This window comes from Trichosurus vulpecula, chromosome 2 (assembly GCF_011100635.1).
Source record: "Trichosurus vulpecula isolate mTriVul1 chromosome 2, mTriVul1.pri, whole genome shotgun sequence".
Taxonomy (NCBI): domain Eukaryota; kingdom Metazoa; phylum Chordata; class Mammalia; order Diprotodontia; family Phalangeridae; genus Trichosurus; species Trichosurus vulpecula.
The window spans coordinates 165,071,620-165,206,506 of NC_050574.1; the positions used below are offsets into that span (position 1 = coordinate 165,071,620).

General features: G+C 39.9%; 4 protein-coding genes and 2 pseudogenes across 10 annotated transcripts; 4 read left to right on the forward strand and 2 right to left on the reverse strand.

Annotated features, from left to right (window-relative positions):
• Window positions 1–2,693, forward strand: part of LOC118836844 — a 3,205-nt pseudogene extending 512 nt beyond the window's left edge.
• Window positions 2,694–63,755: 61,062 nt separating this feature from the next.
• LOC118838886 (40S ribosomal protein S4) lies at window positions 63,756–67,553 on the reverse strand. Its single transcript, XM_036746263.1, has 3 exons — window positions 67,428–67,553; window positions 67,085–67,195; window positions 63,756–64,913 (listed from the first exon to the last, which is right to left on the reverse strand). The coding sequence occupies exon 3, from the start codon at window positions 64,898–64,900 to the stop codon at window positions 64,109–64,111; it is 792 nt and encodes a 263-aa protein (XP_036602158.1). The 5' UTR covers window positions 64,901–64,913; window positions 67,085–67,195; window positions 67,428–67,553; the 3' UTR covers window positions 63,756–64,108.
• An 82-nt stretch (window positions 67,554–67,635) lies between these two features.
• On the forward strand, window positions 67,636–85,717 carry HYLS1 (HYLS1 centriolar and ciliogenesis associated). Of its 4 annotated transcripts, none has more exons than XR_005009576.1 (4): window positions 67,636–67,786; window positions 82,078–82,257; window positions 83,450–84,981; window positions 85,421–85,715. XR_005009576.1 is itself a non-coding variant. In XM_036744803.1 (4 exons), the coding sequence occupies exons 2-4, from the start codon at window positions 82,244–82,246 to the stop codon at window positions 85,464–85,466; spliced, it is 975 nt and encodes a 324-aa protein (XP_036600698.1). In that variant the 5' UTR covers window positions 67,669–67,786; window positions 82,078–82,243; the 3' UTR covers window positions 85,467–85,715. The 4 variants fall into 4 exon arrangements, 3 of the variants coding, with proteins under 3 accessions (XP_036600700.1, XP_036600698.1, XP_036600699.1); XM_036744803.1 differs by having other exon boundaries at window positions 67,669–67,786; window positions 83,450–84,364; XM_036744805.1 differs by having other exon boundaries at window positions 83,450–85,717.
• On the reverse strand, window positions 78,717–86,488 carry PUS3 (pseudouridine synthase 3). 4 transcript variants are annotated; one of them, XM_036744798.1, is made up of 6 exons: window positions 86,387–86,488; window positions 82,067–82,162; window positions 81,109–81,547; window positions 80,433–81,004; window positions 79,469–79,659; window positions 78,717–79,355 (listed from the first exon to the last, which is right to left on the reverse strand). In XM_036744798.1, exons 2-6 carry the CDS (start codon window positions 82,105–82,107, stop codon window positions 79,060–79,062), a joined length of 1,539 nt encoding a protein of 512 aa, XP_036600693.1. In that variant the 5' UTR covers window positions 82,108–82,162; window positions 86,387–86,488; the 3' UTR covers window positions 78,717–79,059. The 4 variants fall into 4 exon arrangements, with proteins under 4 accessions (XP_036600693.1, XP_036600695.1, XP_036600696.1 ...); XM_036744800.1 differs by lacking the exon at window positions 86,387–86,488 and adding an exon at window positions 86,215–86,362; XM_036744801.1 differs by lacking the exon at window positions 86,387–86,488 and adding an exon at window positions 86,215–86,319 and having other exon boundaries at window positions 82,067–82,131.
• A 2,638-nt stretch (window positions 86,489–89,126) lies between these two features.
• DDX25 (DEAD-box helicase 25) lies at window positions 89,127–120,867 on the forward strand. The gene is made up of 12 exons (XM_036745874.1): window positions 89,127–89,189; window positions 89,942–90,005; window positions 93,972–94,016; window positions 94,549–94,684; window positions 96,117–96,209; window positions 96,298–96,400; window positions 99,332–99,446; window positions 99,794–99,971; window positions 104,393–104,630; window positions 115,762–115,924; window positions 116,419–116,607; window positions 120,806–120,867. Exons 1-12 carry the CDS (start codon window positions 89,127–89,129, stop codon window positions 120,865–120,867), a joined length of 1,449 nt encoding a protein of 482 aa, XP_036601769.1.
• On the forward strand, window positions 112,256–112,890 carry LOC118838536 (annotated as a pseudogene).
• Window positions 120,868–134,887: the final 14,020 nt, after the last annotated feature.

Consider the following 134,887-nt stretch of genomic DNA (forward strand, 5'->3'; position numbering starts at 1 on the left):
AAAGATGTAACAGACTAGCAATGTGGGAATTCTTGATAGGGTCCTTTATTTGTTCATCCAGCCTAAATTGCTTTCCTAATCTACCAGATTTTGAGAGAGAGATGGATGCTCTCATTTAATTTATTGGCAATAAGCTGCCTTCCTGTCCACACAGCCCAATAGCCTTGCCCACCTGGTTGTGGTAATAAAAGCCAAACACCACACCACCAGTACTACTGGGAACTGGGTAGTTAAAGAAGTCCAGGGTAAGTTTCCAGGTGGCTATCTGTCTGATGCTAATGGGTATCAATCTCTTCAGTTATGGACCTGAGTGGAGGGGATATCCATACTACTTTAGGTTGGCTGAGGGTTCCTTTCTACTGGTTCAGAAAAGTTGCCCGTAAGACTACCAGAAGTCTCTGAGTCAATCAGAACCCATACCCAAAGAAGTCAATAATTAGTGAACTGAGATGAGCTAGCCAATGTTAACCCCAGGGGGTGAGGTGAAAAAGAAGAGACCTCATTGAAGAATCATAGAATCTCAGAGTTGAAAGGGACCCTTAGAGAGCAGAGATTTTCTATTCTGTTCTGTACTTTAACAGTAATCCCCTCTAAAATATCCCTGATTTCCAACCTCTAGGAAAAGAGAACCCATTAACCAATAAAACATCATATTCTACTTTTGCAAAGCTCTAATTCATAGCAATTTTTCCTCATATTGAACATAAAACTGCCTCTAATCAACTTTAATCCATTATTCCTGACCTGCTTTCTGTGGTCGGTCAACAAGGATTTATTAAGCACTCAATATATGCCAGGAAAGGTACTAAGAATTGAGAATACAAATACAAGTCAAAATAAAGACAATCTCTTACCTCAAGGATCTTATATTCTAATGGGGGAAGACAGCACATAAAAGGAAGCTGAAAGTGGATGGGGGTGATGGGACTAGGTCCTATGGGAAGTGAGGGGAGGAATATCAGAAAAAGAAGAATAGAAGGTCACAAGTAGAACCTAGAAAGGACTGAAGAAGGGAATATGGCTGATATGGGTACTTCCTTAAAATGAAGTTGGTCATAATTCTTCTTTACAACTTGACTATTGTGTAAATAAGTTCAATGCAAAGTCATATGTAGAAGATATATCGGATTCCATGCTATCTTGGGGAGGGAGGGGGGAGGAGGGAAGAAAATGTGGAACTCAAAATTATGTGGAACTGAGTGTTGTAAAATAAAAATAAAAATCTTAATTAAAAAAACAAAACAAAACATTTTCCCACAAATAAAGACAGATCTAAACAAAAAAAAAAATTAAGTTTACAGAAGAAGCTGACCAATCAGGGGAAGAAGGCTCAGAGGTGAAGTCAACTTCCAGAGTGAGCATCCTGACACATGGTAGAAAAAGAAGTTTGGAGTGTCAGAAACAGAGCCCAGAGAAAAGTGAAGGACAAACAGAACAAGCCTAATCAATCTTCAAATATTTGAAGACAGATATTATATTTCCCCTAAATCTTCCCTTCTCTAAGATAAATATTCCTAGTTCCTTCAACATATCTTCATATAGCATAAGTTTCCAGTTCTCTCACTATCTTGGTTGCTCTTAATATGATAAAGTTTGTCAATGACTTTCTTAAAATGTGATACACAGAGTTGAACACAGTATTATAATGGGTTAACTAGGGCAGAGTATGAAAAGGCTGTTACCTCCCTCATTCTATGCTCCCTAGGACAGAATTAGCTTTTTGTTGACTCACATTAACCTGAACTTCCCAAAACCTCCAAATTTTTTCACAGGAACTAGTCATAACTCACCCATTTTGTAGTTGGACAATTGATTATTTTGACCCAAATATGAGATTTGACATTGATACTTACTAAATGTCATCTGCTCAGATGAAAGGACCAAGTGAGAACAATCTAATGGTAAAAAAAAATATGGTGATGTGGAAAAGAACAAAACAAAAACTCAGAGTATGTAAGTATTTTCTTTATGCTATTCAAAACAGCAAAGATTTCTGATTTGGAGTTTGCCCTAGAGATAGTGATAATTATATGTATCCTCATGTTCTTCGTACCTTTTGTCCATGCTTTTTGGTTTTGTGTTTTTTTAAAAGAGAGATGAAAAGAAAGAAAGAAAAGAAAGTGAAATCACTAGAAAATCTAATAGAAAGATTTGATTTAGGGACAAATGTTGGCAAAATCACCCAAGAGGCTTTTTTGCATGGAAGGAAAGGAAAAGACAAGAAAAGATTGACAAGTTTAAGCAAGTTATGGAAATGTTTTTAAATGACTTGAAGGCAGTAAAAGCAAAAATGGTAAGTGGCATTGAGTTATATGAATGAAATACTGAGTTGGTTGACAATTGTGAAGAAGCAGATTATATTCAAGGAGCAAGTGGTAGTAAGGTTGAAGATTTAGTAAGAGGAAATGGTAGAAATTTGATCCAAGATACCCCAAAGGATGTGAGTGAGACTGGTATTACTATGACCAATCATAAAAGATTCAATATATATACTTCAATAGAGAAGGATGACAATAAATTGAGTGAAGCTTCAAGAAATAAGACAGAAAATGGAGAATGAGATGATTTGGAAGAGAATAATGAAAAGGAACAAGAAAACTGAGATGTTAGTGTTTTTCCTTTTGATGAAAACCTTTTTTAATGGAGGGGACTTGGATGAAGAAGAATTAAACACATGTGATTTAGAAAAATGACAACAATCAGATGAAAAAAATTATCAACTCAACAAAAATTGAAATTGACTATGTTAATTTTTTTCCTAACTAGAATTCTTAAACAGGATGTTTATGGTTATCCACACTGATTTTGGGAAGTTACCTTTCTTCTTGGCAAGAAAGAAAGAAAGAAAGAAAGAAAAAGAAATATTCATCCTTACTACCTCTATTCTAACCCTGACTATGCATCAGAGTAAGTTCAAAGAAGTTCATAAAGAATATGAAATAAGACAGGGGCGGAGCCAAGATGGCAGCTGGAAAGCAGGGACCTGCCTAAAGCTCTCCCCCAGGACCCTCCAAAAACCTATTAAAATTTCTCTGAACAAATTTTAGAACTGCAGAACCCACAAAATAGCAGAGGGAAGCAGGGCTCTGGCCCATCCTGGATGGTTGCTGGATAAGGTCTATTGCATGGAGCTGAGAGCAGAGCAGAGCCCAGCATGGGCCATGCCAGAAGCAACCAGACCAGGAACCAGGGAGAACAGGCCAAAGCACCCTGAATCTCAACCCACAAACACCAAAGACAATGGAGAAGGTTAACGGAAAAAACTGCAGGGACAGAGGGAAAGGAGTTCACAATTTGGCCACCACCCCTGCCTCCCCCCCGCCCAGGGCAGCGGAGGTGGTGCAGTTCTGAGGAATACAACTACAGTTGCTTCCAGCCCCAGGCCCACCTGGTGGGAGGAATTAAGGGCGGATCAGAGCAGGAGTGCAGGGCCTGCTTAGATCTGAGTCACAGTCAGGTTGGCGGTTCTTGGGGGAGGAGGAGCACTGCTGTGGCAGAGCTTGCTGTGTGGAAATAGCTCTGAAAACAACAGCACAGCCCCTCAAGCTTGGGACAAAGTACTCCCTACTCTACAAGCAGTCATACCCCGACAAAAAAACTCAAGGGTCAAATAGTTGGCTGGGAACATGGCCAGGCAGAAAAAATGGACTCAGATTCAGACTCAGACTTTAGAATCTTTCTTTGATGACAAAGAAGACCAAAACATACAGCCAGAGGAAGTCAACAAAGTCAAAGAGCCTACATCAAATGCCTCCAGGAAAAACATGAACTGATCTCAGGCCATGGAAGAGCTCAAAAAGGATTTGGAAAAGCAAGTTAGAGAAGTAGAGGAAAAACTGGGAAGAGAAATGAGAGTGATGCAAGAAAACCATGAAAAACAAGTCAAGGACTTGCTAAAGGAGACACAAAAAAATACTGAAGAAAATAACACCTTAAAAAATAGATTAACTCAAATGGCAAAAGAGCTCCAAAAAGCCAATGAGGAGAAGACTGCCTTAAAAGGCAGAATTAGCCAAATGGAAAAGGAGGTCCAAAAGACCACTGAAGAAAATACTACCTTAAAAATTAGGTTGGAGCAAGTGGAAGCTAGTGACTTGATGACAAATCAAGATATTATAAAACAGAAACAAAGGAATGAAAAAGTGAAAGACAATGTGAAATATCTCATTGGAAAAACCACTGACCTGGAAAATAAATCCAGGAGAGATCATTTAAAAATTATTGGACTACCTGAAAGCCATGATCAAAAAAAGAGCTTAGATATCATCTTTCAAGAAATTATCGAGGAGAACTGCCCTGATATTCTAGAGCCAGAGCGTAAAATAGAGATTGAAAGAATCCACTGATTGCCTCCTGAAAAAGATCCCAAAAAGAAAACTCCTAGGAATGTTGTTGCCAAATGCCAGAGCTCCCAGATCAAGGAGAAAATATGGCAAGCAGCCAGAAAGAAACAATTTGAGTATGTGGAAACACAATCAGGATAACACAAGGTCTAGCAGCTTCTACATTAAGGCATCAAAGGGCTTGGAGTATGATATTCTGGATGTCAATGGAGCTAGGATTAATACCAAGAATCACCTACCCAGCAAAACTGAGTATCATGCTCCAAGGCAAAATATGGATTTTCAATAAAATAGAGGACTTCTAAACTTTCTCAGTGAAAAGACCAGAGCTGAATAGAAAATTTGACTTTCAAACACAAGAATCAAGAGAAGCATGAAAAGGTAAACAAGAAAGAGAAATCATAAGGGACTTGCTAAAGTTGAACTGTTTTGTTTACATTCCTACATGGAAAGATGATGTGTATAATTCATGAGACCTCAGTATTAGGGTAGCTGAAGGGAATATACATACATACATACATGTGTGTGTGTGTTTGTGTGTGTGTGTGTGTGTGTGTAGACAGAGGACACAGGGTGAATTAAATATGAAAGCGTGATATCTAAAAAATAAAATCAAATTAAGGGATGAGAGAGGAATATATTGAGAGAGAGAGAAAGTGAGAGATATAATGGGGTAAATTATCGCACATAAAAGTGGCAAAAAAAAAAGCAGTTCTGTAGGAAGGGAAGAGGGGGCAGGTGAGGGGGGCATGAATGAATCTTGCTCTCATCAGATTTGTCCTGAGGAGGGAATAACATACAATTGGGTATCTTACCCCACAGGAAAGAAGGAGGAAGGGGATAAAAAAGGGAAGAAGATAGAAGGGAGGGGCAGATGGGGGGAGGAGGTAATCAAAAGCAAACACTTTTGAAAAGTGACAGGGTCAAGGGAGAAAATTGGATAAAGGGGGATAGGATAGGAAGAAGCAAAATATAGTTAGTCTTTCACAACATGAGTATTGTGGAAGGGTTATACATAATGATACACATGTGGCCTATGTTGAATTGCTTGCCTTCTTAGGGGAGGGAAGAGGGGAGAGAATTTGGAACTCTAAATTTTAAAAGCCGATGTTCAAAAAAAAAGTTGTTTTGCATGCAACTAGGAAATAAGATAAAGAGGCAATGGGGCATAGAAATCTATCTTGCCCTACAAGAAAGCGAGGGAAAAGGGCATGGGGTGGGGAGTGGGGTGACAGAAGGGAGGGCTGACTGGGGAACAGGGCAATCAGAATATATGCCATCTCAGAGTGGGGGGAGGGTAGAAATGGGGAGAAAATTTGTAATTCAAACTCTTGTGAAAATCAACACTGAAAACTAAAATATTAAATAAATAAAAAACGTAACTGAAGCAAAAATATATAAAAGAAAAAAATCATAATCACAAAAAAAGAATATGAAATAAAATCATCATCACAGAAAATGATTTTATTGTAGATAATTGAAGTAGGGAGTGTAATTGCTTTTCCAACTCATGAGTTTCTTTAGGCATATGTTATTACCAGGTACAAGGTAAATACTGAAAATATCTTTCATTTAACTTTCATCATGGTAATGAGTGAATTGATTTACATTATATTTATATATTTTTAAAAGACCACCTAAAATCAAAGCATTCTACTTCATGAATGGACTACTTATGCAGATTCAGTGCTGAATTTCTTTGGATAATTAGTCAGATGGAAATTAAAGATACAGTTTCTTTGAAGTGGCGGAATCAGCTAGAATGCCCTCTGTGAAACATTTTAAATTTTCCCTCTTTCTTTTTGCCAACAGCTATAAATAAAATCAATCAAATGTTTAAAAAAATCACAGAAAGTTATCAATAGAACCCATAGCAACAGACATCAGATACAATAATAAAAATAAATTTATACCTCTTAGTGCAAGGAAGGTCTTTCTGACTCCAGGTCTAGCACACTACACTGTGCCACCTATCTGATATAGACGTAGATGGCTGCCCTGGAAGTACACTACAGAACCTTTAATCAGAAGGAAGAAAGAGATGAGGTATTTGGAAAACAGCTTTTAAACTTGCATAGAGGCATGACAAAATGAACAATTACGACTACCTAGGACTACTCTACTAGAATACTCTCTCTCTCTCTCTCTCTCTCTCTCTCTCTCTCTCTCTCTCTCTCTCTCTCTCTCTCCCCTCCTCCCCAGAGCAAAGTATTAGATATATTTGACCTGCTTTACTAATAATTTCTTTCTTCAAAAAATCAAAGAATAAGTGAATTTAGCAGCTATAATTGCCCTAATAGTATAATCCTGGAAGAACTGGTTGCTAAAGTAGAAATAATAAGAACCTTGGAAAGAAGAGACCATTGTATATCAGTGTTTGCAATAGAAAAGGTAAGGAAAGCCAGACATAGTACTTGCAGAAATTGGGCTAAAAGTTGGGTTTTCTTCAACTTGAAATTCAACTTCCTGACTGGCTGAGTCAACTTGGATTGAGGAAAATAGGTACATACGGCAGGAGAGGTTGGCAAATCCCAAACTCTGTGTTCTAAAGAAAAGATGGACACAGAACAGAAAAGATGGCCTTCTTCCCTGAGATCACAAGAAGAGCTGATACACTGAGGCCACACTTGGCCCAAAAGGAATCAAGAAGCCTAGTTAAGACAATTTTAGCTTTAGAAGTCTAGGACTAAAAAATTGGAATGTCAGAGGTTATCCTCCTATCGGGGAATGGCTGGACAAACTGTGGTATATGAATGTAATCAAATGTTACTGCATCATAAGAAATGATGAAATGGACAATTTCAGATGAAACTCTGGAATTATGAACTGAAGTACACCACAGTGACCAGAACTAGGAGAAGAATTTTCTCATTCCAAAGCCAAGTTTGGGGGAACAGAATGGGCATTCCGGGACAGGAATAAGGGTCAAAGAAATCTGGCACATGCACAAGAGAAAACCCAGAGCTCGTATTATACTATGGCATATGAATTAAGGATTTGGAGTTTGGGGCAGAATCTGGGGTTATTGGGGGTAGGATAAAGTATGATTCAAATATAGCAACAAAATCTAGGTGTGGTAGAGTTTGGGGCGATTAGATGGTGCAGTGGTTAGAGTGCCAGGTCTGAAATGGGGAAGACTTATTTTCCTGAATTCAAATGTGATCTCACACACTTACTAGCTATGTGACCCTGGGCAAGTCACTTAACCCTGTCTGCCTCAGCTTCCTCATCTGAAAATGAACTGCAGAAGGAAACAGCAAATCACTCTAGTATCTTTGCCAAGAAACCCCAAATGGGGTCACAAAAACTCAGACATGACTTAACAACAACAATAGAATGGGAAACGCCCTGAATTTGGAGTCTGGAGACCTGGGTTGGGATCTCAGTTATGTTACTTACTAGCTGTGTCATGTTATGATAGTCACAAATTGTCTGATGCTGATTTTACTGTTTCTAGGATGAGGGAATTGGGCTTGATGATCTCTAAGGCCTCTTCTAGCTCCATGACTCTGATTCATCTGTGACTCTAAGCACTGGGAGGGAGGAAAGGGAAGAGAAGGTCAGGGCAGTTGTCTATGATTCAGGGTATGTGACTAGATTTAAAGGGTTGGAAGAGCAAAGAGGTTTGGGATGAAAGTAGGTGGGTGTCTTCGGTAGGTGTTGCACTTTCCCCGCCCTGAATGGACACTGTCCACTGCTCCAAGGTGATGAAAGAGGAACGGGGGGAAGTTGGGCTGTGGTGGCTAGGAAGCGCTCATGGCTTATCCAACCAACACTGGCTCCTCTGTGTACCTAGATCAGGATCTGGTGCTTTGATGGACAAGTTCTTACTGTTGGGATTTGTAACCCTGCTCTGCTTAATGAATGGTGAGTTGCTGGGGATAAAGATTGGAGTGTGGAAGAAAGATGGATTCCCTAACTCATAGCTTCTCCTACTATCCCTAAAAGATTTTGAATGAGAAGATTCTCCCCCATACCAAAGACAAATACGATTCTGAAGTGTATATGGGAACCAATATCCCGTTGACTGTCACCTCCCAGTCAGGGTAGAGGGTATAAATTCCAAAGTAATTCTTCTTCAATCTCCTCTTCCAGGACCTATATCCATCCTGCTAGGCCCTTCTCCATTCTATTTCTAATAGCACTTTAAGATTTACAGAGCATTTTACATACACTATTTCATTTTGTCCTTATGTCCTTGTGAAATAAGTGCTATTATCATCTGTATCTTACAGGTGGAGAAACTTGGGCTTGTCCAGAGGTCACAGAGCTAATAAGTGCCTGAGGCAGGATTCAAAGTCAGGTCTCCTGACTTCAACTCCAACACTCTAGCGACTGTGCCACCTAGCTGTTTTCAGTGTAGAGTTAGTTAAGCCCTCCTCAATTTCCCAGCAGGCCAAATCTTCTCTTCCCTCACCCAGCCTAGCCCTTGAGGGCTTCCATCTTGTCTTCTTCCCAAGCCAAGCCTCCTGTTGCCTCCTATATGCAGTCTTCCTTCACCCTCATCCCAAATTGATTCCTGAAGAAGCAACTCCAGTTGGCCAGCAGGAACTATGTAAAGAAATTCTATAGCAGAAGGAAGGTTCCCAGAGGTCTGCAGAGGCATTAGAGTTAGGGTGCAAAGTACCCAATGACAATGTGTTTGTATCCTTTTGCAGCTTTGTGTGGCCCACCTGTCAAAAACGCAGGAATTTTCCGTGAGTGTGACAGGGTGTATGGACAGATCCAAACCCTCAGCATAGACACATAAGCCTTCCCCCTTTCAATCCCCCTAGCCTCCAGTCCCAGCCCCAAAGAGTTATTTGCTTTGCCTTTTCCATCTCTACCCCTCCAGCCCAGACATTGGCAAGCCATGTATAGTAAAACCTGTAAAAGTAAGCAGGTACAATGAGGCACATTTTAATATAACTTTTTATTAATACACACTTAATGTCAGAAAATTCCACTTTCCATGGCATGAAATATATGTTTTCATGGCATATCAAATTGCATGTGTTATATATAATAAGGGCTCAAAGCCTAGGGGGTAAAGTGGGAGGACACACAAATGTCTTGCCTGGTCTCTTTTACAAACAAATCTCTCACTCCTATCTCCTACAAACATCTAAGCTTAAGGGAGCAGAGCTCCTTCCCCAGTCTCTACCCATCCGACAGCCTCATGCACATCCCTTCATTTATGGCCCTACTTCTCAGCATGAGGACAGTGCTCCCTTCAGAGACTGCTCATGAGTCACTCAGTCCAGGAGAGGTTGTCCAAGAATCACTGAGGAAGAAGGGATCTTAGAGATAATCTAGTCCACCGTCATCACTTTAGAGATGAGCAAACTGGACCCTGAGAAATAAAACACCTCATCCAAGGTAAGCTAACAATTTGAATGTAGAGGCTGGAACTTAAACCCAGATCTCCTGACATGATCTGCACCCTTCAACTCACTATCTCTCACTGTTAACTGAAAATCACATTACGCTTCAAAATGACATCACCCAGAAAAAAACATAGCTTTTAATAAATGATGAGCTCAATGATCTTAGAAAAATATGGAAAGATTTGCATGAAACAATGAAGAGAAAAATGAGTAGAACCAAGAGAACCCTGTATGCAGTAACATATTGTTCTAAGAATGGTTTAAGGCCATTTTAGTGCATAATTCATATCATTTCTCCCTACAAAGCTGTTTCCTCAAGTCTCCTTTCCTCCTGTCTTCAAGGTCTTTAGGAACTGATCTTTTAACATGGAGCATGAGCCTCTGGAAAAGGGGCCAAGGCAGTTTCTGCAAATAAATCCTCCCAACTCCCTGACCTTCACACGTGCACATAAACATATAAGTACACAGGCCTCCTGCACTCAGGCCTTAGCTTCCATATTGTAATTTTCTGTCCCACAGCTCTCCGATGCAACAACTGTGAACCCAAAAAGCCATGTGACAATGAAATTAATAGCTGCCTGATTGGCCCTAAACAATCCTGCAAGACAGTGAAGATTCATTTATCTAGTAAGTGAGGCTGGACCCATGCCAAAGAGACCATCCAAAGAGACAGCATCTCCATCTCCTACCAGCTCCCTATAGCCTGAATTGTAGACATGACCAGCTCACCTCCCTCCCTCCACCAGAAAGCACAAAGCAGAGGACATCTGCAGTCACTAACTCTTCCTAGCCTTGGGGATAAGCTGAGACGATATGGAGTTACAGAGAGGCATGGAGCATGTCCTAGGACCTCACCAACTTCAGATTTCAAGGCTGAAACATCAGAGAGAAATAATACCAGATTCAGGGGTTGAGAAACTAGGTACCATGCAAGGGCCTCACTTAATTGGTTTTCTCTCCTTACCGGAGATTTATGGGCATATTCAAGCATAGATCCTTGACAGTTTGTGTGGATTCCCAAGGGCCCTTGCATGCCTCCAGGATGAACTTTGACTCAGGTAAGCATTAGGGAGGGGAGAGGATTGAAGTGGTTCACAATGACAGGTACCCTGAGTCTATACTACTAGTCTATGAAGGAGTATGCGCTAGTTTGGGACACCCTTGCCACAGCATAATTTGGGCACTGGAAGAGCAAGAAGAAAAGAGCCTTTGAGGTTGTTCTACATGACTGGCACATTTCTGAACCCTAGTGGTTTCTACATTGGAAAACAGGGGGCTTGGAATGGGGGCCAAGGGAAGGAAAGGAATCAGGAATGTTTTGCATGATAAAGAAAAGACGGGGTAGGGATATGATGGTTGATTCAAATACTTAGGATCTAAAGCTAGAGTGGTCCAATCCCCATACCCACATCCCACACTCACATACACACCAAAAGGTTGCTGTTATTTATAGATGAGGAACCGAAGGCTTAAAATGACTTGCTCAAGGCAACACAGAGCTATTATGCATAAGACGATAGACATATTCTCTATTGTTGCAGAGGCAAGAACTAGGAGCATCGGATAGAAATGTGTAGGAAAGATATAAGTTCAATATAAGAAAGCTAGCTAGAGATAGTAAACAATGTATCAAGGTGCCTCTACAAATAGTGAGTTGCCCAATGGGAATGCTTGAGCAAAGGTTGGATGGCTACCTGTCAGGGATGCTATAAAAAGAATCATTGCATTTAGAGCTGGAAGAGACTCTGGAGATGATCTTGTCCAGTCTTCTCATCTGATGAGGAAACTGGGGAAAGTTGGAATAGATAGTCATTCATCCACATAGAAGCAGCTAAGTGGTGCAGTGGATAGAGTGCCAGGCATGGAGTCAGAAAGACTCATTTTCATGAGTTCAAATCTGGCCTTAGATACTTATCAGTTGTGTGACCCTGGGCAAGTCACTTAACTCTGTTTCCCTCAGTTTCCTCATCTGTAAAATGAGCTGGAAAAGAAAATGGCCAACTACTCCAATATCTTTGCCAAGAAAACCCCACATTGGGTCACAAAGAGTTGAACACAACTAAAAAACAATTGAATAGCATCCACACAGAATCAAAGGATCTTAGATTTGGCAAAGTCTTCAGAGATCATATGATCCCACCCATACCTCAGCAGGAATTCTCTCTACAAGACCTTTAATAAGTAGTTAGCCAGCTTCCTAAAGTCTCTTCCAACATTAAGATTTAATGACTCTCTTCATTTTCCCTTTCCCTACCAACAGGAAGCAATTACATAGCGATTCTGACCTGTGCTAAAAAGTGCAAGCCACAAGCCATGATTTCACATGGCTTTGGAGTAGAAATCTCATGCTGTAATGATGAAGACTACTGTAATGTGGACTAGAAGGTCCAATGGCCCTGTTTTGTTCCCTCAGAAGAACTGCTGGTCCTGCTCTCCCGGTTGCATAACCCCAGCTCCTGAAGGCTACCATCTCCTCTATCGGTACCCCTTATGCTATCTTCTCTCCTCCCCCACTACCTCCCCAGTACCTGACCCCTCCATTCCCAGACTCCCTTTGTTCCTCCTCTAGCTCTGCTTCTCCATTCAGAATGTCTGAGTGGTCATGTTTTCATCATAATAAAGTTGACCATTACATAGCACTCTTGGGTGTACAATGCAAATACATTATGTTTGTTAATAAAAAAAAAAGACTCCTTTCCTTCACCATCATCAACAAAGAGACATCCTTCTTCCTTCTATCATCTTTCTTCTCTATGGGGCTCTATGTGACCCTTCATTTTCTGTACAGCCTTGGGGACACTCACTAACTCTCAGCCTCCAACTATGGGCTAGGGAGGAAGGAGGGTTGATGATGGGTAAAGGCAAGGGCTGCCTTTCTACTCATGTTTGGTAGCTCCAGGAAACTAGTTAGAACTTCTTTGGGGCCCCCATAGGCATCTGGTCCTTGGGCATGTGGGGAAAACAGTAACTTAGCAGGTCTGGTGATAATCAGAAAGCTGACTCCCCACACTCTGCCATCCTGAGCCTCTCCTAGACATGGCTACAAACATGATGAGCTCTGGCCAGCAGCAGAAGTAGGAGAAAGTGGCATAGAAAAGAGCCCCAGAAACCCTTTTTCTCCAAAAATAAATCATAATCAATAATCAATAAACATTTATTAAATACCTATTATGTGCCTGGCACTGTGCTAAACTCTGGGCATATAAATACAAAAAAGAAAGACTTCAAGGAGCTTACAATCTAAAGGAAGAAGGTGACTCACAAAAGGAAGTGGAAAGGGGGGAGGCGAAAAGAGGGGAGGTACTGGAAATGGGGGAAAAGTCAGAGAAGTCCCAGTAGTAAAGTTATGTGAGAAATAAGGAGCTTTTCTGCACTGAGCTACTTTCTTAAATGAAGAGTTTGGAATCCAATCAGAGAGGCAGAGAGTAGTGATGAGGTGGTGTATCAAGACTGATGGAATCTTACAGGATGATTAGGTTTTCCCAATAATAAGTCTCCTGAAGTATGGTAGAAAAGTCAAAGAAGTCTCCAAGTGGTTTGAGAGTAGGAGAAATTGAGAGGGTGAGGTGGATAGAAACCATAAGAATACACTTATCTCCCTATCTCAGAACTCATTCTCCATGAAGCAGAGCATGAGGAGGCCCATCCAGAGTAGGCCGTTCATTTGTCATGAGTGAGTCCCTACTGCACCGAGAGTGGAGAATGAATGGGTTGACTTGAAATGAACACTAGAACAAGGACCACTCCAGACCAACCACCCACTTTACAACCTTTGAACTCTGGGCAGATGCCAAGTGGGTGCCCACACAATAAAAGATCTCTGGTGCTTGAGGAGTAGGAAGCAACTAGACCAAGTCACCCTCTCCCATCCGCTTCCTGCCTTAGGGAGTCCTGGCTTCAGTAGTTCAAAGGTCTGTATCCCAATTGAGTCAAGGCAGGATGAAGAGAAATAATAAAACAACTTTACTAGTTTCAAGGGTGCAGGCTTCAAGTTATAACCATGTAGTACTGGAGCCAGGAACCAGAACCCTGGATTCCCTTCTATGATCCACTGCCAGGGAAGTGCTTACTATGTGTGTGTGATACTATGTTAATTGCTAAGGATACTAAAAGAAAAGCAAGATAGACCCTATTCTCAAGAATCTCAAATTCCAGTAAAGAGAGACATCACGAACAGGAGGCTTTAGCTGTCAATTAGATGGGAAAAACTCAGGGTGCAGCAGCAAGGCAGATTGAAATGTATCTTTTAACGTCATTTTTATTGATAAGACTATTCCCATTTCTAAGGAACTCTTTGACAATGCTAAGAGCTTTGATTAAAACTTTCTTTCTGAGCCTCAGTAACTGTGGCCTACAAAAGCAGTTGCTAGGTTAAATGTCCTCCTCTGGTTGATGGTTGCTGGGGATAGGCCGGAAATAGATTTGGTGGTTTGGGAAGTGTAGGTCCCTGGGACATCACAGAGATGTACATTAGGGGAGGTTGAATTGGTTAAAATGGTAACAGTGGCTTATACAGCCTGACACATGCCACCCCTATTTGTCTTTCTGGACATACTGGCTTGCCTCCTGTGTTGGTGGCAGTTGGTTATGCTGCTGGCAGGAATAGTAGGTTCTTTCTCCACAAGGATCTCTTCCCTTTTTAAGAGCTGTGGGATCTGGGCTGGAAGCAGAGCTCATAGTTGGGAGGGAAGGTGGTGGCACACTATGCTGGAAGCTCTTGGGCTTACCTGCCAATTTTTATCAGTGTCAATAGTTGGTGAATTTTTCATTAATTGAAGAATTAATTTACTTTTATAGGTAAAATTGAGGATGCTAAGGAAAAAATCTGATAAAGTACTAAACTCCAAATAAATCAGAATATACAACTAAGGGGCTGAAATGAAGAAACAATATCATACCAACCTATCAATGAATAAATATTTATATAAGTGTCTGATGTGTAGAGATAGCTTATGCTATGACCTGGGAAAGATACAAAATTTTGAAACCTCATGATCCCAACCTACATGGAGCTAACATCTAGTAGATTAATGTGATGCAAACATATTTAACTACAATATACTATATCACTTATAGTTCAATTAGAGAGTTACAAAATAATAATAATAATAATAATAACTTTAAGTTTACAAAGCACTTTACAAATATTATCTCCTTTTATCTTCACAACAACCTTGGGAGATAGATGCTACTGTTATCCCTATGTTACAGATTAGGAAACTGAGGCAGACTTGCCTAGGTTCACAGACCCAGTAAGTATCTGAAGCTGCATTCTAACTCAGGTATCCCTGACTCTAGGTCCAGCATTCTATCTACTGCACTACCTAATGGCTTCTCAAAATATAGTACTATGAAGGTCCAAGAAGGTTATACATAACTGAAGGGAAAGGTGGGGTAGAGGAGAGGCAAGGTGGTATGGGCAAGAAAACTTCTTGGAGCAGGTGTTGTTTGAGTTGGACTTTAAAAGATGGGTAAGAGTTCAAAAGGCAAAAAGGTAGGAAAGATATTATGGGCACAGAGATCAGTGTGGGCTCCAATAAATATTTATTAAGTGCCTCTTAACAAATTAACAAAAAGTCCCTGCCTTCAAAGAGCTTACAATCTAATGGGGATGTGGGTGTGGGGAAAAAAGACTAAAGAAGACAGGAAGTGTGGGAGGGAAGTACCTGGTGTGGGGAGATCTTGTTCAGTGGAGTTGAAACTAGTCACAGAAGCAGATGCAGAGTGGAGGGAATGGGTGTTCCAGTACCACATGCTTTCAAGGGACAGAATAATCAAGCTATTTTAGAACATAAAGTTTGTATAGGGGAATAGCATGAAATGAGATTGGAAAAGTCAGAGTGGCATCAGATAAAAGAGGGCCTTGAATGCAAGACAAAGGAGTTTGAACTTAACTCAATAAATAGTATATATCAATACTGATGATTTTTTATCAGCGGGGTAACATGGCAGATCTATGCATGGGAAAGCTCATTCTGCAAGTAGTTTGAAGGATGCAATCTTAGGAAGGAGGAGTGAAGGTAAAAATTTTATAGGTGTCTATTGTCATAGTCCAAGTGGTGATGTCATAGTCATAGTCCAAGTGATGACAGGCTATACTGCTTTCAAAGGGAATAGAGAACAGGGGAACAAATGTAAATCTTTGATGCTAAGATGATATGAGTCTATGAAATGAAATCATGTTGTGGAGGTGGAATCAACAGTAAGATCTGAGACCTAATTGGACAGGAGAGGTGAAGGAGGGGAGAGTTCCAGATGATTCCCCTTGCCCTCAAGGTTACAAACATGGGAGACTGGGTGAAGGGTGGTGCTACAGAAAGAAATATTGAAGTCAAGAGAAGGAGCCTATTTAAGGGGGAAACATTAAAAGCTAGTAATTTTGGAACTCAATGAATGTGAAGTTATGGTATTATATCTTGTAAGAAGTTAAAAATAAAGATACAGAGCTCAGAAGCAAGTCAGAACTGGAGATTTGGGAGTAATCTTCAAAGGTATGGCACTTGAAGATGTAGGAGTGAAAGGCCAAGAACAAACCATTGGGAAACACCTGTGTTTTTTCATTAATTAAAGAATTGATTTACAGGTAAAATTAAGGATGCCAAGGTTTAAAAAAAAACTTGATAATGTATTACACTCCAAATAAGACTAGGGAAATTTTTGTTATTGTTCAGTGGTTTCAGTCCTGCCAATTCTTTGTGACCCTATTTGGAGTTTTCTTGGCAAAGATACTCAATTGGTTTTCCACTTTCTTTTCCAGCTCATTTTATAAATAACAAAACTGAGGTAAACCAGATTAAGTGACTTGCCCAGGGTCACACAGCTAGTAAGTGTCTGAGGCCAGATTTGAATTCAGGAAGATAAGTCTTCCTGATTTCAGGCCCCTGAAATAAACAATATTATGTCAACCTAACAATGAAGATATAAGTACCTAATGCATAGAGAACGCTATGATCTATGAGAAAGATAAAGTTTAGATGTGTCATAGTCACTGCCCTCATGGAGTTAATAGTCTAGTAGAGGAATAAATATGCAAAATGTTTAATGGTTTAAAAAAGGAATAAAGAATAAGCAAAAGTGGGGCAGCTAGGTGGTGCAGTGAGTAGAGCACCAGCCCTGGAGTCAGGAGGTCTTGAGTTCAAATCCAGCCTCAGACACTTGACACATTTACTAGCTGTGTGACCTTGGGCAAGTAACCCAACCCCAATTGCCCTTTGTGACCTTGGACAAGTCGCTTAATCTCAATTGCTCGGCCTTCCCCACTGCAAAACAAAGAGTAAGCAAAAGAATGGCTAGAGATATGTAACCAGGAGAATTTGATGTCTCTGAAAAGAAAGAATATCTATCAAAGAGTCAAAAGGATGGCCAATTGTATCCAAACCTGCAGGAATCAAAGAAGATGAGGACTGGAGAAAATAAAATAAAAGGTCATGGGATTCAGTCATTCAGAATTCATTGCTAATGGATGACAACACTTTCACTAAAGAGGTGGGGGCAGAAATCAGATTACAAAGGGTTTTAGAGAAAGTAAAAAGTGAGGAAATGGAGACAGCATGCACAGAAAACGTTTTCAAGGTTGTTTAGCTATTAAGGGAAAGAGATTGCTAATGTTATGTTAGACTGGACAAAGAAAAGTATAGCATTCAGAAGTAAGGAGGCAATGGTTCCACTGTACCCTGTCCTAGTCAGAACACATCTGACTACTGTATCTAGTTAAAGTGTGTCACATATTAGGAAGAATATTGGCAAGCTGGAAAACATCAAGAGCAGAAAAGTCAAGATGAATCCATCAACCGATCAATCAGTAAACATTTACAATCAACTTTGAGCCGGGTACTGGGCTAGATGGTGAAGGATCCAAAGATCATGACATTTGAAGAGGAGATAAAAGAGTTCAGGATGTTCAGTCAGGAGAAGAGAGGATTTATGGGGTACATAATAGCTGCCTTCAGGTATCTGAAGAGTTGTCATATGACAGAGGGAATAAATGTGCTCTTCATGGCTCCTGAAAGCAGAAACAAGAGTAATAGATGAATGTTACAGAGTCCCAGCTATAAGGGCAAGAACTCAGAAAGAACTCAGTGACAGAAACTGTTGGGAAAACTATGAATAGTCTGGCAAAAACTGGGCATAGACCAGCATCTCACACTGTATATCAGGATAAGCTGAAAATTGGTGCATGATTTAGACATAAAGGGTGACATCATGAACAAATCAGTAAAGCATGGAAGGAATTAAATTTTTGATCTATCGATAAAGAGCTCATGACGAAACAAGAGTTAGAAAGGTTCATGGGAGGTAAAATGGATAATTTTGGTTACATAAAGTTGAAGATATTTTGTACAAACAAAACAAATATGACTAAAATTGAAAGAAAAGCAAGAAACTGGAGGGGAGATCTTTGCAGCAAGTTGCTCTAATAAGGGTCTTATTTCTCGAATATATGGGAAACTAAGTCAATTTATAAGAATAAGAGCCATTCTTCAACTGATAAATAGTAAAATGATATATGAACCAGGGATCTTTCAGAGGAAGAAATCAAAGATATCATTCATCATCAATAATTAGATAAATTAAAACAACTTGGAGATACACCCTTCAGATTAGCTAAGATGACAGAAAAGGAAAATGACAAATGATGGAGGAGATATGGGAAAACAAAGACACTCATGCAACTGTTGGCAGAGCTATGAACTAGTCTAACTATTCTGGAAAGCAGTTTGGCAATATGCCCAAAAAAGCTATTAAAATGGGCATACCCTTTGACTCAGCAATATCACTGCTAAGTCTACACCCCAAAGAGTTCAAAAGAAAATGGAAAACCCTAGCAGCTCCTTTGGTGGTAGCAAAGAAATGGAAACTGAAGGGGTGCCCCTCAATTGGGGAATTGCTGAACAAGTTATGATATATGAATGTGAGAGAATACTATTGTACTATAGGAAATAACGCATAAGATGGTCCCAGAAAGACCTATATGAACTGATGCAAAGAGCAATGGGCAAAACCAGGACAATACTTTACACAGTTACAACAATATTGTCAATACAATCAACTTTGAAAGACTTTGTAATTCTGATCAACAAAATGACCCATTACAACGCCAAAGGACCCATGCTGAAAAGTGCTATCCACCTTCAGATAGAAAATTGATGAACTCGGAATGCAGATTGAAGCATATGTTTTCTCTCTCTCCCTTTTTCTTGTTTTTATTTTTCTCTAGAACACAGCCAGTTCAGAAATTTGTTTGCATCGATAGTTTTTTTTAAAGTAGTTGATAAAGAGGATGGTTTCAGAAAAAAACCTAGGAAGACTTGTATGAACTGATGCAGAATGAATAAGCATAACCAGGAGAGCAATTTATGCAATAACAAGCAAAAATTTATACTATATTATAAAGACAATCAACTCTAAGAGACTTAGTAACACTAACTGATGCAATGACCAATGAAAATTCCAAAGGGCTCTTGATGAAACACATTATTCATCTCTAGAGAATGAGCTAATTGACTCAGAGTACAGATTGAAGCATATTTTCTTCTTTTTCAATCTTTTTTCTTTTTTGGAGGGGAGAGATGTTCAATTCAGAAACTTGAGGAGTTATGAGCAACAAGTCCACTTTTGTGCAGTCTGAAATCTTAACTCCTCCTTATTATGAATTTAATCATGTTGAATCTCCCAGGCAGCAAGCAAATGTGCTCTGAATCTCCTAAAAGTGCTAGAAATCTTAACTTATTCCACGTAGTATACTGTCTTGGTTTTTCCCAGGTATACTTGAGTGCCATTTTAGGGAAACACTCTCCATCACCTTGTTTTTGAGTCTCTAGGGTAAAAAATTAAGATCCATCATTAGAGGTAGGGAGGTTGGGAAACTGGAGTGTCTCTTCTACTAAAGGATCCATCTGCTCTAGAACCACATATGTAGTCCCCAGTAGTTTCACTCCCCAGAGAATCTGATCTTTTCTGCTTCTTTGGAGGAACACCAGTGAAGAAAGAGGTCTCCAGCCCCAGTGACATCACTTGAGTACTTCTCTGGTGAGGGGATGCAATCAGCACAAATTGATGGTTGGAGGACATCTATCAGGGACTGAAGGAGAAAACAGTCCTGGGGAAAAAGGACATACTCCAAGTCATAATCTAAGCAGGTACAGCAATCAGTCTCAGACAAGGCAACAATAAAAAAAGAAATAGACTTGATTTGAAAAAATAAACAGGGAAAGTACATTATGCTTAAAGCCATAGATGAAGAATCAATAAAAATACATAATAAATATGCATTTAATGACAAAGATTCTAAAAACTTTAAGGAACAATTCATCAATTTATAGGAAGAAATTGTCGGTAAGACTATGATAGTTGGGATCTTAATGTAGCCCTTTCAGATTAAGATAAATTTAACCAAAAGATAAATAAGAAAGAAGTTAAAGACCTGAATAGAATTTTAGTAAAGTTAGATATGATGGATCTCTAGTGAAAAGAACATGCACATTATCAACTACAAATGACATCTCTAGAAAAATTGACCAAAAATCTCCCAAACAAATGCAGAAAAAGAGAAATATTAAAAATATTTTACCAATAACAATAAATAATGTAAATGATAAAATTATATTAAGAGTTTTTGAAAAAAAGGATTAAAACGCAATTGGAGACTAAGGAATTAAATCAAAACAATGCATGGGCCAAGTTTAAAATGTTAGAAACAATAGAAAATTACATCAGAGAAAATAATACTATACCAAGCTTTTGGGGATGCAGCCAAAGACATCCTTATGGGAAAAGGTATCCCTCTGAGCAAAAAGATATATCTCTGAACACTTTCATCAATGACAATTAAAAAAGGAAAAATACATTAATGATTTAGGCATATACCTAAAAGTACTTAAAAATCAACAAAGTAAAAATCCTCAAATAAACTCCAAAATAGAAATTCTGAAAATCAAAGAAGAAATTAACAAAATTAGAAGCAAAAACCACATTAAATTAATAAATAAAACTAGAATTTGATTTATGAAGGAAAAATGGTAAAACAAAAAAAAACTATTAACTATTCTGATTAAAAGAGAGAGAGGAAAAAAAACCTAATTGGCAATATCAAAAAAAGAAAAGAAAAAGGAAATCAATAAAAATGAAGAGAAATAAAGAAAAGTATGAGAAATTATTTTGTACAATTGTGTGCCAGCAGAACTGGCAGTTTAATTGAAATTAAACAATACCTACAAGTATAAATAACAGAAGAAGAAATAAAGAACTTGAATAACACAATTTCAGAAAAAGAAAGGGGACAAATCGTAAATGAACTCTCAAAGAAAAAAAAACCCCAGGACCAGATGGATTTGCAACTGAATTCTATCAAACATTTTTTCAAAATTAGTTTCAATATTATATAAACTATTTGCAAAAATAAAAAAGAAGGGACCTACCTAATTCTTTCTATGATTTCAGTATTGTCTTGATGCCTAAACCAGGGAGAGACAAATCAGAGAAATAAAAATGTAAGCCAATATCCTCAATTAATAGCAACATAAAAATTCAAGTAAAATATTAGCAAAAGGGCTACAGCAACACATCAAAAGGTTATATATCATGACCAGGAAAGATTTATACCAGGAATGCAAAGTTGGTTCAATATTAGGAAAATTATAAGCATAATAAATCATAGTAATAATTTTTAAAAATCATGATTATATCAACAGATGCAGAAAAGTTTTGACAAAATACCACTCCCATTTCTACTAAAATGACTAAAAAGCATAGGAATAAATGTACCTTTCCTCGGTTCCAAACCTCCACAGCATTCTTCCAACACTTCCTGTCATCCTATATTCACTTGTTCACTACCTTCTCCCTGTTGCAAAATGGACTCCACTTGTGGAACTTCTGTGGGTTTTAAAGGTTTTAACCTTTGGCCTCATCTTGCTCAGTCTTAGTCCTTTATAGCACTCCATGGATTTCTCCAACCATCCCCACATGAGTATATTTACTCTCACCACTTTCCAGCTCCCTAGCTTTAGGTGTTGCCTTCCCCATTAGAATGTAATCTCCTTGAGGGTGAGAACTGTTTATCATTATTTTATTTATATCCCCAGTGACTAGTGGCTAGCACATAGTAAGTGCTTAATACATGGTTTATCTATTTAAAACAAAATATGTAATAGAGATGAATTAGAGGCATCCAATAAGATTAGGGGCAAAACAACAAGTTCTGATATCAGATGAGAAAGCCTCAGAAAAATAGAAATGCCCACTATAAGAAAAGCCTTCTCTGGAGCCTATGGTGACTGTGGTCTTGGCATAGGTTAGGACAAGGAAGAAAAACTTTTGGCAGTTAGCAGCAAAAGCCACAGCGAACCAAGCATGACTATTAGACTTGTGTCTGATAAGTCCAATTTTAAAAGGCCCTATATTCATAGTAATTCCATTCTTGAAAGTATAGTTATAAAATGGCTTGTGATTATGCCCCCAGTAAGACAGCAAAAGCTCTCTAACAATGGACGGATGGGTTGAGATTCCAGCCCTGCAGTAGGAAAGGTCGCCCTCTCCTGTGTGGCTCTAAGAACTGTCCCATGCCCTCATGCTATGAACAACAGGACACCAGGAAATATAAGGACAGAGTCAAACACGAGTTTTTGAAAAATGACATAGGCTATGTCAAATTTAGTCTTTAACAGAATAAAAAGACACAGTTAGAAACAGGTACCAGTGGCATCCAGCTAAAGTAAAGTCAGGCCAAAAGATTAGAACTCCAGCCCTCCAGTCATCAAAGCAAGCGTAAGCTCAATTTATAGGTAACTTCTCATGGTCTCTCATGGAGTCTTGGTTTTGAGGAAGGGAATTACAGATGGCATGCACATTCCTGCTCCATGTGTCAAGGAAAGACCCTGCCACCTCCTTTCCATTTCCTTATGTCCTCTCTCCAGGAGTATGCTGGAGCCAGTTTGAACCAGCTGAGAAATCAGATTGTTAAATTTTCAGTATAACCATTTACACCTCAGGAAACTAGCAAGTGCTACAAATCAGGTTGATTAATTGTTTTGTGGATTGTCTAGACTTAAGAAAGAGATGGAGAATTTTTAATAAAGCAAATCAAATTTAAAAGTAAGTGTGTTGTGAGTACATTTTTTCAGAGAACTGTGTTGTTAAGCATTTACCAACACATCCCTGCCTCTCTCCTCTAGAGAGATCCTCAAAAATTCCCAATGTAGAATTCGTCCTCATCTTATGTTAATATGCTCTCTTCCTAAGTGGGGAAGAAAAATAATTCCCAGGGTTTTTAGCAACTTAGATCACCCCCAGAGCTGTTAAACAAGGATCTCAGTTTCAGCAAGTACGGAGAGTAAGGGGAATATCAGAGCTTTGCAGAAATATTGTGTTATTTTTGTTTGGTTGGTTTTTGACCAGTGCCAACCAACTGTTACATGTAAACAAAAGTCATCTTGGTCTTTCTTTTAAAGGAAAACATCAAACAATAAGAAGACTATCTCTCTACTGTCAAGTTTATGAAGGACAATGAATGTTCCTTGGAAGAATGAGAAATGGTGTTTCAAGAAGAAAACAAAGAACAGAAAAGATGCAATGAAAGAGAGGGAAAGTAAGACCCATTCAAGGAGGCTGGAAAAGTCAGAGGAGAAAAGAAAAAAATCACTGAATCATCAGAGGCATATAAGATGTAAGCACTTCTTCTTATGTTGGGTGTAGGCATGCTCTCCAAGGAAGATGCAATTTCCTATGCTCTACAGAATGACAATGAGGTTATAACTCATAGGCACTACCAGGAAAGACATTATTTGGTATTGATCACAAGGAAAAGAGGTTGCAGAGCTTGGCAACTTTCTACTGAGCAGTACTGAGGTAATGACACATCCACCTGACAAGAATGATGGAAGAAAACGTGTTGTCTCCCTTGGTTACAGATCTGAAATAGGAGAGCTTTCTCAGGCTCATGAAGTAATTTAAATGATAGCACCAGAAGGAAGCTAGAGGCCAAGATGGTATCTTCATTTGGTAGAGCATGAAAAGAAAAAGGCAAATGGGGAAATGAAAAACTAAATTAAGAAGATGATATAATTCCCACATCTTAATAGAAAGGTGATAGAGTAGAAGTGCATAAGGAGATTTACATTTTCAGACACAGCCAATGTTTGTTTTCTTTTTCTTTTTGCTTGACTATATTTATTTGGTTAATTCTATAATTTTGATAAATTGTATAGACATGAACATTTCAAAATATACAAAGAAAAACAAAAGAGGGGATTATATGTGAAATGGTGAACTGTTGTTAAGTAAGTACAGTGTGGTCTTTTTTTCTCCCCACTACATACATATTTGGCATTGGAAGGGGTAGAAGAGGTGAAGGGATATATACTTCAAATTTAACATGATAGTTCCAACACCATCCCATTTGTCTGTATCTTCTTCTGAACTTCCTTGTATTCTCTTCTGTTAGTTTTTAAATGATTTGTTGATGATCTTTTTTTTCATCTTTTTAGAAGTTTCACTTGTCCCTATACCCCCTTCGAGGCTCTCCACACACAAGCAATAAAATAAAAGCTCACCTTCATTAGCAAATAAGTATAGCCATGCAAAAAAAAAAAAATCACATGTTAGCTGTATCTGAAAATGTGTGTCTCCTGACCTCTAGTCCACCACTTCTCTGTAAACACGGGGAAAATAAGATTTATCATTACTACCCTGGAATCATAATTGGTCGTCGTGTTAATCATAGTTCTCAAGTGTTTCCAAGTTGTTTTTCCTTACAGTGTTGTAATCATTACATTATCATGGTTCTTCTGGTTCTTCTTACTTCACTCAACATTAATTTAAAAAGTTCTTCTAAGTTTCCCTGGATCTGTTCCTTTTGTCATTTCTTATGCCACAAGAATATTTCCATTGCATTAATATATCATAATTCGCAATGGCACAGTAGAAAAAGCACTGTTTCCACGTTCAGAGAACCTGGTCTCAAATCTTACCTCTTCTACTACCTGTGTGACTTTGAAAAAATCAATTAACCTCCTGGGCCTCAGTTTCTTCATCTGTAAAATGAAAAGGTTGGACTAGATGGCCTCTGAGATCCTGTCAGCTCTAGGTCTGTGTCTCTATCAGCTGGCTATCTAGACAGAAAGGATTTTAGAGCCCTGCACTAAGATCCTGATTCCCACAACTTCCTCAGGAATAGGCAGAGCTTTGATGGTTAGTACAGGATTTTTATTCATTTACCCAAAGTTTCTGCTTTCTTTGAATTTCAGAGCTAATATAAGAAGTGAGCCACAGGCTCCACTGACTGTCAGCTCCTACTCTTGTTGCTAAGGAAGCACTCCCTTGAAACTGAGGATCCATCGGTAATCAAGACCCTAGGACCACTTCTCTTCCTTACAAGGCACCTAAAAAAGCTTGACTCTTCCACCTCTTCACAGTCTCTTCTGACTCTTCCACTAATGGGTTTCTGTGGACAACTCAAACCGGTTTCCACCTCTCCCCACCATGACCCCATCTTCTCTGAACCATAGCCCAAACATTCCTTTGCACCAAGGCATCTTCCCCCAGGGTCACAGAAACAAAGTGTACTGTTCTTTAACACCATATTCAGGCCAATCTGCCCATCATTTCCCATCAAATGGTCATGCCATTGGGCATGACATTTTGAGAGCCTCTCCTGAATACGACTGGTTAGATTTGAATCACCTATCCCAGGGCCTTCTGAGGTCATGACTGAAAATAGAATATATTGTTTCCTCTATTAAAGCCTGGAAAATAAGTCATAAGCACTAATATAGAAGGCATGATTATAAAGAACAACAAGAAGTCTGGAAAGCCAGATTCCTATTTTCTGCTAATTAGCCCAAAGGGCAATATATATGCCTATATGAAACTTAATTGAAGTTTGGTACATTTCTAAAACTATTAGTCCAATTAGACAAAATTATAAAATAGGGAAAGTTTAATTTATGGCCTCTCCTACCCACCCTTTTTGTACCATTTCCATTCTTTAGAGAAGATGAGAAAGTATGTATCAAGATATTTGAAAACAGAATCAGAGAGGATGAAGCGTGCTGTCTAATGTCCCTTGGACCAGCTTTCTAGACCCTAGGCCTTGTTTACCTAAAAGAAGCTCAGTGGTTTAGTGAACAGAGTGCTGGGCCTTGGAGTCTAATGTCCCTTGGAGAGGGGAAGGCAAGGCAATTGGGGTTAAGTGATTTGGTCACAGAGCTAGTAAGTATCAAGTGTCTGAGTCCCGGATTTGAACTGGGGTCCTCCTGACTCCAGGGCCAGTACTCTATACCTTTATGGGCAACAACTCACCTTAAGAGTTGATTGGTTGTCCTTTGCTCTGTAAGAGAACTAAATGACGTCACTATGTTAAAGTTAAGTTACAGTGTGTCCAACTGTGGCTGGACCAATACGAGCTCATAATGCCCTATCACAGGTCAGGCACAAATAGGCCATGTGAACAACACTTGGAGTAGATTCTCTAAATTTGCAATCTCAGTCTTCTTTTGAGCTACTTCAATTCTGCTTTGCTCATAGAGCACAGCACTTTCTCTGATGAGGCATGCCATATCGGGTAGTCCTATGCCAGTGTCTCCCATGTCACACAATCAATGCAAAAGTTCTTCAGAGAGACCTTGAGAGTGTCCTTGTATCGCTTCTTCTGACCACTACGTGAACACTTGCCTTTGTGTGAGCTCTCCACAAAATAGTCTTTTTGGCAAGTGTATGTTTAGCATTCAAACAACATGGCCAGTCCATCGGAGTTGTGCTCTCTGCAGTAGGGTTTGAAAGCTTGGCAGTTTGGTTTGAGAAAGAACCTCAGTGTCAGGCACCTTATTCTGCCACATGATCTTCAGAATCTTCCTAAGACAATTCAAATGGAAGCAATTCAGTTTCCTGGCATGGCACTGGTATATTGTCTAGGTTTCACAGAAATACAACAATGAGGTCGACACAACAGCTCTGTAGACCTTCAGTTTGGTAGTCAGTCTAATGCCTCTTCTCTCTCACACTTTCTTTCGGAGCTTCCCAAATCCGAACTAGCTCTGGCAATGCATGTGTCAACCTCATTATCAACGTGTATATCCCTGGAAAGTATGCTATCAAGGAAAGTGAACTTATCCACAGTATTCAAAACATCTCTGTTTGCTATAACTGATGGTTCTACATATGGCTGGTGTGGTGCTGGCTGTTGGAGCACCTAGGTTCTCTTGGTGTTAATCGTTAGGCCAAAATTAGCACAAGCAGCAAAGAATCAATCCATGCTTCGTTGCATCTTAGCTTCAGAGGCTACATTGAGTGCACAATCATCTGTGAACAAAAAAAATCATACACCAACTCTCTTTCCACTTTGATCTTGACTTGTAGCCTTTTTCAAGTTAAACAATTTACCATCAGAGTGGTAAACTGACCTTGATGCTGTGTTTATCCTCATTGAAGGTGTCTGACAACACTGCTGCTGAAAATATGCTAAAAAGCATGGAAGCAGTGCCTGGCAGGCTCCAACAGTGGGTAGACCAGACTCTGGGCTCTGCTGTAGAATCGCAGAATCCTCTTGGGAATGGGGAAGCACTCCAGCAGGTTGGCAGGGCAGGGAGCAAAAGAGAGAGAAGAAAACAGGAGTGGAGAACTTGCAGCATGCAAACTGGATGCTGTTTGGCCTTGGATGCAGGCTGCTGGTGCTGCTGCTGCTGCCGCTGCCACACCAGTGACTGTCCACTACTCACAAGGAGAAGGTGACAGAGGTGATTACTCTCTTTTTTTCCAGTCTCAGCTCTCTTTTTCCTCCAATTTACTCTCCCCCTTGCCTCAGATGCCCCTTACTGTGTCTCTCTCTACCTGTTGAAATCTCTAGAAAGGTGGTAGAATCCAATGTTAAGGGCACACCAGCTGTGTTACCAAAGCCTCTGGGTTTAAAACCTGACTGCAAATTAGTGCTTATTTGACCACAGGAAAACCACTTAACCTCCCTAGTTCACAGTGTCCTCATTTGTAAAATAAGAGAGACCGGATGGTCTCTAAGGTCCTTGAGTGGTGGAGTGGATAGAACATTGGACGTGGAGTCAAGAAGGCCTGAGTTCAAATATGGCCTCCCTCAGATTCTCCCTAGCCACGTGACTCTGGGAAAATCATTTAACCTCTTATCTGCCTCAAGTTCCTGGCCTTTAAAATGGGGATAATAACAGCATCTACCTTCTAGGGTTATCCTGAGGATAAAATGAGATCGTATTTGTAAAGGTGGTGTAGTAGGTAGTTCTGGGAATCAGAAAGACATCTTCCTGAGCTCAACTCTGGCCTCAGGTGCTTGCTGGTTGTATGACCCTGGGCAAGTCGCTTAATCCTACTTGCCTCAGTTTCTCATCTGTAAAATGAGCCAGAGAAAGATGTGGAGAGCCTCTCCAGTACCTATGCCAAAAAAAAAAAACCTGAAAAGGGGTCAGGAAGAGTTGGATATGAAGCAATATACTGAACAACAATCATTTCAAGAAACATCCAGAGGTGGATGCAATATCCTTAATGAAGCCTCTTCTGGCGTACTTCCACCATATCTTCAGCCAACTAGATCTCTGCTTCCTAAGACTGGCCTCTCCTTTGCACTTCTCACACGCCTCACAGTATGATAGTGGTTTTTGTGTGTATGGCTTTCCCTGTCATTAGCTTATAAGCTCCTTGAGACCAACAAGCCTTGCGCAGAGTAGGTCCACATCAACCTGCACATATTAGGAGGTCAAGATGACCTCAGTTTAAATCCCACCTTAGCCATTTACTAACCATGCAGCACTGGAGGAGTCATTAAGTTTCTCTCAGCCTCAATCTTTTCATCTGTAAAAATGGGGATAACGAGAGCACCCACTGGCATTTTGTAAACAAAGGATATATGTAAAATATTTTTGCAAACTTTAAAGTGAATATTGGCTATTTTGACCACCACTGCAACTACTACCACTACTACTACTATTACTACTGCTGCTGCTGCTGCTGCTACTACTACTGCTGCTGCTACTACTACCCTACTACTACCACCAGTGCTACTTCTGATGGTGCTGCTACTACTATTACTTATAATAATGACAATGAATATATGACATAATAATATAACATATTATAATAATATATAATATAATATATATAATATATTATATATATAATAATGTAATATAATATATAATATAATTACTACATTTACTAACACAAATCTTAAAAACACACACAGCATATGAAATTACTCCCCTTCTAGTAGAAATGTTTGCCTCTTGAAAGCAGGGGCTATTCCATTCTATCTTTGAATCCCCAGTGCCTACTGCAGTGGTGAAAGCACATAGTAAAAAAAAGTTTGTTGAATTGTCTGCTGATTCATCATTTTAATATTTGAAGACTATTATTTTGGGGTTTTTTTGAAGGCTTTTATTTTTGGAGGCAACACAATCAATGTACCTGGCTCTTGATAGAGATGCCTCTGTAGAAGGCAGCAGAAAGTACACCTGAGCATGATTTCTTCTTGAACTAAGCAACTTGAGTCCTAAGCAGAAATGTGCTTTCCTTCCCAAAAAACATCTTTAATACATTACTGCATTGATGTAATGGAAAGAAGGTAAATGAAAGCCACAAAATTCTTATAGTTGTTTGACAGGATAAAAGAGGGAAATGAGTAGCTTATTTTTTAAAGAGATGAAAGGTTGAAACCATATACCATATTGATTGTTCCTTGGCCCTTTCTGAAGCCACACTGGCTCTCAGATAGATGACCATCTTCCAGGTGAAGGATTAGCCTATTAAGAGGCCTCTGGCAAGACTTTTGCCAGCAATGACTAAGATAGAAACACCCCCCCCTCCGTGATTGTCACAGGACAATCTATTTCTTTTACCGTTATAGAGATGGACAAGGAAGCATCCTCAAACTCCCTATAGAATATGGAAAATTTCAATCAGCTTTTCTATGAGCAATGGGCCCCCCACCTTGTAAATCTCAGCGGGAATAGAATATGTAGGAGCCTAAGGGCACTCAAAACCTCTTCTTTGGTTGGAAATTTGGCTAGAGAGAGACTGACTTCAACCTGAGGTAAATGGTAAATGGCTTCAGCGTTGATTGATGAGGGTCTGTCAAGAACACTATGGAAGTATTCAGACCATCTCTCCAGGATCATGACCTTATCACTAATCAATGTGGTTCCACCAACACTGAGTAGTGAAGATGTGCCATATGTCTTTGGCCCATAAATAACCTCCAGAGTGGGGATGTATGAGTTCCCAAAGGAAACCATCACCCATTTTTGTAGAAGGAACAGAAAACCAAAGATAGGATAGCATGGCATTAGAATTGAAGAATGATCATGGTAGGGAAGGGGGTAGGACACAAATTTATTCCTACCACAAAAAACTCTTCCCATCTGACAGTGCTACCTTACTGAATTTATCTTTCTAAGAACACAGAACAAGAGAAAATAGAGGGGGTAGGGTAATATTGACAAGGCAATACCACAGAAATTAGAAAAAAGAGAGGACACAAACCTGGTGCAACCAACCTCAAGAGGGATACAAAAAGATTAAAGAAGGAACAAATGAAGGCATATCATAATGATTTATACACAATGAGAGATTAATAGATGTGTTATCTATCTATCGCATGAAACTGAATAAAATTTACAATAGGCTGCAGGGAAAGAGAAATAATGAGAACAAAGCGAAGGAAAGCTTCTTGTAAAACAGTGAAACAAAAATAATTTTGCTTAAAATAAAGAGTTGAAGGGAAAGAAGTGTGGGAAGATTTTGAACTACTCATTTAACCTTGAAGGAAAAGATAGTAGTCAAAAAAGGGGGAAGAAATAGATAAAAAAAAAGAAAAAGAAATTAACAATTTAGGTAAATTCAAAGAAATTAGGATAGAACAGAAAAATAGGAGCAAAGAAAAGAGAAAACCTGTGGAAAGAGATCAGCATCAAAGTAGTGACAGCAAAACAAATCTCAGGGATGATGTATTGAAGAAAGAGAAAAAGAAGAAAAAACCAATGCAAAAGAAATATAGGAAAACAATTAGACTAAAAATCATATCTCTCAGCGTGAATATATTAAGGATATAGATATACATATAGATGTTTTATATATACACACACATACATATACATACATACATATATGTATTTTTAAATATATATGCATATGTGTGTATGTGTATAGATATAGATGTAGATAGATAGATAGATGATGGATGGATGGATGGATGGATGGATAGATAGATGACAGATAGATAGATGATAGATAGATAGATAGATGATAGATGATAGGTAGATGATAGATTGATAGATGATGGATAGATAGATACATAGATACATAGATAGATAGACAGATAGATAGATGATAGATAGAAGATAGATAGATGATAGATAGATGATAGATAGATAGATAGGTAGATAGATGATAGATAGATAGATGATAGATACATAGGTAGACAGACAGATAGATACATACATACATAGATACATAGATGATAGATGATAGACAGATGATAGATAGATGATAGATACATAGATACATAGATGATAGATAGATACATAGATGATAGATAGATACATAGATGACAGATGATAGATAGATAGACAGACAGACAGACAGACAGATAGATAGATAGATAGATAGATAGATAGATAGATAGAGCTTGGCAAACCTTGAAGCACTATGTGAATGTTAGGTATTTGCTGTTGTTATTATTAAACAATTAAAATAAAAGAGAGGCAAGCTGGATAAGAAAATAACACCCAACATTAAACAGATCTAAAAACTATAGACACACAATGAAAACGAAAAGTTAGAACAAAATTTAAAATGTCTAAAGGGATTCCAAAAAATCAGGAGTTATAATGTTGTCTGATAAAGCAAATTTAAAATTCACAATATCAAGTGAGATAAACAGGGAAATTACATTATGCTTAAAGGAACTGTAAATAATGAACCAATCTTACTGCTAAACATCTGAGCACCAGACTACATAGCAGCTAAATTTATACGTAATGACAGTCTAGTGTTGACCAGTAACAGTCTAGTCCTTAGGAGCATACTCAGAGTACTCGGCTGACACCATCCCCACTTGGACTTCATAAAATATGGGAGAGTTGCAGCTTCTGGTCTGATTAACAGATAGAGAAGAGTATTCTTTTCATTGCCTGCTGATCCAGAACTGAAAATGCTTACAAAAGGCATTAACTTGATGATTTGTTGCTGCCCAGCTGTTTTGAGTGAAGAAGAAATGCTCTGTAGACCTCTGGGTGGAGAGTGGCATCAGGTACCCCCTCACTCAGGCCAACGCACATTGATGAATATAGCCCTCTGTTCATTTTATCTTTGCATGGGTACTTTCTTACTCTTAGTTGAAGATCTATTGGACTAGGCTATGACCTTGTGAGGTTCAAAAGTTGTTCAATTACTTTTTCATTCTTTGTCATTCTTTGTGACAAGGCATGGCTTGATGGGTAGGAGAGAAGAACTATACATAATTAGAAATGGAAATTATATTAAAATAGAAGACATCAATTTTTTAAATCTAATATTATCTAATCTATACATGAATGAGTAGTCTTTTCAGATCACATGAAGTTAAAAAGGGAGTTAGAATCTGAAAAGGGATAAAGAAGAACCTGAAACAAATATATTATAAATTATTATCAATAACAGTGATAAGAACGTTTAGAACATAGTATAAAAAGCGGTGGCTAATAAAACTGGAAGTCATGCAAATGCAAAAAGGAAAGTGGAATAAGTCATGCTTTGAGTGGTATCAAATAGCTTGATAAGATACAGAAGAAATGCAAATTTAATTACTACATGTTAGGGGCAGTTCTAACCGCCCCTGTGTCAGGTTACCCAGGCGTAGAACTCTGAATAGAAGCTTTGAGTTCTCTTGCTTCCTAGTGATATTTAGAGATGAATTTGGTGTTGCAGAGGAAAAAAATGAAGGTAATAGGATACTGACATAGAAGATATGAGATAATAGCGTTCTCAAAGGTCACCACATTTGGAAGACATAAATAAGTGTTATGATTCTAAGCATCTCCCTAGGCCTCAAATTTCATTCCTTTTTTTTAAATCATTATTTATTTACTTAACATTTTTAGTTTTCAGCATTAATTTTCATAAGAGTTTGAATTACAAATTTTCTCCCCAATTCTACCCTCCTCCCCACTCCAAGATGGCATATATTCTGATTGCCCCATTCCCCAGTCAGCCCTCCCTTCTGTCACCCCACTCCCCCCATCCCCTTTTCCCTTACTTTTTGTAGGGCAAGATATATTTTAATGCCCCACTGCCTGTATATAAAATTTCATTCCTGTGCCAAATAGAGGTGAGAGGTAGGAAAACTGTTCTAGCAGCTAATAGTGGAAAAAAAAAAGTCCTGAGGTGCTCATAAACATAGATTTAGCCCATAACTCTGCCACTCTCCCTCATCACTTCTCCTACTCCAAAAGGGTCTTTTGTAATTTCTTATATTTCTATTGTTCTTAAGACCTAACATAGTATTCTGCATACAATATGCATTAATAATTTATTATTAATAATAATAAATTTAATAAAATTTATATAGTTTAATTTATAAAATGTAGCAAAAATAAATGAATAATAATAAAATTAATAATTTTGAGATTTATTTTCCCCTTCAGGTTTGCCCTTTCAGTTTGCTTCTTTTAGCCTGATTTTGAGGTGGGAGTAGGTGGGGGAGCCTATGATATTTCCCCTGAAGGCCTGTAGGAATAGTCCTTTTGTCAGGCATTCTTCAATCTATATTTCTCTTCAGATTCATTATCTTTCAGCTGCATCCCTCACTCTCCCCTCAAAAACACAGCTTCCTCACCCTGGTCAAGGAGGAGGGCACTAGTAGTGAGAGGTATTGATCAGCATGCCTAAAGACAAGGCACAAGGTATCCTGTTCCTCTGAAAACACACCACACATACTAAAGCTCAGATGTCCATTTCTCTAAAGAAACATCAGTGCCCCAGGGCATGATTGTGAACACCAGCAAAGCTCTTGTGTAAAACCATCTAAATCTGAACCACCCACCCTAGAGGGTCACTGTAGCCATAATGGCTTTTGTTTTCTTTGAATGGCTCAGCTTGCCTCATTGAGCCTCTGGACACTGTGGCTTGCTCTTCCGGGGCAGGAGGCCCGGGGAGCATGCCGGGAAGCAGACAACTTCCTGTGTGATGAGTCATGGGGCTGGCTGAGGGGAGGTGTTAATGTCTATGCTAGGGGGAGGGGCCAACTCAGGAACCAATCGGCCCTGGTCATTCGGGCGGAGCTTGATGATGTCAAAAACCCTATAAGAGGGGAGAGGACAGCTTGAAGATCTTCTCTTCCTTTTCCGGTTGGAGCCAGCGACAGTTACAACGACAGTTACAGAGGCAGTTACGACAGTTACGTCAGTTACAGCCACAGCTGAAGCAGGAGCTGCCAGTAGCAGAGCTAACCTACGGGAGAAAGCTGAACAAAGACTTCAGGCCATTACAGCGACAGTTACAGCGACAGTTGGAGCCAGAGGCAGTTACAGAGGCAGTTACGACAGTTACGTCAGTTACAGCCACAGATACAGACACAGCTGAGGCAGGAGCTGCCAGTAGCAGAGCTGATCTACGGGAGGAAGCTGAACAAAGACTTCAGGCCAGTGGGTAATCTTATTACCATCGAGGGGGAAGCATGATTTTGCTTTACGCAATCATGCTTCTCTGTAGCCTCCTGGTTACTCTTGCAAGGCGTACTTATTGGGCCTGGAAGATTTTGATCAACATATCAAAATGGGGCTTCTGGTTCATGGGTTGGTTACTGTGGAGCCTAAATAAATGTTTTGATTCTTCTGCCTTCTACTTTGAGAGTTTCTTATATCCGGCGGTTCCGAACCTTTCAGACATGTTTATGATCCTCTTTGAGATTATAAACTCGGCACTCCTGATACAGTCACACAAAAGCAAAGAACATTCTACTTCCTCCTAAAGCCCCAAGCAGATGGCCTCACTGCAGAACTGAAAACTCACCATTACCCTACCAGCATGTCCCTGAAGGACATTAGCCAGGAAACCATGGGTATTACCTATTCCCTATTTCATACTACAATGCTAGAAAAGAAGAGATTGGAGCCAAATCCCTCCTTGAAGGCCTCAGACATGCAGCTCATTCCCTTCTGTTTCTACTTCTTCTAGATGATTCTCTAGACTTAGTATATTTAGCATCCTCCTAACCCTTTAAACCCAGATAACTGGAATAGCCTCCAAATGGGCCTCCCTGTCTCATCTCTCCCCTCTCCAATCCATCCTCTACAAAATGACATTCCTAAAACCATTTCACTTTCCTGCTAAACAAACTTCAGTATTTCTTTATTACCTCTAGAATCAAATCAAGTACAAACTCCTCTGCTAAAGTTTGGTACTTAAATCCCTTCACAACCTGCTTCCAAATGATCTTTCCAGTCTTAACCTCTATTAACTTCCCTTAACCACTGTTAACTCCTTCGTTCATCCAAACTAATATTCTTGCAGTTCTATATACTTCATGTTCTTGCCTCCTAACCTTTCCACAGACTTTTTCCCTTTCCTAGAATGAATTTTTCCTTGAATTCCACCTCTGAGAAATCCTAGTCTTCTTTGATGCTCAGCTAAAACATCACTTACAGCTTGAAAAGTTTCCTGATCAATACCCTCGCTACTAGTGCCCTCCTCCTAAATAACCTTATATTTATCATGGATACATCTTGCCTGTGCTTAGATTGTACATGCCTTATGTGTCATCTCACCCCATAAGAACTGCAGATTCCAGAGGGGAAAATACCTTCACTTTTGTCTTTAAATCCTAATAAAGGGGATTAATAAATGCTTGTTAGTGATCTATCAAGAGATTAGAATCTGATAGATGGATTGAGAGTCATCTGAACAATAGTGATAAGTTAAATAGAGAGAGCTTCAATTTTGTGATGCTCAGATTTCCTTATAGTCCAACTCTCACAGCCATACATTGCTACTGGAAAAAACCATAGATTTGACTATATGGACCTTTGTTGGCAAGGTGAAGTCCATACTTTTTGGTATGCTGTCCAGATTTGCCATAGCTTTTCCTCCAAGGAGCAAGCATCTTTTAATTTCATGGCTGCAGTCGCATTCTACAGTGATCTTTGAACCCAAAAATATAAAATCTGACACACTTCCATTCTTCTCCCTCTATTTGCCAGAAAGGGACAGGACCAAGATCTTAGGTTTTTGTTTTTGTTTGTTTTATGTTAAACTTCAAGCTTTTATACTTTCGTCTTTCACCCTCATCAAGAAGCTTCTTAATTCTTCTTCATTTTCTTTATCTGCAAATCTGAGATTATTGATATTTCTCCTGGAAACATTAATTCCTGCTTTTGATTCATCCAGACTGGCATTTCTCATGATATACTCTGCATGTAAGTTAAATAAATAAGGTAACACTATACATTCTTGTCATACTCCTTTTCTGATCTTAAACCAACCAGTTGTTCCATGTTCAATTCTGTTGCTTCTTGACCCACTAATAGGTTTCTCAGGAGACAAGTAAGATGATCTAATACACCCATCCATTTGAGGACTTGCCACATTTTATTGTGATCCACACAGCCAAAGGCTTTAATGTAGTCAATGAAGCAGAAGGGGATGTTTTTCTGGAACTCCCTTGCTTTCTCCATAATCCAACTAATGTTGGCAATTTGGTCTCTAGCTCCTCTGCCTCTTCAAAAACTAGCCTACCTTTCTGGTAATTCTCAGTTCAAATATTGCTGAAGTCTAACTTGTAGAAACTTATGCATAGACTTGCTGGTGCATGAAATGAACTCAATTGTTCAGTAATTTAAACATTCTTTAACATTGCCTTTCTTTAGGCTAGGGACATAAACTTATCTTTTCCAATTCAGTGGCCATTGTTGAGTTTTCCAAATTTGCTGGCATATTGAGTGCAGCACTTTAACAGCATCATGTTTTAGGACTTTAAATAGCTCAACTAGAATTCCGTCACCTCCACTAGCCTTATCATTAGCAATGCTTCCTAAGGCTCACTTCATTCTCCAGGATGTCTGGCTCTAGATCAGTAGTTATAAGTGGTTGACACCATTGTGGTTATCAGGGATGTTACATTCTTCTGTGTAGTCTTGCCACTTCTTTTCTACTTCTGTTAAGTCCTTACCACTTTTGTTTTTTTATCATACCCATTTTTGCATGAAAGCTTTCCTTGATAGCTCAAATTTTCTTGAAGAGATCTCTTGTCTTTCCCTTTCTATTATTTTCTTCTATTTCTTTGAATTGCTCATTTAGAAAACCTTCTTATTCTTTCTATTCTCTGGAATTCTGCATTCAGTTGGATATATCTTTCCTTTTCTCCTGTACCTTTCACTTTCCTTCTTTCCTCAGCTATTTGTAAGCCTCATCGGACAGTGTAACAACAGTGTCACTGCTGTGGGAGTGTAAGACCAATAACACCAGCACACAAGATGGCTGCTAGCACAATTCTTTGATCTGCTTTTCTAAAGGAAAGTAACCTTAAAGGCACCAACAGTCTTACTTTAATCAAACATATATGTATATAGATATAGATGTGGATATAGATATGGATATAGATATAGACATAGACAGACATAGACATAGATATAGACATAGACATAGACATAGACATAGACATAGATATAGATATAGATATAGATATCATTCACATTAGTTCAGGGGAAAATCAGCACCCCAAACTTCAGAGAAAATACAAACAGAAATTACAAGCAGAAATTATATAAACAGAGAAATAAAGATCAACAGACAGGGCTTCTAACTATCTGACCATAGTAATACATACATAGTTACCAGAGAGAGAAGCACCAACACCTGGGTTTTTCAAAGCCAGAGGGCTCCTTAACGGCTACCCAGAGTCTCATCTGGCTATATCACATGAACACTCTTCCCATGAGTGAGCCCCAAAGCAAAATGCTAACCTCAGAGTATGTATACACTTCTTCAGGGTCAGAGGGCATCACAACCCTCGCGACCCAGGCTCATGTGACTTAGGCTTCCATGTGATTCAGGTTTCATGTGATTCAGGCTCAAAGCAGGTCACATAGGCCTGTTAAAGGATGGGAAAGATCTTTCCATTAAGCAATTCCTATTAAGCAAAAATACAGACAATACAGACAACCATTTTGTTTTCTTGCTCTTCTTTTTCTTTGGGATATGTTGTTCTTGCTACCTCCTGTACAATATTGGAAAACTCTATCCATAGTTCTTTAGGCACTCTGTCTACCAGATCTAATCCCATAAATCTATTCATCACTTCTACTCACATTCATAAGTGATGTTGTTAAGGTCAATGCCTATATGATCTGATGGTTTTCCCTACTTTCTTCAATTTAAGTCTGAATTTTGCAATAAGAAGCTCATGATCTGATCCAAAGTCAGCTCCAAGTCTTGTTTTAACTGACTTTATAGACCTTCTCCACCTTTGGTGACAAAATATATAATCAATCTGATTTCTATATTGACCATCTGGTAATGTCCATGAGTAGAATCACCTTTTGGATTACTAAAAAAGAGCGTTCACTATGACCAATGAGTCATCTTGACAAAACTCTATTAATCTCTTCCTTGCTTCATTTTGTATTTCAAGCCCAAATTTGCCTTTTTTACAAATTATCTTTTGATTTCCTATTTTAGCATTCCAATCCCCCATGATGAATGTGATGTCTTTTTTCAGTATTATTTCTAGAAGATGTTGTATGTCTTCATAGAACTGATTGACTTTGGCTTCTTCTGAATCAGTGGTTAGAGCATAGACTTATATTAGTGTGATGGTGAAGGTTTTGCCTTGGAGTCACACAGATATGATCCTGTCATTTTTGAGATTTTAGCACAGTGCTGCTTTTCTCACCCTTTTATTCACTATGAGGGCTACTCCACTTTTTCTAAGGGATTCTTGCCCATAGTAGTTTATGTAGTGAACACCTGAATTAAATTGACCCATTCCCATCCATTTAAGTTCACTGACATCTGAGATCTCAGTGCTTAATCTTTCCATCTCCTCTTTGACCACCTCTAGCTTACTTTGGTTCATAAAGTTTACATTCTAGGTTCCTATTGATCTTCACAACATCAGCCTTTCCTTTCATCACCAGACAATCATAAGCTTCCTTCTGATTTTGTCCCAAAAGCTTCATTAGTACTGGAGCTATTTCTGATTGCCCTCCACTCTTCGCTAGTACCATGTTGGACACCTTCTGACCTGAGGGGCTCATCTTTTGGTGTTGTATCTTTTATCATTTTTAATATTCTCTGTGGGGTTTTCTTGGCAAAGATACTGGAGTGGCTTGTCATTTCCTTCTTCAGTGGCTCACCTTTCGTGAAAACTCTCTACTGACCTGTCTTGGGTAATCCTATATAGCATAGCTCATAGTTTCATTGAGCTACACAAGCCCCTCCACCATGACAAAGCAATGATCCAAAATCTCCCTCTGGCTTCACTATTTCTCTCAATGGAATCATCCAGACTCCCCATGTTTGAACCCTGAAATTGCATTGTACTCTTCTTTTTCTCTCACCCCTCATATCTAGTTAGTTACCAATCTCTATCCTCAGAAAAATCCTACCCTCCAGTATCTTCCCACTGCCAGGCAATATGCTAAAAAAAAAACACTAGGAATATCAAAAAAGGCAAAAACAATCTCTCTTTAAGAAGCTCAGCTGATGGATACCAGGAGAGGCCTCCTATGGGAGGTTAGTTTTGAGTTGGATTTTAAAGAAAACAAAGGATTCTAAGAGGCTGAGGTAAGAAAGAAAAGCATTCTAGACATGAGTGACAGTCACAGAGGCACAGAGATAGGAGATGGGCTATCTTGTGTGAGGAAAAGCAAACAGACCAGGGTCATTTAGGACCACTACAAAAGCTTCCAAAGACATTTTGATACATCTGTTCTCTCCTTTCCTCTGATCTATCCTTCAAACTGATATCAAATTGATTTTCCTTATGTATAGTGCTAGGAATATCACTGCTTTTCTAAAAGACCTAATATCTGCCCACTAGATTTCAAGCCCTTTATCTGGCACTCAAGGCCTTCTATAATCTGGTACCTCTCTACCTTTCCACCCTTATCAAATAACATTCCCTTCCACACACTCTATGCTGTAACCAAACTGTATTCCATGTCCCTTATGTTTCCCACGTTCTCTCACAGCCATTCTCATATTAAATACTATGCCTGGAATGTTCTCTCTCCTTCTCTGCCTATTGAATTCCTACACAACCCTTCCAGAAAACCTTTCCTAATTCCTAACAGTCAGTACTGTGGCAGGATAGTTGAGTGAACAAAACAGTGCTGGTTTTGGACCTATATTTGAATCTTGTCTCAGATATTTATGATGTGTGTTACCCTGAGCAAGTCACTTTCCAATCCTGTGTATCAATTACTCATCTGTAAAATGAGGGGTTAGACTACACGGTCTCCAAAGAGCCTTCCCAATATAAGTCTATAACCTTATAGTTTTTCCTCCCTTTAACTTACATTTATCACTTTGCTCACCCTTCTCTTAACAGCTTTTCATGGATTGTTTTATATTATAATTACTTAATTATGTATCACATATGCCTCCGACAATATAAACCCAATAAGGACAACGTGTCATCTAAATATTTTATTTCCCCCAATGCCTTGATGTACACTGTTATTTCCATCGATGAAATATCTCCCACCTCAGACTTTTCAAAGTACTTTTTATTGATATCTCCTTTGTCCTTATCTAACTGGCATTATAGCTGCTCTTTCTCATGGTATCACATGAAAGGCAAGAGAATATGAGACCATGGCATGAGTTGATATCAGAGTCAAGTAAAAGGTATTCAACAAATATTAACAGTAGAGTATATTCAGAGGACTGTGGACTATACAAAGTGGGGATAAGAAAATATTTTAAATTTCTTGTGTATTGCATGTATTTTCTAGTACAAAGTTGTTCAAAGAAGAATTCAGTAAACTTGATGAGTTAATAAGAAAGAAATTGTAGATAAGGACTGGATCTATGATTTCATTAATTTAGAGAACTCTCAGGTGACAAAACTCCCTCTACCAAGTCAAATCATCAGCACATTCTCTGCAACTTACTGTCTAAGAGGGCTGCCTAGGACACTGAGAAGTAAGTGACTTTCCCAAGGTCACATAACCAGAGCTGAGATTTAAACCCAGGTCTTACTGGCTTTAAGGTCAGCTCTCCAGCCAGGACACCACTCTAATTCTCCATGAATTATGTAAAAGAAATGGAAAACAAGGCTGTATCATTTCATTATGACATGATATGTTGCCGTTTCTATATACACAACTACATAGATATCCCATCTAAAACAAAACAAGTTTTTGGTTTGGTAGAAAAGAAAACTTCAGTTTTTCTTAACCAATTATCACTAAAGAGGTTAAGGCAATTGTCATTTTTCTTAATTTATTCATTAAAGCAGAGCTATGCAGAGAACGAGTTGAGCTAGGCAGTCACCAGAGGTGAACTTTCAGAAAAGGTCAATGACAGTACTGTGCCTTCCCATACTACCTCTGGAGGACCAAAATGTTAAAATTTATTCCAGAAATGTCAGTTCTAGTCAAGCAATTAACTCTCTGGACAGTTGCCAATCTTTGCCAAATGGCCTGCCATGTATGTAAAGACCCCAGTAGGAGGAAGGAAACCATGTAAGACAGAGAGAAAATATGGATCTTGTCCTTGAAATATTTCCAATGGAACTAAGACAGAACAAAGCTCATGGAAGCCTGTTACAGGAAAATTAGTCTGATTTTCTTGGGAATTTTAAGCATTGGGCTAAAAAAAGTTATGAATTTCTCCTAACAGGGAGGTGTGAGCTTTTAATATTCTGAGGAAAGATACTCTGACTATACTTTTGTGACGCTATTAAACCAACATGCAAGAAATCAAAACTTTCTGGAGAAAGAGGTCTACAAAACTAGGTCAAGCACTCTTTTCATCCATTGATAAAGAAGAAAAATAAATGACTCACTGACGTTTCCCATGATTGCCTGAATAGAGCCCAGCATAGAAAACAATTCATCTTCACTCTAGCATACTGACTCCAAAATCAGACTTCTTTCCCAAGGAAAAGCCTGATACTGAAATCACTAGGAGGGGGTGGGGAAGAGAGATTATAAATCCTCTCAAGCCAATCCCCAACACTCCTTCCTTATGTCAACCTGAAAGTTTTGTTAAAGGAGGCAAACAACCTGGGTGATATGTATATTCATATTATTTAATCCCTTAAAGCCACCCAAAGCTATCGAACTTGTGCCTATAAGGAGCCAAAACATAAGTTCTGACTGCCTGATAAAAGAATGACCAGCCTTAAATGTATTTTAGAACGATCCCAACTCAGCATGTCTGTGTCACTCAAATTTAAGATCTTCATATATGGTTAAACATAGTATGAGAAAAGAAATTTTCTTAATTGAATAGGTGGGAAATACAAAAAGATAAGAGTGTTGACAAAGTGTCAATTGAAATTGCGACCTAGGATCTCTGTGCTTAATTTACTATTAACATGCCATAATATAGTATATGTCCATAAAATATTCAGATAAGAAAAGGTCCCATTATTCAAGATAGTGTCTTGGGTGAAGGTTCTCGTCCTCAATGGCCATGAACAGAGAAAAGAATGCTCTTAAGTCAGCGCTATCTGACCTTGTTGAAATAGAAAGAGGTATTCTCTGGGTTTACTCAGAGAACAAAGAAGCTGCTTAGGTCCAGGCTCTTCTGCTAGTTGATTAGTTCAGGCTCTGGCCCTTATTGAGGTTATTAAATTGATATTAAATGATTATCACTTAGCTTGTCTACACAAAACTAATCATTGCTAGTAAGTAGTTCCTGAGGGCAGGCCATCCCATGATTCCTAGTGAAGAACATAAGCCCCCATGGTAAGGTGACACAAAATAAACTGAGGAGTTGGGCCATTTGGCTTGTGTCCTCCACCCCAGGGATATAAGCCCCAGGGATATTTTCCTTTCTAGGAAGGTTTGCCTCCTACCAAGGGATCAGCTGATCAGTCACAGTCCTACCACACTGATTAAAAGCCCCTTTCCTATTGGGAGGAAGAAATGGCTACCCAGGGAGCATCTCACACCCAAGAGGCTTAGATAATGAGCCATTTAACTCTCAGTTCCCTCTAGGATCTACTCTAGCCAATATAAAGTGAAAGGTAGCATCCAAGTTCACTGCCCTGTCTGATTTTGCTGTCTCTAGTACAATATTGGTATTAGATGGACAAGCTTCTCCTAGGTCTTTCTCTTCTCTGTCTCACATGGACTATGTCTGGGAAATTGTGTATAAAGTGCCGGAAAAAACCTCAGTTAAACCCTGGTAAGAATGACCCACAAGGAAATATTTTCTTCTCTCTCTAGAATCCTGATGCCCTCTCCATGAACCTTCAATGACTCCTAAGTCTCTCCTCCCAAACTATGTTAGCCTTGGGGAGTCTGGGACTGAGGCTGGACTACTCCCCTTGGAATTAACAGGGAGGCCTCTGGGAGAGAATGAGAGTTGTGTCTTCCTCTACTGAGATCTTCTTCTGTCATCTCACTCCTGTCCTCCTCCCTGCTTGGTAGGCACAAGGGGCCCCAGGTCCATTTTGAAGTAGCACCCTTCCCATGGTTTCGGAAGGGAAAACATCCCTTGGAAAAGATAGACCTGAGTGGCCCCAGATGGGGTTGGTTGTAAAGAATGGGGCCCCAGGTTCCTCCCCCACCCCCTCTCTAACAGCTTTCTGGCTAATGGAAACTTCCAATATAGGAGGAGCCAAGCTTAGCATTTGCACCTTGCTTTCTGTTATCTGACAGCTGATAAGGTTCTGAAATGTAGAACTTGCCAGTTTATGCATCCAAACCACAGCTGTGCAATTGGAGGTGGAATCTGTACTGCAAAACAAAACGAGACCTGTTTAACTATGAAATTCTTTTTCAGTAAGTAGAGGTGGAGGGGAGGTGTGCTGATTCACTGGTCCTGGGTTGAGGCTTTGGCCATCTCAATCTCTGGTCTAGGGAGGCCCCTATTGGTCATGGGAGGTGGAGCATCCCAGAATAATCATCCTTTATAGTCCGGGAATCGAATTCCCAAGGATGATCCTGAACAGAAGCTAAACTCACTTTGTATAGATTTGCCTATGTCACCAGGGCTGGCAGAGAACAGAAATGGAGGTGGCCACTAAGTTGCCTTGGATTCTCTCATCTAGACCCTTGGAAATGTTTTTCTTTCCAATTCCTTAGAAGGAGCCCTGACGTATGCGAAGATGATGTGTAAAAAAAATTGCGTCTTGCAGACCATACAAAGACATGAGGAGATACGGGTATATGAATGTTGTGAGGGTCGAAACTTCTGTAATAATATCTAGAAGCTCTGACTTTCCTCCCCAGACACTGACTTCTGAAGAACTATGACCTCAATCTGAAGACTACCTTGGCATTCTTCTGTCTGAACCACTTGTAGCCCCCAACTGGGAGGTTGCTTTCTCCTACCCTTACTTACAGAATCCATTGATCAGTCCCCTATTTCTGCCCCCTTCCAAGAAGTTCAGGTTGTCCATGTATGAAGAAATTACTTAAATATATTGCTATTACAGAGAGCAATACCCCATGAATTAGACTTTCTTGAGACCAAGATACTCCCATTCTATCCCTTCTTTCTCTCCCTCCTATTTGACTTTTTCCTGTAATAGTGGTACAGTGTGGTGGAAAGAGCATTGGACTGGGAGGTCTTGATTTGAATCTTGACTCTAACATTTGCTCACTACATGACCTTAGGCAAGTCTCTGAACTCAGATTCTTCATCTTTAAATGGGGATAGAAATAACAATACCAACTCCCTCACAAGATTATTGTGAGGATCGAATAAGATAACATATATAAAATTCTTTGTAACTGTAAACTACAATAGAAATGTGAATTATTTTCATTATTTAACCATATCTTAGTTCTTATCTCCCTTCTTCTCTTCCTGCCACCAAAAGAATAGATTCTGTGATATCGGGGAAAAAAGATTCCCATTAGAAATATTTAGAAGCCAATTATGATATGCGTGTGTGTGTCCTAGTCCTTAGGGAAAACAGTCTAACCTTATTGCTTTCCCAAAGTTTACTACTACATTAAATTTTTTTAAAACTTTTACATTCAAAAAAAAGCCAAAACAAACAAAAAATAAAAACTTTTACATCTTTGCTTTATCCTTCCTTTTCGAGGATACATATGTATATTGTGTGTAAATGTATATATATATATATATATATATTATATATATTATCCTCATATCACTTTGAAGAAATGAAATCTTTATTACTATTAGCAAGGGGATGGAAAGGCTAAGAACTAGTTGCATAAGATATGAAGTTGACCACAAATACAGATTAAAATAGGAAGAGCTTTTGTACTTGAGTCCTATCATAGTAACTCAGATGTTTAATATTAATCTATTGATTATTAGATTTAGTATTGCAATGATAAAAAAAAAACTTCCACTGTTCACATGCCCTGAATATAGAAATTTGCTATGAAAGGAAGAAGGAAGGAAATAGTTATAACAACCTCAAGACTGTTTCTTCAAGGGCACACACTGAGCAATAGTTCACTCAAGACCCCAGAAAAATTCTGGCTACTATAAGCCTCCAATTTGTATTGTCTATTAACCCCTAAACAAAAATTGAAATTTTTTAATCTAACGTCTAAGTATTGGGGACATCACTCTCTCCTATACATATATACACACGTATACATATATGTGAATTAATCATCATCTCTGTGTGGATGATTCTCAAATCTACCTATCCTACTCTAACCTCTCTGCTGACCTACAGTCTTGCATATCCAACTGCATTTCAAATATTTTGAACTGGATGTCCAGTAGAGATCTTAAACTAAACATGTCCCAAACAGAACTCATTATCTTTCCCTCTTCCTCCCACTTCCAAATTTTTCCTATTACTGTAAAGAGTAACATCATCCTCCCATCCCTCAGGCTCACTAGGAGTCATCCTGGATGCCTCACTGTATCTCACCCCCATATCCAAGCTATTGCCAGTGCCTGTAGATTCCACTTCCACAATAGCTCTACTATACTTTACTTCCGCAACAACTCTCCTATAGGCCCTCTTCTCTCCTCTGACACAGCCACCACTGTAGCGCAGACCCTCATGACCTCACACATATAGCAATAACCTGCCAGTGAGGCTGCTTGCCTCAAATATCTCCCTGCTTCAAACCATTGTTCATTCAGCCATTAAAGTGTTTTTCCTAAGGTGCAAGTTCAACCATGTCACTCCCCTACTCAATAAACTCCAATGGCTCCCTATTGCCTCCAGGATGAAATACAAAATGCTCTCTTTGCCATCCAAAAGCCATCATAACCTAGTCCCCTCCTACCTTACCGATTTTCTTCTACCTTATTCCCCAACACATACTTTTCGATCCAATAACACTGGCCTCCCAGGTCTTCCATGAAGATACTATAAGTATTATTATCCCCATTTTACAGATAAGAAATTGAGGCTCATAGAGGTTGTGACTGGCCCTTGGTCGCACAGTGAAGGGGAATATGTAAAGCCTGATTGTTCAACACTTTGTGTGTCAAGTACATACAAGATATATATAGATCAAAACATTCACCTGGTATTAAGTTTCATCTCTCTGTTCAGAAACAGGGAAGCAGTAGAAATCATCTGGTAGTATGTATCCACATGCTCTAGGTCCCAAAGAATTAACTGTAGGACTAGGAAAATACATATACAGATTCTGAAACCTGTAGCTGACTTTAGGATCAAACAGGAAAATATCATACCTGAGTCTATGGAATCTAGTATAGGAATGGGATCTGGAAAATAAAAACTCTTCAGATCAGGGAATAAGGTATCTATGTGCCAAGGCTCTTCACTGAGAGAACAAAAACAGTCAACAGATAAAAGCTTTGGAAATCTCTAGTTTTACACATATGGACTATGTACAGACAAAGTCTGAACTCTAAGAGTTTATGGTTTTCAAGAATCAAATATATGCAGGACATTCAGACCACCTTGCTGGGGAAAAGAATGGGGAAATGATGCCCCACAACTCCCAATGGAAGCCAAGTATTTACTATATTCAAGACTTCTTATACCAAGAGCGCAAAAAGAGAGAAAACCATGCACTACCTCTCTTAGCCACACCCTACATCTTCTCCATTCCAAAATTCTTTTCTAAATAACTAAATGTCAAAAGTCCAAAGTTCTCCATGGCTTAAAACAAGATGTGTCCCTTGGATCCTGCTCTACCTAGAATGTCCTAATCTGTGGAAGACAGAGTCCAAGGAAGAAGAAGCTCCATATTGAAGCAAAGCCAATCTCAATAAGCTTCATTCTTTCCACAAGGTTCATGGAGACTCTATATCAGAGAAGAAGGAATTGATGGAGTTGTGTAGGTTAAGAAACAGGGTATTCTGGTCAAAATACAAAGGCTGGGTGGGGGAGTATGAAGACCAGAATGAAGTAGACAAAGAGGCTATTCCAGACCATAATAATCTCTCAGTTCTCTGAACCTCATAAGTACACTCATGTCCAGAATGAAACATTTTATCCACTCACTTTAGTCATTCACTCACCTTTCAGGTAAATGACTCTCAGATCATATATTTAGCCTCAAACTCCTCAGAGTTTTAGGAATAGATTTTTAATTCTCCTTGCTGTATACCTCTGTTTGACTATTCATATGACACCTCAGATTCAATATGTCCAAAATTAAAATCATCTCTGTCAAAAAACAAAACAAAACAAAAAATACCCTTTCTCCTAACTTCTCTATTTCTGTTGCTGGTACCACCACTTGTTCAGGATCCAGATTTCTAAATTTTGGAGTCATCCTCTACTCCTCCAACTCATCTTTGACTCTTCTTCCTCATCTCACCCATCTCTACTCCCTTTACCTCCCCCACAACATCAATTGTCAAGCCCTTTCAATCCCACCTCCAAATTATCTCTTGAATACATTACACTCCCACTTCCACCAACCCAGATAAGACCTTCATCAACTCTCACATGAACTACCCTAAATGGTTCTCCATTGGTAGAATGCAATGGTAAAAACCACACCATTTAAACAAAACTTTGGCAGAAACATTGTAGCAAAATCCTCTAAAAATTATTTTTATTGAATGACATCAAACAACAGGATCTATGATTTCATTAATTTAGAGAACTCTCAGGTGACAAAACTCCCTCTACCAAGTCAAATCATCAGCACATTCGCTGCAACTTAATGTCTAAGAGGGCCACCTAGGACACTGAGAAGTAAGTGACTTTCCCAAGGTCACATAACCAGAGCTGAGATTTAAACCCAAGTCTTACTGGCTTTAAGGTCAGCTCTCCAGCCAGGACACCACTCTAATTCTCCATGAATTATGTAAAAGAAATGGAAAACAAGGCTGTATCATTTCATTATGACATGACATGTTGCCGTTTCTATATACACAACTACATAGATATCCCATCTAAAACAAAACAAGTTTTTGGTTTGCTAGAAAAGAAAACTTCAGTTTTTCTTAACCAATTATCACTAAAGAGGTTAAGGCAATTGTCATTTTTCTTAACTATGCAGAGAATGAGGTGAGCTAGGCAGTCACCAGAGGTGAACTTTCAGAAAAGGTCAATGACAGTACTGTGCCTTCCCATACTACCTCTGGAGGACCAGAATGTTAAAATTTATTCCAGAAATGTCAGTTCTAGTCAAGCAATTAACTCTCTGGACAGTTGCCAATCTTTGCCAAAGGGCCTGCCATGTATGTAAAGACCCCAGTAGGAGGAAGGAAACTACGTAAGACAGAGAGAAAATATGGATCTTGTCCTTGAAATATTTCTAATGGAACTAAGACAGAACAAAGCTCATGGAAGCCTGTTACAGGAAAATTAGTCTGATTTTCTTGGGAATTTTAGGCATTGGACTAAAAAAAGTTATGAATTTCTCCTAACAGGGAGGTGTGAACTTTTAATATTCTGAGGAAAGATACTCTGACTACACTTTTGTGACGCTATTAAACCAACATGCAAGAAATCAAAACTTTCTGGAGAAAGAGGTCTACAAAACTAGGTCAAGCACTCTTTTCATCCATTGATAAAGAAGAAAAATAAATGACTCACTGACGTTTCCCATGATTGCCTGAATAGAGCCCAGCATAGAAAACAATTCATCTTCACTCTAGCATACTGACTCCAAAATCAGACTTCTTTCCCAAGGAAAAGCCTGATACTGAAATCACTAGGAGGGGGTGGGGAAGAGAGATTATAAATCCTCTCAAGCCAATCCCCAACACTCCTTCCTTATGTCAACCTGAAAGTTTTGTTAAAGGAGGCAAACAACCTGGGTGATATGTATATTCATATTATTTAATCTCTTAAAGCTAGCCAAAGCTATCGAACTTGTGCCTATAAGGAGCCAAAACATAAGTTCTGACTGCCTGATAAAAGAATGACCAGCCTTAAATGCATTTTAGAACGATCCCAACTCAGCATGTCTGTGTCACTCAAATTTAAGATCTTCATATATGGTTAAACATAGTATGAGAAAAGAAATTTTCTTAATTGAATAGGTGGGAAATACAAAAAGATAAGAGTGTTGACAAAGTGTCAATTGAAATTGCGACCTAGGATCTCTGTGCTTAATTTACTATTAACATGCCATAACATAGTATATGTCCATAAAATATTCAGATAAGAAAAGGTCCCATTATTCAAGATAGTGTCTTGGGTGAAGGTTCTCATCCTCAATGGCCATGAACAGAGAAAAGAATGCTCTTAAGTCAGCGCTATCTGACCTTGTTGAAATAGAAAGAGGTATTCTCTGGGTTTACTCAGAGAACAAAGAAGCTGCTTAGGTCCAGGCTCTTCTGCTAGTTGATTAGTTCAGGCTCTGGCCCTTATTGAGGTTATTAAATTGATATTAAATGATTATCACTTAGCTTGTCTACACAAAACTAATCATTGCTAGTAAGTAGTTCCTGAGGGCAGGCCATCCCATGATTCCTAGTGAAGAACATAAGCCCCCATGGTAAGGTGACACAAAATAAACTGAGGAGTTGGGCCATTTGGCTTGTGTCCTCCACCCCAGGGATATAAGCCCCAGGGATATTTTCCTTTCTAGGGAGGTTTGCCTCCTACCAAGGGATCAGCTGATCAGTCACAGTCCTACCACACTGATTAAAAGCCCCTTTCCTATTGGGAGGAAGAAATGGCTACCCAGGGAGCATCTCACATCCAAGAGGCTTAGATAATGAGCCATTTAACTCTCAGTTCCCTCTAGGATCTACTCTAGCCAATATAAAGTGAAAGGTAGCATCCAAGTTCACTGCCCTGTCTGATTTTGCTGTCTCTAGTACAATATTGGTATTAGATGGACAAGCTTCTCGTAGGTCTTTCTCTTCTCTGTCTCCCGTGGACTATGTCTGGGAAAATACATAAAGTGCCGGAAAAAACCTCAGTTAAACCCTGGTGAGAATGACCCACAAGAAAATATTTTCTTCTCTCTCTAGAATCCTGATGCCCTCTCCATGAACCTTCAATGACTCCTAAGTCTCTCCTCCCAAACTATGTTAGCCTTGGGGAGTCTGGGACTGAGGCTGGACTACTCCCCTTGGAAATAACAGGGAAGCCACTGAGAGGGAATGAGAGTTGTGTCTTCCTCTACTGTGATCTTCTTCAGTTATCTCACTCCTGTTCTCCTCCCTGCTTGGTAGGCACAAGGGGCCCCAGGTCCATTTTGAAGTAGAATTCTTCCTGTGGTTTCAGCAAAGGAGAATATTCCTTGGAAAAGACAGACCAGAGTGGTCCCAGATGGGGTTTGTTGTAAAGAATGGGGCCCCAGCCTTCCCCCAAAAGCCCTCCAGCTAATGGGAATCTTCCATTACAGCCAGAGCCATGCTTAGCATTCATACCGTGCTTTCTATTATCTGACAGCTCTGAAATGGGGAACATGCAACAGGAGTCTTGAAAATGGAGAGTGCATAGGCAGATTTGGTATCTGTATTACCAAAAAACATGAGACTTGTTTAACTGCAAAATTCTACTTGGGTAGGTAGCGGGGAAGTGGGCTGATTCACTACGCCTGGGTAATCCTGATAGTAGCCCTCACCTGGGTTGTGGCTCTGGCCATCTGATTCTCTGGTCTAGGGCGCCCCCTAGTGGTCATGGGAGGTGGAACATCCAAGAATAATCCTTAGTCCAGAGATCCTTGAAAGGATGGATGATCCTGAACAGAAGCTAAACTCACTTCATATAGGTTTGCCTGTATCACCAGGGCTAGTGGGGAACAGAATTAAAGTAGCCACTATAGCTGCCCTGGATGCTCTCCTCCAGACCCTTGTGAATATTTGTCTTTCTCCTTCCCTAGACGGAGCCATTCAGTTTGCAAGGCTGATGTATAAAAAACGTTGCAAGTCGGGGAGAACAATAAGACATGGCAAGACATGGGTGGTTGAGTGCTGTTGGAGTCAAAACTTCTGTAATATGATCAAGCAGCCCTCACTTTCCCCCTCAGACACTGATTTCTGCAGAACTATGACCTCAACCTGAAGACCACCCTGGCATTCTTCTGTCTGAACTATTTGTAGCTCCCAACTAGCAGGTTGGTATTTCCTACCCCTCCGTGCAGAATCCATTGACAGGTCCCTTATCTCTGTCCCTTCCCAAGTAGCACAGGGTGTGTGGGGAAATGACTTGAATATGTTGCTATTATAGAGGATAATCCACCTTGAATCAGACTTTTTGAAACCAAGATACCTGTCCCTCACATTTTATCTTCATCTCTTCCTTCTCTCCCTCCTATATAACATTTTTTTCTAACAGTAGTATAGTATGAGGGAAAGAGCATTGAACTGGGAGGCCTGGGTTTGAATCCTGGCTCTAATATTTGCTCATTGTATGACCATGGACAAGTCTCTAAACTCAGTTTCTTCATCTTTATATAGGGCTAGAAGTATTTATACTATCTCTCTCACAAGGTTATTGAGAGAATTAAAAGTTCTTTGTAACTATAAAGTATAATAGAAATATGAATTCTTATTTTTATTATTTTAACCCTGCCCTAGTTCTTATCTCCCTTCCCCTCTCCTTGCCACCAAAAGGATAGTTTCTGTTATGTCCCAAAAGAAAAATATTCCCTTTAGAAATATTTGGAAGCCAATTACACAATACAAAATATATAAATAATTCTAGTTCTTAGAAAAAAACAGTCTGATATTATTTTTTCCCAAAGTTTACTACTATATTAAATTTTTAAAAAATCTTTTACATCTTTGTCTTATCCTCCCTTTTTGAGGATACATATGTGTGTGTGTGTGTGTATACACATATATAGTATGTATGTATATTATCCTATCATCTTGAAGAAATGAGGTATTTTAAGGACCTAATCTCATATATGAATATATGACTATTAGCAAAGGGATGGAAAACCTAATAACTAGTTGCATAAAATATGAAGTTGATCACAAATACAGATTAAAATAGTAAGAGGCCTTTTACCATCCTAGTTGCCTTCATCTGGATGCTTTCTAGCCTATCAATGTTCTTCCTAAAATGCAGTGCCCAGACCAGACAGTATTCCAGATATGGTTTAACTGAGCACAATGGCCCTCCAGCCTCCTCAGCCCTGCAGTGTACTTCTTTTAATACAGTTTCAAATTGCATTCACATTCTTGGTGACCCCTTAACACTGTCAACTCATACTGAGATTTCAGTCCTCTAAAACCCTTAGATCTTTTTCAGATCAACTGCTGCCTCACTCTGTTTTATCCTGGTAAAGTTGGTTGGTTGGTTGGTTGGTTGGTTGGTTGGTTGGTTGGTTGGTTGGTTATTAACCCAAATGTAAGATTTTATCCTATTTTCATCTTGTTAGAGTTGAACCAATGTTATGGTTTGCCAAGATCTTTTGGAATCCTGATTTTTGTCATCCAATGTGGGTGATGTTTATGGAGCCACACTTTTTGTCATTTGTAAATCTGATAGGCAAATTATCTGTATCTTCATCTGAATCACTGATAAAAATATTAGTACAGGGCCAAAGACAGATGCTTCAGTCACTCCACTGGAAACCTGCCCTTTCAAGTTGATGTCAAACAATTAAAGATTATCTTTGGGTCTGGTCATTCAGCTAGTTTTGCATCTCACATCTCTCCATCTTTTCCAAAAGAACAATGTGGGAGCACTTATTAAATGGTTCACTAAAATTTAGAAAAATGATTTCTAGGTAAGAGATCATGGAGCCATACTCCATTAATTTGAGTCATCAGATCTGAATGAACTACATCCCAGAGTACAGAATAATTCAATACAGTACTATAAACATTTATTGAGTGCCTACTATGCAACTCTGTGACTGTAAGCAACTCTATAAGACTGCAACTCTGTAAGACTGCAAGTCACAGAACAGTTGTTGACCTACAGTGACAGAGGGATTTTCATCAATAGGAATAACCTATTCCAATGAAATCACAAACTCAGACAATACTCGCCTCCCCCCCCCCACCAAAAAAAATGTACAAGACATAAAGCTAGGCCCTAGAGACAAAAAAAAGCATTCCTGTCCTCAAGGAGTTTACAATTTGCTGGGGATTGTAGAGGATAAAGGTACACAGACAGGTAAATATAACGTAATTAGAGGAACAGGAGTATCCTGGGGGAGGGAAGGATGGAAGGAGGGAGAAGGGAGGAAGAGAAAATGGGAAGGAGGAAGGGACAGAGGAAAGGGCAAGAATCAGGAAAGACCACAGAGAAATTATTCCTAAGCTTAGTTTGTAAAGAAGGTAAAAGATTCTGAAAGGTGGAGATGAAGGAATATATTCAGCGCATGGGGAGAAAGCTTATATAAATATGCATGGAGATGTAGATGACATAGCCAATTCAAGGAACACTAATAGTCCATTTTGGATGAAATGCTGATTGTGTGAATGAAGGTAATATGAGATAAGGTTGGAAAAGTAGCTTGTAGTCAGACCATAGGGAGTGTTTAAATGAAAAGTCAGTGATCATATGTCATCCTAGAGATCATATGGAACCACTGAAGGTTTTTGAGCAAGGGATTTACATAATCACTAAGAAGAAATGTCAGATGTTATTAATAAATTACTGCCAGTGGCCTTTTAGGAATCATAAAGAATCACATAGGTTCTATAGGTCTAGAGGCAGTAAAACGTTGCCCCAATTATTGACCAATCATCTTGACACTGGAACCTGGAAAAAAATAATGGATTTTTAAAGGGTTGGGTCATGAGCACTTAGAAAAGGGGGAAGCAATCCTTATGACTTAATATAGGTTCATTGAGAAGACATATCAAACTAACTAATTTCCATTTTTAAAAAGTTTCTTAGTTTTATCTCTCGGGTTGGGGGAGGGAATAGAATGGAAAAAGGTAACTTTATTATATATTTAAAAGAATAGAGAGTTGTAAATAATAGATTTGCAGCTTCATATGCAATAGTCTGTTTTATTCTACTATGTTATGGAAATGCTTATTTTATTTCATAAATTAAAAATATTTTTTTTAATTTCCTAGATTGGTAGATTAGGGAATAGCATGGACATAGTATGTGTGGATTTCAGCAAAACCTTTGATAAAGTCTCTCCTTATGTCATCATGGTCATTGTGGAAAGATAAGGACTAGATGTTAGTATAATTAAGTGGAACTGATTGAATAATCAGACCCAAAGGGTAGTGACTAATGAATCAATTTTAGTCTGGAAAGAGGTCTCTAATGGAGTGTCTTAGGGCTCTATCTTTGGCCCTGGTTTGTTCAATGTTTTATCTGTGACATAAAGACATAGATAACATGCTTATCAAATTTGGAGATGACATAAAACTCAGATGAATAGTTAATATATTGGATGATATATTCAGGATCCAAAAATATCTCAATAATGATCAAGCTGCTGTAGGCTGGTCAGAATTTGCCCCTTGCCCAGAGAAAAGGGAACACTCATCAACAGAAATGGCCAGAGCAATTGGTAAATCCATGAAGTGTAACTACTAAACAACAAAGTAAACGTACCAACCTAGGTGTGCAGATATTTGAAATATTCATAAGTGGTACATTTGTGTAGCATCTATGAATCACTTGTTTACTCACAAGTGTAAAGAAAGATACTCTGGGTAGAGGTGGAGAGATACAGCGGCCAGTCTGAAGGAGGCCTGGATGAAATTTCTATGTGCTACAATATGTCCTAGGATCAAGACAAAAGGCTGGGATGCAGGTGGCTAAGACCCAAAAGGGCAGATTTTTTATTTATTTATTATATTTCTGTGTCAATAAATTATATTTAGGTAAGCCTGTTTAACTTAAGTAAGCCATGTCACTTTCCCTTAAATCTATGACCAACTATTATAGAACGAAATCTAACAGGAGTTAATTTGATAGGAGATAAACGTTAAGTACTACACTTGAATTAAAAAAAAAAATTAACTGCACCAAAAACAGGATCAAAGCATGGAGCAGGGGGCAAAGTGAAAGAGATGGCCAGAAAAGTCAAGTTAAAAACAAAAACAAAAACTTGGAGGTTTAGCAGACTACAATAATTGCCTCAGTGTGAGGCATTATAGAACTCTGATGTGATTTTAAGTTGAATTAAGAAAAGTATGCTCTTCAGAATGGAGGTAATAATCCTACTGTATTCTTTCCTGGTCAGAGCATATCTGGAGTACCCAAGTCAGTTCATCTAATCTTTCTGGAAGTATCTTGGAGATCAATTAGATCAGTCTTCATTCAAAGTACATATGTCCTTCACAACATCCTTCACAAATGGTCATCCAGCCTCTGTGTTTGGGTACCTCCATTGGTAGGAATTCACTGCCTTACAAGACAGATCATTCTAGTGTTAGACAGCTATAATTGTTGGGATAGTCTCCTTTCTACTGAACTAAAACATATCTTCCTATAGCTTCTATTCATTGACCTTAATTCTTCCCTCTGGAACTAAAGATTCTTTTCACCTACTAATTTAGTAGTCCCGTCAAAGTTAGTCCAGCATGCCTGGTTCTTGACGGACTCTTTATGATCACTGCCTCCCTTTCTAGCTGTTTGACAACCATCTCTTTAATCCCCTGAGAATCCAAGTCAAGCTCATCAATCTATAGTTTGCAGACTCTGTTCTCTCTCCTCTTTTGAAAATCAGGACAACACTTTCCAATTACAAATTTTATGGTACCTTTCTGGTTTTCCATGATCTTTCAAATATCACAAATATCACTTGGCAGTTATATCTGCCAGTTCTTTCAGGACCCAAGCGTATAAGTGTATCTTGGCCAAGTGGTTTGAATTCATCAAGGGTAGATAAGTTGTTTCTTAGTGTTCTCTTTACTTATCTAGGGTAACAACTCCTTGCTAGTCATTTTTGTTCTGTGTGAAGGCCATTCATGAATCTCAAAGCAGAAGAGGGTACCAATTGACAGTAGTAGAGGAAGAGCCCCAATATGGTAATGCAGAGCAAGAAGTTGGATTAACTCCCTCACCACAACCAGGGAATCTGGGTGAATGAGTGAAAATTCAACCAGTGCTAGCAAGGAAGCCAGGGAAGTTGTGTCATCAGGACAGTGTCAGGTTTCAGTGAGTGCAAAAAGATAAAGGAAGCAAAAAAGTAAAAGTTTTAAGATGAACTCTAGTTTGTTGCTTATTGGAGCAAGGATTCCAGAGAGCACAGTGGAAAGGTTGAGCAGCTTTAGAGTGGGCATTTGAGGGGGCTGGGTTATTAAGGATGGGAATGAGGAAGCAATCTTTGGAAGATAGAGAAGGAGGTTTGAACAATGGCAATTGAGCATTCATAATCGCCGGGTTGACGTAAGTATGATGGGGTAGAAGTATGTTAAAGCGGGAGAGGAGTGCAGGACAGAAAAGAGTGACACTCTAGGGACAAGGCAGGCCCACAGACAAATCTTAACTCAAGTACTACCTTTTTCTGATCTCCCCTAACCCCAAGTACACACACACACACACACACACACACACACACACACACACAAATACAAACATAAACACAACAGCCTTCCCATCAGTAACTAGCAAAAAATTGCCTTGGACTTGTTTATTTTTTGTATATTTACTATGTATGTACAAATATGAATATCTATAAAATAGAATTACAAAGACAACTAATTACATTGAAATAGTTATCAAAAAATTTATTTAAAGTTCACATACTACAGGTTAAGAATTCCTGTCCTAGAGGGAAGATTTTTGAGCAGGGGAATGACATGATTAGTCCCGGACCTCTGGGAGATTATTTCGGCAGCTATGTTGAGGATGGTGCCTAGGTGGGAAGGCTGGAAGGTTGTAAAATTAAGAGACCGGAAAGTTGTTGTTCTTCAGTCATTTTTCAGTCATGTCTGACTCTTTGTGACCCCATTTGGGGTTGTCTTGGCAAAGATACTGGAGTGGTTTGCCACTTCCTTCTCCAGCTCATTTTACAGATAAGGAAACTGAGATAAACATGGTTAAGTGACTTGGCCAGGGGTCACACTCTATCCACTTCACCAAGGATAGTAGTGCCTTCAAAAGAAATAGGAGAGAATGGAGGAGTGGATTTAGGTGGCAAGAAAATGAGTTCCACTTTTGATATGCCATTTGCTATACCAATGGGAAATCTAGGAGGAGAATGGAGTTTGGGAAAGAGATTAGAGCTAGATTATATATTTGAGAATCAACTTTGTTGAGATAATTGAACTCCTAGCATCTAAAACCAAAAGTATAGAGAAAGAAAAGGCGAGCTCCAGATAGAACTTTGGAGTAACACCTATAGCAAGAAGTCAGCAAGGTCAAAAACTGCAGAAAGGTGAAGAAGAAGAAAAACCCACTGAATTTAACAGGTAAAAGAAATCATTGATAACGTGAGAAAGAGTAGTTTCAGTTGAGTGGTGAGGATGGAGGCCAGATTGTAAAGGGTTAAAGGGGTCCATCCCCATGGAAATATTAAAACAAATTAGACTGTTGGTCACAAGACAGGAAAGATCAATTTCATCAAATGGGTGTCCAGAATTGTCCTCCATCTTTTAGATCATTTCCATCTTAGCATCAGCATCGCCCTCCCTGTATCAAATTAAATAATCTATGGCCTTAGTTTTCCTAACCCCACCCTTAAAATGGTTGTGACATTCTTACAAGTTTATAGCATTTAGAACTAGAAAGGATCTTGAGATCATCTAGTCCGATGATGTCAAACTCAAATAGAAACAGGGGCCACTAAACCATACATAATGATCCCTGTGGGCCACGTATTGACTTAGAAAATCACACATTTATATAATTCTTTATTTATCCAAAAGCATATTAAAATCAGATAGGAATTACACTTCAGTCTGGTTCTGGCCACACTCAGGAGTGTTGTGGACCACATGTGGTCCTCAGGCTACATGCCTGATACTTCTTGTCTAGCCCAATACTGTCATTTTACAGGTCATATTGTTGTAAACTTAAGGTCAAGAGATGAAGGAATTTAATGTTTTAAAACCCTTTCACTACTTAATTAAGGATCTTGGCCTTGGAAAAGGTGGAAAGTGATTAGATAGAATTTCCATATGCAAGATGAGAAAGCAGAGGCCCAGATTGTGAGGATCCCCATGCCAAGACAACCCCCTTTCTTTTCACTCCCCTATTTTTACTGTTAGGAAACACCCTGTTTTCCAGAGCTAAGGCCCAGAAAGCAAGCTGTGCCCTGAGCTTGGCATCACAACAACCCTTTGCGCTCACCCTCTGGATGAACTCTGCTGCAGCTAAACCATAGGAGTTGGTTCACACCAGCCCTAGATGGTCCCTGAACTCAGACAAGCACCTGCAGGAACCAGGTTCCGATAATGAATCCCTGAGATGAATCAAATTTGCCTTATTATTGCTGTTAACTCTCATTGCCATGGCTACATGTCACAGCTCAGTTCTTTGTCTAGCCACAATTTCATATATGAAAGCTTAGCCTCGCTGCCTGGGGTCTCCTCCTAGAGGAAACCCCAGCATGCATGTCTAGTTCCTCTCCTCCAACAGAATAAAGAAGGCTTTTTGCCTATTACCTCTGTGAACTCTGGTTTTATTTTTCAGTTAACAGGTGGTATACAACCTCTGTAAGCTCTTTGGTATTCTTAGAGTTAACAGTTGTTGCATAACCTCTGTGGCTCTTTGGTCATTTATTTTCAGTTTGACAAGATCAATGAAGTGATTTGTCTCACAACAAAGAGGAATAACCAATGAGGAAAAAATATTGTTTCTCCTTACTGGGTAATTAATATACTTTCCTTTGACTAAAGAGAATGACTGTTTTCTCCAGTCTGTCTATACCCTCTCTGTATGTCCTAACTTTTTATAGTTTTGAGGGGCTAACCCTTTTAAAGCCATGCATGACTCTCCACAAGCAACAAGCAATAGCAATTGTGGAGTCAGTCAATAAACATTTATTAAGTGCCTACTATCTGCCAGGTACCATGCTAAGTGCTAGAGATACAAAAGTAAAACAGTCCGTGCTCTCAAGATTCTCATAGTCTGACAGCAGAAACAACATACAATCAAGCTATATACAAGTGTAATATCAATTAAGTTGGGACTTTTTTTACTGTTTTAGAATGATAAATTAAGTGTCTTTGACTGAGCCTTACTAGGGGCAAAGCCCCAGGCCCAAACCTCTAATTACTAGGTGCTAAGCCTATGTGGGCATGAAGCCCTCAGGGTCCTAAGGGGAGTTGCTAAGACCAGAGCCAATAGTAGGAGCCTAAGTTCTGGTCACTCAGATGACCATTTGATGATGGCTAAAGAGTGTATAAAAAGAGAGAATAGAGCTATTTGCTTGGGGCTCTGAGCCACAGGAGGAGGGGCCCTGTGACTGGGCCAGCCGTTGTTGTGAGCTCCCCTGGCTCCTGAACTCAGATGTTGGTTTCTTGGTAACTATGAATTGTATTTGGTCTGTTTATAATGTATGTTTGTAATTTGTTTGTATTTGCTCTGAAGTTCAGGGTGCTGGCTTTTTCCCCTGAACTAAGTGAATATCTGTATGTTGGATTGAAATAAGATTGTTAACCACTTAACGTTGCTTTCCTTAGTAAAGCAGATCAAAAGAATCTGTACTGGCAGCGTTCTTGTTGTTAGGCTTGTGTTGGTCTTTCACCCCCACAGCAGCTGCTAGCCAGATTGTTGAAACAAGATAGGTTCTTAATAATCAATGGAGGGAAGGCACTAGTATTAAGAGAGACTAGGAAGGCTTCCTACAGAAGGTGGGATTTTAGATGGGACTTAAAGAAAGCCAGGGAAGCTAGGAGGTGGGTATGAGGAGGGAGAATATTCCAGGCTCTGGACAGCCAGTGAAAATACTCAGAGCCTCATGAAAACCTAGAGAAAAGAGTATCAAGAAGGTGGACAGAGAGGTCAAGAAGGATGAGAAAATGCCATTAGACTTGGCAATTAAAGACCATTGGTAACTTTTGAGAAAGGAGTTCTGATTGTATGATGAGGTTAGAGGCCAAACTGTGGAGAGTTAAGAAACAGCAAGTTAGCACAGTGGATAGAGCAGGAAGCCTCAGTCCCAATTCCATACCAATCACTTTCTAGCTGTGATCCATGGAAAGTAACTTACCCCGTCTGCTTCGATTTATTCAACTGTAACATGGGAGTGATAATAGCACCTACTTTAAGGGTTGTTGTGAGAATAATATATTTATAAAATAATTTGCAAATCTTTTTGGGGGGGCAGGGGGAGGATGGCAGGGCTATTGGGGTTAAGTGACTTGCCCAAGGTCACACAGCTAGTGTCCTAGCATCTAAGGCCATATTTGAACTCAGGTCCTCCTGACTCCGGGGCCAGTGCTCTATTCACTGCACCACCTAGCTGCCCCAAAATGCTTTGCAAATCTTAAATTGCCGTATAAATGCTATTACTAGGAAGCAGAAGCGCAAAAGTAAGTAACTTTCTTGGTGTTTGGTTTTAAAACAGAGATGACAAATAGAACAGCTTGAAGAAATGGCAGTCAAGAGAAAGTTAAGGATGGAGGAACTCTAGCTATGTCTGTGGATAGCAAGAAAGGAGAAAACGAAGAGAAAAGTATGATCTGGTTTGGGTTGGTTTAGAAAGTTTTGTTTTGTTTTTGAATAGCAAACCAAGAGAGAATATCCTGGATCTCACCAAAGAGAAAAAGTCTCAGATCAAACAGGGAGAAGTGGAATCAAGGACAGGACAAGAGGGGTTGGCCTTGGCAAAAAGACCTACTTCTTCCTCAGACTGGAACAAAAGGAGCGAATGGAAGAATAATGTAAAAGGGATTTGAGGTAGAGTGGTGTAGATGAGGAAGCTCACAAAAGACAGCCTGGATTACCTCAGCAAAGTAGGTGAGAGCCTTTACTGCAAGTGAAGGGATGGGGGTGAACTAGGGCGTTTGAGAAGAGATTTAGAAATATCAATGAAGAAACGAGGAGAGTTGATAGAAGAAAAAGAATTACTGTAGTGAGTGGCCCAGCTGAGGTCAAATCTATAGCTGTTTCAGTTGGCGTGGTTGTTTGATCATCTCCAGCAATGTTAATTAACATAGGAGCTGTGAGCTCTGAGAGCAGGAAACTGTCTATTTATATCCCCACTGCTTAACATAGGACTTGTCACATACTGAGTACTTAATAAATGCTTCTCAGATTGTCAAGTCATAAACGACTAAGGGACAAAGGGCATTCAGAGGTTCAGGAAAATGCATTTATGAATGCAGTAACTGTGTCCAAATTGAGAAGTGAGGACAGGGGGCATTTATGAACTAGAACAAGGATTTCTAAAAGAGGAACTCTGGTCTGCCAGAAGGGGAGTGTTATCAGAGGGTAAGATGTGTTGCATACTACCCTCCCCAATAGTCATTCTTGGGGTTTGTCTCCAACACAAAGGCACCTACCTTCATTTTCCAAGTCTTCTCCAATTCATGCCAAAAACGTTGCCACCACCACAATCCCCACCTCAATCTCCCAATTTTTGTTCCTTTGCACCATAGCAACAGATGTGCTGGTACAATTGAGAAAATGTCCCCATCCCCCTTTTTTATTTGGGTGAACAAAATGAGTTGCACAGAAGCAGGCAGGTATGGGTTTAGATTTGCATCCCTGATCTCATTACATTATCTTTCCCCTAAACCCAGTCCTTTTCCCAACTTTCCTATTACTGTCAAGGGCATTAACTACTATCTTTCCAGTCACCCAAGTTCAAAACCTAATTGTCTTCCCCATTCACATGCACCCCAGAGTTATTACCTTCACATCAGATAATAGCTAACATTATAAAGCACCTGTGTCAGGAATGGTGTTAAGCACTTAAGAATATTGTTTGTTAATATTATGTGTTAAGAATATTCTCACTTTATCCTCACAACCATCCTGGGAGGTAGGTGTTTTTATCATCCCCACTTTATAGATGAGGAAAGAGGCAGAGGCTAAGTAACTTGCCCAAGGTCACACAGTTATTAAGTATCTGAGGCCACATTTGAACTCAGGCCTTCCTGACTCCAGGTTCACAGCTCTATCCACTGCCCTCCCTAAGTGCCCCCAAGATATGTGCAGCATCTATCCCCTTCTTACAGTCATCACCTTTGTTTGAGCCCTCTTACTCTCTCCTGGACTATTGTTACCCACCTAATTGATCTTCTTGGTTCAAGTCTCTCTCTACTCAAATCAATCTTTACAGCTGCTAAGTAATTTTCCTAAAATGTGGGTCTGACCATGCATTTCAGGAAGCCTACTTAATATTAACTCCAGCGGCTCCTTATTGATTCTAGGAGCAATTATTTCACCTTTATCTCATCCTCTTAAATTTCCATCTTATAGTGTACTTTACACACTATAGTACAGAACTACAAATTTATACACATACTGCGCAAGCATGGTCAAAAACTTTTTTAAAGTTTGAAGACAGACTAAAACAGAGAAGGGTGGAGGGAAGAGGTTTAAGGTTGAGTAATAGACAGGAATAAAAAAACAGAAGAGATACAAAGGGGGATTTCAAAGTTCAAGATCATGGTGGTGGCAATTTTAAGTGATGGTGAGATTTGAGGGAGGGACTTCTATTACAGTGATCAAGGGGCTAATATGGCTTAGGGCCAGAGTAACTTGGACCTGGAAAAGAATGTACTGCTGAAGGCTGTTCTTTCCCTGATCCTTTCTGGTATACATCTACATGACTGCCTTAGTTCAGGAGGGAAAAATGAAAATGAGGGGCAACTACAGCTAACAGCAAAGATAAAGGACCACAGAACCTAGATATGAACCCTAAAACAAGCAGGAGCCATGCTGATGCATCTTAACAGGTTAAATCCTAACTAAGGCAGGTTATCTACGAATTCAGGAGAGAAAGGGGATAGAATGGAATGTGACTTAATGTTGCCTAATGTCCAACATTCTGACGCTAGAGGGAAACTTGAAACTATGCAGGCAGATTATGGAGGTCATTCCCTATACCTATTAGCTGGAGGTCTGTAGGCTCAATTAAGTTCTTAAATTCTAGTTGACCTAAAGTTGTGATCTAAGGCCCCAATGACTAAGGGGAGAGGTAGACAGGCATATGAAGACCTAACAACTGTCCCAGTGGGTAGCTGTGATACTGAGGTACAAACCACAGGAGCTGAGGAAGTGAATGAACTGGAAAGTCAAAGTTTTCAAGGAGACATCAACATGAATGCTATTACTGCCCAAGGGCAAGGGTTGGTATTTTAAAAGACAGGCTGCCAGCTTCATAGCCTCAATCCCATAAAGCCAAAGATGGACAGCCCACATATGCTTAGACTATAGTCAGACCTGGCAACCATGCCCTAGTCCACAAGGCCTGGGAACTGCTCACTGAAGAACCATTTATCTGGCATACTGTAGATTATTTTCAGATATTGGACTAGATGGCTGGCCCTGAGGCCTCTTCCAACTCCTGAGATTGTGCAAAATCACTTAGCCTCTCAGTTTCATGCTCACCTATAATGTATGTATGTACTATTATCAAGAGATATGTAAATGTGCTATGTAAACTACAAAAACCTATTCTAGCACACAGCAGGTACTCAGTAATTAAAAACAGTCCAAACCTTTTTTCTGGACATTTTATTGATATCTTTAGTTTTCACATCAGCCATTTTGGGATATGTCCTCTCCCCATCCTCCAATCAGTGAGCCGTCCCATGTAACAAAGAAAAGCAGTTAAGCAAAACCAATACAGTTACATCTTCTAACATTTTATTCAACATTCATACCCACAGTACCCTAATCCAAGGAAAGAAGAGAAAGGCATTTATGGCCTGTTCAATTTCACTTGACTGAGTTGCTTAAGCTACCTATTTCTTATTTTGTGTATTTTATATTTTTGTAGGGTAATCATTTTTTGTTAAAAATTGTAACATCTCAATTTGATTGACACCCTACTAATTCTTATATGCAAGCATTTAGCCACTGCTCTGCTTAGCTGCCAATCTCTTGTCTCTTTCTTCAGCAATGGTAAGGCGGATACCCTTTCCTCGGGGAAGAGAGATCCAAGGCTTGTTACCTTTGCCAATAACAAAAATGTTTGAGAGCCTAGTGGCAAAGCTATTGCCATTGGCATCTTTTACATGGACAACATCAAAAGAGCCAGGGTGTTTCTCCCTGTTGGTGATCACACCAATTCGACCCAAGTTAGCTCCACCGGTCACCATACACAGGTTACCAGTATCAAACTTGATAAAATCAGTGATCTTGCCAGCTTCTAAATCAATCTGAACTGTATCATTCACTTTAATGAGAGGATCTGGGTAACGGATAGTACGGGCATCATGGGTCACCAGATGGGGAATACCCTTTGTACCCACAAAGATTTTTCTCACTTTGCACAATTTATATTTAGCCTCCTCAGCCGTAATACGATGAACAGCAAAGCGTCCCTTTGTGTCATATACCAGACGGAAATGTTCACCCGTCTTCTCAATGCTAATGACATCCATAAAGCCAGCAGGGTATGTAATATCGGTGCGGACCTTCCCATCAATCTTGATGAATCGCTGCATGCAGATCTTCTTTACTTCATCTCCAGTCAGGGCATACTTCAGTCTGTTTCTCAGGAAGATGATGAGTGGGAGACACTCCCTCAGCTTGTGGGGACCTGTGGATGGTCTTGGAGCAAAAACTCCAGTTAACTTATCCAGCATCCAATGCTTTGGAGCTGCTACACGCTTCAGATGTTTCTTGGGACCACGAGCCATGGTTACACTGTACCTGGGGAAAGAAATTCATTTCTTTATATTCTCAGTTTTGCAAAGATACAAGGTGTACAGGAGGTTCTAAAAATTCCTTTTTACTTCCTCTTTCCAACTTGCTCACTTTAAAGCTTTAGGTACCTCTCTAAATGATTCTGTATTTCACTCCACACAGAGGCCACTCTAACCCTTCTAAACCTGCTCATACTTCCTGCTCCCCTAACCTTCTTAGCTGAGAAATGCACCTCTTACCTAGAAAATTGAGGCCACTGGACATAAGCTCCCTCTTTTCTGTTTCTCTTCATTCTCAAAACCCCTTTACATTATCCCCTACTCCTTTTCTCCTATTATTTAATGAAAAGATAGCCTTTTCTTGCCAAGGCCAATCCCTCTGCATGTGCCCTAGACAGAATTCCCTCCCTTCAGAAGAGTGCCCCCCAGTAATCTCCTCTCTAACCCTTCTAATCCCATCTGCTAGTCCATTCACTGAAGCTGTCAAACATCAAGTTTCTACATTTCTTATAAAAGTTTCACTAGACCCTATCACCTACCCACTCAAAAAAAAAACAAAACCCATCCTTTTTTCTCCTTTCCCGATCCACATTCCAGCAAAAGCTCACAATGGCTTCCAACCTCATTGAAGTGAAAGTTGTCTCTCCAAAAGCACCAGCTATCTCTTCATTACCAAATCTGATAGGGTTTTCTCAGTTCTCATCCTTCCTGACCTCTCAGTTGCTTTTGACATTGCTGACCACTCTCCTACTGTATACTCCTGAACCCTCTTCTCTCCCTATGCCTCTCCTGGGTTTAACTGGTACCTCTATGCAGATAATTCAGACCTATTTAACCAGTGAGCCTCTAGGCCTGAGAGCCAGTCCCAGATTACCAACTGCCCTTTGCATATATTTTGAAATGGGTGTCTTACAGATGCTAGACATATCCAAACAAAACTTTACACCCAAATCTCCCACCCTTCTGATACTTTCCCATTTCTGTGGATGGCACAACTATTCTTAAAGACTCCCAGGATCATAACCTTGACATTGTCCTCAATTCTTCCTCACCTTTTAAATAATTAAAAAGCAAAGCCTATTTCCACCTGCAAAACATCTCTTTGGATGTCCCCACCTCTCTTCTCACACAGGCTTCACCTTAATTCAGGCCTTTACCACCTTTGACCTAGACCATTACGATAACCTCTAAATGGTAAACAATCAAACATGACAAGTTTTTTGCTAACTTCAAAGTGCTTTAGCGTTGTTCAGTTGTGTTTGCCTCTTTGTGACTCCATTTGGGCAGTGGTTTGCCATTTCCTTCTCTAGCTCATTTTACAGATGAGAAATTGAGGCAAAGCCGGTAAATATCTGACTGAGACCAGATTTGAACTAAGGAAGATAAGTATTCCTAACTTCAGACCCAGCACTCTATCTACTGCAACACCTAGCTATCTCTTCAGAGTGCTACGTAAAGGCTTATTATCATTATTGTTATTATTTTATTCTCCCTTCTTCACTCATTCATTCACAGGGCAAAGTGATTTTCCTCATCTGACCATTTCACTGCCATACTCAAATTCTAGTAGTTCTGACTCTCTGCTGTTTTTAGGCCCAAATAAAAACTCCTTAATTTAGCTTTTTAAATCCTTCACAACCTCTCTTCAGCCTCCTTACACTCACCCTCTTTTCCCCAATTCCCAGATCCTGCCAAATTGATCTGTCGCTCACATGTCACTTCTTCACCCCTTTCCCAGCCTAATATGGCAGTGGCAGCCTAAGGTGCCTGGCATGTACTCACTCCTCACCTCCCCCTTCACAGAATTCCTACTTTCTTCCAGGACTCAAGTGCACCACCACCCACCTTTTACAGAACCCATTATCTCCTCCCATAAACCATTTTAAATTTAGTTCGTCGTGTATCCAAGCTTAAAAATGCACTTAAGACTTCTGGGGCACCCAATATATGTAACACTGTCCCGCCAGTTGCATGTAAGTTCTTTGAGATCTGGCGATTTTTTTTCTCTGTACCCCCAAGGCCTAGAATAGTAGTTGACATAAAAAGCGCTTAATACATGGTTGCGCGCTTAAAGATGTAGAAACTAATTCACGATTTAATAATACTACACACTAAACGGGGCGGGGTTGGGGGCCGAGGGAAGGGCAAAAAAGCAGTTACTTGAATATTTGAACTTACCTGAAATAAAGTGGTAAATTTACTCGACTGTAGGATCACAGGCTCCGTCTACTTATAAGCTGTGTGCGTTTGGCCACGTCACTTTACCCTTTTGGGCCTCGGCGTCTTTACCTGTAAAACGAAGGACTGGGATTAGACCATTTTCTCACAACGCTCCTCACCCCACCCCACCCCCGTCCTGGGGCTGAGGGCCTTTTGGGCCTAGCACACCACCCAGCCTGAGGCGGGGGCAGGGAACCAACCCTGGCGACTGAGAGAGGCTTGAGCCTTCGGCCTACGTGGGCCTCTCGGTACTCAGGACGCCCCGCCACTTCCATTTCCATGAAACCCCTCCCGGGCTCACCAGCAGCACGACCAGCCGGTCCCAAGGCCGCGCGGAAAGAGATCACGTGCTCCCAGAAACGTCGTTCCCAGGGATCTTCGCGGGACTACAGGGAGGGCATAGAGAACGGTTAGACCAATAGGAGGGAAGATTCGAAGATGACTCTTATATTCGACCAATGGTCTTGGAGAATGGGCGGAGAGTAAGGAGGAAGTTAGACGGGGGTTCCACATCCTGTTTAAACCCCCATACGGCGGTTAACGGCTATTGAGAACGTGGGCTAAATCTGCGCTTGCGCCGGGGGTGGCTGGCCCCACCCAAAAGGCGACTGGGTCCAAGAAGGCTGGTTGCTGCTTACTGGACACAGCAGCTGGGAACAGGTGAGAAACTTATTCTCGAGGAAGGTCTGGGTCGGGCAGAGATGGGATTAAGCATCTTCCCTAGGACTTTGAGGTTGCCTTTCACGTTTCCCATGGCGTCTTCAGAATAAAGTCACATGCTCTCCGAGGCTGGGCTTGGGCGAGAAATCCCCACGAAGGTCTTGTTAAATAGGGTAGCTCAACAGGGAAGAGGAGGCAATGGTCAGTCGGAAGGATGCTGGACTTGGAACTCCCGACCCTGGGACTCAGATTTGTTGTAAAGGTTTTTGGGTTGTTAGTTTTGGTTTTTTTTGGGGGGGGGGGGAGGTGAGAGCAGGGGTGGCACCAGATCTGGGACTTTGGTTTTGTAATCAACACCGAATTAGCTGTGTGATTTTAGCTAAGTCGCTTCTCCTCCCTGGGCCTCAGTTTCCTCATCTGTAAAATAAGGGGGTTGGACTAGATCTAAGTTTTTTGATTTCCCACCAGCTTCTTAGGATCTATTGCTCCTGGCTAAGTCGGGGAGAGGCAGCTTGGGGAGAGGAGACACTAGTCGTCGTCCCCCGACCCCAACAGAGACACACATACACACACCCCCTTGTGTGACCAGGTCATTTCATCCCGGCTCTTGGCCCCAGTTTTGACGTAGCTTGCTTTTCCTACTCCCTCTCAAGACTGTCCTGTTCACAGGGAAACTATCCGAATGCGAGTCCAGGGCTTTGGGTCTTTTTTTTTTTGCTCTAGTTACCTTTTGGGACTGAGGCTGAGACAGCAGGTGCAGGGCGAAAGGAGAGACTGATGTTGTTGAAAGAAATGAAGTCTCTGGGGTCTTAGTGGTTTCAAGATTTAAAGGCAACAATTCCCAATTAAAAAAAAAAAAGCCAAATCTTTGAGGTTTTATTGCCTAAAATGCATGTTAAAAACCAGGAGAAAAATATGTGTTATGGGTGATACTCGTCTGTTTTGAACTTTCCTTTTTTAACAGTTTTTCCTCACAGAGGATGAGATATTATAAGTAGCAAGTACTTAAAAATGTTAAATTGAAATATAACCATCCTGCCTGCATGATAAAGCTAGGGTAAGATGTAAATTTGAACAAAGGTTTAACCCAGATTCTCTGATTGACATATTTTCCTCTTCCAAAATAGGGGAGACTCCTTGCAACTATAAACACCAAAGCAGGGTTTGTTTCTTGTTTAGGAGGATACCATCCACTCCCCTCGAGCCTCCCAATCCTCTAGTTATTCAGTCCCTAAGCATAGTAAATGCTTCCTGTATGCCAGGTGCTTTGCTAAGCTCTATGACATTAAGAAAAGAAAAGACAAAAAAGACAGTTCGGTTCTCTCAAGGAGTTCAGTATATTCAGGTCCGCAAATCGCCCAAATCTTTGCCCCAAGTTCACTCCAACCCACAACTACTTAACACTTATTTTGTCTTACATTTATGAAGCCATACTAAATGCCATTTATGTTCTCTCCCAAATAGCTAAAGCCCTCTGGTCTTATATGGTTTACCGAGGCATTTATCAAAAGGATTGCCTAGCAGTCAACAGACATTTATTAAGCGCTTAACATGTGTCAGGAAGGTGATTTTTGTTTGGGGGGGGAGGGAGGTGATGGTTGCCTTCACTGTCTGTTTTTAACTCCTAAGTCAAAGGAAATTAATCTGATCTTAAAATGCTAAAATGACATTCTGCATGACAGTAGTTTGCTGTGGGAATTTATACACTGTTGAAGGTGGGGTAGATAGAAAAGTGAGAGTCTGGAAGACCTATACTAAGATTTAGTGCTACCTGTGTGATCCTGGGCAAGTCACTTGACCTCTCTAAGACTCAGCTTCTTCATTTATAAGTACTTCAGTAGGCTGGTGTGTCTAAAATGAGCTAATGTATTTAAAGTGCTTTGCAAGCATTAAACCAAAGTGCTATGTACATGTCAGCTCTTATTCTTATAGAACTGGAAAGCAGCAAGCCTTTATTTGTAATCCTAGCACTTAACACACTTGCCTGGCACATAGTAGGAGCTTAATAAATGCCTCTTGACTTCGTGAACAAGCATGGTGTAGAAAGAAGCCTGGATTTGGAATCAAAGAATCATGATCAGTCTCTACTGCCATATATATATATATAACCATGGGAGAAGTGATTTACTTTTCTGAACTTCAATTATTTCATCTTTAAAATGGAGATAAGGATTAATTGCCTTAGAAATTGTTGTGAGGAGGGGGTTTTGTTGCTGTTGTTGGGGGTTTTTTAGGTGAGAGTAGGGATGACACCAGACCTGGAATTTTGTTGATGCAGAGAATTATCTTGTATGCACACTACCAGCTTTCCCAGTAATTCCAAACAGAAAGGGAGTTCTTTCCTAAGTAATTTTGTTTTCAGGTTTATCAAACACTGGGTTTTTTGAGATCCATTATTTTTGATTCTCCCTTGTCTAGTTTGTTTCATTGATCATTTTTATTTTAAGCAATACCAAATGGTTTTGAGAATTGATGCTTTGTAATATAGTTTGGGGTCTAGGAGTGCTATGAGAAAAATGCAATAATACATGTAAAATGCTTTGAAAACCTTAAAGTGTTATTTAAGTGTTCAGTTTTTGTTAGGCTTTTAGGATCATAGGTTTAGAGCCGGAAAAGAACCAGCTCTTTATTTTACAGTTGAGAAAAATGAGGTCTCTGCGGTTAAATGACTTGCCCAACATCACATAGGTAGCAATAACCAATAAACATTTATTGAGTGCCTACTATGCGCCAGGCACTTTGCCAAGCATTGGGTCTCATATAATTGTTGTTGTGGTATCAGATATGAAAAAGAAAGGAAGTCCTTGCTCTCAAAGAAGTAATGGGGGAAGATAATACACTAAAGAAAGTTATTTGAAAATGAGTGGGGAGAGGGAGAAGATGGGAGTTCATTTCTCTTGTAATCCAGTTGCAACACATGGGCTTGTTCCTTTTTTTTGGTTAACAGTAGTAAGTAATAGAACTGAGATTTGAACCCAAGGCCTCTGAGTAAAAATCCAGTGCTATTTCTACTGCACTATGCTGCCTCCTAGAAAGTAAGCTATAAAATACCTATTAGGATTTATCATTTATGAGCCCCCAACTAATGTGCAAGACAAGGTTCTAGGCCTAAAGAAATTTTTGAAAATAATTTTTCAGAAGTATTTTGAATGTACTAGAAAAAGCAATGAACTCATGAAGACCATTTGTTAATAAAAGTTGAAGTTTACATACTACTTTTGTTGTTGTTCAGTCGTGTCTGACTCTTGTGATCCCATTTGGGATTTTCTTGGCAACTTGGCGATGCTAGAGTGGTTTGCCATTTCCTTCTCCAGTTCATTTTATAGATGACAAACTGGGGTAAACGACCATAGTCACACAACCAGATCTGAACTCAGGGAAATGATTCTTCCTGACTTCAGGCCCAGCACTCTATCCACTGGGCTGCCTAGCTGCCCATATAGTACCTGCTTACTGAATGCTACGTATGACCTTATTTTACTCCCTCACAACAACCCTTTGAGTTAATTAGTGGTACAAGTGTTATTTTCCATTTTAAGGATTAGGAAACTGTTCCAGAAAGGGACAGTGACTTATCCAAATGATCACACAACAGGTTGGTGACAGAGTTTGATTCAAACCCAACTCTCATTACTAAAAATTCAGGGCTCTTTTCACTAAACTAGGACAGAATACCTAAGGCACAGAAGTGTTGTGATCTGCATAGGTGGAAAACATACCTATACTAATAAAATCATGGATCTTTTAAATATTTCAAGCAAGTATTTTTAGTGGCTTCTCGCTCTCTGTCTCTCTGTTTAGCTTGTGGTTTGTATAATTTGAACATAAAGTGGAATTCCCTTTTCTATCCCATATCGTAGCACTGAGTATCATTATGATTTACCACAATCTAATAGAATTTAATGGCATAAGAGATTAGAAACTAGCCCAAAGAAGGGAAGTTACATAATTATGAAGTTACTCATGTAGTCTCAGAGCTGTAATCTGTATACTGCATGGGTACCAACATAATCAGCAAGCTTACTGTTGTGTACTGGACTAAAAAAAAGACCTAACAGGTAGACTCAACACATTGGTGGACCCCCATATGGCAAATTTATGGAAGGATTTAAACAAGAATTACACAGGACAACAAGAAACTATGAGCAGAATTTATAATCATGTTCTACAAAGAAAACGCTACAGATTTTCTCAAACCCTTATGATGTCAGTTTCCCATAGGCATGGTGCTTTTCTCACAACTCTAAAGTAAATAGTTCAAGTATTATTATCATCCATGTTTTATAAATGAGAAAACAAATTCAGAGAGGATAGGCAATCTAACCTCAGTTAACCCAAACACAGCACATCATCAGTGCCCAGACTTCTACTCAGAACTTCAGTTCTAAATCTTCCTGCTACACTGTCCTGTTGATCTAGAGTTAAGATTTCATAACCCCTCTGCCTAGCTTTGAATAGCCATATTTTTCTAGCAATGCACAACTTTGATTTAGAGTTACTTTGATGATTTACAGTGTTCAGATTGTATTTTATAATAATCTAATGCATATTAGAAGTAACTATTTAAACATTGCAATCCTCTAGATTCTTTTGGAATATAAATGTCAAAGTTTATTAAAACAAGGTAGGAAGTTGAGGGTGGAGGACAAAGATATTTTTTTTTTTGCTTTTTGGCAGGGCAATTGGGGGTTAAGTGACTTGCCCAAGGTCACACAGCTAGTACATGTGTCAAGTGTCTGAGGCTGGATTTGAACTCAGGTCCTCCTGACTCCAGGGCCGGTGCTCTACTCACTGCGCCACCTAGCTGCCCCAAGGACAAAGATATTTTAACTTCAATTTGAAGGTGTTTGAAAACCTTGCTCAAATGTCCAGTGCCATCCCCATCTTCCTTCAGGAGATGCCCTTGCTCTTGTTTTACTAAAGAAATCAAGCCTGTCTGTTAGGCTTACTTCAGACCTCTTAATCCATTCTCGACTTCTTCGGTTTTTAAGTAGCCCTTCCCTTTGTCAAAAGCTGTGCACTTGATCCCATCTTCTCCAGGAGTGTGGCCATCTTCAGTCAGCTAGATAGAACACTGGGCCTGGAGTCAGGAAAAGTTCGGTACAAATCCAGCCTCACTTATTAACTGTGTGACCTCGGACAAGCCACTTAAATGTCCATTTGCCTCAGTTTCCCCAAATGTAAAATGGGCATAATAGCACCTACCTTTCAGAGTTGTTAGGAGGATCAAATGAAATAATATTGGTAAAGCGCTTGGCACATAGTATATGCTATATTTATGCTAGGTGGAGGTGTTTTTACTCTCCCTGTCTATAGACAGCAGAGAAGGTAAACATACCCAGGTCCTCACTGACCCTTGTAGAAAGACTTGATTACCTCCACTTCTAATACTCTGGCTTCTGATTCCCCAGATGTACTGAAACCACATTCTCAAAAATGACCAATGATCTCTTGGGTGCTAACTGATGCCATCCTAAGTGAGACCTCATCTTTCTTGACCTCACAATAGCTTTTAATACTGTTCGCCCCCTTTTTCTCCAGATATTCTTTACACCCTTGGCTTTCATGACATTTGTCTCCTGGTCATCCTGTCTAACCACTCCTTTTCAGTCTTTGCTAAATACCATCTGCCTCCTAAAGCCTAAGTGCCAGTGTTTGACAAGACTCTATCCTTAGCCTTCTCTCTATACTCTTCTCTTGTGAATCTTGTTTGTTCATATAGATTTATTGTCTCTATGCAGATAATTCCCAATTCAATATATTCAACTCCTTTCTCCTGAAATTCAGTCCCATGTTGCTAGCTGCTTGCTGGTACACACACACACACACACACACACACACACACACACACACACTGGTCACATCATTGTCTCAAACTAAACAATATATTCAGAATAGAAATCACCTCTACTCAAATGAATCTCAGATCTCATCATTGTGAGTATTATAATAATGCAGATTGCCGTCCATCTAAACTTCCCTACTCTTGTCCATTTCTTTTCCTTTCCCTTCACAGTGTGAGGATACCAGTGAAGAACACAAGCTATCCTATGAGTCACCTCATACCAGACCACTTTATGTTTTGCTCACATATTTCTTTGTAATTCCTTATTTTAATGTGTTGGAACTTATTTGCACCTACCATGCTACTCTCCATTGCCCTCTGAGTTACATTCATTTTCAGTTCTTTGAAGATCAGTGTTCAATGACTTAGAGCCATACAACCACACTGGTAAAATATTGGTATTAAAAATATGTACCTTTATTCAAGAAAAAGTTTAAGATCATTAAAAGAACTTTGCAGTTTCCCAAAGACAATCTAGCAATCATATAATTGACAAAAAGATGGGGAGAATACAAGATCTCACTATGCTTGTTGTTTCTCATTTGATTTTTTAAAATTTGGTTAACTGGAACACTACCTTAAAAGGTCTTCTCCAACAAGATGTCTCTTGTGCACATCAAAATGATGAAAGATTCCCCAAAAGACAGAAGAGAAAGAACCTTATTTGACCTTTTGAATTAATATCAGGTAAAGCATAGAACAGCCAAATGTGTTCATTATAGGAGATACAGGTTAAGGTTCAAATTTGTGAGGCATTTCCTAAAGTGGGTATTGCAAGGGCTAGTTGTACCCTTAATTGGAATGCTAACGGAATTGGGGGGATTAATACAGCAATTTCACGATCGATGAACCACACTGACTCCATTTTGTGACTCGGTTTCAGAGCTAGCTCAGTTCTTTTTTTATTCAGTTACGGGTCTAGTCCAGTATCTTGTGAGGAAACTTTATTCAGTTGTGGGAACTGCGAGAACACCTGCATTGTTTGAACCTAGCCCTTCATAGATGGGGAAACTGGACCACCTCTACCTGCTGTTCAGAGACCCTTAACCAAGGACCTGGGATTATGCTGACCAGAAACCCAGTTAGATCTGAAGACTAATGCAAGGAGTTTTCTCAAGTTGTACATCTCAAGGAACCCATATGTCTGAAACTGGCCTGGTACTGATCAATCAGTTGTTTCCATGTTTCTTTGATTGTTCACAGACTCTTGGGTAGAATGGAACATCTCTCTTTCTGAATTCAGGGAACTGCATCTGTTCATTCTCTCCATCCCAATTTGTAAAGTCCCTAATCTTTACTCCAATTAGAAATCAGATTACCTAATGTTCTATTGTTTTAATTAATTGGCTTTTTTTGATTAATAGTTTCTAATATATAAAAGTCTATCTCCCCCTGTATTCAGGGGCCAGGCCTGATAAGCTGAGGGGGTCTGGCCCTGGTCCCTGTTTGTTGGGTAATTGTCATGCACTGCTTAATAAATCAACATTCATGGAAGAGCAAACTTTTATTTCCTTAGTCATTTCATCGTTCACCCATAATGCCCTAAAAATGTTGCAATTGCTGTCTATTTATGAGTGTGCTAACTTGCCTGTAGTGAGAGTGCCCCAATTCCTAGCAGTAAAAAAAATGTGCTATGAGGAAAGTTTAAAAAAAGTTTGAGAACCATTGCCATAGAGCAGGAATTCATAACCTGGATGGGGGTCTGTAGTTTTGTATTGGAGGTGAAGAGGGAAGTTAAATGTTTATTTTAAAACCTCTAACTGAAATTTATTATTTCCTTCAATTAGAATAAAATAATTGTAAAGCACTTTGCAAGCCTTAAAGTATTACATGCTATTATTTTTAACAGTTAATTACTTTAAAACTTTATTCTGAGAAGGGGTCCGTAAGTTTTTAACTACTAAAAAAAATCCATGACACAAAAAAAGGTTAATCCTTGTTGTGGACAGTGAGTTCTTCCAGATGTTCCTCCTTGGGGATCATATAGCACTGAATGCATCTTTCCCCCATTAGATTGTAAGCTCCTTGAGGGCAGGGCAGGAACTGTCTTTTTTCTTAATTATATCCCCAGTGCTTGGCACAGTGCCTGACATGTAGTAGGCACTTAATGAATGCTTGCTGACTGAATCTGGGCCCTGGATGAGATCCATGAACAAGTAATCAATCTATCTACATGCATTTATTAAGCATCCACTCTATGCTTCCCTGGGGCTACACATGAAAAGAATCAGATAATCCCTACTCTCAGAGAAACTTGGATTCTAATGGGGAAAAGCATGTATAAGTATACATAATAAATGTAGAGAATAAACACAGGTTAGGGAGGGAGAGCACTAACAGTTGATAAGATTAGGATAGGCTTTGTTGAAGTGTTGCTCAAGTTGCATCTTGAAGAAAAAGAGGCAGAGGTGAGAAAGAAGTTCATTGCAAGCAGTAAGGGTGGCTAGTGCAAGGCATAGAAATGGGAGATGGAGTGACATGTGAGGAAGTTAGAAGGCCACTTTTTGGCTAGATTGCAGAGAACAGGAGGGGAGTAGTGTACAGTGTGGTGAGAAAGGTTGTTTACTTTTTAAAAACTAAATAGAGAAATATGGGAGTGACAGATCTATGCTAAAGGAAATGATTTTAGCATCTGTGTGGATAGACGAGTGGGAAGAGATTTGAGGCTGGGAGAACAAGGAGGAGATTTATAGTATGGAGCAATCTGGACAATTCATGATGAGAACCTGAACTAGGATGTGGATGGAGAGAAAAGCACAGGGGCAAGGTATGTAGTAGGAGTAGAAATGTCATGATTCAGCAACAACTTCGATGTCTTGGGTGAGGGAGAAAAAGGAATTAAGGATAAAGCTAAAGACTGGAAAACTGATGGTGATTTCAGCAGAAATCAGGACCTTTAGAAAAATTGTGAATTTGGCAGGAAAGACAAGTTCTGTTCTGGACATACTGAGTTTGAGATGGCTCTGGGACATCTAATTCTATTGTCCAAAAGGCACTTGATGAAGCTCTGGAATCCATTTAATTATAAACATCTGTAACAGCATCTATGTAGATATGATAGTGAAACTTGTTGACGAGATGAGTTCACCAAGAAAGTATAAAGAGCAAAGATATACCCCAGGGACAAAGCCTTGGGGAACACCTAGAGTTGTTAGTATGTTACAAATGGTCAGACAGCATTACAAAACCTAGAAAAAATAAAGTGAATAACAATGTCAGTGCCACTGGCGTTAAGATTAATGAGGACTAAGACAGTCAAGGGATTGGACAATTAAGATATCACTGGTAACTTTGAAGAGAGCAATTTCAGTTGAGTGACTGGCTGCAAGCCAGACTACAAAGGGTTGAATGTGTGAGGGAGGAAAGAAAATGGAGACATATGTGGAGGGCTTTTTTTCCAAGAAATTTGGCTGCGAAAGGGAGAAGAGATGGGTAGAGTCAAGGGAAGGTTTTTTAAGGATAGGGGATACTTAGACATGTTTAAAAAATAGCAAGCAAAGAACCAGTAGGTTGGGAGAGTGATGATTAGAGAGTAATCGAGGTAGCAATAAGCTGGAGAGCACAGCAAGGGTTCAGATCAAAGGCTATATAAAGAGGTTGGCCTTGGCAACGAAAAGGCATACATCTTCATCAGTCTGGAGGAGAAGATGTCAAGTTTTGAGATGAAAAGAAAGAGGTAAAAGTTCATGTCACATAGCCTGTTTTCCCAGGAAAAGAGGCTAGGTCCTCAGCAGAGAATAGGGCTGGGGAGAGGTATGGGAGGTTTAATGTAGATTAGCTGTTGTGGGGAATGAAATAAGCAATCAATTAGGGAGGAGTAAAAGAATTTTCTTGCTGTAGTGAAGGCCCAGTTAAAGTTGGATAACATGAATTTATAGTGTGCCCAGTTTGCTGACTTCCAAGTCTGTTTCATAGCACGTGAGTAGGAACAGAAAAAAGCAATGGTGAAAGTAATACGGGGCTGGAATTTGGTAAGGGATTAGCAGTGATAAAACGGCAAGCCGTTTAAGAGTTGTTGGCAGTGTGGCATTCATTGAATCACTTAAGTATTTACAAGGTCATGATTGGGAAGAGAATTCACAGTAGGGATAGTGGCTTGAGAAAATACTGAGGGGTGGAGGAATTCAAGTCCCAAGGAGAGCAAAGAACAGGTGAAGGAGGGCTGAGCTTAGAAATGGTAAGAGTGATATCAGATTTTGATTTAAGGAAGCTTAACACTTGTGGGTACGACCATCCCTGTATGAAGCTGTTAGTAAGGAGTTTGAGGGAGCATCAGTATGCAAAATGAAGTCCCCTAGTATAAGGGCACAAGATGAGGAGGAAGACTGATCCAAGTACTGAACTTGAGAAAGCATAGAGAATAATCTGGGGCCTAAACACACCACCCACCATGATTTGAATGGAATGGAAAATGTTGACGCAGTGAATTTACCTCTAAAAAGAGTTTCACCAAACCATTCACACAGTCAAGTGCACAAAAAAATGCCAAGATACGCACTTAGATAACATATAGAGGACATTGCACACAGGTGGATGTGTATGTATGTGTGTGTCTGGGAAAAGACATTATAAATACACAATAAGTTGAGCCTAGAACAAAAGAACAGGCTAGACTTTTTTATCATCTTCAGTTCTTTTAGTTATCTGTTCCCTATGAAATTTCCAAGCTTCCTGTCCTCTAGATTCATAATCTTGAGTGTCTTGCTTTTTCTTTCTCCCATACCCAGTCAATTGCTAAATCCTCCCCCTCCCAACTCTTTCTCCACTAATAAAGCTCCCAACCTAATTCAGACTCTTCTTACCTCTTCCTATATTAAGCTTCCTAATTCATCTCTTTCCTATTCATTTTCCACAGAACTGTAAAGATTACAGCCACAGAATTACCATGTCATTATGCTGCTTATAGTGGATTCCCATTGCCTTTAAGATACACACTTCAGCCTGGCATTTAAGAATCTCCACAATCTAGTTCCAACCTATCTTTGTACTCTCTTCATTCCACTCAGGGGAAACTCTCATAAAGCTCAGATAATTAATGAAAAATACAGACAACAGGATTGACTTTTAAAGAGTAACTTTTTCCCCTTTAAATCAAATTTCTTTAATGAATTTGAAAACAAAGGCACAAGTCTCTAGCTGTGGCAAATATTTCCATTTATATTGCTGCCTCATCCCTGTTCCTATTGGTCCAAGTTGTGCTTTCTTCAACCACTAACTTCATACAGGCAAGTTCAGTAAACTGTAAGGTTTTTTGTTTTTAATCTGAAACCTTATGGAAAACCAGCAGGTAAAATTCTGAGAACAAACTCTTCCTTTAATAAAGAGTTTTTGTTCTGTAGCTCTTCAACAAAAATTCATTTTGGTCTTTACTCTAAACTGATTTGCCCCTCCATGTTTCATTGCCTTTCCTAATATCAAGGTGGCACTTTTAATTCCTATTAACACAGATCTTCTTTGTTAGTTTTTCTGAGGTGTTGCTTTCTTCTTCTGTAGTATCACTGTAGTCCCTTTTGGTTTTTATTTCCTCTTCTTGGCATACATGTGGCTGCTTAATTCTTCCCCTTCTAACAAAGTGCTGGATCCGGGACTCTAAACCTTCACATCTAGGACGATCCAATAATGGCTTATAGGTTCGTGTTTTCACTCCCTCTACAAAGGCACTAATCTGCTTCTGGACAGAAGGTTTGACATCTCTCCACTGAACCATTTCATTTATCTTTGATCCTGTAATGTACAATTAACAATTATATGAACTTATTAACACAATGAAGCCTCCAGTCTTTCTAATAATCTAAATCCCTCCCATAATGAGTCATGGTTTTAGTTTTCTCACCTACCTGACCCAGGACATATGGCAGCAGAGTCCAGTCCTTGTAGCATGCTGTATAACATGTGACTTTTAACTGCATAACTAGCCCACAATTGCTGCAAGTGTGTAACATTAAACTCCTGGACCTCCCGATCATAGATCCATTTGATGTTCTCAAATTTACAATCATATAGAACTAGAGGAAATTCCACTGCCATGCTGCAAAGAGACAAGATCATTTATTTCTTCAGTTTCTTATAAAAGTTAATAGTATTTATTAAGTGCGCACCACAATGGAGAGTATTCTCTTGGATGCTATAGAAAGATATCAATGAATTAAATGTGTTCCTTGTCCTTGAAGTATTTTATAATCAAAGTAGAAATAAATCCTTTTTTGGAATCTGGATTTGACCTATAGTAGAAGAAAAAAATTCTGTATTAACTTAGCTTATGTACAAATGAGTTAACACCACAAAAGCTAATTTTTTAAAAACATTTTTAAAACTAGTTTAAAACATACACACTCACACAACACGTTAATTGAAACCTGGCTATATAAAGGTTGGCCAGAAGGGGGAGTCAACTCTACATGTAGTAAGCCCAATCCTACAGCCTCAATCTGCTCTCAAAATGAGGAATCTCTTTTTATTGCCCTATAAATAGCAAGTAGGAAATAAACATCAGAAAAGGTATTAAAAGTGGCATAGTAGTACAATGTAAGTGAAACCCGTTAAATAAAAACAAAGTAAAATAATAAATTAATGCTTGCTGCCTGATTCACCTGAAATAATAGTACATTCTCATACCACTAATGTAGAAGTTAAAAACTTAAATGAGTGCTTATTTGGAGGAAATAGTCTATTTATATTTAAGGTGCTTGGCCCAAGAGTATGTTAGGGAAACATTAAATATAAGTAGCTAATGAAAAAAAGAAAACAGAACTACCACAAGCAAAAAAAATTTTATGTAAAATTGTTGGTATTTTCCATTACCTGTACTGTGGTTTTTGGGGATTTTTCTCTATATTCAGCAGTTCATCAATGATCTCTGGTTTCTCCATCCTCTGGCCAATAAGAAGGAGAATGGCCATCATACACCGTACTTGATGGTAAAGAAATGCCTGCCCAGTCACTTCAAATTGACATAACTGGAATGGTTCCTGCTGTTGAAATTTCTCCCCTGGACCCCGCAAGGCCACTAGTTGCACTTTAGCAGACAGGATAGTCCTCTGGAAATTTATCACACCATTGGCCACGTCCATTTTACATAAGTTCCGGAAATCATGAGTGCCAACATATTTTTGGGCTGCATCATTCATGGCTTCAATATCTAAATCAGCACAGGGGAAAAAGTAGCGGTAAGTCCGTTCAAGGCAGCTGAACCGGGCACTAAAGCTGGGTTCTACAGGGGCCCAAGCCAGCACCCGGATGTCTGGAGGGAGCACCCGATTAAGAATATGGGTATAACGAATCTCTTCAGCAGCATCATTGATACTGTCTTTCAAACTTTGATCTTCTGGATTCTTGCTCCCCGGGAGTTGGGAGCGAAGGTTAAGGGAAATCACCTATGAAATTAGGAAAGATCACTTTACATTTATAATAAACCTAACTCCACAACATACACATCCAGCTCCCCAGCATCTTACAAGGATTAGAAAAAACTACCAACCTGTCCAAAAGCACTGACTCCTTTGTCTGTTCTCCCACATCGGTGGTAGTTAGATGTCTGTCTGCTTTCTACTAGCCGAGTCTTGGTTAGTGCCTCAAACAGTTTTTCCTCAATGGTGTTGTTTGTGTTTTCTTGACTGGCAAAACCCTGGTATCCCCAGCCCAAATAAGCTACCCTTAAAGCTACATGTCTTTGGCCATACGCACTGAAATTAAAAGCACGCTGTTGATGCTGCCGTTTCTTTGGTTTCCCAGCTTCAGTGGAACTTTCTCCTTTGATGTTTGGGCTCTTCTTATTGTCAGCCTGTTCCTGTTGTAGCCTCTGTACCTCTCTCTCCAGTTCTTGTATTCTCTTCAGAAGTGTCTCAGTCTGATTTGACGCTATGTTTCTTTCCATCATGTATCTCCAAAACGTAAAAAAGTATATAGTTTCTCTGTGCCTTAAGTAAGAAGTTAGAAGAATATGCACTTCATAGTGATTACACTCTGGTGATTATATCACAAGTTATTACTACAGACATACTTTTCAAATACATCCTCAGCTTTCATTAGCTTCTATATTTTGATAAATCCTCATCTTTGCCAGTGTACATGAATCCAAGAAGTTAATAATTATGAAGTAATTAGCCACCCTGTTGACTATTTCAGACATTCTGCTTCATCCTAAATTCTAGGAAAAGGTGAAACGCAAACTGGGGAAGAGCCATTACCAACTATCTTTGTAAGTTTGTCTAGACATAGCTAAAATGTTTGGGGGGTTCTATCAATTTTATCCACCTGTTCCATTTATATGGATTTTGTTAGCTGTGATCATTGAAAACAAGACTGCTTATTTTTCCCAATTCCACTTATTTACCAAAAATGTATATTTGGTCATTAGACCTTCTAAGATCTTACTTATAAAATCCTGCTACTTGTATTAATAAATCTGTCTACCTTACTGAGGTGTTATCACTTACCAATATTTCAGATGAAGATTTCTGAGTGCCTTGATCCACATCTTCTCTCAAGTATTCAGCTCCATCTTCAAGGTGATAAAATAGAAGCTAAACCAACTGAAAGAACTTAATGGTTATATTCCACATTGAAAGCAAAGCTCAGAAACAATTAAGAAACTTCCACCTTAAGTAATTTCAATGGCAGAAAAAAGGTAATTTTAAGTTTTATTAAAGACTGCCTCCCGTGTCAAGTATTAATATTGACAGCCTCCACATAACTCATTCAGTCTTCTACTTTTGAATTCCTCCCTCAAAAATAACAAATTCAGATGAAAGTAGGATTGTAGAGCTGGCTAAGTAGGTAAAGACACTGAACCTTTATCATTAATAATATCTGGCATGATGGCACCAGGTGGTGGCAACATAACTGGGCTACTGGACCGAAACTTCCTCAGTGGTAGTACAGGATAAGATGAGCACATTGGGTAAGACCCAATTGTACATAATAACAGCAACAGTGTAGTGATGAGCAACTGTGAAAGACTTGGCTACTTTAATCAATATAACGAGCCAAGGCAGTTACAAAGGACTCATGATGAAAAATGCTATCCAACTGCAAAGAAAACTGATGAACTTTAAGTTCATCATTAAGTGCAGATTGAAGTATACCGCTTTTCACCTTTTTTTTTCTTTTGTCAACATGGCTGATGCAGAAATCTGTTTTGCATGACTTCAGAAAAAGATAAAAGTGACTACAGAAATCCTGTTACATGCTTAGTTTTTCACACAAAATTTTACTATTTTTTTCTGCACTGAATCTTGAGATTAAATCATTTTAGATGCATATTCTTATTATTCTTTTGAAAAATACAATGTCTAAGTAAACAGTAAGGCCTGTTAAAAGTGACGTTTGCACACTTAAACATTTTTATCCTAGGAAAATTATTAGCCTGCTGTTGAGCTACAAGGCATCATTGTTTAGGTAGAAAAGTGATGAGTATGTTGGGACTATATGAGAAATCGAGTGTAGACAAATCACAAACTAAGTTTGAAAAAGAATAGCATATCTAGCATTGGATGAATAGCATAAGATCCAAAAAGGTAGAAAGCTCGGGTGGTATTATGTGAGAGCAGAGTGTGAAGGCGGACAAATAACCCAAAGAAACTGAATTCTCAATCTCTAAAAAGTATTGCAGACATTCACATCTACTGTAAATATGGAAATTGTTGACTTGTCAGAAGTACAAAAAATTTAGAATGCTGTCTTACCCACTTCCAAAGCATTAGGCATGACTACTATAAATGTTCTGTCAGAAATGGAAAGCTGATAAATTTGTAAATATGATATATAACAAAAGATTAGTCTTGTGAAATAATTAAACTCTTCATTGTTTTCTTTTACAGACATGCCTACAACATAGAAGAAGCAATGGAGAAACTCATGGGGCCTGATAAACAAAAATGGGCCACTATGGATCCAGAAGAACGTATGGCAGCCGCTGCGATAGCCTTTACCCAGATCTGTGCAGGGCTGGGTGAGGGGGATACCACAAGAGAAGCCAGATCAAAACAGTATGATCCCTACAGTAAAGCTTCAGTGGCCCTGGGCAAGGCACCCTCTCTACCTGTGCATCTGCGGTGCACACAAGAAGAGCTTACGGTTTCAGAGACTGGCTCAGACACCTCCCAGATAGCCCGGAAGCCAGTAATGAAGAGGAAAGTGCTTCGTAGGAAACCAGATGGTGAAGTACTGGTTACAGATGAGTCTGTTATAAGTGATTCAGGGTCTAGTGTAGAAAATGACACGGAGCTCTGGGACTTGAGGCGAAGACTAATGAATCTGCAGCCCTGCCATGAAGACAATGAGACTGAGGCTGAAGGTATGGATAGTTCAGAGAAGCTGCACCCACAGCGTTCGTACCATGACATTTCTCAGGAGGAAGAAGAAGAAATCATCTGCTACCTACAAAGAGAAGCAATGGAACCTCCAGTTTACGAACAAGATCTAATTGTTCCTAACCGACCCAAGTCATTCATCCTCCCAAAGCTGGATCAACTAGGCCGAAATCGGGGAAAGATTGACCGAGTAGCCCGGTACTTTGAGTACAAAAGAGATTGGGATTCAATGAGGTTCCCTGGAGAAGATCAAAGGAAAGACCTTCGTTGGGGTGTTCGAGAGCAGATGATCTGTCGGTCAGAGCCCCAACTCAAGCCTCAGCACATATATGTCCCCAACAACTACTTGGTGCCAACCATGAAGAAAAGATCTGCCTTACGTTGGGGCGTGCGCTGTGACCTAGCAAATGGTATCATGCCCAGGTAGCTCCCTTCCCCTGTCTCTCCCTCTTACTCCTTTACTGTCTAGTTTCTTACTCAAGATAATCTGTGACTACCTGGTTTGTTCACACTTTCCATAAAGAGAAACAACTGACTTTAAAAAACACAAGAAACATTTTAATGAAGGACTTCATCCATCACTGGCTTTTTTCTTTCTATTCCAAACTGTCAGATGCCAATTAACTTCCAAATTACCATTCATAAACCCAACACTCTTAAGACAAATCATGCCAGAGAAAGAACCAAACTTGTAGTCGTTTTGTCATGTTTGATGATAAAATGCTACTTGTATTCTGTGCCTTTTTCCCATTTGGCCAGGCTGAGTTGTTGTATTAGTCAATTGTTGCTGTGTGTGATTTTTACAGCTGCTGGGAGTTGAACCTGACTTAATAAAGAATATTTTAGAAATGTATAAACTTGCCCATATCTCTACCAGATACTTCCTAATAATAGCAAGATTATAATGAACTAGAACTCCATAGGATACTGTCCCTGCCTACATTCCCCACCAACCAGCTCCCCTTCCTCCTAATTCTACAAGAGCTAAGAGGATGAAGGCCTGCCCTCCCCATAATAGCTCCCGAATAAAGGAAATAAGGGTAAGTAAAGGTCAAATTTCCTGTTGCTAAAGAAAAGCTATTAATGTTTCCATTAGTGAGAGGCAGCTTTTTATAAGGTATAGATGCACTATGTTCCATTCCAGAACTCTGGTCAAGAATTCCTTGCACAAAGTAGGCACTTAATAAATGTCTGTTGAATTTAATTTGTTAAATTGAAGAATGTACTTGATCAGCTTGGTCACTTCAGGATTTAACTTATGTAACCCTTGATTCCTGTGGCCAACAGTGTATTATAGAACAAATTGTACTACATTAAATTTCCAGAATACTGTTGTATAACTTCTGCTGCAAATAAAAACTGGAGTTAGGTACAAGATTTAAATCCAGTTTACCCTTGTAACATGAGGTAGAAGCAACTAATTGCTCTTCCCATTTAGTTACCTAAATGGTAACTTCTTAACTTTGCTCTCTTGTGTAGGGAAAGGGCAGAGGAAGAAAATGAGAATCCTCATCTAAGCATCTGAAGCAAGAGAAGCTATAAACGGTCCCCTAAACCTTCATCTTCATTTTCTGTCTTCACCAATGACATTTTGCTTTCTTGAGTTGTGAAAAGGTCACAGTCTAGGCTCTGGGCTTGTCCAGTCTTTTACCAGCATTCTTTTCCCTCATGTCTGTCCCCACTGATATTGTGGCCACTTGTTTTAATATGGTTTGTAATTTTACAACAGAAGCTGTTCAAAGGATGTTTTCAAATAAAAACCTAAAATAATCCACAATCTAGTTTTGCATTTGAATCGATTCCATCTAGAAGCATTAATGCCAGCTAAATTCCCCTTTCTCCAAAAGATTTTATTTTACAATTTAAAATCACAGTTCCCCAACAGCAATATACCCCCCTCTGGCTTTGCATTCTTACCACTAGGCAAGTTTTAGTTCTGCTTCAAAATCTACTTAGATCTTAGGTTTTTGGTTTAGTGAAAAGGGATGCACCATGTTCCAAATAATTCCTCACGGTAATATTTGTGTTCATGAGAAAATTCTGAAGACTCGATTAATAGAGTAACAAAGTAAGCTTTCTTCATTTGCCTTGCTATGATCAAAATACTTATTAACTTTTAAGAAAGTAGCTGTAGCGATAGCTGTGCTGCTCATGCTCAATACAGACCAGCTCCCTAGGAACCACCCGTCTGGAGTATGGCCTTCTGGGGGAAGGAACTCCGTAGGAAAGGCTCAGTTCCCCAAAGCAGGGGGCTTTCGGGGGTATGCACCTACCGCAGGATAGAGCTAGGGCCGCACGTCTACTGTACCTCCGACGGGGAGAATGGGGCTGAGATGTGAGGGTAGCGCGTGGTGGTCCTCCCAACCCCAATACCCTACACCAAGGGCCAGGATCTGGCGATAAAAGAAAAGGCACATGCCCAAGAGCCGGCCGTAACACACTTACCTTCCGGCAGCAAAAGCTTCCAGGAAGTATTCTGGGCTAGAGGAAGTGATTTCTAGGCTTCCGCGACGTAGTGTTCTCGGGCCTTGATGGGAAATGTAGTTCAAAGAACCACAGCGATAGGGCGGAAGGGAGGAACCCTACCACGTGTTTTTTTAGCACCCCGCCCAGCTCTATTCCTAAGGTAGCTGGATAAGGAGAGAGAACTGTTGGTGCTATTTTTTATTTTTTTAAACAGGTAACTTCAAATTCCTGCTGTAAATTGTAAGGCTGAGGGCTAAAAAACACAGGCTATTTGTACATAATAATAAGTGGGTGGAATGCTACTTTTCCAAGATAAGGGCAATAAACTTTAATCTATGTTAAAGTGAAAAAACAGGCTAGGGACTGTGAGGCAGAGTTGTGGCCAATCCGTAGGTAGGCTTCATCACCATGGAGAGAGATGCTCACGTTCCGATTTAGGGCCTGGACGCTGACCAAGATTTTAAAACTACAGGTAAAGGAGCAAAATGGTTTACAAAACACTTTAATGTAAATGTGGGCCTCTACAACTACTACTTTCCTTCTGTGGGCAATCTGCCTTAGGTGTTAGTCTCTGCCTTTTGTTTAGAAAAATCTACATCTCATAAAGTAAAAGATGAATTTACTTCTTTGTACCTGGCATCTAATAGAAACTGGGATTGCTAAAATTCAAATTTGACTTTCTTCCAGAAAATAATCTGGCAGAAATTAGGCATAGACCAACATCTCACATCATCTACCAAAATAAGCTCAAATGGGTGCATAATTTAGACAAAAAGAATAATATAAGCAAAAAAAAATTGGAGCAGGGAAGTAATTACCTGTCATATCTATAGATGGAAGAAGATTTTGTGACCAAACAAAAGATAGGTTTATGGAAGGTAAAATGGAATTTTTTTAAAATTAAAAAAAAATACACAAAAACCAATACAGATTAAGTAAGAAGAAAAGCAGGGAAGTAAGGGGAAATTGTTGGTTTTTTTGTTTTTTGTTTTTGTAGCAAGTTTCTCTGCTAAAGGTCTCATTTCTAAAATATATAGGGAACTGATTAAAATTTAAAAGAATAAGAACCATCCAACCATTGATAAATGATCAAATGATATGAATAGGCAGTTTTCAGAGGGGAAAAAATCAAAGCTATCAGTAGTTATATGAAAAAATAAGAAATGCAAATTAAAACAACTCTGAGGTACCACCTTGCAAATTGGCTAAGATGACAAAAAAGGAAAATTACAAATGTTGGCAAAGTTGTGGAAAAATAGGTATATGAATGCATTGTTGGTGGAGTCGGGAACTAATCCAACCATTCTGGAAGTCAATTTTGAAACTATGCCCAAACGGCCATTAAATTATGTGTACCCTTTGACTGAATAATACTGATACTGGGGCTTTACCTCAGAGATCAAAGAAAGAGAAACAGGACCTATATGTACAAAAATGTATTTTTGTAATGGCAAAGAATTGCAAACTGAGGGGATATCCATCATTTGGGGAATGGCTGAACAAGTTATAGTACATGGATGTGATGGAATACTATTGTGCTGTAAGAAGTGATGAAAGAGATGGTTTCAGAAAAACTTGAGAAGACTTGTAAGAACAGGTACAAAGTGAAGTGAGTAGAACTAGAACCATGTATATAGTAACAGCAATGTTGTAAAGATAATCAATCAACATTGATCCACCACAGATCCGAAAGACTAGTGATGAAACATGCAATACACCTCCAGATAGAGAACCAATGGACTCAGACTGCAGACCAAAGCATATTTTTCCTGCTTTTTTTTTTAACACAGCTAATGCAGAAATTTGTTTTGCATGACTATATATATTTGTAATAGATTTTGTTTTTCTTGCCTTCTCATTTAGTGGAGAAGGAAGGAGGAGGAGGGAAAGAATTTGGAACTAAAAAAGAAAAGAAAAAGGTTTTGTGCTATTAAAAAATGGCTTTCTTCTGCAGCCAGCTCCTTGATCACCTTGATTCTTTTGCATTCCACCCTCCCTTCCCAGAGAGCACACTTTGTCACCCCTCTTTCTTCAAACTCCTTACCAGCTGTTTTTCATTGTGGCAGAACTTTGGCTGAGAGTCTGAAGTACACTTGCGGGTGCTTTCTGATAACCCATTTAGTCACAGAGTCAAGGAGAAAGCTTAGGCACAGACCAAGGTCATCAATAGTCACCTGGTTCTAGGTTTGAAGGTGTAGAAAGTGCTTTAGGGCAATGTCCAACATACTCCCCAACTTGCAGTGCTCAGTGCCCAATCTAGTTACCAACACCTCTGGGATTTACTTTATTCATGTGTAAAAATTAAGAAATTGAACTATATTAGGTGTTCTTAACCATTTTTTGTGTCATGAATCTGATGAAAACTATGGACCTCTTCTCAGAATCATGTTTTGAAAATGCATAAAATAAAATACATACGGTTACAAAGGAAAGACCATTTTTTTAAAATAAAGGCAAATTCAAGGCCACAGGTAAAGACCTCCTACTACACGCTCCCCAAGGTCCAACTCTAAATAAAAGCCTGACAAGATACACAGGTGAAACCTGCCAACCCACGTGTCGCCCCGCGCCTGCGTCTTAGTGAAATTTCTCAGGCTCCTACCCCTTCCGCCCACTCATTGGCCCCGGCGCGGGGGCGGGGCACGTCCTCGAGCCTGTGTTGGAAGCACGTGCTGGCGGGCAGGAGCCTCAGCGGGAGTAGCGGCAAGCGGTGGGAGCTATGGCGTCGTTACTTTGGGGAGGCGACGCCGGGGCAGCGGAGAGCGAGCGGCTCAGTAGCCACGTAACGGCCCCCCCACCCCTTGGGCTGGGGCAGACGCGGGGCTTGCGGTTGGGAGGGAATGTGAGAGCAGGGGCAACCGGCTAGGGATTTGAGGGCACTGTGTGGGGGGGGGGGGGCGGGGAGAACCCTGGAGGGAGAAGGAGGAGGAAGCGGGAGGGATGGGAACAAGACTGCCCGGAAACCCACCCGGAGGCGACGGAAGCTCTGGGGTGGTGGGGAGACTTTCCTGGAGCCGAGATGGGGGGGGCGGGGGCGGGGAAGAGATGTTCAGAGAAGCAGACCCGGGACATCAACTGAGGAGGAGGGCGGGGAGGGGGAAACCGAGTCTGGACATCCCTGGGAGGTAAGACCCGGAACCCTTGCTGGGAAAAGCTGCTTGTCCAGGAGCCCAGACCGTGGGAAGGGGACGCACGAAGGGGCAAACTGGAGCTGCCCCGGCTTACCTGCGGGTCTCTGCCCAGTTCCACCTTGTAAACCATCAGGCAGCAGCTGCCAGCAATGATTTGTCCTTGTTTACTATCTGCATACCCCGCAGTCTGGACCAATGACATAATAGGAGAAAATATGTGGATAACTAGGCCAGCAGAGAGATTCCTCCAGATTTAGGATAATCGTGACCACAGGCCCCTCAGATTGTGTAGAACTTCAAGGTCCTTGCGTCTTTGATGATTTTTAAGTACAACCCCTTCCAGCCCTTGCTACTGAGCTGACATTGTCTAGTTGAGACTGCTTGAAATTATGTTTTTCAATAGTTTTCACATCTCATTCCCCGGAAGAGTCTTCGGGGTCTTAAGAGCACCACGGTCCCTGGACTAGGTGAGTGGTGCTAGGATAAAGCTTAGTTGATATGTGTAGACAAATATATTGGCTTTTTGATGCGTTAGTTAACCAGTTGAGAACTTCCAGGGTGCAAGGCACTGGAACTCTAGTATAATGTCCTTATAGCTGTAGTCCCTAGCTCATATCCATAAGCTGTAGTCCGTGTCCTCAAAGAGGTTGCACCTGTTGCTGAGGGAAAAAAAGAATGATAATATAGGTGAAGCAAGAAAAGGACTGAGGAACAAAGTATCAACCAGAACATGGATATGATACAGAGTAAATTGGGGAGGAGGGTAAAAATAGTCAAAGAGGGTAGAATTAATCAGCATTTCCTAGAGAAAACGTGAATGAATGAAAAAGCATTTATTAAAAGCTGTGTGCAAAACACTGATAATACACATTGAAAAGATGTGTATTTATATGTATATATAGTTTTATTATATAACAATAAAATATATATCTTTTATAATTATTATGTGTTTTATTATACATTTTATGTTATGTTATATATTTTTGTTTTATATGTATGTGATATGTGTTGTATATAAACATATAGCTTTAATATGTTTAAAATGCATTAAGACTTGGAAAACCTTGTATATTTATACATACACATATGTCTTTTCTATTTTTATATATACATGCATGTATATGTTCATGTTTATGAATGAATTTATATATTTGTATATAAATTATATATTTTAAATATATATGAAGGCACACATAGGTGCATCCATAGGGGAAGAGGTATCCTAGTTGAAGGGCAAACAGAAATAGGCTGGAGAATGGACTTGTGATTGTGATTTCACTGATATAGGAAACTCCATGGTGAGGAAGTTCCCTCTAGCAATGTAGGTTGGTACCTTCTTTGCCTCTTACAGTTTTAGAGAGTTGCCTAGAACCCTGAACTGTTAAATGTCTTGCCCAAGGTCACGCAGCCAGTAACTGTCAGAGGTAGAACTTGAATCCACATCTTACTGGCTTGGAAGCCAGCTCTGTCTCCGCCATACTATGATTCCTCTCCATCTGAGAGTAAACTTTGTTCTCTGGTGGAATTGGTACAGTTCTTCTAGTTATTGCTTCTATTTGCCCAGCTACCAGATGTTTTTCTTTTTGATCACAACCATTCATGCCACCTATCCTGTGTACTTTTTGAAATGCATTATCCAATCTGAGTGAAATGAGGATAAACTGAAATTAAATAATGTAATAAAATTCTCCTTTGAAAGTAGTAGTGGGGGAGCTGAGGGAATTCAAGCACAAATGTGCCTCAACCCCACTATGCCATTGGAACACAACCATCAAATGAGGGATGTTGGTGATCTGAAGATCAGCTTAGCTAAATTCAAAAAGGTTCATCACTAGAAGGTCGGCAGCAGGGTGATGAATATTTTGGCCAAGGTATCTCCTGAAACAAGAAAAACAACTGTCTACCTAGGTGCAGAGGGAGCATCCACCTTGACAAAAAAAAAAGGATCATTTAAGTATTGAATTAAATATTCAAGCTGATCCTATATTTTGTTAGCAAAGTGTTTATTAAACAGCCTCCACTTAAGTCAGTGGGGGAAAAGAGGAGAAATATCCCTCATGCTTTGCTGTATCGCATGACAGTTGCTTGAAAGCATCCAAGAAAGTAGGGAGTTCACCCTAGAGCCTTCTGTAAGCATTTGGGCAGTTCTGCTACTTCTGCCTGCAAGAGTCTTGGTAGCTAAGTAGTCCTAGCTTTGGCTCCATACATCAGGAACAGCTGCTTCTATTACCAGTGATCTAGAAGGGGGGAAAAAAACAAAAATAAAAACTGACTCCAGCGCTAGCTAAAAAAGCACTCGAGCCTTGTATGGTTACTATGGCTTAGGCAAACATTTTTAGAGACAGCTCTATGTTTGAGGATGAATGGTGACTTTCAAGTATGCCTGGTTGCATGAACTCTTGTTGCTAAAATAAGAAATTAAAAAACTTATTGCTTAAATGATTAATCCATGACAATGTAGGAAGGCCTATAAAATCAGACAGCAGACTGGGAAGAAAGTGATTTCATGTTGTTTAGCTTTTTGTGGGAAGAGGTGTTTCTGAAGAGAAGTTTGCTGTGTTCTTAAGGCAAATGTTTGCCCAAGTTGTAAAGAGAAAGAAGGGGAAAAAGACTAGAGAGGTAATTTTGGCAAATGTAGGGGAAATAAATGTAAATTTTACAGATGAGTGGATTTTTCTGAAGTTTCTATAGCCTTTATGCAAGTCTAGGATTCATTCATGAGATGCAATATGGGAAGTAGAAAAAGTGCTGGACTTTGACTTGAGAGCTGCATTTGAATCTTGACTCTAGAACTTACTAGTTGTATACATGGTGTCCTGGACAGTGATAGGAAAGTTCAGAAAAAGTGGGAAGATTGGGGAGAAGGAGGAAAGCTAGTGAGTTCTGTTCTGAACATGTCAACTTTGAAGTGGCTAGGGTACATTCAGTTGGAGATGTCCAAAAGGCAGTTGATGATAAAGAGCTACATAACTAAGGAAAGTGACTAGGTTTGGATATGTGGACCTGGAAATCATGTGCAGAAAAATGAATAATGAACCCAAGGAAGCTGATGAGATTACCAAGTCAGATAAGACAGAAGAGAGGAGGGCCCAGTACGGAACCTTGGGGAGCAATCAGGGTTAGTGGACATAATGCAGATGAAGATCAAGCAGATAACTAAAGGAAAGCATCCGACAGGAGAAAACTATCACAAAAACCTAGATAAATGAGAGTATCAAGAAGAGGATAGTTTACCATATCATAGGCTGCAGAGAGATCTAAAGGGATGAAGACTGGGAAAGGGTCATTAGATTTGGCAATTAAGAGATCATTGGTAACTTTGGAGAGAGCTAGACATAACAGCTAATTAGATGGGACATAGATATTCCTTATGTTACATGTAAACCAGGCATGTTACTTGCAATATGTAACTCACAGGGCTGGTGTTTAGAAAGTGCTTTATGTCCCTTAAAGCAATATATAAGTGCAAGTTATTCATTCAACAGAAATTTGCGTTTCCTGTATGTATAATGTTGTATATTGTACAAAGAAGCATATAGCCCAAGTGGACAAATGAAGCGTTCCTGTGAAAAATTAAATAGTAATAATATTAACAATACAACATGTTATAAAACAGTCATGATAAGTGCCAAATGAAAGGCACAAGTAGTAAAAGGTATAGAACAAAAGACACATTATGGTCATCATATGTGGTTTCATAGAAGAGTTTGAATTTGAGCAGATACTTGAAAGATGCATAGAATTTGGCTGAGGAGAGAGAAAGCAGGAAAACACTTCTGGCAAAGGAACAGAAAAAGGAATGTGCATGATATGTTCCGAGGGTATCGAGTAAACTAATACAATTGGAGCATAGAATTCATATAGGGTAATAGTGGAAAATGAAAAGGGAGGGTGGGGTCAGATCAATGTAAGTGTTTTGCTTCTGTTTTGTTTTGAGACTGTATCGCCCCGTCTCACCTGGGCTGCTCACGTGCCCAATCCCAAAACAGATTGGCACAGAAGCTTTAACCTCTTTTTTTCTGACCTGGATCAGTTTACCTTTCCTTAGACAGCCTTGTGCACCCAGGGGCCCACCATATTTGTGTTGGACTTAATGTGGACCCCTGATCAACTTCAGCCCTCTTGCAGCTCAGAACTCCCAAACTCAAGCAGTCTACCAGCCTCCACTTCCCCCAGTAACAGGGATTACAGATATATACAACCATGCCCAGCCCAATGTAAGTGTAAAGTTATGAACTAAGGAATTTAAACTTTATCCTGTCTGTAGTGGAGAGACTTTGCAGATTTTTTAGTAGGAGGGTGACATGAAAGCAGTGTGTTAATTGGTTTGTGCAACACATATTAGAGTGGAGAAGGCTAGAGTATATCCTTTCCCAACATTTATGTATCTTATCTTCCCTTTTTGGGGGGGGGTGGGGGAATATTTCTTTCAGGTGCTTCCATTAATAATTCTGAAGATGATGAAGAAGAGGATATGGGTAAAATGTTTATTTGCATATATGTATTTGGCATTTTGGTTTTAGCCTATTTAGTTATTCTTCACAGCCTTGTATAAGATTAATCCCCACTGGAGATTCCTTTTTGAACGATATATATCATGGGAATTGTTTAGGAAAGAGAAAAGCGTAGAGAAAATAACAGGAATGGCCCAAGTATATTTGGGGGAAGAAGAATGGAGTGACAGCGGGATAAGCAAAAGTAGGTTTGAGGATCATTCATTAAGGGAAGAAGTAAGGAAGAACTGGGTCTCAGGTGGATGTGGGCTTGCTTATGGTGGGGAGCAGGTATATGTATTAGAAACACTGAAAGCTCTGTATTCTCACAAAAGAAGGAAGACAGCCTCCTCCTAGTTCATTGTCCTTTCCAGTCACTTTTCCAGTTTTAATTAAGAAAACAGGTGACCACAGATGCATTAAAATGTAAACTCTCAATTTTGATGCAATCTGTGTACATAGTTCACTAGATTTGTATCACTACCACAGTGTTCCATTCTTATTTTGTTTCCCTCAGTGGATTTGGCTGCCAACTCACTCTTGAACAAACTAATCCGGCAGTCCTTAGTAGAGTCCACTCACCGTGTGGAAGTCTTACAGAAGGATCCTAGCTCTCCCCTCTATTCTGTAAAGACATTTGAAGAGTTGCGACTGTGAGTATTTCATTACTGGGTCAGCTTTAGAAAATGTCCAAAACTATAGCTCAGGAAAGATTGTGTCAGTAGCATGAAGGGGCAGGGCATCAAGAAGGGATGGTTTTGCTTTCTGACATGTTTTCAATGTTCAATGAGACATGTATGTTTGTAATAGTTAAGATACAACTAAATTGGGAACATTAAAAAATATTACTTCTAAATCTGTTTTGAATAGCAGTTGATAGAAAAAAAATACTGTATCTTGCTTTTCTCTTAAGATTGTGTGATGTGCTGGAAAGAATGGTAGACCTGGAATCAGAAGAAACCTAAGTTTAAATCCTGTCTCTGATGCTTATTTGTTGTGTGTCCGTGGACAAGTCATTTTCTGATCATCAGTTTCTTCATCTGTAAAATAAGGATAATACACATAAGTAACTGTCTCATGAGAGTTACTGTGGCATATTGGATGAAGGGCCAGCCTAGGAGTCAGGAAGACCTAGGGTTAAGTCCTACCTCTGACACATGCTAGCTGTGTGACGATGGGCAAGTCACTTAACTGGTCAGTGCCCCAGGGAGCTTTCTAAAGCCATAAGCTGTAGGTGGTTCACTGATCTGTGTTAGTACAGAGAGTTTCCACACAGGGAGTTCACCACACCAATGAAAACACAAGTCCAACCGGAAGGGAAAGAAGCTCCCTGCCCAGTCCGTTAGGAGGAACAAATGGATAGCGTGTGTCAAATGTTCTGTAACTCTTACAGTGCTGTGTCAACAGTGCTTATTATTGAGGTGGAATTTCACTCATGGAGGGAGAGAGTAGCATTGATAATCCAGAAATCATTTCTATTGAATTTTGGAACAAGATGTGATCCTGAGACAGGAAGAATATATTGATCTTCACAACTTAAGTTTATCTTGGCCAACTTAAAATGAGTAAATAAAATGAGTTTTCATACCCCTGCTCATGATGAGAAGGAGCCCAGGGGCCTGCTGAATGGTGGGTAAGGAAGCCTCTCTCAGATGCAAAATTGGTTTTCAGTAATCCAAGTGAACAATTTACATGCAAATAATTGAGAAGGTGCAAGTATTCTGGTCTGAGCTATGGTAGTGTATACTTGGGTCATCAACAAAGTTGTATTAAATATTCTTTTTAAGACCAGTCACAGTCCATGGCCATAAAAATAACTCAGCAGCATTTATTGTTCAGTTGTGTATTTCTTAAATGGTCAGGTAGTCAGAGTGAGGAATAACAGGAGAGCAGGCCATGTGCTCCCCTCCTGTCCATTCAGTGTTAGACGACCTCGACCATGGTGGGCAGATCCTCCATGGTCTGTGAGAGAATAGGGACAGAAATCACACAGGATGAGAAGAAATAGGTAGATTATCCTGTATTTCAGTGTAGGGAATGCCTATAAATTAGCCACAGACTTGTAAGTTTGATTTATTTTAATAGAAAGGAAGAATTACTGAAAGGGATTTATGCAATGGGATTCAACAGACCATCAAAAATACAGGAGATGGCCCTCCCCATGATGCTGGCACACCCGTAAGTTCCAAGGGCTCTTCTAAAGTGGCTTGGCTTGTTTCTTCTCTTGGACTGGCTTTAAGTTTAATGGTTTTCTGTTATCCTGTAGACCCCAGAACCTCATAGCACAGAGCCAGTCTGGAACAGGCAAAACAGCTGCTTTTGTCTTGGCAATGCTAAGCAGAGTTAATGCCTCAGAGCTGTTTCCACAGGTAAGGAAGAGGTGAGATAGAACAGTCCTGACCCTTGTGGTATATGTAATGGCCAACCAGGGGGAAAAAAATACAAAACCCTCTTTCCCCTTCTCAAAGTGCAGTCACTCATTCATTTTCTTCTCTCTTTACAGTCTCTCTTGGTGACTCCATCAACTCCCATGGGTTTAATTATCATCTCTATGCAGATGACTCTCAGAGCTACATACCCAGCACCAGTCTTCCTCCTCCTGAGCTTCAGTCTCACATCACCAACTGTCTACTGGTTATTTTAAACTGGATACAGAAACATCTTACACTCAACATGTCCAAAGTAGAACTCATTATCTTTCCATGCAACTTCCCTATTTCTGTCGAAGGCACCACCATTTTTCTGGCTTCCCAGGCTTGTAATCTTGGTATTATCCTTAATTCCTCACTCTCCCTCACCCCACAAATCCAGTCAATTGCCAGATATCGCCATTTATATCACCCCAACATTTCTTGCATCCAATCCTCTTTTCTCTATTCACACAGCCACCACTTTAGTTCAGGCTTTTGTCACTTCTCACATGGGTTATTCTATTTGCCACCTAATTGGTCTCCCAGCTTCAAATCTTTCTCCACTCCATTTCACCTTCTACACGGCTACCAAAGGGATTTCTAGAACACTTTCCTACTTCTGCTACTTGTCTGACCATTCCTCAGTTTTCTTTGCTAGTTCATTATCCTTCTACTTTCCTTTCTTCTGTGTCATTTTTTCCTCATGGTTCTGTCTTTGGACCTCTACTTTTCTCACTACATTTTCTCCTTTGGTGATCTCATCTACTCCCATTTGTGACCTCTATGTAAATGGACTCCTAAATCTATATATTCAGCATTAATCTCTAGGGCAGCTAGGTGGAACAATACATAAAGTGCTGGCCTTGGAGTCAAGAAGACTTATCTTCCTGAGTTCAAATCTGGCCTCAGACACTAAACCCTATTTCCCACAATTCCTCATCTGTAAAATGAGCTGGAGAAGAAAATGGCAAACTACTCCAATGCCTTTGCTAAGATAACCCCAAATGGGGTCACAAAGAGTCGGACATGACCAAACCCGACAGTCAAACATTATTAATCTCTCTATGGCATTCCAGTCCCATGTTGTCAAATGCCTGCTGGGTATCTCCACCTGAATGACCCATCAGAGTTCCAGGCTTAGCCTTTCCAAAAACAAATTATCTACTCCATTCAAATGTGCTCCTCCTCTAGACCTTCCTGTTTTTTTAGAGCAAATATTCTTCTAGTTACCAAAGTTTATAACCTCAAAATCTTAGATTCTTCTCTCTGCTTTATGTCTTATGTCCAGTTAGTCGCCATGTCCTGGCAATTGTATCTCCACATCATCTCTTGTCTTCATTCCCTTTTTTCCATTCATATGGCCATCACCCTATTTCAGGCCCTCATCACATCTCACCTGGACTACTGCAGTGGCTCCCTTAATTAGTTTCCCTGCTTTCTGTCTCTGACATCCCCATTTCATTCACACAATTGTCATTTTTCAGACACAGGTCTGACCATGTTATTCTCTGGCTCAAAACCTATATATAGCTCTCTACAAACTCCATATCCTAGCATTAAAGACACCCTACAGTATGGCTACAGTCTTACATTTTTAACCTTATTTTATTCTGCTGTCTAACTAGACAAGACTGCTAGCTGTTCCCCAAATTTGGCATTCTGGCGCCTGCCTCCATGAATTCACATAGCTGTTCAAATGTATTCTTTCATGATCCCTGCCTCCCAGAATCCTCCTTAAGGCCTAGCTTAGGTACCTTCCTCTTCAGGAATCCTTCCTGAGTCTTTCCCACCTCCAGTGTTTAGTGTTCTCACTTACTTCAAATTACCTTGTACTTCCTTATTTTGGTTCAAGATTTCTTGAGGGCAGGAGCTGTTTTGTTTTTATCTCTCTAATATCTTGTCCACAGTAGAAAATTAATAAATTTGTGTCTCATTGCATTACAGTTAAGACACCAATATAAAATATTTTTCAGCATCTTCATGGTATGCTATTTTCCTCTTTCAGTCTAACCTAGTTGACACTAGGATTATAATACCCTGGCTGGAGCAACCCCAGATTTATACATCCATTTTTCTACACCACTAGAATCATCATTCCTCCTAGACCTAGTATGTGCATAGTATTATGGTTGGCATTGGGGAAACATGTCTATTTTTTTTTAGCCTCCAAGGCTTACAGTCTAGTTGGGAAGATAGGACATAAATGTACAAAAATCAACAATAGTAAAAGGTAGCAAAGGCTAAGTGCTAAATGAGTGATGCAGACACAAGGGGTTCCAGGACGAGAAAGGAAGGTGGAGAAAGGATCTCACAATCACCGTAATTTTGAGTGGAACAGCAGAACTTGAATTTGACCTTGATGTAAGAGTAGGATTTAAACATAGAGAGAAAGAGGAAGCCAACCCAGGCAAGAGGAATGTCATAGTAATAGTGGATAGATATCTGCATGCCATGTGTGAGAACAATGAACAGACCATATTGGCAGAGGAGTCATGTAGAAGATAAGTAAAACATAAAGTTGAATCCACATTTGGAAGAGCCTTGAATGCCAATCTAAGGAGTTTGGACGTTATCCTGGCATCTGAGAACCTTCATTTATATTATAACTTCCTAGTATTTCCTCTTTGCATTCCCCACTCCCATCTACAAGTATAGTAGTACCTAGTGGTTATATTGTTGGATATTCCTTTGGTGACTTTTTCAAAAGGAATATATGAAAGATAGTTTGTTCCCTATCTCATAAATCTCCTAATCTGCCAACTATTAAATGCATTCAGCCACAGTTGACATTTTAAACTGAAATTCTACAACTAGGCATTTCTATTCCTCTTTCTAGCCCCAGTCCCCAAAGGTTGCTTTTGTAAATTTTTTTCCCTATTCTACCTTAAGTGTCTCTGCTTAGCTCCAACTTATGAATTGGCTCTGCAAACTGGACGTGTGGTTGAGCAGATGGGAAAATTTTGTATTGATGTTGAAGTGATGTATGCTGTTCGAGGAAACCGAGGTATGTGCCAACTAAGAAAGTCTTAGCTAACTTTATAGTGCTCTCAGATGCTCCTAGACAGTTGATTTCATTCAGGCTGACTTCTAAAATAGGATCAGTACCTTGTGTGGTAGGATCACATTCCACACACTGTTCTTTTGATTGTTGTTATTAACCCGAGTTTCCAGTACTTTATTGTGAACATGTACAAAGCCAAAAATGGCAACATATTTTAGTTTTTAGATTTTGGAACTTGTTTCATTAAAGTTGCATTCCAGTGCTGTGTGCTCTGACTTAACCAGTTGGATATTATGAAAGGTGAGACTTTGCATCTAAGAAAAAAATTTAATCTTTTTTTTTTCCTCTAGCTCCAAGATGCACTGATATAACCAAACAAATTATAATTGGCACCCCTGGGACTGTCCTCGATTGGTGTTTTAAACGAAAAGTGATAGATCTGAATAAGATTCGTGTTTTTGTCCTGGATGAAGCAGATGTGATGATTGATACCCAGGGGTTCTCAGACCAAAGCATTCGAATTCAGAGGTAATCTCGGAGCTTTGTGTCTCCTCCTGTATCTTCTATCCTAATACTTGAGGTATATGCTGCTCCTTGTTATGTGGACTACATCTTTCCTACCCCTCACCATTGTCATTCCCATTAACACCTAATCTTCTCATCATTCTCAAATTGTTTTCCAGGGGCTTTGTAGAGTCCTGTAATTCCTGCGATGCCTTAATTTATTTTTTATTTTTTAATTTTTTTTGCTCATCTAGAAAAAAGGTCTTGCAAGGCTATTCCAGTTTTGCCTATGTTGACACATGGGGGCAGCAAAGGCTTGGGCTGTGGCTGATTCACAAGAGTGACGATTGAGCAGATTTCTTGCCCTTGTGCTAGGTTTATTCATGTTTCCTTTGTTTTCGTAGGCAAATATATGAACAGGGGATCTTACCTACCCACTTTTTAAAGGATATTGTGAGGGTACAGTAGATAACCAAGAGGCCACATTGATAGAAGGTTGGCTTTGAAGTAAGGAAGATCTGTGTACTAGTGGACAATTTATTTAACCCCTCAGCGCTCCAGGCAAATTTCTAAGACCACTAAGTTACATATGAGTTGCAAATCTGCATTGGTGGAGTTTATACCCTAGGAGTTTCCTATATTCACGAACTCAGACTTCCACTTCTTATAATGGTGAGAAAATGTGATCCTGGAAAGAGCATTGGACAGGGCATCAGGAGGCCTTGGTAATAGTTGCGGCTGTGGCCCTAACTTGTTGTGTTATTTTGGCTTCATCTCTAGAATCTGTTTCTTCTGTTAAATGAGGGGATTAGACTAGACTAGGGCTTGAAAAATCCCGGGTGCCAGCTGACCATGGTCCCTACCAGTTTCATCATATGCCTAAATATTTCTGTGCAATGTTACATGAAACCATATAAATGTGTTCTGCTCTTATTCATGCATGTTACTATTTTGTCTTCAAAATAATATATTTTTAAAGAGTTTTCCAGGAGACTGGACAGTGCCCAGGGTGTTCTCTGAACCTTTTCAGAGGTTTTCTTTAGATCTTCGTAGGACCCTCAGTCACTCAAATTTGGTTATTTTGGTGGCCCAAGATTGGTGACCAGTATCCTATAATTACATAATACCTTTTTTCTCTTTCGTCTTCCTTTCTTTGAAAAAATGAACCTGGCTTACAAAGTGAGTATGTTGAGTCCCAGACTCCAAGATTTCTAAAGGTTACTTCCACCTCTTAAGATTCTGTGATTCTGAATGAGGGCTCAGATTTAGAAAAATAAAAAGAAAGGGAATAGTTTTACTATAGTTTTTCCTTCATTTACAATTCTAATTCTTGTGATCCTCCCCTGGCACCCCTTCCCCCACTTTGTTCATCTTTCCTAAGAAAAGAGAAAGCAAAGAGGAAAAAGCTGTAAAAGGTAGTTTTTAAACTGTTCAAAAGAAGTGGCATCAAAAACTCTTCAAGAAAATATTCCTTGTCAAGTTCTCAAGCAACATACTTTCACTCCTAAAAAGAAGAGCAGATAAATACTTCTCTCTGACTTCTCTATCTGCTTTCCAGTATGGTACCCAAAAATCATTTTAGTCACTCTTCCATTTTTGTTACTTAGAATACTTTTGGCCTCATTTATATTGTTTGTTTAGGGCTAGGCAGTGGTCCTTATGAATAAGGTTAGTAATTTCTATTTGTCTTTCCTCTTCCAAATTGTCTCTCACTTTCCATCAGATCTGATTATTGTTTTAGTTTCCCATCTCCCCTGTTTAACTTTGTCTTCTTCCTTCATATCTGACTTGGCTTCAAAGGCTGACTTCCTTTTCACTTGGAACATCAAAACCAGATTTTGTGCCTGAGGAGTTCATGAAATCTGTGCCCTATAGCCAAGGCAGTATTGTGTGGTTACTCTATGATCTTGAAGCAAAACATTTCATCTTTAAATATCTCTCCTCCTCTTGCTAGAAAATAAAAAACCTTGTCCAGAAGAGCGAACTTAGGCTTGACTAGTTCCCAGAGGAGCTTGGCTTTTTCTTTTTCTTTTTTTTTTTTAAATTTTGAACTGTCTCCCTCACTCCCTCCCTCTCTACCTCACACTCCATTTGCCTTGGCGATAGATAGATAGATAGATAGATAGATAGAACGAACCATACTATGCATACTTCTAGTTATCAGTTCTTTCTCTGGTGGCGGATAGCATCTTCCTTCTTAAGTCCTTTGTAGTTGATTTGAGTATTTATAATACTTGGAATAACTTAGTTGTTCACAATTATTCTTCACACAGTATCGCTGTTATCACATACAATGTTCTCTTGGTTCTGCTCATTTCACTCTTCATTATTTCATGCGAGTATTTCCATGTTTATCTGAAATCAACCTACTCATTATTTCTTACAGCACAGCAGTATTCCATCACAATCATATACCACAATTTGTTTAGCCATTCCCTAATTGAGGGCCATCCCCTCAATTTTGAGTTCTTTGCCACCACATAGAGAGCTGCTATAAATATTTTAGAACTTATAGGTTCTTTTCCTTTTTCCCTTGTCACCTTAGGAAACAGACCCAATAGTGGTATTACTAGATCCAGATTGCTCTCCAAAAAGGTCGGATCAGTTCACAGTTCTACCAACAGTGTATTAGTGTCCCAGCTTTTCCACATCCCCTGCAATATTTGTCATTTTCCTCTTCTATCATGTTAGCCAATCTGATAGGTATGAGATGATCTCTCAAAGTTGTTTTAATTTGCATTTCTCTAATCGATAATGATTTAGAGCATCTTTTTCTACGACTATATATAGCTTTGATTTCTTCATCTGAAAACTTCCTGTTCATATCCTTTGACCATTTACCAAGTGGAGAATGATTCATATTCTTATAAATTTGACAAAGTTCTCCATATATTTGAGATAGGAGACCTTTATCCAAGAAACTGTCTATAAAGATTTTTTTCACAATTTTCTGCTTTCCTTCTAATCTTGACTATATTGATTTTATTTGAACAAAACTTTAACATAATCAAGATTATCCATTTTACATCTCACAATGTTGTCTCTTATTTATTCTTCTCCTATTCATAAGTCTATTACCTGTTACATAGGTAATATGTTCTATGTTCTTCTAATTTCTTTATATCTCACTTTATATCTAGTCATGTATCCATTTTGACCTTATCTTGGTAAATGGTGTAAGATATTGGTCTATACCCAATTTCTGCCAGACTGCTTTCCAATTTTCCCAACAATTTTTACTAAACGGTAAATTCTTATCCCACAGGCTTAAATCTTTACATTCATCAAACAAAAGATTACTATAATCATTTACTACCATGTATCATATGGTTACTCTATTCTACTGATCCACCTTTCGGTTTCTTAACCAGATTCAGATAGTTTTGATAATTACTGCCTTATAGTTTAAGATCTGGTACTGTTAAACCTGCTTCCTTTCCTTTTTTTTATTAATTCCTTTTATATTCTTGACCTTTTTTTTTCAAATGAATTTTGTTACATTTTTTTTCTAGCTCAATAAAATATTGTTTTGGTAATTGGGATGGCATTGAATAAGTAGATTAGGTAGTTATAGCCCCAGGTATTTTGTGTATCTATTATCTCTTCTTGCAGGGTTTTGTTGGTGATACATAGAAATGCTGATGTTATGTGTGCTAAAATTACTAATTTTTTCAGCCAGCTTTTTAGTTGAATCTCTAAGATTTTCCAAATATTTGTCATATCATCTGGCAAAAAGAGATAGTTTTGTTATTACCTCATTGCCCGTTCTGATTCTTTCAATTTCTGATGGTTTTAGGTAGATGTTTCTTATCATTATTTATACCTATGCTTTCAAGCGTTTTTAATAGGAATGAGTGTTGTATGTTATCAAAAGCTTTTTCTGCATCTATTGATATAATCATTTTTGTTACTTTTATTATTTGATATAATCAGTTATGTTAATGGTTTTCCTTATGTTAAACCATCCCTGTATTCCTGGCATAACTCCTACTTGGTCACAATGTATAATCTTTGTTATATGATATTGTAGTCTCCTAGCAAGTATTTTATGTAGGATTTTTGAATCAATATTTATTAATGAAATTGGCCTATAATTTTTTTCTCTCTGTTTTTGCTATTCCTGGTTTAGGTATCAATACCATACTTGTTTCATAAAAGGAGTTTGGTAGGATTCCTGCTTTCCTATTATCAGATAATTTGTTTAATACTGGAATTAGTTGATCTTTAAATGTTTGGTAGAATTCACTTATAAATCTTTCCAGTCCTGATACTTCTTTCTTAGGAAATTCATTGATGACCCGTTTACTTTCTTCTTTTAAGATAGATTTATTTAGATATTCTGTTTCCTTTTCTGTTAATCTAGGAAACTCATATTTTGGGGTTTTTAAATTTATTCTAAGAGGTGAGAAAGGCAACACACAGGTAACTGGCCTCTTCTCTTACAGAGCTTTACAGCCCGAATGCCAAATGCTGCTCTTCTCAGCAACTTTTGAGGATTCTGTGTGGCAGTTTGCCGAGCGAATAATTCCTGATCCTAATGTGATCAAGCTACGCAAAGAAGAGCTGACTCTGAACAACATCAGGCAGTATTATGTTCTGTGTGACAGTAGGAAAGACAAATACCAAGCTCTGTGCAACATCTATGGAGGCATCACCATTGGTCAGGCCATCATCTTTTGCCAGGTAACACTGGCTGGGTTGAATCCTCTCTGAAGGGGTGTGAGCAGATTTCCCTAGTTCCCCAGTGTTGTGCCTTATACAGCGTAGGCACTCAGTAGCCAGGGACACACCTGGTTCAAACATATTTACTAAATTTGTAATCTTGCTAGAGCTGAAGGAGGATCAGAAGTGGGGCACTTTTCATCTCAGAATTCCTGCTCAATTCAGCTTTCCTTCTCCTTTCCCATTCTGCTATTCTATGGGTTGGACTGTCTCCTTTCTAGCTAGTTGAGTGCTTCCTTCTTCACAGAAAAGAAAAATAGGCTAACTGATCATGGCCACATCTGCACAGGCCTCTTTTTGCTCCCTACAATGCCTGGTGAGATGATAAGAGACACTAGATTTTTTTTTTATCTCCAATGTATGCAGCAACTTGGATAGTCCAGTGTCTCAAGGCCCTGACTGGTCTAGATGTGTAGAAAAGAAGGATGGCAGCAGGATACCCAGGCAGCTTTTGAATAGTGAGCTGAAATGGAACCAAACCAGCATGGGAGGGTTGGATAGGAACACCAGAAATGAATCCCTGAAAAGGGTTTTGTATGGGACGAGTGAAGACCTCTCATAAAAGGGAACAAATTAGATAAATAGAAATAAGTAGGATAGTGAGTCCCATTTCTCTACTTAGATATTTTCCTTTCTGTAAAGCCATTTCTCTACTTAGATGTTTTCCCCTCCACAAGCTTAGCTAGTGACCGTAAGGCCCCCGAGGTTAAGAACAGGACACAGGATGCTCGCATCCTGTGTATTTACCTAATGGCGAGAGGCCTGAAAGAAAGAAGGGTTGAGGTGAATAAGTCAGCAACCATAAAATCCTCTGAAAGTAAGGATAGGACACAGGATGCTCACCCCCTGTGCATTGACCCCAGGATAAGGGACCCTCAGCTCAGCAGAAAAATGAATGAAAAGCCGGAAAGCCAGGTGCAATGTAGACGTGCAAGACCAGTCAGGTATGAATGATGGGAGACAAGGTGTAAGGGTGCTGGGGATATCCGTCACAGATGTAAGGGTGATGGGAAAGGCTAGTTTACCGCAGATGTGAAGATGAGGTAACCAACAACTAATTCCTGCCTGTTACCGATAACTGAACTGTTTGTTCAATCGTCATTGTCATTGTTATTAAGACAGATTTACTACCTTGAGGTTGATAGTAGAATGAAATAAGAATGGTGGGAAGTTCATGTTCGTCACCTGCTTGTCAAAAATAACCATACTGTTTGTTTCTTGCCATTGTCCCTGGGTAGATTTATCGTGTCCAGATTATACCCTCAAAGCTTACATCTGCAAGCTGAGAGGAAGGAGGTTGGGAGGGGGAATTGCGGTTAGGGACCTATATAAACACCCCAATTTTCTGTGTCCAGTGCGCTCTGACACTGAGAGGACCCCCAGTCCTTTCGATGTCCGGGTTGCCCTTTCCTGCAGGATCGTAATAAATTTTCCTTTCTACTTTCACCTTGAGATGCCTCTGTTTTAATTCTTGGATTCGTAAAATCCATCCCACACAGTTTGGTGGCAGGAGAGGCAGTATAGCATAATACAGGTATCTGGGACTGTCAGCTCCCTGAATGGACCTTTTTACCCCAAATGAACCAGTGAGTTTGTTGCCTCATCTTACCATGCAGCATTACGGAATGTTAGAATTGGAAGGCACCTCGAAGGCCATGTAGTCCATACAGTACTTAACCAACCAGTCCCGCAACTTCCCCAACAAGTGGTCAGCCAGCTTTTGCATGAAGACCCCTAGTGAGGTAAAACCCATTATTCCTCATTCAACTTTTGAAGTGTTCTGACAGGAGGTTTTTCCTAACATCAACCCTAAAAACTGCCTCTTTGCCGCTTCCATCCATTGCTGCTAGTACAAGTTCCTCTTCCATATGACAGCCCTGCCTGTACTTGGAAGATACCTTCAGCTTCTACTCTTCCCTGAAAGATTTCAATCTCCCCAGTTATTTCAGCTGATCCTAGAGTGGAGTGATCTGTTAGCCCCTTCACATTCTTCATCGCATTCCTTAGTATCTTCTCTCCCTTATCAATGTCCTTCCTAAAATATGGTGCCCACATTGTACTCTGTGTAAACTTTTGTTTGGTTTTCATTTGCCTGTGTATCCTCAATGCTGACCCTAGGCCCTTACAGGGAGCGTATAATAAATGTTTGTTGAATTGCAGTCATGCCAGACTAATCATTTCTTTTCTTCAACAGGGTTACTAAGTTGCCAATTTAAGGAAATACTCTAAGAACAGTAGTAGATCATAAACAGTATACCAAGGGACTGGACGTTCCTTGCCTACATTGCATTAGAGAGGATGGAAACTACAATTAATTGCCAGCCTTAGAAGCAAACAGAGTTTGCCTAGTTTTCTCACACATCTATCTCTACCCCAAGCCCCACTGTGGCTTCCCACCTGGGTCTCTTCTCTGCAGGTATTTTCCTTGCTGTTGTTGTTTATCCTTCATTCTCAAAGAGGATCATGATATCAGGAAGGTGATGCCATGACTTGCAAGTGAATTGGATTCAAGTGAGGGAGGGCTGTGCAAAGTCACCAGCCTCACTTTCTCCCCTGGAGCCATCTAGGTTCAGTGGCAAGATATAGATCAGAAGAACTAGACATGGCCCCAGATGCAGTGGGAGACCTTGGCCTTTTTAAGCTAAGGTCTTTCCCAGGTCTCAGTTTGACTGAGACAACACCCATTCAACGATTAAGGCTAGGTGGTTGGTTGTTGTCCTTTGTTCTTGAAGAGGACCAAAATGACATCAGTATGCTAGAGTCAAGTTACAGTGTGTCCAACTGTGACCGATCAGACCAATACAAGCTTGGAATTCTCTACCACAGGTCGGGCATAAATAGCCCATGTGAATATTTAGGGTGGATTCTCTAAATTTGTGCATCTCGTGTTTCTTTTGAACTACTTCAATTCTTCTTTGCTCATGGAGCATAGCACCTTCTCTGATGTGTGCACACCATCCTGTATGGGATGGAAAAATCAAATAATTGGAGAGACATCTTTAGGAGAAGCAAAGCGACTTTATTTTACAAACCTCATGAGCTTTGGGTGGTCACCTCCACTAGCAAACTGGTGGAGGGAGGCAAAGTACAAAGGAAATGCAGCACTAAATATATTCTCTATGCAAAGATCCCCACCCACCTCTATCCTTCCTTACCATTGACTGAGAGGTGGGCTTACAATCTAGGCGTGAAAATAGAGAACCAATCCATACATACTTTCCGTTTTGGCTACTAATGTGGCCATGATATGACTAAAGAGAAGGAATGAGGAAGGAGAGGGGGATCTTCCTGGAGCAGAGAACAAACAGTTCACAGGTAGTCCATTATCTCCCTATTTAGTAAAATTCTTATGCTAGCACCGAGAGAGGGAAGGGAAGGGCACCTCCGGCTTCAGGCCCTGACTTTCCAGAAGTTAGCTAAGTCACTACAAGGTTAAATTCCAAGCCTCTCCTACTCCTTCAGACATTCCCCATTCCAGAAATATGAGAATAGAGTAGCCCCTATATTCTTACCCTGTGAAGTCTTCACAAATTATATCCTTCTCACTCAATCCTGATTGGTCCTATGCCAGTGTCTCCCATGTCACACAATTTCATAGTTCTTGAAAGAGACCTTGAGAGTGTTGTTGTATGGCTTCTTCTGACCATCATGTGAGCCTTTGCCTTGTGTGAATTCTATATCAAGTAGTCTTTTGGGCAAGCGTACATTTGGCATTAGAACAATGTGACCAGCCCGTCAGAGTTGCAATCTCTACAGTAAAGTTTGAATGCTCGGCAATTTAGTTGAAAGGACATCAGTGTCTGGTACCTTACCTTGACAGGTGAACTTCAGAATCTTCCTAAGACAATTCAAATGGAAGCAATTCAGTTCCCTGGCATGGAGCTGGTATATTGTCGAGGTTTCACAGGCGTACAACAATGAAGTCAGCACAACAGCTCTGTAGATCTTCAGTTTGGTAGTCAGTCTAATACCTTTTCTCTCCCACACATTCCTTTGGAGCCTCCCAAACACTGAGCTAGCTCTGGCAAAGCACGCAAAGAATGGCCCCTTTTACCTAATCAAAAAAATCAGTCTGGGAGGGGAAGACCCTCAGGGTTTCTGACCAAAACAGAAACAGTTGCTATTTACATCCAGGCCCAAACAATGACCTGGTGGGGCTTGGGCTAGGACCTGTTATTGGCCAATCAATGAGAGCCAGGGTGATTTGGGTTTAAGGGTGGTCCTTAAGAAAGAAATCTGACCCATAAACCCCAAGATATCTTGCAAAGTTTCAGTGATCAAAATTTACATTCCTTTGGGGTATATAGCTATTCAGTTCAGTTCAAGTATTTGTGGAACAGGTACTTTACTTAAGGCTCCAAGCCAGGCATTGGGAATAGTGCTTCATACCTGCTTTATATCACAAAGCCCAGTCGTCCTGATCTATATCTTGCCACTGGATCCAGATGGCTCTGGAGGAGAGTGAGGCTGGTGACTTTGCACAGCCCTCCTCCACTTAAATCCAATTCACTTGCAAGTCATGGCATCACCTTCCTGATGTCATGGTCCTCTTTGAGAACAAAGGACAAACAACAATCTGTGAGTAATAGTAGCTGCCCCACTAGCGACCCAGCTGGCTAGTTCCATTTGGGCAATGCAGCTCCACCCCCCCCTTCCTTCCTTCCTTTTTTCCTTTCTGCCTGTCTTCCTGCCTTCTCACCTCTTCTCCCTCTGTCCACATAGGGAATCATATCCTTACCTGTGGGTGCTCTGCCCAAAGGAATATAAATTTTGATGGCTGAAACCTTGCAAGATACCTTGGGGTTTACAGGCTAGATTTCTTTTAAGGACCATGCCTTAAACCCAAATCACTCTGACTCTCAACAATAGGTCCCACCTCCAAGCCCCACAGGGTCATTGTTTGGGCCCTGGTGGCTCCAAGTGAATGTAAATAGCAATTTCTGTTTTGGCCAGAAACCATGAGGGCCTTCCCCTCCCACGTTGATTTTGGTTTTTTGTTTTGTTTTCTTTTTTTTTTTCTTGGCTAGGTAAAAGAAGACATTCTTTGCCTCTTTTATAAATTATAGGTGTATTTTAAGTTTTCTCTTCCAAAAATGCCCCTTCCATCTTAAAATTTAGCAGTTCAACTTAGAAAACATCAAATGCCTACTGAGCAAACAACTATGTACAGTGCTTTGCAAACCTTAGTGTTGTTATGATGTGAGGAGCATTGTGCTGCTAGGTGTCAGAGGACATATCAAGTTTAACTAAATTATGATCCCTGCTTTCAAGCAGCCTCTGGTCTATTAAGAGGATAAGAAACACAAATATTGATAATACATGAGTTCATCAGAGAGGTACAAAGTATTCTAGGAGGTCGGAGGGGAGAGGCTGCTATTGACTGGTGGGGACCAATGAAGGTTTAAAAGACTGCCTGTCCTTGGTGCTGGAAGAAGGTTCTAGATGTAGACTTAGCTATTTGCTATTTACTTTAATTTATTGTTTTTTTATAATAATTATTATTTATTTTACTATTTAGCTATTTACTAGTATTAGAAATACGCTTGACACTGAAATTCAGATATCAAGGGCAATTTATTATTATTGAGGAATTCAAAGGAATTGGTAAATGTTCCTGGCCAGGAGCGGACTCCACCCTTCTTTAGGAAGAGGGAGTAGAGAGTACAGGAGTGAGACCAACTTTATTCTGTTAGACTGACATAGATTGATACACCATCAGCTCAGTACCTCCCTTCAGAGAACGGATTGGTCCACTCCCTTCTAGGTCACAATCTTCCATATATGCCCCCAACATGCAAATCCTTGGCATGCTCCCCCCTTCCTCAACATACGTCCCATGTTCAAAAATGGCAGAAAACTACTCCCTGTGGGTGAGGTAATATTCAATTAGCCAATTAAGCATGCGTGGTAGCCATTTGACCCATTTTTCTCTTCAACCCTGACCGTTATCTGGCCAGTTTAGACCAGTTTTGCCTATATCCTGAACCTGTGGTTTCTGCAAAATCACAAACTCTGTTCTCATTGGCTGAGGACTGTCATCTTGGTTAATTTTTATTCCTTCTTTGTTCAGGCTGACACTTCACTAATTATTCTATGGAACTCAACTCTTCTGTGGAAACCTAGCTTTCCCTAACTTTTACCCATCTCTCACACTAGCCACATCATCCAAGGCCAGGTATCAGCATATGAGGTATAGGATGTGGTACCTTATACTGAAACAACTTTAGAGGGCAGGAGGCTTTTTTGGGCCAGTTCCCACATGGATAAATTTCTTAGATTTTTCAGAAAAGGGAATTTCACAAGCTTAGTGCCCTCCTCACCCCTATCTCCCACATCCCAAGAGATTCTCTTTTTTTTTATTCAGACAAATTCTGAGCAATAAATAATATACAGGCATAGATTAATTGCTGGTTTATAGATTTCAAATCTGTCTAGCAAAGAAGCATAGAATGAGGTATGATCTTCACCTCATAAATAGCAAAACCCAGGACTTCAGTGCATGTTAATTAAAGATAGATTTCCTGGCTGGGAGCCCTTGAGGAACCTTAAAGGAGGAATGGTTTGAAGAGCTCCAGAAGTAGAACATATTCCCTCTGTATCACCATGCTCTGTGATGCCAATCCAAAGAGGATTTCTGTAGGATCATTCAAGTCATGAAGCAAAAGCAGCCTTTCTAGATGGTCCACCTTCCCAACTTCCCAAGACAGAGGCTAGGCAAGGAGGTCATGCAGGACCTTAGCCCTCGAGAGGTTTACAATGAGGACCAGTTAAGATGACAGCATCTGGCACATAATAGCTGATTAAGAAATGCTTATTCCCTCTGCAGCATGAGCAAGTCATACTTCATCTCTCTAGGCCTCAGTTTCTTCATCCTGGCCCTCACCCTCTATTTCTCAGGGTTATTGAAATGCTTTGTAAACGAGGAGTCCCTGAGGTGTGGCAAGCCACACTGGGCTAGAGTGAGAAGATCAGGAACTTGGCCTCTCCAGGCCTCAATTACCTCATCTATAAAATGGAAGACTTAGAACACCTCTAAAATCTCCAGCTCTAATAACCTAGTATATAAGATTCAAAAATTTTTCATAAATAAGTGTAAGCAATAATCATTATTTCTTCACTAAAGTCCTACTCCAGCACTAAATGGAGGTGAACCTGGGTTCTCAAAAACTTTACCAACAGAGTGCCAGCTCTAGCAGATCCTACCAGTCCGGAGGGGCCTTAAATACAGTCCTGGTGATAGAGTGAGAATCTAGCTAAGTTTGGAAGCTCATTCTACTTCACAGTTCAACCTTTACATGCCAGCTGTATGCAGGGCACAGTGCTAGGCACTAGAGATACAAAGGCAAAAACCACTGAATTCTTATCATCATTGAGCCTAAATTTGGCCTCTAAGTGATGATCTTTGGGGAAGCCACAGCAACTAATGAAACTATTAAGGTATGGAAAATTGATGATTCTCCTCCTACAGCCAAGCCTCTGGAGGCTTTAAGCTAGGACTGAGTGGCTCAGCATGGATCAAGTTCCAGGAGCCAGACTTGTAGCCATGGCAGTATGACTGGCCTTCACAGCTGGATCACAACTTATACCCAATTGTCCAGAGGGACCACCAGTCTCCCATCAACATTGTCTTCAGTCGGGCTATGTATGACCCCACCTTGAAGTCCCTGGGCCTGGTCTATAAGATTTGCATGTTGCCAAGCATCTCCAACAATGGACATTCTGTGATGGTGGAGTTCAGTGATGGCAGTGGTGAATGGTGGTCCTCAGTATGGGCCTTACTGGCTAAAGCAATTCCATTTTCACTAAAGGAAAAACAGCTTAGGTTTGGAACATAGTGGATGGAAAGTCCTTCTCCAGTGAGTTTCATTTAGTCCTCTGGAGTGGGAAAAAGTACAAGATGGTCTCAGAAGCAGCTGCAGTTCTAGATGGCCTGGCCAGAGACAAACACATACTGACAGATGCACTGTACATGGTCAGATTCAAAGGTACCAAAGCCCAGTTTAGCAGCTTCTGACCCATGAGCCTGTGCTACTGGACCTACCCAGGTCCCTGACCACACCACTCCTGAGTGTGATTTGGATAGTGCTTCACAATCTCAGTGAAACAGTTGGGAAAATTCTAGAGCTTCCTGTTCACTGCAGCGGAAGATGAGAACACCTGCATGGTGAACAGTTTCCAGCCAGCAAAAGGAAGAGTAGTTCAGGGCTTTTTCCAGGCCTGAAGGAGGTCATGCGGCCAACAGTGACAGTGATGGCCAAAGGGTTTTCATATCGGTTATGACCAAGTCAGGTATACAGCTCCTTGGTTATAGACTGAATTCTCAGAGCCATTTGGGGGTTGGGGAAGAGAGGAAGAGGAAATGGGCATTTTGGCTGCACTATTAATTACTTCCAGTCTGTTTCTAATTCACTTTGGGACTCTTTCTCACCTGATATGGATGCTAGAAATCCCCCCACCCTTACTCCTCTTCTATCCCATGATCTTTTGACAGCATTGAAACTGACTATACTTTTTTAAAAAGTCCAAGCTTGAACTCTTTTTGTGGTGGCTAAGAATTGGAAATCAAAGGGATGCCCATCAATGGGGGAATGTCTAAACAAACTGTGGTATATGATTGTAAAGGAATATTATTTTGATGTAAGAGATGACAAGCAGGATGACTTCAGAAAAAACTTGGAAAGACTCACAAACTGATGCAAAGCGAAATGAGTAGAACCAGGAGAACATTTTACACAGTAACAGCAATATTATTTGATGAAGAACTGTGAATGACCTGGCTATTCTCAGCAATACAATGATCCAAGGCCATCCCAAAGGACTCATACGATACATGCTATCTGTCTCCTGTGAAAGAACTGATATTATTTGAATATAGATTGAAACATGCTATCTTTTACTTTCTTTTTTTATTTTAGCCTTTTCGTTCAGAATGACCAATATGAAAATGTTTTACGTGATTGTACATGTATTACTCATATCTTATTGAGTACCATCTCAGGGAGAGGGGAGGGGAGCGAGGGAGGGAGAGAATTTGGAACTCAAAACTTCAAAAGAAAGATTAAAAAAAATTTTTAACATGTAATTGGGGAAAATAAAATATTATATATATATATATATATACATATATATTTATATTTTTAAATCCAAGCTTGAGGGAGAGTTTTAAGTCCTCCTGGGCTAGAGTCACTAAGAGGGGCCAGAAATACAAGAGCAAGAGGGTGGCTTCCTAGTTTCTGGCTGATGGAGAGGGAGGTGGGAACTGCTCTTAGGGTTTGGCCTGCCTGCCTCTTCCTGGGGGGCACTTCCCCCTGTCCTCTCCACAGTACAAACTGTTCCCCTAGGGAAGAAAACCACTTTGTTTCCCCCCATCCTCCTGCCCCCAACAGCTCTGGCGTCTTCCTGAGCCCCTTCCTGTGACAAGGCCCTGTGCTCCAAGGCTGTGGGCAGCTGTTGACAAAGACAAAAGCAATCATCATAGCAGGTGGGAGATCCCTTACCAGTGTTATTGACCTCAGATGTTGAAACCAAGCACTGGCAACTGAACTGCAGAAGGTTATAGTCTGACTGTTTCACTGCCAACCATTAAAAACAATGATGTCATGCCACATTAAAATTATGAAAGAAAAGTTAATGATCTATCCGTGGAAGCCTACAAAATAGGACTCCTTTGGAGTATTGGAGTGAGAAATTTCATCAGCTTTAATATTACAGGACCTTAGGCAAGTGATTTAACCTGTATATACAGCCATTTGTCCAAGTATAAAAACAAAAATGATAAGTTATACCCACCTTGCCAAGCTCACAAAGTTGTAGTAACACACAAATGAGAGAACTTTTAAAAAAAATGTAATATCTTTTGTTTTATATCTCCATTTCCAAAGATGTCTCTCCTCCATTCATTGCCCTCTCCTTTTTGACACAGTGTAAAAAGAGGAACGGGAGGAGGGGTGGTGAAAGGGCAGTTCAGCAAAACTAACCAATATATCAACCAAGTCTGATAGTGTATGCAGCATTCTGTACCCACAGTCTCCCACCTTTGCAAAGAAGAGAGAGAGAGAGAGAAGTAATACATTTTCTCAATTCACCTGGGTCAAAGTTGGTCATAATTACACAGTATTCAGTTTTGTTTTATTTTTTCTTTCCATTTATCACTCTTTCTGTTGTTTTCTAGGTTCTATTTATATTGCTTTGCATCAGTTCACATAAATTTTCCTATGCCTCCTAAAATTTTTCAGATCATTTCTTACAGCAAATTAATACTCCATCATATTTATGTTTAGTCTTCTGCCAATCAATGGGCATCTATTTTCTTTGTTTCCAGTTCTTTGCAACTACAAAAAGTGCTCCTGTCAATATTTTGATGTATATGGGACTTTTCTTTCTATCTTTGATCTCCTTTATACTGGTATATAGCTAGCACTAGAATCTCTGAATTGAAAGATATAGACATTTTTGTCAAATTCTTAGCATAATTCCAAATTACAAATAGTTGGACCAATTCATAGCTCCACCAAAAGTACATTAGTGTGTCTGTGTTTTTTGCCACCCATCCAATACCAATTCTTCCCATCATTGTGTGTGTATACACACACACACACACACACACAAATTTCTCTTACTGGTGATTTGGCATTTCTTTCCTATGATTATTATAGCCTGTGGTTCTTTTTTTGAGAATTGATCATTTATATCCTTTGACCACTTATCCATTGGCTCTTGATCTCGTACGTGAGTATGTGTATATAACATATGTTCCATATGTGTGTATATATACACATATAGAAAAGTTCCCCATATATATTTTATGTCAGATCCCAGATCAAATGATATCAAATGGGATTACATTTTCAAAGCATTTCTACATCTGTAAAGCTCAGGACAAAAGTATTGTCATTTTGGGGCTATCTTTTGGTCCTTCTTCAGAACTGCTATAGGAGAAAGAAGTAACTCAGTGCAACATACTGTAAAGGGTTTACAATAGTTAATGGAAAATGAAAGGATGAATCTTTCTTCCTCTCTCTTATCCTGCATTCCATACAGCAACTATGCCTTAACCCTGTAAGTGTATTTTTTTGGTTTATTTTTTAAACAGACTCGTCAAAATGCAAAGTGGTTAACTGTGGAGATGATGCAGGATGGTCACCAAGTATCTTTGTTAAGTGGAGAGCTGACAGTTGATCAGCGGGCTTCAATCATCCAGAGGTTTCGTGATGGGAAAGAGAAAGTCCTTATAACCACCAACGTCTGCGCTCGAGGTGTGGGTTTTGATTTTTTTTTTTCAAGAGGTAGAGCTATTGACTGCTTTGGAAAAGTTTAAGTTTCTCACAAGCAGTTCATTCATTCTTTCTCGGTTTGTCCTCGTCAAGGTTAGGTTCTTCATCTCTGTTACATCCAGTCTTCTCACTCATTCCTCTGAAACCCCAGGAGAATTTAAGTTGATGGCTCCATGCTTTTCACTTCATCACTGGAAGGGAATATTTTAATAGATATGGCTTTACAGGTGTTAGGACCTCCCCTCCATTCATATGTACTTTAAAGGTAATTTAGCAGTTACCTATTTCTAATCCAGCTTTGTTAAGGCTGCTATCCATAATAGGCATTTCATTTGTTTGAAAGCAAGTTTGTCTATCCCATTGAATGATAATTCCATAAAATACTTGGTTATTCATCAGCTTTTCCTCCTGGGAGGAATTGTGGGACATGTCAGTCAGAATCACTTGTAAATGTTTCTTTCTCTTTCTCTCTCTAGGTATTGATGTAAAGCAAGTCACAATTGTTGTAAACTTTGACCTTCCTTTCAACCAAACTGGTGAACCAGACTATGAGACCTACCTCCATCGAATAGGACGAACAGGCCGCTTTGGGAAAAAGGGCATCGCCTTCAACATGATTGAAGTGAATAAGTTGCCTTTACTTTTCAAAATTCAGGATCACTTCAGTAAGTAATGCATTCTCCATAAAGTAAACTATAGCTCTATTGACCATGTTGGTTCGAATCCTCCCTCCTCCTGCCCCATCCCCATCCCCAAACACTCACAACCCCAAAATAAGATACTGCTGAAAGGAACAAATATATACAGTATATACACTTAGAGATAATATCATTAGCAAGACCCAGGTGTTTCATAAGCCAGTTTGGGGGGAAACTATGTATGGTGTATGTTGAGTAACCCAGAATTACAGCAAATCAAGAGACTTCCTTCACAAACGATTGTGAAGATTCAGACCAGTTTGCCACAAAAAATATTATACTATGGAACTAGAATCAGGACACACGTACGTTCTTTGCCAACACATACCATTGAGAGAGATGTTACTGGCTTTCGTGGTGCTTAGGCCTCAAGAATTTTAAGGTTGAAGAACACAATATTCAACAAACTCAGAAGTGCCCAGGCACTGGCCCATCTGTGCAGTTTTCCAAAAGATTTATGATTTTATTAGTGTGGGCACTTCCTTCATTCTGCACTCTATCTACTCTAGCAGATGTTTATCACTTGCTATGGCCAAAATGATTCAACACCTGATGACCAACCTTTTGATGACAAGCTGTTCCCTGTGCAGCTTAGGTGGTTCTCACATAGTCTGTTACTTGGCCTTTATTCAGTACCTTTCCAGTGTGGTAGGACCTCAGAGGTTTTCTACTGGTAGAGACTTTGAGAGCCCAGAGTTTCATTCACGCCACAGTGAGACGTTGTAGTAGGACTTTAGAAGAAGAACACCGACGTTAATTGACCTGAGAGCAGAATTTGTTTTTGCCTTCCTTTGTATCTCCTGCATTTAGCATGGCACCTGGTGCATAGTAGGTGCTTAACAAATGCTTATTGACTGGCTGAGAGGAAATAATATTTAGTCATATTGGACAAATGTTGATTCATTCACAAAGCAGTCTGTCTCATTGCACAGACTTTGAACTTTTGACATTCGTTTGTTTACACTTTTCACTTATCAAACATTTATCTTTTCTTGATGCTACCTCACCTTCCCCACTGAAAAGAAAGAGAAAACTCTTGTAACAAATATACATAAACAAGCAAAATAGATTCCTACTTTGGCCGTGTCCAAAAGCACGTCTCATTCTCTGCATCCTGAGTCCATAACCACCGTAGGAAGTGGGCAGCATGCTTCATACGCTAATCCACTAGAATAGGCAATAATCTCCTTGATCAGAATTCTTTAGCCTTCAAAATGTTTGCTTTTATAACGTGGTTAGAGCATACATCTTCACTGCTTCTCACTTCACTCTGCATCAGGCTATGGAAGTCTTCCTAAGTTTCTCTGAAATTATCCCTTTCATCATTTCTTATAGAACTGTATTCACATACCATAATTTGTTCATCTATTGCCAGCTGGTTGGTACCAGTTGTTTGGTCTCTTATTCTGTCACCTCAAAAAGAGCTGCCATAAATATTTTTGTACTTATCAGTCTTCTCTTTAATCTTTTTGTGTCATAGGACTTGTAGTGGTGTCACTGGGTCAGAGGTTATGCATACTTTAGTAACTTTGAGGGCATAATTCCAAATTGCTTTTTCTGTCATCAATTTTTAACAAACAAGCTTTTAGGAAATATAAGGGTAAAAGTAGTCAGTTGAAATAGTGGGTTTGGTGTTTTTGATGAACCCTTTTGGGTAACTTATCCAAAGTTCAGACATTCCCAGGGTACTAGCATCCACCTGGTCAGGAACAGAAGACTATTTTTATTTAGTTACTAAATCCTAGAAGTGCCATGGCTAGTAGGAAAGACAGAGTGAATTCTTTTCTTTTTGGGGGAAGTAGGGGGAGTAAATCAGGGTTAACTGACTTGCCCAGGGTTATACAGTCTGAGGCCAAATTTGAACTTGGGTCTTCCTGACTCCAGGGCCAGTGCTCTATCCACTGCACCACCTACCTGCCCCTCAGAGCGAATTCTTATGAAGTATATTGGGCATGAGAGCCAACTATATATACATATATATGTATATAGAGATATAGATTGTTGTGAATATAGAATTAATAATTATTCCAATTAATATGAGATAATCTGATTTTTATATACTAGTTCTAATTCCATAATCTAGATAGATGTACGTGGCCACGTGGGGGGAGGTAGGGAGAGTGTTGTCCATATAGGTCATGTTTGTCTGTGGTTCTCAAGGAGATGTGCATAGGCATTTCTAGAATCACCTTTCCCACTGCTCTCCAAGGATGACTTTAATTCCTGCCAGGCAGAGAGCAGGAAATTGAAGCCACAAGTCCAGTCACTCTTTTCACCTCAGAGAAAGAGAGTACTGAGCTAGAATTATATCTATACACCCCACCCCCACCCCAATATTGCTAGCCTAGGTTTGAGACACTCTCCTGATCTCTTATCACTCCTTCCCCATTAAGGGATGTTGAGCCTTCCTCTTCTGGCTTCCAGCTTTGAAAGAGGAAATACTTAATTCCAAATTCTCAGGGAGAGGTCCCTGAAGAGAGACAGAGACAGAGAGAGACTGAGACTGATTCTGGGAAGAAGCCAGCATACTAGCTAGACTAGAGCCTCGATTATGTCCCTATCCCCAGTTTACATGCTAGAGATTTTCGGGAATTTCACATTTGATGAGAACTGAAATTTTCTTTATGGCATTATCTCACTCCTAGTGGGACAGTTCATTCACTCTGTCTATGGTCTGGTATATTATCATCTGTGTAACTTGTTTGATTTCTGTTTCCTATCACTTTGGATAAATGAATTTATTTGCTATTCTCTAGATGTTTGTGTGACTGGCGTTTGGTAGGCAGGAAATCAAGCCTTTGGATATATGTTAGGGTACTCCTTCCCTGTTGAGGGATAAGGAGCAGCTCGAACCTAAAAATTATTTCCCTTAGACTAATATATTAATATATTCAACAGAGAGACAGATTTAATTCTAGCCTAGTATGCTTCCCTTGAGGAGAACAGAATGGGCACCCTTGTGGCCCCAGTCTCTTGCTCCTTTCCTAGCAGGAATCAGAGTCTCCCTTAGAGTAGAACAGGTGGATGGAGGAGACTAAAGTTAACTATTCATGCCTCCGTGTGAGCCATTTCTAGACATATCCATGCGAGCACACATAATCTACGTGAGTGAAACCCTAAAGCCTGTAAGGGATGGTTTTCATGGAAAATACAGCTTTGCAAACCCTGTTTGGTTCTGTGGTGAAGGTGGCAAAAAAGAGGACAGAGTATGCTAAGAAACAATTTTTAGACTACAGACTTTAACTGAGCTGCTAGTCTAAATGTGAGAACCTGATTAAGTTCTTATAAGGTGACCTAGGGGACCACAATTGTCTGTGGTCCTCTTCCCAAGCTCAGAAGGCCCTCTGCTGCTGTGGAAGGATCATTGTTGGAGGCCTAGTCCAGGTAATGTACATGACTGTCGCTTTTTTTAGAACCACCATGTTCTCAGCACATGCCACCTGACCACTTCTTTCTCTCCAGACCTTCCAACACTCCCCTACTCTCATTTCCCTCCCTCCGTAATCTAATCCCTACCCTCTCATTTCACTCCCAAGGCTCCAAGATACATATTTTAGGGTTCTTTGGTTATGCTTTACCTTATTTTCATCAGTTTCTACCTATTTTTTTGTACCATGTCTCTCTCTCCCCTGTCCTTGACCTCATGGGACATATCCCAGCAGGGACCTCTAATTTTGTAAGCGATGGTACCCTCGCCCCAGGGTCAGTGTATAAGTCTGTATAGCTTAGCAGATGATCATTAAGAGTTTCTGTGGCCAAATTTTTCATCACTACATCCTGGTGATGAGCCTCTGCACATTTATTTAGTTAGCCTGGACCTCAGAAGATTGCTTATAGTCTGGGCCTGGGCCCAGATTCAAAGCCTTTCTAGCTTGCTGTTAGGACCTGGTAGAGCCTTTCTGCATGGGCATGGCCTGCAAGAACTCAGTGCTGCCTTATCAGCACAGGGAGGATGGACTTTAGTGATGGAGCACATGCTTACAGCTCCTCTGCTATTTCAAATTGTCATTGTGAGATTTCTGACAAAGAAGTTACTGTGAGTGCATCTTCTTGGTTCCAAGTGCTCTCATGGTGTCAGTCAGAAATGACTGGGGGGAATTCATGGATTTTCTGCCTGCAGACGATGGTATTGATTTGCCTGCTGTGTCCTTTCACATTCTTTCAGACAGCAAGATTAAGCAGCTGGACCCAGATGACATGGATGAAATTGAAAAGATTGAATATTAAAGTGAAGACTTTGCAGGGGTTTATAAAACACTCCCGTGTATGTGTAAACAGGTTCCAGAAAGCTACAATTGAAATTTGATGGTTGGGGCTTTTTCAGAAGGAAAACCGTTGTTTGTCATACAGCAAAATAAAGTTCCTGATGGTCTTAAGTTTTAATCCCTAACTCTTCACGTCAGTTAAAATGTGGCTCATTGAACAGCATTGGCCAAAGACTCAAGAGCATTTTCTGACCTGGATTTGTCTTCATCGTTTTACTGGTAAATATATTTGCATGGGGGCCTCCACATATTCCAGAATGCACTGATGAATCTAAATAACTAAATCCTTTACACGAAAATTATATTGGAGCCCTTGAATTTTGCCACTAGATGGCTGTAGAGACTTATTAGTTCTTTCATCCTTGTGATGACAGCAACATGAGCTTTGGAGCCTACATGAAAAGACCAGTACACCTAATCTGATCGCTTCTCTTTTGTGTGTCTTTTCCCACCCTCTTCCCCTTCCCCACCACACTCTTGTGCACCCCTCTCTGCTTTGCAGGTACTATAGTATTTAATTTTAATTAACAAAAGTAATTCCTATTTATAGAGCACTTAATGGTGTGGGAAATACCTTCCTTTCAGCAGACCTGTGAGTAGAATCCAAGTATAAGTGTTCTTCTCCCTCTTTTAAAGATGTCTAAACTTGGGCCCTGAGAGGACAAATAAGTGTCTTGCCCTTGGCTGCATAGCTAAGCAAGTATCTGAGGCAGGATTCACACCAGCATCTTCTGTTGCCAATTCCAGTGCTCTTTTCCACCATTTCATTTTGCCTCTGCATTTCTATAGGATTATCGTCGAGCATATGCTGTGTGTGCGAGGGAATGGGCTATGAATTATGACAATCTATTGTTTTATTTTAGCAACTTTCTGTGCTTCCAGATGCCATAGCAAACATCAAACCTTTTTTCCTCTTTTGCTCCAGTTATTTTATAGAAAAAGAAGATGGGCCAGTCAGCAGAGACAACCCAGGTTCTCTCCTGATACGTATCAACTGTTGGGCAAATCCTCTGTGGGAGAATAGGAACAAGAATCACTGGGAGTGAGAGGGATGGGTTGCAGTATGTATGGAGAAAGGAAGTCCCCCACACTGATGAGATCATAGGTCTCTTGAAGAATTAAAGAAAATTAAAGTGGCCGCTTCTCAATGGCCTTCAAGTTTTAGTGAAGATGTAATGATAGCTCATGTTTTACAGTTTACAAAGCGCTGTCCCATACATGTTCTTGTTTGATCCTCACAACTCTGTGTGAAGTAGGTCCATCAGATATTTTATAGGTGATGTTCATCCAGGGGTAAATGATTTGGCAAAAGTCCCACAGCTATTAAAGCAAAGAGGGGAGGGAAGAGAAGTCTCACCTGTTATATTAGAGGACCATTGTTCAAGAACTTGGATTTTAGGGCTTAGATTTTTATTTGGGAATCCCAGATGTTTTCCTGAACCCTCCATTGGGATCACCTGTTTGTTGCACATATTTACTATTTAAAATCAAAACCCCACCAGGTTCCAAAAGACAGGGTGAAACTTGATGCTCCCAGGAGAGCTTTGCCAGCTTCCCACCGCAGCAACACGCCTTCCTTCCCATGCTGGTGCCTGTCCGTTCCACTTACCCACTCCCAGCGCAGGTGCATAAATGGTCAATCCTTCCCCTTACCTGTTAGTTATTATGCCTAATGAGCCAGGTCTTCTCTTGACATTCTGTGTCAAAATGGACGGACTTGCATTTTATGCCTACATAAACATTTCTCATTGGAAATATTGGTAATTCTTTGCATTTATCTTCCACTCTCATTTTTATGGACATGTTGAGAGTGGCAGGTGTTTAGCTTTCCCACAGTTTATATGTGAAAAGTTAATTACTTGTTTGTTAGCCCCACCTAGTAGTTATCTGGCAGAGACAGTATCAAATAGTGCAAAGAGCTCTAGACCTAGGCTCAGGTATTGCCTCTATTGTCAGTATCCGCCATTGGTTATCACTTAACCACTGTGAGCCTCAGTTTCCTCATTAGTAAAGTGGGGATGATAACATTTGCATGACTTACCTCAACTTCATGCCACCACAGGTTGGTTATAAGACCACCGCCATTTAAGGCAGTTCTCATAACCACAAAGCTCTCCATCAGCTGGAGGTGGGATGATTCTTTTTCTTACAGGATGAGGCCCATTGGGGAGCTCAAAACCTGTTACATTTATGCTAAGGTGATAAATATCACTCCTGTCTTAAGAGCTGACAGCAGTCATAAAGCACACAGCGTAACTGGGAAGGCAGGAATTGAGGTGCAGAGACAGCCCTCTATTTGCCTTGCTTTCTTCCTAGACATCTCTCCTGCTGTTTCCCATTTATAATTTCTGAACCCCCGTTGCTGGGGGGTTCAGACTAGGGGTCAATGTATCATGGGATCCAAGAATTAAAAGAAAATTTAGAGATTATCCATTCTGACCTTCCCAATGCAGGAATCCTGTTTACATCCCCAACCAAGTAGTCTAGTCTCTGATGGAATGTATTAGGAATTCACTGCTTCACAGCATAGCCAATTCTACTGTAAAGCAGCTTTAATTGTTTTTTTAATTATTTTTTCAATTGACAAGCATTTTTTTTTACCTTTCCTCCTTGTAACAAATATAAACAAATTCCCACATTGCCCATTTTCCAAAAATGCCTCAACCTTTGCTGAAAATTCCTGTACTAAACATCTCATTTCTAAGATATATAAAGGAAGTGGTTTGTGTTAGTAAGAATAAAAGCCATTCTCTAATTGATAAGTGGTCAAAAAGATATGAATAGGCAGTTCTCAAGAGCAGAAATCCAATCTATCAATAGCTATTTGAAAAAATTCTTCATATCACTAATAGAGAATTGTTGTTAAATTGTTAAAATTGTTAAGCAGTTCTTATCTTGAAATTATCCTCTGTATGGTTTCCCACATATCATGCTCTGTTCAGAGCAGAGTTGAGTAGGACTCTTCTTTTACAGTCTTAGGATGTCCTGAATAAAATTTGACCCATTTTGTTTGGTTTGCTTTCCTCCCCCACCCTCAGTTTAGATCTCTTGAGAAAAATCTGCTACTGCCTCTCTTTAGTTACCCTCCCAAGCCCCTCTAGTGACTTCTGTTTAGTGACAGTTCTCACAGGGTCTGCAAACAGTGGACATTCTTCTTACTTCCCCTTTGCCCTTCTCCTTATATCCTTTTGTCTGGCCACCTGGGAAGCCGCAAAACCATGCTCCTCTCTGTGCAACCCAGCTGTCTTAACATTGGTTGTCCAGTTTGGTTAGCCAGTACCTCTCTGGGCTGTCTCATTCAGCTCGGATCACTGCCCAGAACTGGAAGCAATTTTCACATCTCCACTGATTCCATAGTCAAGGTCATCCCCCTCAGTCATTGAAAACCTGGAGAAGAATTAGAGAGAGGAGAAACAGCCAGATGACTTCAGTACATCTGTGAGCTGGGTGAATCAGCTGTGTGTTGTTTGGCATTAAACATTAGAAATCAGTCCATTAAAAACCAGTAGGTGTTTCTCTTGGCCAGCCTGGTGCTGTTAACATATTGGAATTCATTATTGTGTTGGGCAGCAACAGGGATTTCTAATGGGGGTTGTAAGTGAGCACCTAGCAAAGGGCTGAATATACCATGGTATTAGGAGCTGGAGCTAAGTCTTTTAATAGGAAAGGCAAATATATTGGCCATAGTCTAGTGGTGTGGCGGGAAGGCTCTTGGACTGAGTAATTGCTCTTGGTTTTTAGAAAGTGTCAATCCTCTTCAGCTGGGTGACCATGAAAACTTCTGGCTGTTGGTCTCCATGTGGTCAGTGATGGAAAAGGTTAGAAAACTGTTGGAGGACGTTAACAGCTCTTTTCCAAAAGATGAGAGAGACAGGCACAGAGAGAGACAGAGACTTGTCAAGGCTCAAAGAGCTGTTTCATCTCTTGAAGAGACCTTTTAAGTCAGATCTCTTTCCTATCATATGGCAAGCAAAAAAAAAAATCAGCTAATTAATGCCAAAACTATAATGAGAATTTAGATTCCTTCACTCACCCCTGTACCAGAGTCTAAGGGTTCTAAATCCCAAATTCTGTTCCCTGCCAATACTTTAAAGAGTCCACACATTGCACTGTGGGGACACATGTTAGGAGCATTAATGATTTTCCCGAAAGGTCAACAAAGAAATCACATCTTCAACCCATCCAGCCACACCCCTTTCAAGGAATAGTAATGTCTAATGATGTGTAAACCAAAAAAATGGAATCACATTGATAAGCCTACTCATAAATACAAAACCCCATAGTTAGAATTTCACCTGCTGTAATATTAGAACCAACTCTCAGAAAGTGGGTATTTGTTTATACAACAAACATTTATTAAGTGCCTGCTATCTGAGAGGATTGTGCTTGCTGGTATGGAAGATACAAAATGCAGATAAAAATCCATGTTTCCTGCCCTTGGGGAACTTGTAGCCTTTAATAAGGGGTTAAGACACAAATACAGGTAATGCAAAGCAATATCACATAAATGCTTCCAAGCAAAAACAAAGAAGAAAAAGGATTTAAAGAGGCAGAGGGGAGTCTTAATTTGAATTGGAGGCTGGGGGTTAGAAAAATGTGGCTGGGAAATCCAGGCTGTCAGTTTTTTGTTATTGTTCATTCATTCAGTCATGCACAACTCTTTGTGACCCTGTGGACCATAGCACACCAATACTGTCCGTGGGATTTTCTTGGCAAAGATTTTGGAGTGGTTTTTCATTTCTTGCTCTGGTGGATTAAGGTAAGCAAAGATTAAGCAACTTGCTCAGGGTCACACAGCTAGTAAGTATCTGAGGCAAGATTTGAACTCAGGTCTTCTGGGCCTAGTGCTCTATCTACTGAGCTACCTAGCTGCCTATATTGTCAATGGCTATATGAAGAAAAATATTCCAAATCACTAATAATTGCAGAAATGCAAGTCAGATGACTCTGAGGTTCTACTTCAAGCCTATCAAACTGGCAAAACTGACAAAAAATGAAAATGACATATTGGAAGAGCTACAGGAAAACAGGCACATTAATGCATTGTTGATGGACCTGTGAATTGATGTCAACCGATTGATAAACATTTATGAAGTACTTGCTATGTGCCAGGAACTGTGTTAAGCACTGGAGGTACAACAAGAGGCAAAAGACAGTTCCTACCCTTAAGGAGCTTACAATCTAATGGGGGAGACAATGTGCAAACAAGCAAGCTATATACAGGATGAAATAACAGGAAAGGCACTAGAGTTAGGGGTTAGGGAAGGCTTCCTGTAGAAGGAGGGATTCTAGTTGACGTTTAAAGGAAGCCAGGGAGGTCAGTGGTCAAAGTGGAATAGGAAGAGGTGCAATCATTCTGAAAAGTAATTTGGGAATATGCCCCAAACTATGCCCATTACATTGTACATAACCTTTGATCCAACAATACCACGATTAGATCTGGACTCTAAAGGAAGGGGAAAAGGACCTAAATGTACAAAAATACATATATCAGTGCTTCTTGTAGTAGCAAGTAACTATAAAGAGATGTACATTGGGGACTATCTATATATTTTTGTTATAGCAAAGAATTGAAAATTAAAGGGATGATCATAATATGACAGAAAAGGAAAATGATAAATGTTGTCGGAGGTGTGGGGAAATTGAGTTACTAATGCATTGTTGTGGAGTTGTGAACTGATCCAACCATTCTGGAGAGCAATTTGGAACTAGGCCCAAAAGGGCAATCAATCTGTGCATACTCTTTGATCCAGCAGCTCTACTAGGTCTGTATCCCAAAGAGATCATAAAAAAGGGGGGAAAGGACCTACACGTACAACAGTATTCATAGCAGCTCTTTTTTGTGGTGGCAGAGAATTGGAAACTGAGGGAATGTCCATCAGGTGGGGAATGGCTGAACAAGTTGTGGTATATGAATATAATGGAATACTATTGTGCTATAAGAAATGATGACCAGAAGAAATTTCAGAAAAACCTGGAAAGATTTACATGAAATGATGCTGAATGAAGTGAGCAGCAAGAAAATACAGCAACATTTCAAGATGATCGACTAGGATAGATTTAGCCCTTCTCAGCAATACAATAATCCAAGACAATTCTAAGACTCATGATGGAAAACGCTGTCCACATGCAGAGAAAGAACTGATGGAGTCTGAATGCAGATTGAAACATACTGTTCTCACTTTCTTATTTTTGTGGTTTTTTCCACTTTTGTTTCTTCTTTCACAACATGACTAATGTGGAAATATGCTTAACATGATTGTACACGGATAACCTATATCAGATTGCCATCTTGAGAAGGGGGGAGGGGAGGGAGGAAGGGAGAAAAATTTGGAACTCAAAATCTTATAAAAAATCAATGTTGAAATCTATCTTTACATGTAATTGGAAAAAATAAAATACTATTTACATTAAAAAGAATGAATAAACATAGCAGTATCCATTAAAAAATAAAAGTAAAGGGATGGCCATAAGCTGAGGAATTACTAAATGAAGTCTTGTATATGAAGTGATGGAATATTGTCATGTGGTTAAAAAAAATGATGAGAGGACATTTCAGAGAAGCCTGGGAAGACTACAATGAACAGATGCAGAGTGAAGCAGGCAAAATCAGGAGAACAGTTTATACTCTGACAACATTGTGAAAAGGAGTAAATTTGAAAGACTTAAGAACTGTGATCACCTAATTAATAACCATGATTCCAGAGGACCAGCGATGAAGAATACTATACACTTCCTGACAGAGATATGATGGACTCAATATGCAAAATGAGACATACATTTTTTTAGATGTGGCCAATACAGGAATTTTTTTTTTGTTTGACTATGCCTAATATCACAAGGATTGTTTTTCTTTTCCCTCCCTTTGTCTCTAGAATGGAGCAGAGAAGATGGGAAGGAAAGAAATAAATACTAATTTTTAATGAAAGTTTTTTAAAAATATGATAGAGATAGAAGGGGAGAAGACAAGCCACTAAGGAATTGAGGCTCTTTCCACAGATGGCAGAACTGTGCCCTTTCAAAAGGAAATGGTTTCTTCTACTCCAAAGAATGTTGACATGCAGATAAGTATTACCCTCCCCCAAAAAATTACAGAATTTTGAGAGTAGGAAAGGACTATTGTGGTCCTCTGGTCTCTCCCATAAGGATCTATGGTCCATGCCCATAAGGAATCCTTGCTATAACATACCCAAGTACTCATCCAGCTTTTGCTGAAAGACCTGCAAGGAGGGAGAACCCACCACCCCTCAAGGCAATTCATAACACTTTGGACAGCTTTAATTGCCAGAAAGTTTTCCCTGATATCAAGTCTAAATTAGTTCTTCTGTAACTTCTACCCATTACTCTTGGTTTTAGCAGAACAAGGTTAATCTCTCCTCCACATGACAGCCCTTTTCATATTTGAAGACATGTATCCTCACCCCTCCCCCACCTCAGTCAATCTCTTCTTCAAGGTAAACATCCCCAGTTCCTTTAACTGGTCCCCAAATGACATAGACTCAAGACCAACCTATTTCCTCTTGGTGCCAAACAGCTTGTCAATATCCTTCTTAAACTGTGGCCCCCAGATCTGAATGCAATGCTGTAGATAAGGTCTGTCAAAGACAGAGGACAGAGGAACTATTAAGGCTCAGAGGAAGAAGACAGGAGTAGTGAAAGTTGGTGACACCCCAGATGAGAGCTTTTTGTCAACCTGATATTAACAATAGAGACCCTTGCTGTATTCTTAGCACACGCATACAGAACATGCTGAAGGGCCTCATAAGACATGCCAAACCTGATAGCCACTACCCACTTCTGTTGATTCACATGGATGCAAATGATAAAACCAAAAGAAATATGAAGTATATGAGGTCCTGGGCAAGAAACTGAAGACCTTAAGAAGCATTTTAATCTCTGCTTACAATCGAAGGCAAAGGCTCCAAAAAGAGAGATGTAGATTGGGAAGGTGAACAGCTAGAAAAGATGATTTCTGAGAATGGGATTTGGATTTTTGAGCCATGATTTATCTAGACATCTGTTGACATGCTCCCTCAGCCAAAAATAGAGCAATAGGTAACTTTAGGGCTGGATGATGACTACATTCTTTGAAAGGTGAAAGAAGCATAGGAACAACCCACTACCATTGGAAAAAGGTAGCTTGTAGACCAAATAGTAAGAAGAGAGAGGAAATTCTGGATTCTGTCCACCAGGGGGGACCCCCCTGACCAGGAGAGAGATAGGAGAAGAGGGCACTTAGCAATAAGGGGTGTGTGCTCTGGGGCAGAAAAGGGGAAGGAACTATGCTATTCATTTTTTTAACTCTAATTTTTAAAAAGGTGAGGAAAGTAGTAAGACAAGTTGCTGTTCTGTATTGTGACCAACAATACAGAACCATTCTGCTAAAGTTGTCTAGAATTCTATGATTGGGAGTGTGATGAGGAGAGGGGGAGACAAGTAATTCCAATTTGGAATTTGTGATGGAGAAAACATAGGCATAGTCAAACTTCCCTCATCAGATTGTGACAGTGAATTTCAGAGAGTTCAGAAAAGGACTGGTAGAGTCTTTTGTCCTAAAATTCTACAAAGGAAGTGGGTCAAGGAGGGATGAGGGAAGCTCTCTCGGGAAAGTAATTCTGAAGATAGAGAAATACAATTCCAAAGAGGAAGAATTAATAAGAATAGTAACTGACATTTATGCATTGCTTTAAATTTGCAAATTGCTTTCCATGCATAACACCCCCAGGGGTAGGCAAAGTAGCCTAACTGAAGTAGCAAGGCATTTTGAGGTCACAGAGGTGGCATGTTCCCTGACCCTGACCTTGACCATTATGTCCTCTGAAAACCCAATAGAGTTAGCTCAGGACCCAACATCTGAGAACCCCAGGAATTATGTACCCCCTCCTCCAATTGCTGTCCCTGTTCTAGCCTATCCCTCACAGGCAATGAGGCAAGGGAGCAATCCTGGCTGAGAAGGGCTCCTCCTATGATTATCAATACCAACTGCCACCAATGGGAAGTTAAACCTAGGAGCCCTGGGAATAGCAGTACCCCCAGACCAATAACTGTTCTTACTAGCCTCTCCACTGCTGCTGCTATTATCAAGGGATGCAAACCTTGGAGATCTGGCTTGTCAACTGCAGAGAATCCAGAATCCTCTCTCTTTTCTTACTGTTTGGTCTACCGTTTACCTTTCTCCAGTGATGGTAGGCTGTTCCTATACTTTTTCCACCTTTAAAAGAATGTAGTTATCCAGCTCTAAAACTTACCTACTGCTTTATTTTTGGCTGAGAGGGAACATGTCAATATATGTCTGGGTAAACCATGGTTCAAAAATCCAACTTCTACCTCCTCTGCAGGCACAGCTACTTGTATTGGTAATTAAAATGGGACTTTTTTTTTTTTTTTACTGTTTTCTCTTTTAGAATTGCTAAAGTAATCAAATGCCTTTGATTAAGTCTTACTGGGTGCAAAGCCCCAGGCCTACACCCTTTTGCTAACTAGGTACTAAGCCCCAAGCTCACACCCTTTTGCTGATTAGGTGTGAATCCTTCAGGCCCTGAAAAGGGTATGAAAAACCAAAGGTTAGCATTTTGTCTGGGGCTCCCACTCACTGAAGGAGTGTTGATGTGGAGACTCTGGGCAGCTGTTGTTGAGAGCCCCCCAGCTTTGAAGAAACCCAGATGTCTTGTTTGGGGGCACACTTATGGAAGGAGTGTTGAGACTCTGGGCAAGCTGTAACTGCCCCCCAGCTTTGCTAACCCAGACCCATTAGTTCTTTAGTTAACTATGAATTGTGATTTGGTCTGTTTATATTGTGTACATTTGTGATTTGTTTGTATTTGCTCTGAAGTTCAGGGTGCTGGCTTTTCCTCCTGAACTAAGTGAATGATATTTGTATGTTGGATTAAAGTAAGATTGTTAACCCCTTAAAGTTATTCTCCTTAGTAAAGCAGATTAAAGAACCTGTGCTGGCAGCTCTTGTTCCCAGTCTTGTTGGGTCTTACACCTCAACAGCAGCTGCTAGCCAAATTGTTGCTACACTACTGCAGACCTAGAAATGAAATGATCGTGTGTGTATATATGTATACAGTTTCTATACATGTACTAATATGGAATAAATAATAAATAATGGTTTCTTTGTTTATAGTGTCTCAAGGATTGCAAAGAGCTTTACAAATATCTCATTTTATCCTCTCAACAACCCTGGGACTGTTATCCCCATTTTGCAAATGAGGAAACCAAGGCTAAGTTCCCTCATTAGGTCTCACAACAAGGGAGAGATGGAGCTAGGCCTTGAACCCAAAGTTTCTCCTGATGCCAAATCATCCCATTACACTGTACTGCCATCTTTCACATTCTGAAATCCCATTTGGAAGTAAGTCATATAAGATGCAACCAATTATGCTATAAATGACCTACTTAGAGGAGAATGGCTCTGTCAGTGCCTTGGTCTCAGACCCTTTTGGTTGCTGTATGGTGGCATTGTACATGTGCTAAAAATTTAGAAAAGTGAGTTGGGGATGGGTTGAATGGAGGAGATGGGTCATTTTATATTTTATTATGAGCTTAACAATTGTCAACAAACTCAAACATTCCAAAATGCAAGGAAGAACCTAAAAGGGTATTAGTTTGGTTTTTTTAAGTGCATGTAAAATTTAACAAGGTGGTAACAAAACTACCTTGTTTGTGTAACCTTCCGAACTTTTCCTTTTCCCCTCAGTGCTTTTTTAAATGTTTTTGGGAAACATCTCTGTTACATCCCACTAACTTGTCTCTTAGCTCCCCTCCACCATAGAAAATCTCTTTTATAACAAATAAGCATAATCAAGTGACTAAAAAATCCCAATACACTGGTGACATCTCAAAATGGATGTCTCATTCTGAACATCCATCACCTCTCTGCAAAGACACAGAAGACATGCTCCATCATCATTCTTCTGAAGTCAAGGTTGGCCTTCGCATTCATAAAGGAGTTCTGAAATATTTCCAAGTTGTTTTCCTTCACATTATTATGATCAACTGGTAATAGTTCTACTGGTTCTGCTTGTTTCTCTCTCTATCAATTCATCCCAGTTCTCAAGATGAAGCTTTTAGAAGATGGGTAGAATCTGGATAGGTGAAGAGGAGGGAGTACGGAATTCCTTCCAGGCTGAGAAAATATCAGGAACAGAGTTTGTTATATCTTCAGAACCGTTAAGATGACCAGCCTGCCTGGAGCATAAGGGGTTCCCTAGAAAGGTAACAGGCCATCAGATTGGATACACAATGTAAGGCCAGATAACAAAGGATATTAAACACCAAGTCGAGGCGTTTGAGAAAAGTTCAGATGTCTAGAGGCCTCCTATGTGTTTGTCTATGTTTGCCGTTAATTATAGACTCCTAGAAGACACAATTAGATCTGTATAATGTGTTTTGTTCAACACTAATCCCAGTGCCAGAAATCCATCAATAAACATATATAGAAGCACCTACTATGTGCCAGGCACAGGGCTAAGTGGTGGGGATACAAAAAGAAGCAAAAGATAGTCCCTGACCCCAGCGAGCTTACAATCTGATGGGAGAAGACAGCATGCAAGACAATATGAATCAGTGACTACCTGATAAATTATTTTTAATGGTGTATCACTGAGATTCTACTGAGTTTTAAGAATTTTTTTCCCTTGGTGAGAGAAAAAGATTTAGGTTAAAAACCTTTAAAGGCATCTATCTTTAAAAAAGAAAGACTAATTCAGTGTCTGGTTGTAACACCACTAGGCAGGCTTAAAAGCAGCTGTAAAACACACACATGCACGCGCGCACACACACACACACACACACACACACACACACACACACACATCCCACGAGCTCTTTGGTACATGTTTTCAGCTCCTCCTAATGAGGTAAGTTTTCTCTCTGGCCAGGAGGTTTTCTAAATGTTTTCCAACAGCATGTGTGAATGTCTCTGGTTCAGAAGAGTTTCAGGTTCTTAGCCACACCCCAGAGGGTGAGATGTGATGGACTGTCTCACTTCAGAGTTCAAATGTAACCCCTTTGGAACTGGCAGGGAGGAGTGGGGAATAAGTAGTAGGGGGAGGGGAATAAGGTTCCCAGTCCCCATCACAGGCTCTAGAGCCAGGAATGGTCACTCTATATGAGGGCAGAATCCCCCAACAGCACCATTGGCCCTGCTGCCTACCCTCCCTATCCACCCCCAACACTCACATACATACACACACACACCCAGCTAGCTCTTTGAAAACTTTTAATTTTATAGTTGTCTTTCTTATTGGAAGTATATTTTTTAAGTCAAAGTGTTGACAAGTTTGTCATTTGCAGACTCTGCCAACACACCCCACCCCACCCACCCCCACCTTCGTTATTTGGTATTTTTCCCCTCCTGTCTTTCAAAGAAAGAAAAAAAGTGAGCTGTGCAGGCAAAGAGTCTTATCCAAGGTGTCTGGCAGTGGCTCAACACTCTGGGAAGGAGAGATTTATGTTCCTGTTCTCTGGCTCTGTTTTGCCTTAGCTCACTTAAAACAACTGGGTAAATGAGTTCACTTTATCCATCAGAAGGGAATGGGGGGCCCTGCACACTCCAGAGATCTGGGGGGAGGGTGCAATTTTCATGTCTGTGTCACCCTGAGATAAGCCTATATTATGTCTGTCTGAGGTCATGAAAGCAGAGCGTGGGGGTGGAGGTTGAATGACACCATTCAAGTCCACCATTTCATGGTTGGGTGGTTGGGTCCATTTCAGAGGACTGCCATGCTCTAAGGTGCTATGAGCAACAATGGACTTGGATGACTTCTGCCTTGGAGGAACTCGACTGTATTTTTGTTTTTGAGCTCCCTGAGAACAAGAATGTGGTTTGCTTCTCCACAGGGGCCCTTGGTACAACTTGATACATCTCAATCACTGGTAGGCGTTTAGCAAACGTTGGTTAATGATGTGAAAATGAAACCAAGATGGCTCTCAGAACGAAGGTCAAAAGTCGATAGCTCTTCAGTCCCATTAACGACGGGAAGCAATAAGGTGGAATGGAAAGGACACCAGTAAAATCAATCAATCAATCAATGAAAAGGCCCCAGTTCAAGTCCCAGCCAGTAAATTGACTATAGGCAAGTCTGCACCTCTGAGAGTCTCAGTTTACTTACCTGCAAAGTGGAAATCATAACACTCGCTCTAGCTACCTCCTAGGGTTGTGGCAATGAAAGAGCATTAGATAAATGTAAACCTATTATTATTAAAAATTATCATCCATTACTTGGATGTGGCTTATCTGCACAACAGATAAGGTGTAATGAATATTTAATCCCAGCCTTGTTCTCTTGACACTCATCCCAACCCTCCTCCCTCCTGGCCCATAGCCATTCTTTATAAAGGATAGGGCCAGAAAATAGAAACCAGACTTAATAAAGAAGGTCATCCTAGGGCCTTGAGGCTAATACCAACAGAGCAAAGGTTCTAGTAGTTTCAACACATCAGAAAGGTTTTGAGCATAGTCTAAGCATTAGACTATGCCTCTTCTCAATGACTAGCTAAATTCAGAGAAGCTCATTATCACTTTGGTCATTTGGCCTTCCCTGGACCTATTTGGTTTACTAGCAGCTGACAGCTTTCACTCTGAACATGCTTCCTTTTCCTACTCTCTTCTGGAAACTTCATGCCCCATGTTTGTGTAATCAAATCTTCACTCCCCTAGGCAAGTGCTAGCCTCACTATCCCTATGAAGTCAGAAATGGTAAACCAACCAAATGTGCCTGAGAGAAAACGTATTCCCTATCTATGACACTCATGATCCTCACCTGCCTCAGGACATGGAGGTAACAGGAACCTAGCCATCCCCCACATCAGCTAGTAGGAATAATGGAGGATGGACAAAGCCAGGCATGCCAAGGCCAAGGGAGGCTTCTCTGGTGCTGCTGCTGGTGGTGGTTCGGTCGTGTCTAAGTCTTTGTGACCCTGTTTAGGGTTTTCTTGGCAGAGATACTGGAGTGGTTTGCCATTTCTTTGTGCAG

Excerpts from the sequence above, each read along its gene's own strand:
- LOC118838886 (XM_036746263.1), bottom strand. The coding sequence starts at position 64,900 with ATGGCTCGTGGTCCCAAGAAACATCTGAAGCGTGTAGCAGCTCCAAAG.
- PUS3 (XM_036744798.1), bottom strand. The coding sequence starts at position 82,107 with ATGTGGATCAAGGCACTCAGAAATCTTCATCTGAAATATTG. Across the intron at positions 81,005-81,108 it reads GAGTCAGTGCTTTTGGACAG|GTGATTTCCCTTAACCTTCG; the intron begins GTTGGTAGTTTT and ends CTAATTTCATAG. Across the intron at positions 79,660-80,432 it reads CCCCAAAAACCACAGTACAG|CATGGCAGTGGAATTTCCTC; the intron begins GTAATGGAAAAT and ends GTCTCTTTGCAG.
- HYLS1 (XM_036744803.1), top strand. Across the intron at positions 84,365-85,420 it reads GCAAATGGTATCATGCCCAG|GGAAAGGGCAGAGGAAGAAA; the intron begins GTAGCTCCCTTC and ends TCTCTTGTGTAG.
- DDX25 (XM_036745874.1), top strand. The coding sequence starts at position 89,127 with ATGGCGTCGTTACTTTGGGGAGGCGACGCCGGGGCAGCGGAGAGCGAG. Across the intron at positions 89,190-89,941 it reads GCGAGCGGCTCAGTAGCCAC|TTTTCACATCTCATTCCCCG; the intron begins GTAACGGCCCCC and ends GTTTTTCAATAG. Across the intron at positions 104,631-115,761 it reads AGGCCATCATCTTTTGCCAG|ACTCGTCAAAATGCAAAGTG; the intron begins GTAACACTGGCT and ends TTTTTTAAACAG.